The 144,179-nt window shown below is 39.8% G+C and overlaps 1 protein-coding gene and 1 non-coding gene across 10 annotated transcripts; both read left to right on the top strand.

Annotated features, from left to right (window-relative positions):
- The first annotated feature begins 59,299 nt into the window (after positions 1 to 59,299).
- Positions 59,300 to 59,403, top strand: LOC132677690 (U6 spliceosomal RNA). The gene has a single exon (XR_009609364.1). It is a non-coding gene; the product is annotated as a U6 spliceosomal RNA (small nuclear RNA).
- A 21,018-nt stretch (positions 59,404 to 80,421) lies between these two features.
- On the top strand, positions 80,422 to 141,570 carry TCERG1 (transcription elongation regulator 1). 9 transcript variants are annotated; one of them, XR_009611046.3, is made up of 24 exons: positions 80,422 to 80,541; positions 87,064 to 87,289; positions 89,531 to 89,683; positions 90,588 to 91,035; positions 95,621 to 95,863; positions 100,186 to 100,248; positions 101,387 to 101,587; positions 102,569 to 102,681; positions 103,434 to 103,522; positions 111,340 to 111,500; positions 112,770 to 112,826; positions 112,977 to 113,043; positions 114,141 to 114,191; positions 115,536 to 115,671; positions 116,527 to 116,616; positions 125,443 to 125,561; positions 130,111 to 130,261; positions 134,345 to 134,509; positions 134,769 to 134,951; positions 136,958 to 137,137; positions 137,793 to 137,876; positions 139,209 to 139,309; positions 140,132 to 140,225; positions 140,499 to 140,609. XR_009611046.3 is itself a non-coding variant. In XM_078449896.2 (23 exons), exons 1-23 carry the CDS (start codon positions 80,483 to 80,485, stop codon positions 140,698 to 140,700), a joined length of 3,258 nt encoding a protein of 1,085 aa, XP_078306022.1. In that variant the 5' UTR covers positions 80,422 to 80,482; the 3' UTR covers positions 140,701 to 141,570. The 9 variants fall into 9 exon arrangements, 8 of the variants coding, with proteins under 8 accessions (XP_078306022.1, XP_060491803.1, XP_078306029.1 ...); XM_078449896.2 differs by lacking the exon at positions 140,132 to 140,225 and having other exon boundaries at positions 95,705 to 95,863; positions 140,499 to 141,570; XM_060635820.3 differs by lacking the exon at positions 140,132 to 140,225 and having other exon boundaries at positions 140,499 to 141,570.
- Positions 141,571 to 144,179: the final 2,609 nt, after the last annotated feature.

The following is a 144,179-nucleotide window of genomic DNA, read 5'->3' as shown; positions in this document are numbered from 1 at the left end:
AGAGGCAGAGAGAGAGAGAGAAAAAGAGAGAGAATCCCAAGTAGGCTTCACACTGCCTGCATGGAGCCTGATGACGGGCTTGAACTCATGAACCATGAGATCATGACCTGAGCTGAAGTCTAGAGTTGGATGCTTAACTGAGTGAGGCACCCAGGTGCCCCACGTATTTTCCTTCTTAAAAAAAAAAAAAAAGCTTCTTTTGTTCCTTCAGTTCTTTCCCTGTCTCCTTTTCTTTTCCCTATCACAGTGTCAAAGTGCTTGGGAGGACTGGTTACTGTTTTTAAGTTTCTCATTTGGACCCTTGAGTGTTCCAGAGGCAGCAGGCTATGAGGCTAAATATGCCCCAAGCCAGGGCTCAATTGCCAAAAGGCAGACTAAACATGTGAAGGGAAGGGGCGCCTGGGTGGCTCAGTCAGTTAAGCCTCTGACTTTGGCTCAGTTCATGATCTTGCGTTCTGTGAGTTTGAGCCCTATGTCAGGCTCTGTGCTGACAGCTTAGAGCCTGGAGCCTGCTTTTGATTCTGTGTCTCCTTCTCTCTCTGCCCCTCCACCTCTCATGTTCTGTCTCTGTCTCTCCCTCTCTCTCAAAAATAAGTAAACATTTAAAAATTTTAAAAGAACATGTGAAGGGAAGACATACCAAAATAAGAAAGAATGTTTTGGAAGACTTCAACTTTTGATATTTTAAAAAAGCATCCTTACGGTCAAGTTCAGAATTGTGTTAGACTTCCTGAGGTAGTGATTTTAACTTCATACAGGGAAAGGGTAACAAAGCATTAAGTGTTTAAAAGCTTCTCAAGATCTTCCTTTGACCCAACATAAAATAAATACAATTATAAGACTAATTATGAATACCCTGAACTGTGACTTTTTTTTTCATTCCCTAGCACAGTTTGACCAAAAAACTGAAGAAATGTAGAGTGTCTTCTAATTTCTGTGTGTATGCCTGGCTTCATGAGAAATAGCTGAGGTCTAGAAATATAATGGATTCATTGAACAGATATGTGTTATGTTATTACTATGTGACAGGTCCTGCTTAAGGTGCCGGGGACTGAGCAGGGAACTTGGGACTCTCTCCCTGTGCTCAAGGAGCTTACACGCAAATTGGAGACTAGCGATATCTCATTCCTGGGACTCCGGACCAAACGGTTAAGTATTAACCAAGTTAACCCGACCTTTACCTGTCTGTAGTGTTTGGGAGCCGGTCCCAACCTTTCTGAGTATCTCCGTTCACATAGTATATAATATATGAATACTGTTCTCCTCCTTTCTCACCCCTGTCTGGAGAGAAAAGTCACAGAAATTGAAACGAAGAGATAAACAATAACCCCCAAAGCCTAGTGACTTAACATCAGTTGGCACCAAATTATGGAACTCAACCATGATTTTTTTTTTTTTTTTTCAAAAAATGACAAGAGGAAGTAACAATCGGCTGGAGAGGATGGTGTGTGTTCCTGGCAATCACAGTTGGCCACTACACTGTTGGAGCCGCTTCCTTTGTCTCCCTCTGGGCCACTGATTGCATGGATTCACATTTCATATAGGCTTCCTCTATGTCCGTGATGCACTGAGATGGACACATCTTCTCCAGAACAGACCAACTAACGATTTCTATGCAGCTGGACTCTTCAGAGTTTAAGCCCAGTTAAAATGATTACACAGGGTGGGGGGAGCATAAGAAGAGCTGCTTTTTTTTTTTTTTTTTTCTGAGAGAGGAGAGGTTTGATGGCAACAAGGCAACACTGATTACATTCTAGGATAGTCAGAAACTAGGTTGGTTAGAAATTAGGTAATGCTTGTGTTACTCCCAGGAATCAGAGCAAGATTCCTTTTCTTTCAAACTTCTTTTTAAAATGAAAGTTGTATGTGGGGCACCTGCGTGGCTCAGTTGGTTGAGCATCAGACTCTTGACTTTGGCGCAGTGCTGTTGTCACGGTTCATGGGATCCAGCCCTGCACTGGGCTCTTCGCTGACAGTGTGGAGGCTGGTTGGGATTCTCCGTCTCCCTCTCTCTCTCTCTGCCCCTCCCTTGTTTGCTCACTGTGTCTCAAAATAAATAAGTAAACTTTAAAAAAAAGCTGTATGTGTCCATAATTTCAAAGTTCAAATAATTTAGCAAGGTGGCTAAATTGAAGGGGCGGCTTCCTTGAAGATTCTCTAATGCTAGTTTCTTGCTTTTCCTCTTTGGATTGGTTAATTCCCAGAGAAAAATCTTCGTTTCCTGTTTTAAGCATGTATGTCTGGCTGTTCACATTCACGGTTCTGAGTGACAGAAAAGGAATGTGATTTTCAACATTTAGAATGTAAAACTGTATATAATTCCTCTGTTTTCAATGTAGTTTCCCACCCTTAACTGTGGTCGGTGTCCCCCAAAACCCCACGTACACTTTTCTAGTGAATAAACTGCCAGCGTTCTGCCAAGTTTGGGTCAAACAGTTGCCCACCTGCACCAAGTGGTTGAGGTAGGTCTGAGTCCTCATCTGAAGGTCTAACCACTTTGTAAACACGCTCTCGGCCAAGTCACCTGTTTGCAGCCGCCTCTTAACTCCAACCTCCAGAGATAGGAGGTACTGCCACTTTGCAAGTCTCAGGAATTTGCTATGCCTTTGGGGTTGCTTCTCAGCATTCCCCCCTGCTGACTTAAGATTCAGCTTTCGTGTGTCTACTATCATTTACCTCTTACTTGCTGTCCAGTTTCCAAAAAACATTTTTTGGTAATTGTCTTTTTTTTAAAAATTCTCTTTGTCCCTGTAGGCTTAGGCTTTAAATATCCTTTAATTATCATTTTACAATTAGGTTCTGGGAGAAAGGGAGCTGATGTATGTGTTCGGTCTCCTACTCTAACTGGAAGTCTCCAGAGCGGGGATTCTGAACGAACGCCTGAGGAATTCCTGGAAGAGTCATGGATGTACTTTGAAGGGCGTCTTTGTATAACCCCCCTGAAACTTTATGCAAAATTAAGTGTCTTTCTATGTATATTGCCACCATTATTAAGTCTATAGGTTTTATCAAATTGTCAAAGTGATCTGTCCTCAAAATCTCAGTATTGTTTCTCCAGAGGCCAAGTTTATGTTACATTGTGAAGAAAGTGGCATAAGCTTAAAGATCCTCAAATTTGGGAAATAGTAGACCAGCCCAAACTTTCCAGCCCTGCTAATAGATGAAGGTTCAATCACTGGGACTGAACAGCCCTTGAAGACCAGTTCATTCCTATTCATTGTGCCACATCTTTCTTGTCTGGGGCCCAAGAACCATGCAGCAGGCCTGAGGAGAGAGCACTCACATGTTTGAAATTACAGGTGGAAAGTAAGTGATGAAACCTTTGAGACGATCCTTGCAGACCAACAGATCCAAATGTCAGAAGGGCAAGTAGATGAGAACAGTGAGCCACATGTCGGTGGCAGAGTGGTGCAGAATTGCGGGGAACCGGAGGGCCTGTTGTCGCCCTAAAAGGGGCAGAAGTTACCCAGCATCAACCCGTGACTGCTGTGTGGGGAAATGAAACCAAGGTAAGCAAATCTTGTGATTTTTTTTCAAGAGACCCTGGAAATCTAAATTTCTACCATATGATACCTACTTGCCTTTCCTTCCTTAAAATAAAAGTTAAAACAACAACAACAACAACCAAGTAGGCTAAACTACACACATATGCAGGCCAGATTGAACTCACAGACCACCAATTTGTGATACCTCATTTGCTCCAGTCTTCTTCTGCATTCTTGGAGCCCGTGGCCCAGAATGAGGATGCTTCCATGTCAGTGTTGCCCAAGAGAAGGGCCCAAGAGATTGGGTTTTGGATCTCACAGGGCGGCTGTGAGTCCTTCCTGTATAAAAGGGTGGAAATTGGTGGCATTGGAGTGCATATGAGAGAGAGAGAGAGAGAGAGAGAGAGAGAGAGAGAGAAAGGGAGGCAGAGTATATGAGGAAGGAAGGGAAGACTCTGGTGAAGAGATAAGATGAAGGGACAGTGTTGGCTTAGGCTCCAATAGCTATACTTCTCAGGGTTTGATTAAAAAGTTGTACAAAATTGGGGGGAAATGAGGGTTGGGTAGGCAACACTGCTGAGTACTTTTAAGATATTTTAGAAATGTCCAATGCTGTCCAATAAAACTTTTTATAATTATGAAAATATTTTCTATATCTGCACTGTCCAATATGGTAGCCAGTAGCCACACGTGGCTGCTAAGCACTTGAAATGAGGCTAATGCAACCAAAGAAGTGAATTCTTCATTTAATTTAAATCTAAAAGGGCTCCTGGCTACTGAACGGGGCAGTGCCAGTTGGATCATTATATCCCACCATGCGTTATGTCTTCCTTCATGGGTTGCATGTGAATAATTAAGACAGAAAACCATGTCTTTGTAGCTACACCCACCCCCTACACACACACACACACACACACACACACACACACACACACACAAACACACATTCAGCCCATGATTTCATTGCTACTGTTACCTGACTGAGACAGAGTTTAAAAAGGGAGCGAATTTAAGAAAAATGTTTAGGAGTCATTTTTAGTAAACATATCTAATAAATAGCATTTACAAAGTATATATGGCAGTTATAAAGGTCATACAAATGACTGAAATTTGGCAATCAATGAGATTTATAGATATTTACTGAATTGTGGACTACACACCACTGGTCACTCACATCGTGTCACCGTCAGAAGTATCCCATGGACAAGTTAAATAAATGCGGGCAATTTTCAAAGAGTTTTGTTGTTATTGTTATTGCTGCTGAGCTGCATAACTTTTCAGAGTCTATTATAAGTTGGAATGAATGTGAATCTCCAAGACAGAAATCCAGAATGTAGCATTTCTCACACATAATTGACCAGGGAATGTCGGCTGTCCATTTTTTTTTTCTCACAGGCCTCCATGTTTTAAGGGATGCTAGTGTTCCTTAGATCCTAGTTTGGAAATGATGTGGCATAGTTTTTCTCCATGGGTCAGAAAGTAAATAATTTAGGTTTTGTGGTCATACTGTCTCTGTTGCACCTATTTAACTCTGCCATTATAGGGCAGTGGCAGCCCTAGATAATACATAAACAAATGAGCATGGCTGTGTTCTTAGACCCCTTTGTTTATAAAAAAAGGCAGCCAGGGGCACCTGGGTGGCTCAGTTGATTGAGCCTCTGACTTTGGCTCAGGTCATGATCTCATGGTTCATGAGTTCGAGCCCCACCTCAGGCTCGCTGCTGTCAGCCTGTCAGCCCACTTCAGATCCTCTGTTACCCTCTCTTTGCCCCTCCCCTGCTTGTGCTCTCACCAAAGTAAATAAATATTTAAGAAAAAAAAGCAACAACAGGCAGTGGGCTGGATAGAGGAAGCGGCATTGCAGGAGACACCTTGCCAGTTTCTTGTTTTGCCAACCATTAACTTGAACTTGACTTGGGCAGGTCCCATGACTTGGCCCTTCGGCCCCTGTCTGGAAAACGAGAATGATGGTACTAGCAACTTACATTTATTGAGCATCCACGATGTGCCAGCAAGGTACCCTACCGGGCTCTGGGCAAAGACAGGTGAGGTGCCTGCCCTCATGGAGACAGAAGAGTATGACTGACAGTAACTGCTACGGTTTGATGTATCAAGTTACTTGGGGTAAAATGTGGGAATAAGACTTAACCTGAAGACATTTTTATTGATTGATTCCTTACCATGAACCAGTCACCTTCTCTTAAATGTAGGATCTCCTTTGAGATAAGCACTCTCATCCCCATTTTTTTAAATTTTAATTTAATTAAAAATTTTTTTAAATTTACATCCAAATTAGTTAGCATATAGTGCAACAATGATTTCAGGAGTAGATCCCTTAGTGCCCCTTACCCCTTTAGCCCGTCCCCCCTCCCACAGCCCCTCCTGTAACCCTCAGTTTGTTTTCCATATTTATGAGTCTCTTCTGTTTTGTCCCCCTCCCTGTTTTTATATTATTTTTGTTTCCCTTCCCTTATGTTCATTTGTTTGTCTCTTAAAGTCCTCATATGAGTGAAGCCATACGATTTTTGTCTTCCTCTGACTAATTTCACTTAGCATAATACCCTCCAGGTCCATCCACATAGTTGCAAATGGCAAAATTTTCTTCTTTTTGATTGCCGAGTAATACTCCATTGTATATCTATACCACATCTTCTTTATCCATTCATCCATCGATGGACATATGGGCTCTTTCCATACTTTGGCTATTGTTGATAGTGCTGCTATAAACATGGGGGTGCATGTGTCCCTTCGAAACAGCACACCTGTATCCCTTGGATAAATGCCTAGTAGTGCAATTGCTGGGTCGGAAGGTAGTTCTATTTTTAGTTTTTTGAGGAACCTCCATACTGTTTTCCAGAGTGCCTGCACCAGTTTGCATTCCCACCAGCAGTGCAAAAGAGATCCTCTTTGTCTGCATCCATGCCAACAACTGTTGTTGCCTGAGTTGTTAATCTTAGCCATTCTGACAGGTGTAAGGTGGTATCTCATGGTGGTTTTGATTTGTATTTCCCTGATGATGAGTGAAGTTGAGCATTTTTTCACGTGTCGGTTAGCCATCTGTCATCCCCATTTTACAAGTGTGAAAACTGTAGCACAGAGAGGTTAAATATCTTCCCTAAAAGCACACAGCTAGGAAGGGGCCAAGTAGGGACTTCAGGACTTTGTGACATCAAATCTCCTGCTCCTTCCTTTATGCCCTACTCACCTCACAACATACGCTGAAGCTCAAATGAGAATATATGTGAAGTGCGCAGCCTGACATAGAATGGATGCTTTTTAAATGTCAGCCCTGCCCTTACTCCCACTCCTCCATGTTCAGTCCTTCAGGGTGACTTTCCTGGAATCTTCAGGGTAAGCCAGTAGAGGCTGGGGGCCCCCCAAGCCTTCTTCCTGGAGAGTCCTGTGGGTTTCTACATGGAAATAAATCTATGTGAAATGGAAGATGTTCTGCAGCTGGGACTCTACCCCTTTCTTGTCTTCAACCCAGTGAATGGGCAAGGGGACTAGAGATCAGGTCAGGTCAGGAGGACTTTAATCCCTACCTAAGACTTCCAGGTGAGCCTAACAGAGTGTGTTGTTCCAAAGACCCAAAGCAACTGAGGGGCTAGGTCTCTCAAGGTGGGTTTCTGAACCCTGCGCCGTCCTCCGGCTCTCTTTCCCAGTCTGGTGTGCTCCCTGATATCTCACTCTGCATCTCCCAGGACTGGTGCCTCAGAGATGAAAGCCAAGAAAATGCAACAAGCCATCGGCGGCACTCACTCAATTGATTTTTACACAAAATTTGCCTTCATGCACGGAGGATGGAAAAATGATCCCATAAATAATGGATAACAAAAACAAATGCAGGGAGGAAATCAATAGTCACACACTTGATACCGCAGGGAGATGGGAGAGGAAAATATGGAGGCTGTTCCAGCTAAATGGCCCCCCAGGGAACCCCTTCCTAGCACTTCCTGCTGGAGAGGGATGGGCATATCTTGCCCTAGCTGGCCCCAGGAGCCTTTAGCTGAATCCCCGCGGAGGGCACCAGGAGTGTTGTGTCTCATGGAGCCTCTGGCTTTAGTGGGTCCTCATGAGGTCTGGGCTTCTCTCAAAGTCCAGAGTCAGTCTCAGGACATTGGGACCATCTGCCCCTCAAGGATCATCCTGATTTCCAGCCCACAGATGAGCATACATACCTAGTTCTTTTCCTGAGTTGTCCTTGGCCACAGGGGCTCCAGAAATCTTTTAGAGATGTCAAAAGGTGGCCATCCTTTGAGATGCCTCCCTTTGTCTATTCACAGCAAGTTGCCCCCAGATCTGGCCACTCACTGTGGTGCTACAAAGCCCCCAGAATGGCATGGGGGCAGGGCTTTGAATCCTGGTTCTACCATCTGCTCTATTTGTATGATTCTTGGCAGGTCACTTAACCTCTTGAGCTTCAGTTTCCTCATCTGTAAAATGGAGCTAGCAAAATCTCTAAAGCCAATAGGAGGGAATAAACTACTAGATGTGTATAATGCCTGGCATATAGTAAGTGCTTAGAATAAGGCAGGTTAAGTCACCCTCAAATGATACCTGAAATCTGTGCCTCATGCTCGCTTCCTCTGACTTCAGGGCTTCACAGCCTCATGACTGGACATGTGCAGTAGCTCCTAATTAGTCCTCCTGCCTCTGTCCTCTTAGCTCTTTGGTTGTTGCTCCTCACAGTTGTCATCTTTCTCAAAGGCATGTTGGTTAATGTCACTCCTTTTTCTTGACGTTGTTGTTAGTTTTCCTGGTATTCAATTTATTTGATGAGGTGGTACGTTCGCATGGTTCAAAACTGAAGAGGTGAAAATTCCTCCTTCCACTTCTCCTCCCACCTACTCAGCACTAGTATCAATGTCTTGTATAGCTTTCCAGAGAAGTTTTATTAATTATAAGCATATGTGTTTGCTTGTGTATATGTGTGCATAAATATGTATTTATGCATATGTATTTTCATGTGTTCTTTTTTCTCAAGTTGGTGGCAGATGATGTATGCATACAGTTCTATACTTTTTAAATTATACTTAATATATCCTAGTGCTTATTCCCTGTGAGTATATAAGGAGTTTGCTTTTTTCAAACTGATGCCGATTGTATTCTATTCTAGGGATATACCATAGTTTACTTAACCAATCCCTGTTGGTGGAATTGGGTTTTTCCCCCCCAGACTTTTTTTTTAATGTTTATTTATTTTTGAGAGAGAGAGAGACAGAGCGTTAGTGGGAGAGGGAGACACAGAATCTGAAGCAGGCTCCAGGCTCTGAGCTATCAGCACAGAGTCCAATGCAGGGCTGGAACCCATGAACCCTGGGGAGCTATGGGATCATGACCTGAACTGAAGTTGGATGCTCAACCGACTGAGCCACCCAAGCGCTGCACCTTGCCCCCCAGACTTTTGCTTTTACAAGCAATGCTGTGATGAGCAACCTCATACATATGTAATTTCACAAGACATCTCTACGATAAATTACTAGATGTGTAATTGCTGGGTCAGAGGGTATGTGCATTTTTCCTTTTGATAGATATTGGCAGTTTGCTCTCCAGAAAGGTTGTGCCTTGAATGCACCCAGCAGTAGTATGAGCCTCTTACCCCCACTCTGTCCCACACCCCCGGGGCATCCTCAGCATCCCACACAAGCTCCTCTACGTATATTTTCAGCCATGGCTCCATGTGCTCAGATGCCACATGGACGCTCTGTCCCCAATATTCAGAAGTATCAGTGTTTCCCATCATGTCGTCTCGTCTCCCACCTGCCATGACTTTCGCATGCCACCTTTCTGCCTGGCAGAATGCCATTATCCTTCAAGTCCTTGCTTGATGCCACTTTTGTGCCACTTCTCCGTCCTCTCTAGGCGCACTCAGGCCCCTTCCTCTGTCCTCCCATACCACGCACCATTTTTAGGGCCCTTACCACACATGTCATATTTGTTTGTGTACTTATACTCAGGTCTTACTCATCTTTGTCTCCTCAGTGAGAACTGTAAGCTCAGAGTTAATATTTACTGGGTGGACATGTAAGATACCACACCAAACTCTTTTGGGGGAAACAATGAGAAAAAACAGGAGGATTCCTGCTCTTGAGGAACTCTCAGAGTTTATTAGAATTCTCCGATTCTAGAAAAGTGGGCACTTGTTCATTTTAGTAAATTCTATAGCTGTCGCAGAATGCACATGGACCTTGCAGTGAATTGCAGACAGAGGTGAGGGAATGTGTGTGTGCCCCAGAGAGAAGAGAATACACACACAAGCCCATCCCCATCTTAAATGTTTCCCTCCCTCCCTTCCTTCCTTCCTTCCTTCCTCCCTCTCTCCCTCCTTCCCTTCCTCCCTTCCTCCCTTCCCCCCTCCCTTTCCCCTTCCTTCCTTCCTTCCTTCCTTCCTTCCTTCCTTCCCTCCCTCCCTCCCTCCCTTCTTCCTTCCTTCTTTCTTTCCTTCCTTCCTTCCTTCCTTCCTTCCTTCCTTCCTTCTTTCCTCCCTCTCTCCCTCCTTCCCTTCCTCTCTTCCTCCCTTCCCCCCTCCCTTCCTTTCCCCTTCCTTCCTTCCTTCCTTCCTTCCTTCCTTCTTTCCTTCCTTCCTCCTTCCTTCCTTCCTTCCTTCCTTCCTCCCTCCCTCTCTCCTTCCCTCTCTCCCTCCCTTCTTCTTTCCTTCCTTCCTTCCTTCCTCCCTCTCTCCTTCCCTCCCTCCCTCCCTTCTTCTTTCCTTCCTTCCTTCCTTCCTTCTTCCCTCTCTCCCTCCTTCCCTCCCTCCCTCCCTCCCTTCTTCCTTCCTGCCTTCCTTCCTTCCTTCCTTCCTTCCTTCCTTCCTTCTTTCTCCCTTCTGTCCTTTCTTTAGGAACAGGTTAGGAAAAAATGATTTTGCCAAAGTAAATGGTAAGCTTTGAAATGGGAGGTGCATGACAAAAACACACAGTCCTGCTTTCTGCTGCCAAGAGGACATATTCCACTCTAAGACCCTGGCAGATAGATCTGAAGAAGCAGTGATAGCAAGTACAGTTTATAGACCAAGCCATCACAATAAGGGGAAGTAAAAGTTGTAGGAAGGGGGAAAAGCTGACAGGAGAGTGAAGCAAATACTGAAAAGTTAAGCTTGAGCGTGCCAGGACCAAACACTTCACTAAAAGAGAATTTTGAGCTTCTCATTCTTTTGACTACCCGATGTGAAACCCCAAATCTATCAGAGGAGCTTGATCCTTAATGTGGATTATTATTTTATAAATTATTAAGAAGAGCAATATCTCTCCATTTACTGAATGTCATAACAAAAGAGATAGGAGGAAAACCAAGACATCGTCTACCCAAAGAGCCTAGCATTTGGACAGTGTAAAGTCACTAAATAATTCAGCAGCTATTTGAAAGTATAGTGTTTTGTAATTTCGACAGAACCATCTTAGTCTGGCTCTCTGTAGCACAGAATTTTAAAAAGATGTTCGCCTTCGTGACGATCTATTTCTAGGAGAAGTGAGCGTCGGGTGGAAACGCTGGTCAGGAGAGAGAGGACTGTCTAATTAGAGAGCCTCGTGTTTACTCTGATTTTAAACTTTCATGAGACTGCAGAGGGTAAGGTCTGACCATCTTCTAGCACTCTCTTTGATTTCTTTCCCTGTGCCCACACACTTGCGCCCTAACCAGACACATCTGTGCCATGTATGTCCGTGGAAAGGGGAGCCATTGCATACGTGGCCACTGACACACTGACAGAAAGATGAACGGAGGAGCAAACAAATGTAGTCCTCCGAGCAATCACAGTGAGGTCAGTCACGCCTGGTCTGGCTCATTTGGAGCTGCTGGAAAGACCTGGAAGAGGCTGGGCCCTGAGAGAGCAGGGGTGGGATGAGCCAAGGCGCAAGAGGACTGATCCCAAAGGAAGGAATTAATTCCCAAGTGTGGGGGTGGCTGTATTCAGATCTGGCCTCCCTAGTACAGAGAGGGTTTCATGCAGTTTGCTGTGGTACCTAAAATTAAAGCATTCTGAGCATGACTAGAAGGCAGAATAGCGTTAGAAATAAGAGAGCACTTGGGCTGGTCTTTAGGCTCTGCCGCTCCCTGGCTACATGACCTCAGGCAGATGACATCGTCTCTGTGTGTCTCAGTTTCCTGCCCTTTAAGACCTCAGGCAGCTGATGTCATCTCGGTGTGCCTCAGTTTCCTGCCCTGTAAAACCTCAGGCAGGTGACGTCATCTCAGTGTGCCTCAGTTTCGAGCCCTTTAACACCCAGATAATAATCATGCTTACCTCCCAGGGTGGTAATGTCATGTAGCAGCACAATGCCTGGCTCATGGTAAGTGCTCAATATGTGTCACTACTCTTATTGCTTTGCCCTTACTTCCTTTGACCCCCAAGAATTGGGGGTAGGCACGTAGCTAGTTACAGAGAACAGAGCTCTGTGTTTAATGTGGCTATTGAGTGAGGGCCTCTGCAAGTACTTATTGGCAAGACAGACTCCTGTGGATGAGTTATGTAAGTGGCATCCCAGAGGTCCCGGCATGGATGCAAACCAATTAAGTTAAGCACTTACCGCAATCACAAGTGCAACTCATAGGTTTAAAAGTGGGAAGAGAGTATATGTGAACTTGGCTTTGCAGTGCTTTGCTTTGTCAGATCTATTAGAAATATAGCCTGTGAATTCCCTCGCTCTTATTCTAAATTCTGGAGCATTTTTTGTCTAATGAAGTATACAATTCTGGATCTATTTTCTACTAGCTGTGCAATCTTGGGCATCTATTTATATTCTATTAAGAGAGTGTAATTTTCTTATCCATTCAGTTTCCTTATCCATTAAAAAAGTTTTAGTACAAACTAAAATCACCCTAGCAATTTTGAAGCACAGGGATTTGATACTGGGAATTAAGTGCTTACAAAATTCTTGTGAGGGCTGAAGGCTTGGGCTGTAGTTGAACATGTAGGAATAGCTCCTGGAATATTCTGGGAGCTATGGTCTTTATCACAATCAGGACAGTGAGTAATTGGCAGCTCACCACTGGAACAAGTGCAGTCTGGACCACACCATCTTGGCTGCTATCCAGAGATCAGGAAAGTCTCCAATGTCCTGCAATGTCCAGTCTGAACACTGGACCACGAAAAGCACTACCACTACAACTGTCTCTGGAAACTGGAGATCAGACATTAGTATCTCTATACTTTTTCCTGCTGTTTGAAAACAGCAAACATAGCAGGGAATTGCCTCTCACTTCGTTCCTGCCTTCCAAATCTTGCTTGAGTGAATCTACTTTGTGAAATCTCTCTCGCCTGTAGAACCGTAGCTGGAAGGGCGTCTGGAAATGCCCTGTTAGTTTTCTAGCCTCTTAAAAGCAGGATGGTACCTCAAAGAAGATGGGAATTGATGTTGAGTACTGATTGACCATATCCAACCCAGATACTAATAATGGTAACTATGTTATGGAGTTATTGTGGGGATGAAGTAAGATAATAAAGCGATTTGGAGACAATCTAAGAAAAAGTAGGCAATTAATAAATCAATTACATCTAACACTGCTACTATAGTGGGATTTGTCGCTTCATCTGTTTTTAAAAAATTTTTTAAAGTTTAATTATTTTGAGAGAGAGTACGAGCAAAGTGAGAGTGGGGGGGGGGAGGGGAAAAGAGTGAGTGAGAGAGAAGGGGGTGGAGGGAGAGGGAGAGAGAGAATCCCAAGCAGGCTTCGCGCTGTCAGCACACAGTCTGACATGGGGTTCAATGCAGGGCTCAATGTCACATGTGAGATCATGACCTGATCTGAAATCAAGAGTCAGACGCTTAACTGACTGAGCCACCAAGGCGCCCTGGTTGCTTCCTCTTTTAAAAATACCCAAAGGGAATCATTCTTTGTTCAGATGTGAGGGTGAATTTCCTGAAAGAATGGGAGAATTGTCTAACTGGCTCAGTGGCCTCAGTGGCTCCCTTTCAACCAGAGGTCATAACACAAGTATCTCTAGAAGCCCTCCTTGCCCATCTGCCAGTGCTTGAGAAAAACTTTCCAGGCCATTCCCCCTGTTCTCTGTTCAACCCCCTCCCCCCCCCCCACCTCTGTTCTGGACTCTGCAGTTCCCATCCTGTTCCTTCATGCCAAATTTCTGTTTCTCTGATTGCCCTCTCATAGTGAGACCTGAATAGAACGAATTGCTTGGCTTGGTCTCAATTTCATCTCTGGCCAGTACTCTTCCCACTTCATAACAATCCCGGGCTTGGAACCTTGTACTGAGGATGGGGCCCAAGACCCCACTTGTCTTCAAAGAAATTATAAATAATTAGGTAGAAGCTAGAATAAAGTACTGAGAATTCCAAGATAGAGCTCAAACCAAGCAGGTTGGTCTAAGGCAAATACATAGAGAGAAAATTTATCTTCAGTGTCTTCTGACCCCTGTTTTGTTGTTGTTAAGTATTTTCTACTTACTTATTGAGCTTACCAGTTCCCCCTCTCACTTGGGATCATAGTAGACATTCTCTACAAACCTTACTTGTTCTACATCTCATTTTTTTTCAGGGTCTTATAAAATGGCTAGTTAGCTCAGGGATTCTCAAAACTGTCTGGACCTTAGCTCATCTCAACTGAATCAAAATCTCAGGGGGTATGGGTGAGATCTCAGCAGCAACAATTTTTAAACCTCTCCAGAAAGAATAATGTGCAGCCGGAGTTAAGAACCACAGGGTTATCTAATTTGACAGCCTAACTTGAGTTGATATGTCAATGGGTGCAAATGTCTTAATATACCACCCCAACTAGGGGAGTCTTTTTTTTTTCACTAGAGTCTTTTCAGGCAATGCTGTAATTCAAAAAACAAATTTATAATTAATTGCATTTTTGGGCCCCATGGCAGGATAAAGTGATAGGTAAAGTTTTGGGGTCAGGACAATATTTTAACATCACTCAGGTTATACCATTCAAGCAGGTGACTTTTCCACCTATACATAGAACCAGTTCTAGCAGTTAATATTTAATTCTTAGTAAAAAAATAATTCTGTTCTATGAAATGAAATTATATTTTATTCTCTATTCTTCTGTGTAATCCTTGGCAAATTACTTAACCTCTCTGAATCCCCATTTCTTCATTTCATCAATGGGGATGATAGTAGTAACCACCTCAGAGAATTGTACTATGACAGTTGTATGTGACTAATGACATATGTGAAGTATCTGGTACATTAGAGGTGAAAAATAAATTGAATCTCCTACTAGTATTGAATTAGAGTTTATTCATTGGCATAGCGTTTAGAAGCTGTTTGAAAACTAGGTGATGTCAGCAGGTAAATAAATTGGACATGCTCAAGTCTGTGACCAGTGGAAGGAATTAAAATGTGTCCTCTCCTGGAAACCTTGGAGTGCTGCTTAGCATGGAATAACCTTAATGGAAATTTCCAATAAGGATGGTAAGTTTAGTGTTACTTGCTTGGTTTGTTTATCCAAACCGAACCCCTGCTTGTAAGCTACAGGGCCAATGAAATAGGTAACGTGTTCTGAGTTTTTGCTCTACCGCTTTTCGTGTGAACTGGATGGCCAAAGTTTGTTACATGAATAAGGCCAACATAGATGAAAGGAAAGAAGGGGTGATGGAAAATCCAAATGTTCTAAATACCATATGTTGACAATAGTATGAATGACAATCTTGAAAATTTGAAAACAATTCGTGTGTTGCCGTACAAAAATGCCAAAGGAGACTATGGTGTATCTGCTCATCTGTTTAATGAGCCTTGATGAGCACTTCACATGTGCTAGGCACTGAGCTAGTGCTATGAAGAAGATAAAAAGATATAGACCCGGCCCTCCAGAGGTCAGGGGCCCCTGGGGACACTGACAAAAGAGAGATAATTATTAAGTAGTACTATTGAAAGTAAGGACTTTAGGAGTATTTGATAACATTGAAAGAATAAAGAGATACTGAGTTAAAAATATATGATACAAAGTGGCAAATAGAGTATAATTCTCTTGATATTAAAATATGCCCAGAAAAAGACTGAAAAGAAATACACCATGTAAAAATGACAGCTACAATTAAAAAATTATTTATTTATGTAAGTAATCTCTACACCCAATGTGGGGCTCGAAACTCATGACTCTGAGATCAAGAGTCCCATGCTTTCCAGACTGAGCCAGCCAGGCACCACAACAGCTGTAATTTTATTAAGGTGGTGGTATTATGGCTAGATTTCCCCTTTCTATTCTCTAGTTTCCAAAGTTTCTCCATCTTAAAAATATATTATTTTCTTAATGTAAAATGTAAACACAAAACATCTCAAAAGATATCCTGAAATATGACAGAAATGATCCATCTTCTATCTCTTTGCTACCTCCAGCTTCATATCTTTCTCAGGTTACGTTTCCTGAAAGCAACAACCAAGACACGAGCTTGGGTGCAGGTATTTTCTTTGGGAGGTGATCCTAGGAAGGCTGGATGGAAGAATGGGGAAGACGAGGCACAGTGAAGAAAAGCCAATACATACGGGGTGGCCTTGTGAGCTGTTTACCACTGGAGCAATTGGAGCATAGCCTCCCTGGGGGTCCTCTGAGGAACCCTGTGATCAGTGCCACAGCTGAACTGTGGCTCTGAAAGGTGGGAGGGAAGTTGGGCATTTATCCATCGACTCCTATGCCCCAGTAAATGTGGGTTGCTCTTGGGAGCTCTAACTGTCCTCAACTTTCAGGCTGTACTGTGCCTGGGTGAAGTAGCCATCCTTGGCCTTGGGGAAAGTCTGGAGGCAGAATAGCAGAGAGACACCAGAGGGTTCACTAGACACTGACCATGAGCATTGAGCAATCCAGCTCTGCACCGATATCAGGAGCACAGAAGGCATGGGCAGGGCACGCAAAACCCCTGCAATATCCAGACATGTCTCAACTTCCGGGTCTTCTCCCTCCTTCTGTTCAGGGTGTATCAACAACTCAGAAACCTGGAAGGCAGGTCTATCACAGTTGGGAACAGCATAGAATTGGGAGCTGAGAACAAATGGAATGAGTACCGAGTTCTTACAGCTCTCAAGAGGTTAAAATGACAAGCTAGATTTCGAGTTCTTACAAATCTCAAGAGGTTGAAATGACACACTAGATTTAAAGATGGAATATAAATAATGAGAAATGAAAATTAAAAATGTATACATAGCTTCAAACATGCAAAGGCAAAGGACTGGAAAACATGGCTTGACCAGAGAAAATTTGATGCAATAGAATACATGTGGGTTTGGGTTAAGCCTAAACATAAAATATGAACCAAGAGAAATTTCATTCCATCTTGCATGGCAATCTCTGCTTGAATAAGCAGGATAAAAGGCCCATGTACTCTCAGCTAGCCAGCAGGGATGCTGGGCTATGTTGTGGGCACTCTCTTGAAGTGAGACATAGACCAAGTGGAACACGGGTATGGGAGAATCACCAGTGTTGGCCTCGGTGGTGGGGAGGCAGAAATTACATACTTTGGGCTGGAGGGACTGAGGAGGTTTCGCCAAGAAAGAGGCAGGAGGGGAGGAGGAACATGAGTGCTTCAAATATCTCAAAGGCTCTTGAGGTGAAGCAGTAGGAGGCGGTGTGGCATTGTGGTGGAGACCATGGTATATGGAGCCAGACACACATGCCTTCATTGGAATCCCATTTGCTGTTAACTCACTACATAGGCTTGGTCAGGTCATCTGCAGAATGAAAACACTAATGATACCGACATCACATGGTTGCATGTATATTAAATGAGATGTGTATGTAAATTGCTGAACATAGTACCTACCCATATAGAAGTGCTCACATAATGATGATAATTAGAACTTTACATAAAAGGGGAATTAGACTTGGTCTCTGTGGCCACAAATTACTGAACTAAGGCCACTAGTTCAGTACTGATTTGATCTTAATCTACATAAGGCCTCTGTCACCATCTGAATGGGCTGCCAAAATGTATAGGCTGCCTTTGGAATAGTGAGATTTCTGACATGGTGTAGACAATCAGCCATATGGTCTCTGACAAAACCCTTAGAGGAGACTGAAGAGCTTTTTAAGTCTTCTGCATCTGGGGTCTTCGCCGGGCCCTTGCCGGCCCCTGTGCCTGGCCTGGAGTCACCAGTGGCAAGAGTTTCCATGGAAACCATGAGGGGCTCAGAATTCTGTGTCTGCACACTGTATCCCAAAGGAAAGAGCACCAAAGCAGTATCCCCGGTAATAGTGTGCACTTTTTAAAACTGTCTGATTAAATATTAACCCCAGAGACAGAGCATTAACGGGTCTCTTATGTAAACTTTGTGCATCTCATAACCATCCGGGAAAGGGGCTTAGGTAGAGCACTCCAAGGAAATTAAATCTATTCGCCTGTCTCCTTTCTCCATGCCATCGCTGACAAATGGCACAGAGGGCTGCCCTGGGGCTGCTCCCCTCTCTGTATCGCCCTTCCTCGGGTGCTCGCCAGGGACGGTGGGGTGGGAGTGCCAGGAGCGGGGCCCAGGGCCAAACTTGACACGATCTTTGACCCTTTCCTCCTTTCCTTCTTCTCCTGTTTCTTCCATGTCTGGAATCCCCAAGTACCGGCTTCTCAGGAGTGGGTACAGACGAGCGGCAGAAGCAGTAGTGGGGTGCTTAAAGAGAGGATAGAGGCAGGTGGGAGACAAGGACATGTAGTGAAGCAGCTGGGGTCAGGAGACATGAGTTTGTGCCTTTAGCTTTGTGATCTTGGGCAAATCCATTGATCTCTCTGGCTCTGGGGAAAATGGAAGGATTTGAACTACAGCTCACTCACATCTTAAGCAACCATTTTTGAGTGGCTCTTGTGTGCCCGGGATATAGTGAGGTTAGAGGCCCAGTTCCTGCATTTGAGGAGTTCACAGTATAGCTGAGAGGGTCTCTGCTTGGGGTCCGTGTATCCCTTCAAGGGATAAAAACCCTTGCCTTTGCCCCTTAAATCTGTGAGTGTGTGTGTGTGTGTGTGTGTGTGTGTGTGTGTTTAAGTGGCATAAGTCCTCTGCTTTCGTCAGGGATCCATGGCCCTCCAAACAATTAAGAATCCCTGGCCCTCTTGCCATCTCTTCCCAAATGACACCTCTGTCATTTGTGTGTCCCTTGTCGTAGTTGCTGTATCTGCATTTGACCTGTGCATGATTTTTCTCTAAAATAAAGCTGGATGTAAGAGCATATGTACTTTAACAACAATGCCCATGAAATTGTGAGTGTGGGCTTGAGGAGTGGAACCCTATCTCTGTCTCATCTCTATCTCTGTCTCTGTCTCTATCATCTCTCTCTATTTATCTACTTTAAAAACAAAACAAAACAGAACAACAACAACAACAAAAACTTCCAAAGCCATTAAATAAAAAGTTCTCCTTAGCATACCACTCCACATACTCTGTTTTCCCCAACCCTGTGCATCTCCCCTGAAGCATATCTGAGAAGACACTGGTGCGTTGGTTCCCCCAAAACCGATCTAGCTGTAGGTTCCTTAGGGTTTTTTCACCCACCTTCCATCACCGGCTCCCCAACCTCCTCTGTAGCCCGTCCAAAAGCAGACGCGAATGCCCCTCCTTTCCACATTGTCTGCCTTTGTGATCACATATTGTCTGAGGCTGCTGTCAAACCCCAGCACTATCCCCAGACCCTGCTGGCGGCAGGGCACCCCGAGTTTCCACCCTGAGCATCCCCTCACTGCAGCCAGGGCCCGCTCTGCTGGCCTTATCCCTGCCTGGCTGACTTTGTCATGAGTGACAGGGGCTGGCGGAGGGCTGGCAGTGAGTGGAAGTGGTCCTGACACCCGAGCTGTGTGCGGTGCGCTAATTACACTGATGTGGGGTCTGGGCTGCGCGGTCCTTCGCTCAGAGGAAGGATGTATGCAGGCGTGGGGAGCGAGCGGCACTACAGAGGAAACGGGGGAACAGCAGCACCTAGGCGCATCCATAATTTATAAAATGCCAGCAGCAACAAAGGCAAAGAGGGACCAGAACCAGGAGAACAGAATAGCATAAAGCTTTTTAATGGTCTTTTTCTATTAATGTCAGATGGGCGACCGTTTTTCAAGTGGATGGAAGTGTTCCAAGGCCCCCACAGTTCAGTCACAAAAGCTAAATGCTGCCATTTACCCCTCCTCTCCCAGCTTTGTGGAGGAGCTTAGCCATCCTGTAAGCCAAGTGTAATAGTTGAGGTTCAAGTGGGCATCTGATCCTTCCAGAGAAGCTGCCTGCTCTTTTGAAGCTTCCTACGGAGGAATCAAAACGGCTCCATTCTCTTGTCCTAACATTACCAGCAATTTAGTATTTGTACCATTTGCAGAGGGCCTGGCAGTGTGGATTTTAAGAGCACAGGCCTGGAGGTGCCACTCGGCAGCGGTGAGATCTGGGACACCTGCTTCCTCTCTTGTGCCTCAGTTTCCTCACTTATAAAATGGAGCTGATAAAATCACCTGCCTCTTGAGACTCTCGGGATATTTGGGAATAACGCACATAAGCTCACCTAACGGAGCGTGTGGTTGTTGGTAAGTCAACACCTTCTGGGTTCTTCCAAACTCAGTCTTCTTTGTCTGCTGTTCACGTCCCCCAGAAGTAACCCTTATGCTCATGGTATGTGTAAGTTCCCCATGCACGTTACAAAACTTGCTTTTGCTCTGGACTGTGAGTATCCGTGAACGACTGTATGTTTCTGAGATTTGTCCATGTTGCAACAGGTAGTGCTGGTTCATTTATGAACTGTTGTATAGAATCCCACCGCTGATTTTTCCAATCTTCTATTGTTATTCAAAATAGGTAATAATTAGGCCACTCCAATTCTTTTTTTTTTTCATTATATGAAGTTTATTGTCAAATTGGTTTCCATACAACACCCAGTGCTCATCCCAAAAGGTGCCCTCCTCAATACCCATCACCCACCCTCCCCTCCCTCCCACCCCCCATCAACCCTCAGTTTGTTCTCAGTTTTTAAGAGTCTCTTATGCTTTGGCTCTCTCCCACTCCAGCCTCTTTTTTTTTTTTTCCTTCCCCTCCACCATGGGTTTCTGTTAAGTTTCTCAGGATCCACATAAGAGTGAAAACATATGGTATCTCTCTTTCTCTGTATGGCTTATTTCACTTAGCATCACACTCTCCAGTTCCATCCACGTTGCTACAAAGGGCCATATTTTGTTCTTTCTCATTGTCCTGTAGTACTCCATTGTGTATATAAACCACAATTTCTTTATCCATTCATCAGTTGATGGGTATTTAGGCTCTTTCCATAATTTGGCTATTGTTGAGAGTACTGCTATAAACATTGGAGTATAAGTGCCCCTATGCATCAGTACTCCTGTATCCCTTGGGTAAATTCCTAGCAGTGCTATTGCTGGGTCATAGGGTAGATCTATTTTTAATTTTCTGAGGAACCTCCACACTGTTTTCCAGAGTGGCTGCACCAATTTGCATTCCTGCCAACAGTGCAAGAGGGTTCCCGTTTCTCCACATCCTCTCCAACATCTATAGTCTCCTGATTTGTTCATTTTGGCCACTCTGATTGGCATGAGGTGATATCTGAGTGTGGTTTTGATTTGTATTTCCCTGATAAGGAGCGACATTGAGCATCTTTTCATGTGTCTGTTGGCCATCCGGATGTCTTCTTGAGAGAAGTGTCTATTCATGTTTTCTGCCCATTTCTTCACTGGGTTATTTGTTTTTCGGGTGTGGAGTTTGGTGAGCTCTTTATAGATTTTGGATACTAGCCCTTTGTCCGATATGTCATTTGCAAATATCTTTTCCCATTCTGTTGGTTGCCTTTTAGTTTTGTTGGTTGTTTCCTTTGCTGTGCAGAAGCTTTTTATCTTCATAAGGTCCCAGTAATTCATTTTTGCTTTTAATTCCCTTGCCTTTGGGGATGTGTCGAGTAAGAGATTGCTACGGCTGAGGTCAGAGAGGTCTTTTCCTGCTTTCTCCTCTAGGGTTTTGATGGTTTCCTGTCTCACATTCAGGTCCTTGATCCATTTTGAGTTTATTTTTGTGAATGGTGTGAGAAAGTGGTCTAGTTTCAACCTTCTGCATGTTGCTGTCCAGTTCTCCCAGCACCATTTGTTAAAGAGACTGTCTTTTTTCCATTGGATATTCTTTCCTGCTTTGTCAAAGATTAGTTGGCCATACGTTTGTGGGTCTAGTTCTGGGGTTTCTATTCTATTCCATTGGTCTATGTGTCTGTTTTTGTGCCAATACCATGCTGTCTTGATGATGACAGCTTTGTAGTAGAGGCTAAAGTCTGGGATTATGATGCCTCCTGCTTTGGTCTTCTTCTTCAAAATTACTTTGGCTATTCGGTAGGCCACTCCAATTCTGCTGCTTTACTGACCCCACTCTGTCTGAATCTCCCTCCACACTTCCTTTTTTTTTTTTTTTTTTTAAGATTTTTCTCTTAATTCCAGGGGCGCCTGGATGGTTCAGTCGGTTAAGCGTCTGACTTCAGCTCAGGTCATGATCTCATGTTTCATGAGTTTAAGCCCTGCATCAGACTCTGTGCTGACAGCTCAGAGCCTGGAACCTGCTTTGGATTCTGTGTCTCCCCCTCTCTCTGCCTCTTGCCTGCTTGTGCTCTCTCTCTGTCTCTCAAAAAATGAATAAATGTTAAAAAAATTAAAAAAAAAAGATTTTCTCTTAATTCCAGTTAGTTAGCATACAGTGTTGTATTAGTTTCAGGCACATAATATCGTGATTCACTGCTTCCATACATCACTGGATGCTCATCACAGTAAGTGCCCTCCTTAAGCCCCATCACCTCCTTCATGGATCCTCCCACCCCCTCCCCTCTGGTAACCATCAGTTTCTTTTCCCCTCCACTCTTTCTTTTGTGGATTTTCCAGTCAACTTTCTAGTAAGGACCCCACACCACATCCCCGGAAGTATCTTTGCTCCTGGATTAACATGTTTTAGGCATGAGAAGTAAAAAAATAAAATAAAAAGTCTTGACCAATACTTTCTTTCCACACACTTTCTGCAGGCAAGTTTTCTCTAAGGTCTCCCCTTGAATCCAGGATCACCTCAGAATCAGGGTGTCTTTTAAACTATAAAAGAGGGGGCGCCTGGGTGGCTCTGTCAGTTAAGCATCTAACTTTTGATTTTGGCTGAGGTCATAATCTCATGTTTTGTGAGATGGAGCCCTGCATCAGGCTCTGTGCTGACAGTATGGAGCCTGCTTAGGATTCTCTCTCTTCCTCTGTCTCTGCCCCTCTCCACTCCTGTGTGCTGACGCACTTATGCTCTCTCTCAAAAAAAGAAAAAAAAGAATCAGGGTGTCTCTTAAACCTAATGTATCTTCCTTATAAGCAACATAAATCATTGAATACCAAAACTAGAAAACCAATCTTACGTATTAAGCAGGGAAAAGGGAAATGCTCTCAGTTATATTGAATATTAGCTAACCACAAAAGAGCTGTACAAATGTTTTAAGATCAAAGGAAATTGAAGGGCTCAGTGGATGGAATTAGGCCTAAAGAACAAAAAAAAAACACAATAGTTAAAGTGCTAAAAAAGACAAAGCAAAGCAAGACAAAAATGAAAAAGCAGTCATCTAGGATGACAGAAAGGAAGAGAAACTGATGTCAAGCAGATATACATTAACCTGATGTCATTGATATTTAGTTTGGGTGCCAAGATGACTCATTCCAATATGTGTTAGTTTCCTGGGGCTCCTACAACAAAGTACCACACACTGGGTGTTTTGAACACCCCGATTCTAGAGGCTGGAAGTCCTAGATCAAGATGTCAGAAGGGTTGGGGTGCCTGGGTGTCCCAGTCGGTTAAGTAAACTTTGGCCTATGATCATGAATGTCTGACTTTGGTCATGATCTCATGGTTCGAGGGTTTGAGCCCCGCATTGGGCTCAGAGCCCAGAACCTGCTTTGGATTCTGTGTCTCCCTCACTCTCTGCCCCTCCCCCACTCTCTCTGTCTCTCTCAAAAATAAACAAACATTAAAAAAATAAAACAAAAATACTTCCTAAAAAAGGATTCACCTATATGAGCAAGATCCCTTAAATTAACAGTTCTTTTAGTACTTTGAAGAATTGAGTACAAGAAAGGGCATCTATATGCATAGATAATATCAGAGCATTAAGGATGGTTATCTCTCAGAGGTAGCCCCGGAGGTGGGATTAGGGGTCATTCTTTGTGCATATGTTTTTCTTTATTTTTATTCTATATTTTCCAAAATTTCTATAACAAATTTTCTAATTTCAGAGTAGACAATTATTTATTTATTTATTTATTTATTTATTTATTATTTTTAATGTTTATTATTTTTGAGAGAGAGAGACAGAGTGTGAGCAGGCAAGGGGCAGAGAGAGGGAGACACAGAATCTGAAGCAGGCTCCAGGCTCTGAGCTGTCAGCACAGAGCCCGACGCGAGGCTTGAACTCATGAACGGTGAGATCATGACCTGAGCTGAAGTCGGATGCTTAACCGACTGAGCCACCCAGGAGCCCCATTTTTTTTCTTTTAAAGAACTGTTTTTAAGTGGAGTTTAACATAGCTGGAGAGCACAGAAATTTAAAGAAGAGCTCAAAGTCATAACTGCTACAGTTTTCTGGGTTTTTACTTTATGTCAAGCACTGTGTGTTGTTGTGCATTGTTCACTAAGAGAAGGACAGTCTCTGGTTAACAATGATAACAAATGGAATTTGAAAACATGAAGTTAGAATTCATGCTCACTCAGGCTGGCTGCTTCAAAAGTCAGAACACTTAACTGCCACATTGTCATGCTTCTAAAGACTGAAGCTTAGGTTGAAATGAAGCCATTCTGAACTTATTTGCCAGTGGGGAAAAGGGGTAATAGTTAATCTAACAACAATAAAACAAGTCCCCCAAATCAGTTTTCATGTATCTTTCCAAAAACACATCTGTTTTGCAAACAAAAGTCTCCTGTTCAGGAAGGTCATATTTGCTTATAACCTTTTTGCTCAGCAGCTATTTCTCCATGAATGTGGTAAAAAGAGAAAGATCTTGACATTTCTTTTCACACATGATTAAGTGATACCTGGGATGCATAAAGGACAATTGTAGCCCCGGATAACAACGAAGTGTGTGAGGTTATTTACTGTAAAGGCATTAGGATTCTCAGCCTGCCGCATGTGCCCAGCACAAAGGAAAGTGGGTATTTGATAGCTCTCCAGTTCCTCTGTCTGGGGATTCAGCCAAATGGAATCATCTAGACTCAAAACATACTTTGGGGTCTGAATTTTCTATTTGAGCTGTTGCCACTGATCAAATGAGCCAGGTAAGGGAGGTGTAGAGCTCAGATGCTCCATCCATCAATGTCCTAGCCTGAATTTTGGGATTTGAAACTCTAAATCAGAGGAAGGGGGAAGATTGGCCAGAAAGATGGCAACAGTGTGCTGTGTTGTAGTGCATGAAGGTTTGTCTATGTGTTTAAGCCTATGAAGGAGATAGAGAAAGGAGAGGCAGATACAAATCATAGCCAAAGAAGGAAGGTTGCTGGTGGGGAAAGCTACACTGTAGGGATCTCTGGTTAAATGATTAATCAGGTCTCAACATTCAGGTCTCTTGCATACAGCTAGGTACTCTGGAGGTTGTGGTGAATGTCTAGCCTCTATTCCCTGTTCTGGCACTTCAGTTTTCTTTGGCTGGGAAGGGGGGCATCCATTCTCCCTCTTGATGGTATGGTCAGTCAAGGCATCCCTCCTTCTCCTGGCCCAAAGCAGTCCACGCTGCACACTAAGAGTGCTGCCCACGAGAGATAGTTCTTATCCGTTCCTGCAACATAGACGTACCAAGCTGCTTTGGTTTCTGTTCTTCCTGGTTCTGTAGCTTTGTATGGTTGTGTGGGCTCCTCCGTAGCCTTCTGGCAAATTCTCTCCATTTTTTTAAGTTAACCAGTCAATTTCTTTCACCTAGCTGATGAGTTCCTACTATATAAACTTTCCATTTCATGATGCTTCAGGGGCTGAAGAGAACTTTGGAGGATTTGGAAAGAATTCTGAGGATAGTCATAAGAATGTTAGGCAGGTGATAGGTTTGTAAGAAATTTTTTTTTTAAATTTTTTTTTTCAACGTTTATTTATTTTTGGGACAGAGAGAGACAGAGCATGAATGGGGGAGGGACAGAGAGAGAGGGAGACACAGAATCGGAAACAGGCTCCAGGCTCTGAGCCATCAGCCCAGAGCCTGACGCGGGGCTCAAACTCACGGACCGTGAGATCGTGACCTGGCTGAAGTCGGACGCTTAACCGACTGCACCACCCAAGCGCCCCAGAAATTTTTTTTTTTAAATAGGCTCCACACCCAACCCAGGGCTTGACCTCATGACCTGGAGATCAGGAGTCCCATGCTCCACAGACTGAGCCTGCCAGGTGCCCCTTGTGGCGCCTTCTTAAAGAAACATAGTTGTGCCCCAAGAAAAGAAATTTGGGTTAGTTGTCTTTGACTGACTCTATGCTTTTAAATAAGATGGAGAGTTGAGGACATTATCTTGGAAACTTATGTGAAAATATTTCTCCTGAAATATTTTAACACCTAGGACCAATGTGTCTTTTAAAAGACAATTCATGTGAAGATTTGCACCCATTTCTCCATTTTTTTTTACATGTAGACATAACAAACTTCTTCAAAGAACTGTCTAAATATGTTGTCTGTAATTCCTCATCTCCTATTCAATTCACTCTTCAAGTCACTGCAGTTTGGTTGCTCTCCTCATGGCTGCCATAGTCAAATCCAATGGGCCTTTTTCAGATATTCTTTTATTCAGCCTCTTGACAGTATTTGACACTGTTGACCACTCCTTCCTTCTTAAATTACTCTCTTGCTTTGGCTTCCATGACTTCCTGTTCTCCTGATTTTTTTTTCTCCTGCTTGTCTGATTATTCTCAGCTTCTTTGAGAGTCCCCTTCCTCTGCCCATTCCTTAAATGTAGGTGTTCTTCTGAGACCTTCCTTTCTTCATATTCCATACAGATGATTGATTGTTTTATCTACTCCCATGGCTTCAATTACAGTCTATTTGCAGATAATTCTTAAATGTGCATCTCTCTCTCTTTCTCTTTCAGATCTCCCTGGCTGCCAGGTCTTTATATGTAACAGACCTCAAGAATATTCTTTTGGATATGTCACGGGCACTTCAAACCCAACATTTCCAAAACTGACTTATTGCCTTGTGTGTCCTATTTGGGCAAATGGCATCACCAGACATCCAGTTTTCAGAGTCAGAAACTAGAGCATCTTCTTTGATTCTTCCCTTTCATTGACTTTCCAAAGCCAAGAAATCACCAAGATGTATCAATTCAACCAACTAAAACATCTCTTAAATCCATCCATTTCTCTCTAGCTCCACTGCCATGTCCCTAGTCCCGTCCATCATCATCTCTCACTCTATGACTGCAGTAGCCTTCTAGATAGTTATCCTATCCAGAAGCTCTTTACCAGGCAGCCAGAGCAAACCTTTCAAAGTACAAATTGGTGATCTCACTCCTCTGTCTAAAGCCCATCAATGCTTCCACTTCCCTTAGAATGAAGCCCAGGTTCTTGGTATAAATGGCTAGCCCTTCCTAATAGTCTCTTGCCAGCCTCTCCAGCCTTATTTGATTTCTCCTGCCTCCCTATGCTGCTGGCACAGTGAACTTCCTGCATCCTGTTCTTTCTCTCCACCAGCCTTTCACACATGTTCACACTGCCTGGAATGGTTTTTGTCTCTCCTACTTTCACTTAACTTCTACTCAGCTTTCACATCTCTTCTTCTTGGAAGCCTCCCATGAGCTTCCCCTCTTCTCCTGCCCGTTGACTAGGCTAGTGCCTCTAACTTGGTGCTCTGTGTTCATATAAGGTTCTGTTTCTCTCCAATCATGTCTCTTATTATCATGTATTGAAATTACCTGCTTTCAGCACATGGCTGTATAGTTGGGAGATAAAAGATCACAACTTCCCACCATTTTACACTGAGTATGTAGTTCATAGTACTTTTAGTAGATAGTACTAGCCTTTCTTCAACAAATTAATTAATAACACAAAAGAGAATAAGAAAAGTGAGCAAACAATTCTTTATTACTACCAAGAATGCAAGAAGAGAAAATATTTAAATGGGAGCAAGGGGAGTTTGATTGAGCTATTTGGGAAATACTTCTGTAAGCTGGGTTAGTAAACATTAGTCTTGCTTTTTCTGTGGGTATGGTTGTATCTCCTTGGGAGACACAGAATACCAGAGTCTTACCTGCTTAGGAAGCAGATAGAAGAAGGGACTAGATAATATCTCTAGACCTTAGAATTCATTTCAAAAAGCTTGCCAAATTTGGTATCTGGCTGACTCAACAAAGTGTTACAAGATTACCCCCACGTTATAAAACCATGTATTATTAAAAGATGAACAGCTCAAATTCTGAGAGGAATTATGATAATTATTCCTTTTCATATATCCTCCGTTGCTATTCTTTCACTTCATCATACTCAGTGAAAACCATAACTTTGGTTCCAACACTGACCTACTCTGAGCCTGTATCCTTGTAGCTGAATGTGCTGGAGAGAATTCCATAACCACACTTTAAAGTCTCGCTTTAAACGGGTGACTTTGAAACTCAAGTGGGCCACTACCAGACAACCACAGTGCTTACCTTGGTTCATTTATACTCTTACAACCTAGACAGTTATTTCACACATGTCCTCCCCAAGTCTCTCATTCCCCCTCTGCAATCCTCATTTCTAACTGGTAAGTCAGTTTTATCCTTCAATAAGAAAACTGAAGTAATCTGTAACCAAACCTAAACCTCCCAACACTTTCACCACCTAACGTGCCTTCCTTCTTGTTAGAATAGATGAACTTTCTATACTCTTATCTAACACCAATACCTTTGCTTCTGCACTAAATCCTTTCTCCTCTTGCTTACTTCAAGACATAACTCCAGTGAGTCTGTCCTGTTTCCCCACATAATCAGTTTTTTGCCCTCTATAGATTATTTGCATCTTACAAAAATCTGCTCTTGACCCCATTCCCCTCGCCACCTACTAATGTCCCATTTCCTTGTTTCCCTTTTCATCAAAACTTTTCTGGAGTTGTCTATACTTCCTGTCTTCAATTCCTCTTCTCTCAAGTTCTCTTGAAACCAGTTCAGTCAGGTTCCACTCAAATTGCTCTATCATGTTTATCGGTAACCTCCACTTGGCTAAATCCAATGGTTAATAAGCAGTTCCCAGCATCTTAAAGCCATCAGCAGTATTTGACTAGTTGATTGCTCCCTTCTCTTTGATACTTTCCCACTTTGCTTTCAGTATGACACATTCTGTTGTTCTTCTCCTGTACTGTTGGCTAATCCTTCACAATTCTCCTTGCAAGTTTCACCTTTTCTCTCCAAGCTCCTAACTGCAGTGCCTTGGACCTTTGCTCCATTGACACACACCCTGCTGGTCATCTCATCCTATCCTATCTCAGGGGTGCCTGGGTGGCTCAGTCAGTTAAGCGTTCAACTTTGGTTCAGGTCATGATCTCGCGGTTTGTGAGTTCAAGCCCCACGTCAGGCTATCTCCTGACAGCTCAGAACCTGGAGCCTGCTTTGAGTTCTGTGACTCCCTGTCTCTCTGCCCCTCCCCTGCTTTCACTCTGTCTCTGTCTCTGTCTGTCTCTCCCTCAAAAAGAAACATTAAAAAAAATCCCATCTCAGTTCTGTTGATGCACACATGTACATTTCCAGCTTTCATCTCTGTCTTGAACTAAAGACTTCTGTGTCTAACTGCTGATTTGACATCTTCACTCAGATGTCTGATAGACACCTGAAACTTAATATGTGCAGGGCTGAACTCCTTGTCTTGCTCACTAAATCTGTTCTAGCCCCTGCTTTCCCCATCTCAGTATATTGTAATTATGTCCTTCCAGGGGCTCAGGCCAAAAACCTCAGTGTAATTCTTCAGTTTAACCCATCAGCAAATCCTGTTTGCTCTTCCTTCAAAGTGTATCTGCCCCCTTCTCACTTTCTCCACAGCTACCACCCCAATCCAGGCTGTCCTTATATCTTATAATAGTCTCCTGACAAATGGGGTTCCACCCTTGCCCCTCAGTCATCCATTCTCAACAAAACTGCTATGATAAGTCAGTTCATGTCACATTTATGCTCACAACTGTTCCCTTAGGGTAAATATCAGTCTTCACAGTGGCCCATGTTCTAGATTCCTGCTACCTCTCTGACCTCACCCTCACCTACTTCTATCCCCTGCTCACTGTTTGACAATCTGGCAAACCCACCAGTCCACTCTGACTTAGGGTCTTTGCTGTAAGTATTCCCTCTGCTTGGAATGCTTTCCCACAGATAATCTATTTGCCTATCTTCCTCACCTCCCTCAAATATTTACTCAAATTCCAACCACTCACCTTCTGATCATCCTGGACAATACTCCCACACCCAATTTTCTTGATTCTCTTTACCTTGCTCAACTTTGTCTTTTTTGTATTATTATCAATAAATTTTCTAATTTATTTATTTCTAATGTATGTATTATTTTTATAGTCTGTTTTCTGACTCCTTGTAGAATTTATATTCTAAAGGTCAAGGATCATTGTTTTGGGATGTAACTTTCCCAAACTACTAGAGCAGAGTTTCTCATCCTTAGCACTAAGACCTTTGCGCTGTATAACTGTGTGTGTTGTAGGATGGTTAGCAGAATCCATGGCCCCTACCCACTAGTTGCCAAGAGTAGCACCTAGTTGTGACAACCAAAAATGTCCCCAGCCTTTGTTAAATGTCCCCTGGGGTGGGGGGCAAAATCATCCCTAGCTGTGAAAAATAGTTTTAGAAGAGTGCCTGCCACTCTTAGTAATTATTTATTGAAAGAAAGAAAAAAAAAAGGATGAGGAGTTTTAGGTCCATCTTTCCCTCAAGGATTTTCCCAGCATTCATTTCACCATAGTCATCACCAGGAGTAGCTTTCACCCTAGAGCAAGAAAAGCTAAATCTTGGGTACTCAAAGGACGCAATGGCTGGCCCCATTATTGTTGTGCAAGATGGCATCTGGGGGAGAAAGATGTGAAGTTAAGGGTTGTAAAAATAAAATTGTACATCAGAACAAAGACACACTGAGGGGCACGACACCTAGACAGGCATTGCTTATGAGACCTGTGTGGATTTTCTTAATAGGATTTCTAGATCTTGGGAGACTTAGCATTTTCCACACTGCTTCCATTTCCTTTTTAGCAGCAGCCTTTGTGCCTCAATATGCCTATGAATCAGTTTTAACCTCCAGTTCTCTCCAAAATAGTAGTAATGAAGAAAATATTAATAATAAGAATAATGTTTGCTGTGCCAGGCCTAATGCACTGTCATCTAATTCATGACAACCTTGTGAGGCAGGTTCTGTTGTTAGCACCCGTTCTCCATATGAAGAAACTGAGGCTCAGAGAGGTTAAGTAATTTGTTAAGGTAGCACAGCTGGGATTGAGACCAAGCTGCAATGATAGAGTAAGTATATTAATTTAAGTATATTAGAAGTATATTATATATAATATTAGTTATAAATAATAACGATAGTAGGTAATATAGTACAGTCACAGACCCATTCAAAAGTCACTCTCATTAGTTGACAGCTATGTATGCCATCTGAGGTCATTATACTTCTTTTCCATTTTTTCCACAATCAGAAAATATACAGCACACCAAATCATAATGACAATAATAATTAAAGAATTTTTGTTGGTTATTTGGTTTGAATTTTTTTTCCTTTTGCAAAGAATGAGGCTAGCAGTTCTGTTCAGTGAAGACTCAGTGGGCTTTAGCATGATTTGAGAGTTAAGGAAAGAGTGCCCTTCCCAATGGATATTTTTGCTAATGGATGGGTCCCAGGAGCCAAGATTCCTTTGAATTTGTTTGTGTGTCTATGATATTGAAAGGCAAATCATGCACATGGTATGCAATTTAAAAAGGCAGGCGGGGGGGGGGGGCAGTTCTAGAGTGAAAAGTCAGTCTCCATTCCTCTCTAATCTCCCAGTTCCTCTTTCCAGAGGCAACTCCAGTCCTTTCCGTTGTAGGAGTCCTAGCAGTTAGCTCTCTGCTTAAACAGGCATGTAGGTGGATTCAAGGCTCCATCTGTAGAGAGTTTTCCTGTTTCCAGAGCACATCCACATGCACTTTTCTTCTGATCCTCCCAGCAAACAGCCCAATTGTGTGAAAGAAATCTGTTGACCAGCTCCATGCATGTCCCCTTCACAGCCTTCCTCCCGGGTCCTGAGACATTTAACGAGGTCTGGCATGTGTCCTACAAGCCATTGTTCCTTCTCCACCCTCTTGGAAAAGTCATTAAATGTCTCACAGGTATTTAATCATAAAACCTAAATAAAGTTGAGAAGCGTGTGCCAAGTCTGGCTTTTTTAAAAAAGTAGTGATCCTTGAATTTCCCTTCATATGCACTTCTCTCCCCTCTGCTGGGCTCAGATGCCAGCTGTGGGTTGCCATGGTCCGAAGAAGGACCTGTGGGTCTCCCCTGGCAGATGCTGCCACTGTTTTAGCCTGAGAGCCCTGCAGGCAGCCCCTGGCAACATTTTTAATTCAACATCAAACTTCAACTTGAAATTTGAAAAAGAGGGGGAAAATGACAAGATGTCAGTGTCTCGGAACCTAGCAAGTAGGGCTTGTAAATGTACCCAATCTGGGATTGCTTTAAGCTGGGGAAGTTTCTCGCTTTTTGTGGCTGCTGAAAGTGATTCTACTCCATCAAAGGGACCCTAAGGGATGCCAGAACAGCTCAAAGGGGATGCTGTGTCTCAAGAAGACACCTCCAGAGTTGGTCAGAGAGCCTTCTAAACAAAGGCAGGTGGAAAGCTGTCCAGTTCTGTTAGGTGAAAAGCTCAGTGACAAAAGGACAGTTTGTGAAACAGTGTGTATGAAAGGCACCGTCTTTGGAAAAAAGTATGTGTGTGAATGCATAGCAAAAAGTTTGTAAGGCTATAACCCCAAAAATTCGTAGTTGTAAGATTGTATCATATTTACAATTTTTTCTTTATATCTTTCTCTGTTGTTTGGATTTTTTTTTTTTTGCAAAGATCCTATATAGTTTATAAACACAAAAATGTTAAGTTGAGTAAAATTTTAAAATTAAGAAGGTAACAAAACTGGGTTCCTGTTATCTCACCACCCACAGGTTCCTAGAATTGAAAATAGCAAGCCCTTGGGGCACCCGAGTGGCACAGTCTGTTAAGCGTCTGACTTTGGCTCAGGTCATGATCTCACGGCTCGTGCATTCAAGCCCCATGTCGGGCTCTGTGCTGACAGCTCAGAGCCTGGAGCCTGCTTCAGATTCTGTGTCTCCCTCTCTCTCTCTGTCCCTTCCCCACTTACACTCTGTCTCCCTCAAAAATAAATTAAAACATTAAAAAAAAAGGAAAAGAAACTAGCAGTTCCTCAAATGCCTACGCAGCTGGATTGATTGCTCACATTTCCAGCTGTATAGGGAGCTACTTCACTCAGCAGTGTGCTGGGCACATTGTGAGCAAGAGTTCAGTAAGAATTGCTTCCTCTGAACAGAGCTTCACTGTTTACCACTCACTTCGTCCTCTCATGTGATCCCATAGCAATTCTGGGAGATACACGGAACAGCCACTTTTTCCCCTCAGTTGCATATAAAGAAACTGAGGCTTAGAGAAACGGGATGTAGGCAGTAGACTTGGACTGAAAGCTGGTCTTCAGACTCGAAGTCCACAGCACTAAGTGCCACAGACTTGAAGATACATGTACATTTGGGTACAATCTTGTGCATTCCTGACAATCCCCAGCTCCTCTGGGGTGGTGGTGAGTAAAAACTTTCCTTTAAAACCAAAAGTGTAAACTTGGGAATCATCTGGGACAAAGGCTTCTGAAGGTAATGCATTATCGACCTCTGTTAGATGCGCTGCTTGGTAAAGATGTTCAATGAATTGCGCTGTCCTACTGGGTCTCCAATGAAGATTTCGTAGGATTTTAAGGGACTGAATTTTGGCAAGGGTTGTCCCATGTTCTAGGTTCAACTGTGGCACCGAACACATCTATGATACACTGTGATGCTCTTTTTTTGAGGAACAAAAGAATGAGTGAGTTTGGATCAGCTCTAGGGGAGCTTTAGGGAACCACCTTCTTCCCTTTGCCTATGCTGACAGGTCTGGTTGTCTGCCAAGCTCATCTCTGGACCTCTCTGCTCCTTACCTCCCACCAGACTGCTGTCCTGCCTGCTGGTCAGAGCTCCAGCTCAGGAATGAGTGGGATGGAGAGCAGAGCTGAGGCAAATGTGGGGAGAGTGTATATATATCTCACATATATACACACACATATACACACACATACACACACATATAAAAGCTATGCTAAGAGGGATGAGTAGCAAAATTGAACATGTAAAAAAAACATCTCCTTGCTCCCCCATCTCCCAGAAAGGAACACAATTTCCCCTCAATTCTAGCTGCTCTGAGCGCTAACTATAAAAATAAAAAATGAGAAATGGAGCTGGTGGTTGTCATTTCAAATACAAATGGGTGTGTACATTCAGCCTTTGTGACTAGATAGCTCCCACCTCCCGTGCTCTGGGTTTATTGGCTTTGACTTATTGATAGAGCGTCCTGGGGCCTGAAGTCCTCCTTCCCACAGAGCAAAGACACCATCAGCAACCGCTCTCTCCTCTCCACCCATGAATAATAATGTGGAGGATGATGCCGGTGTTATTATTATCATTTGGTATTTAGCCAACGTCTTTCCCCGAAGTACTTAAAGCACTTTATAGGCATTGCCTTATTATTCCTCACAATACCTCCCTCGAGAGAGGGCGAGAACAGAGATTTGATTTCCATTTCACTGAGAGAAGCTGAGACCCAGAGCGACAAAGGGCTGCTCCAAGGTCACCTGGAGGAACTGGGCTGAGGTCAGGAGAAGAACCAAGGGCTTGTAATGGCTGTTTAAGGGCGCCTCCCCACCCACCCCGAGGGAGAATGAGTCATTAGCTCATTCACTGAGTTGTAAGTGTAGTAAGACATTAAAAGGGAACTTTTGGCTGAGGCACATTCTAAAGTGAGGTGCTGGAACCAGATACAAACATTTCGAAGTAGGTGCCTGAGAACCCCCTCCCTCACCTCAAGGGTGTGTATGAGCACTGTTAGTTGGAGATTAGAGGATTTTTGAAGAGGACTTCTTTACCCCAAGGGGAGGGGAGTGGGGCTACACTTCACGGGAGCACAAGGAAAAAGACTTCAAGGAGACCACTCAAAGAGCGTAAAATGAGGGATGCCTGGGTGGCTCAGGCTGTTAAGCGTCAGACTCTTCATTCAACTCAGGCCATGATCTCACAGTTTGTGAGATCGAGCCCAGCATTGGGCTTTGTGCTGACAGCACATAGCTTGCTTGGGATCCTCTCTCTTTCTCTCTCTTCTCTCTCTCACTCTCTCTCCAGATAAATAAATAAACATTTTTTTTAGAAGTGCTTAAAACGAGTGCTTTACTGCTTCTGATGTGCAGTGGAGAGGTATGAACTGTGTCCAAGAAATCCAAGAGCCTGAGGTTGGCTGAAGTGGCATCTAGTGCTGAATGGAGGGCTGAAACTTGGGAAGTAATTGCTCTCTTAGAGTGTAGTGGAACAAAGAATGCATGAGTGTTTTCCATGATCAGATATGGGCCATGTATAAGAGAGCATCACTGTGGGACCTTCTTAGATTCCGCTCAAGAGGACCAGCAGAAGAGGAAATGGGAGTTCGGTACAGGGAGTGGAATCCAAGATACCCAGGGCTATGGATGGAGTCATAAGCATTCAAACAGAAGAGGAATGCATTCATTCATGTCAAGGAAACTGAAAGAGCAATCTATGTTGATGGAGTCTCCAAAGAACACATGAAAGCCCCCCAGGAGAGTCAGCCTTACCCTTCTGCCAAGTCTAACATTAACATCATCCAGTGAGAACTTTACTTTACTTTATATTCAGTGAGAACAGAAGTAAAGTTTCTTCCTCAGCCTGCCTGGCCCTGCAGGAGCTGGGGTGGGGGTGGAGAATTAGAGGCACTTATAGAAGCCTATCCCATCTCACCCCCAACTCCAGGTCTAAGCGGGGAGAGGCAAACATTTAACTTTAAGTCATATTAGACATATTTATTAAAACATGGTGGGGGCGCCTGGGTGGCTCAGTCGGTTAAGCGTCCGACTTCGGCTCAGGTCGTGATCTCACGGTCCGTGGGTTCGAGCCCCGCGTCAGGCTCTGGGTTGACAGCTCGGAGCCTGGAGCCTGTTTCGGATTCTGTGTCTCCCTCTCTCTCTGCCCTTCCCCCGCTCACACTCTGTCTCTGTATCTCTCAAAAATAAATAAACGTTAAAAAAATTAAAAAAAAAAAAACATGGTGACTGACCATTTTGATTATCAAATTGGGGCAATGTTTTATAAAGGAAAGTGACCAAAGCTACCTAAGAGTACACAGAAGTCATGAGACCTGCCTAAAGTCTCATACAGTCAAGAAGCTCTTTTGGGCTTCCTCCATGGCCAGAGTTCCTCCTAGCCTGTCTGTTTTCTGCAAGTCTATATCACAGTCTGAAACCAGCCCAAAGTGAGCACCTTGAGCTCAGCACGATGTCTTGGTATGTAGCTGGTGTTCAAGAGGTAGCTACAGACTGCCTGATAACACTTACATACAAGTGTGGGTTATGGAGTCAGACATCTGCGCATTACTAGCTGCATGATCTCTGGTAAATTATGTACTCTCTCTGAGCCTCAGTTTCTTCATCTGTGAAACAGATTGCTAATGCCTCTCTGAGAGGGCATCTGGGGGGATTGAACACGACTATTAACAATCTATATACCTTGAAAAATTATTTGCTGAGTGAATCACTAACTCAAGTGATGCCTTGTATTATTCCTTATTAACACACTTAAGCCTTTTGTTTCCCATCAGATCTGAGATTCTACAATAGTGGGGCTCAGCTCTCATCCTCAGTACAAGTGTTAGGCAGACAGTGCTGGGTGGATACCAGTGGCTGATTAAGATTGTCTTTGCCATGGAAGATTGCACCATCTGGAAGCCCTTCTGTGGAAATAGAGTGTACAGTCAGGGCAGTGTATTTCAGGGAAGTGAAGTAATACAGGTGCTCAATTAGGTTGTTGGGTGATAAATATATATATATTTAATAAATATATTGTTATAAATTATATAATAATAATTATAAATTATTAATAAATATATATTTATTTATTATAATATAAAATAAATTATAAAATTATATATATGTATATATATTATATATATATACATATATATATAATATATATATATTATGAGCCAGTCGATATCCTAAGTGCTTTACATACAATCTCATTGAGTCCTCATACACCCCTATGAAGTAGACTTTATCATTGTATCCCCCCCCATTTTTTTTGCTTTGTTTTGTTTTGTCTTTTTGTGTTTTGAGGAAATTGAGGATTAGAGAGGTTAAGCAACTTACTCAAGGTCACATAACTATTATAGGAATGATGGTATTGAGATGCATTAACCGTTACTGGACCTAGGAGGTTTACTGTTATGGATTCCTATTTCTCATCTCCTTTATCCATAATTCCAGTGCCAACCTAGTGTGACATTAGTTGTTTACATGTCTTTTCTTATTATCTGTTATTTTGCAAGCATTCTGAGTACAGGCACCATGTCCTTCTCATCTCTATGTCTTTCCAGGCCCTTTCTCAGAGCATGTGCTCAGTAAAGGCTTGTTCCATAGACTGTTGGGCACATCTACACCCACACTATGCATCACTTCTGTTCACTCTCCTCCTCTGTACTGCAAATCCAGTTCAAGCTACAAATATCTGCCCTGGAGAACTACAAACCAGCTTCCGATGGTCCCTGCCTCTATCCTTGGCCCCTTGAATTTCTATACTGCAACTGCAATGATCTTTTTACACCATTTATGATGGGAATAATAATTTGAAAATATTAAACCAATGTATCATTTTTTCGCCCATTAAAACACTCTCAAACAACTAATCTGCACTTGCTGCCTCTGGTGGTAGTGAATGGTGATGCCATTCCTGGAGGAAGGGAAAAGTGAGGCAGGAAATCCACGCCAGAGGAATTAGGGGACAGAGATGGTGAAACACGTGTGCTTGGTTTCCTCTGTTAGGTAGATTGAGGGGGCATTTTCACCTGGCTAATTGATTCTGAGTTGGACTCGGAGAATGGGGAGTGTGTCTCTACTTTGCAGTGTACCATCCAGGCATGTGTGGAACTGCCGCATCAGGGTAGAACTGATGTCATGGCACACATAGAGCTAAATCACAAAAAATCTAGCATAGGCCCCTTACAGCACGAACAGTGTCCAGCAGTTCCCATGTGCTCTGTGGACGGATGTGGTAGAGATGTTTGGAAAGATCAGTGACCTCGGAAAAGGTGAAGATGCAAGGCTGACCTCCAAGTCCCGGGAAGAATGGGAGTCAAAGGCAGGATGCAGGTGTGCAGCACCAGTAAGATCAAGACTGGGGCCAGGGACCTGGGCTGGGGTGTTGGAGGTCAGAGAATACAACTGGGGGTAAACACAGGCATGCTCACCAGCTATAGCCTTCTGCAGCAGGGACGTAATAAGGGGAGAGCAAGCAGTCCTGCTGCAGGGCCTAAAAACGACTCCAAGACCCTCACAAGGACCCACGTTAGGGCCAATGCCCTCCCCTGGCCACAACCAGGATCCATGTGTAAGCTGCCCATACCCCAGAGGTCATCTTGGGGAGGAAAGGGGCCAGCATGTCCTGGCATTCTATGAGAGTGAGAGATGAACGTTGACAAGTCAACTTTCTGCTGGAGTTAGGAGACAGTTAAGATTAGATCCATGAGAGGAAGTAAACAGACTACATTTTCTTGGCACATCTGAATGCAGCTGAGTAAGGTTTCCAACTACAAGTAAATCACTTCTAGGACCCTTCCCATGGCCCACAAGGCTTGAGATCATCTGGGCCAAGTCCTACTCCCCCAGCGTCTGTCTGACCTTGCGTCAACTCTTAGAGCTTGCAGACCTCCTTCCTGTAGACTCGTGTGGCCGCCTGCCCTCCCTGGAATCCCCTGGGCCCTGAGTTCTCACTACCGAGGTCTCTTCTAACTTCAAGGTTCAGCTTACAAGTCACCTACTCAGAGAAAATGACTAGACTACCTAACCAAAAATAGATCCCTCTCCACCTTGTCTGTTATTCTCTATTTACTTCCTTCAGAGAAATGATCTCAGTTTGGAATTATCTTGAGTGTTTATTCATTTTCCTGTCCACTACCTGTCTCTTTACATAGACTCTAAGCTACCTGAGGACTGGTTTGCTAATAAATATCTGTTGGAGGGAGGGAGGGAAGGTCAGGGGGAGGGTGGAGGAAAAAGTGGGGAGGAGGATGGGAGGTGAACAGGGGAGGAAGGAGGGAGGGAAGAGGGAGCCCAGTATCTCCAGCATGAATAGAACTGCTTAGTCACCCTCACATTCTCAGAAACTAGATCTTGAGCACCATGGCACCTGCTGTTAGCACCCAGCCTGGGTCCCGTTACCAGGCCTCCACAAGCTGTCCCCAGCTGCTGTACATGTTGGCTGCTACTGTCCTTCACACTTGTATTTGTCTCGAAAGGGTCATTCTTGGCTGCAGAGAGCCTCTTGGTGGGACATGCCTGGGAGTCTACACCCCAGCTGAAGGGCAGGTGTGGCGTTTGGCTGACTGATGGGGTGGGAGGGGAGCATAAGAGCCCAGCCCCTTTACCTGGGCAGGACAACCTCTGAGATGCAATTCATCCTGCAGAGCTCCAGGGGAGGTTAGGTCTGGGCTGGACTTTTCCTAAGCCCCATCTGTCCGACTCTTCCCCTTACCCTGCCCTGTTTGTCTCTCCTCCTTGTCCCTCCATTACAGGTTTCTTCTGAAGGTGGTCCTCAGTAAGTCACTGGCACAAAAATTCCCATCGCAGCCTCTGTGTCTACACCACCTGACCCAATACAGGTCTCTTCTGCCGGACACTGTGCTGGGCAAGGGAGCTGGAGGAGGGGGTGTGGAGAAGGGAGCATGGGCTACCGCTGGGCAGGAACCACAGCAACGCCACCTTCCTCTCCCGCACCCTCCCCAGCCTGACTCAGCCACGCAGATGCCACAGCCAAACGTGCCACTCAGAACTCCATCAATTATTGAAGAAGCTCTGAAAGGAGGGAATGTAAACGAAGATGAAAGATTCCAATGGAAGACAGACAGGTCCCATGGCTTGGGAAGAACCTGAGCTATCATGTCTGGGAAAAAAGCATTTTAGTTTCCTGCCGTGGGAAAGCTCCAAATGCTTTGGAGGCTGAAGAAGCAGTTCTGACAGAGACAGGAGAGAGCGGGAGGGGCTGATGAGTCTTTTCATCTCCCCCTCTCTGCTGATCAAGAGGCTGGCGCTGTGAATCCGATGGCAAGGCCTGAGATTCTAGCGGCTCCCTCCTTAACTCCCCTCTTGTTTTTTTGGAGACCCAAGGGGTGGGAAGCCATCCGGACCCCTGGAAAGTGGCAGCCTTAGAAGGGGAGGGATCAGGCCAGAGGGAGTATAGCCCTGGTCCTCAGAAAGGATGGAAACACTTGTGTGCAGCGTCAGATGCCGGTGCCTTCTGAACCATCCTCAGAGTCTTGTCAGGCACTTGCAAGAGAAGAAGGAAGGAGAGCAAATTCAGGTCAACCCTGAAATCAAAGCGGGAACTCTCTTAAAGGGGTATTTAAATGAGGTGTTCTCCTCTGAAGCAACTCTCCCTCCCCATCTTTTGGAGGCCCAGATGTCAAGCAACAACTACAAATATTTATTAAGAACTTGGAGTGGTGCAGACACGGAACTAGCATGGAAATAAATCCCAGCCCCAGATCGAGAGATGCTCAGCTGTGGGTTCCAACTGGCCAGGGGATGCAGTCATGCCGGGGTGTGGCCCTGACACCACACCTGGGGGGTGGGAAGTCCAGAGTCACCATTCAGCCTTAATCGAGAACGTGGGGAGATTGCCAGCCATTCTCAGGGAGCTTTGTCTGCCCCTCTCCCCACTGTATCTCCAGCATGTAGATGTGTAGGCTGTGGCTGGGACCTGGAAGGGGCTCAGGTGTGTGTGGAATGAAAGATCCAGTGGGCAGGGTAAGTGTGCCGACTTGGGATGAGTGGCAAATTGGATCCTTTTCTCCCGAGTGAGGTTTCTTGGGAAAGGTACCTTAAACGTGCTGAGCTTCAGTTTCCTCAACTCTAAAGTGAGAAGAACAATGCAGCCCTGCCCCTGGGTTTGTTACAAGATGTAAACAAGACACCGTGCATGCAGCACAGTGGGTCACAGTGAGCAGCGCAGAGTAAGCTGGAGCAGATGGCACTAACTGTCATTATTAAGACTTGTATTTCTCTTGTGACAAGTGAACAGTACAATTAGGAATTTAGAGGAGCAAACACTAAATTCCAAGGAGATCTGTGATTGCAAAACAGAGCAGTGAAGTCCCAGTGATCCTGACCAATCATTGGAAAAAGTGTCAGAAAGAAATAAGACCATTCTTAGTTGTCAAGAAAACTAGAGCAGCGATTTTGACATAAAGGAGGCGGTAATGTGTTACAAAATCCAATGTGTCTGTTCACATGTATTTCAGAAGACTCAAAATTAAATGATCATAAAAAGATCTTTGAGAACTACCATTAAGGGAAGAGAGCAAGTTGTCTAATTATGCGTTGTGTGAGTTATTCCTAATTTGAATCCAAATGTAATATAAATGCATTCATTTATAATAAAAACCTAATGATGATTTAAAAGCATCTTATTCAGCTTTGAGTTTAAAGTGAAATCCTTCTTCCCTTGCACAGATTTGATGTGATATGTCTCTGGGAGCCTATGAATATTCATAGCCAGTATATGGATTGCATAGCCACACCCATATAATACACTTCTACCCAAGTTGAAGGATCCACGCTGTTTCCTCTGGAAAGAAAATCATTATAGTGTAGTTGAAAGTGGAAAAGCCAGCGGTCCCTTATATAAAAGTTGCAGCATCCAGAGGGGCTGCCAGTCTAATAAATTGTTTGTTTAACTGGTTTGGGATGATGAGGCTGACAAGCCAACACGAAGCTTAAAAAGGAAATCTGCCAAGGTGGCCGATATGCCTGGGGCTCAAGCTGCCTCCGGTGCCTCCATCAGGCACAGTGAAATTCTCAAAAGCCGCACATGCTCTGCTCGAAGCACAGACACCATTCGCTGCTGACCGGTGTCAGTCGGAAATCTCCCCTCGTCCCTTCTGACCACAGGCAGTCCTGATCTTGGGGCCCGAGGGGTTCTTCTCCACTTAGGGCTGCGTCTGGCTGCCCCCCTCTCAGAGGACCACCAGGCAGAGAGACGTCTCAAAGGAGAGTTTGGGGTCTTGAGCAAATATGTGCACAGACACAGGTGGACTTCATTTTACTCACTAGCCGCGGTTCGCAAAATAACGTTGTGTGTTAAAAAGATTTTTCTCCATTGACTACCGTTTGCCATCTACTAGAATGTAGCCAATTCTGTTGTAAAGTAGTGAATGCTTTTGGAAAGCCCCTCTACAATTTTGGGGTGGAGCGTGGCATGCATGAGTCCTCAGCAAATATGGAGGAGTGGCCTAACAATGAAGTGTGGGGCCTCTGGAGTCAGATATTCTACATATGAGTTCAAGGTCGACCACTGCGTTGACTGGGGTGGTTTACCCTAGCTAAGTCTCTGAATAGAGGAATCTTCATTCTAAAATGGAGAGGATAATATCCGCCTTAAGAGAATGACACGACCATGGGCACAGTGACACAGGCAGTTGTCATTGAATGCTAGCACTCAATCGAGCTGAGACTCCTGCAGGTGGGAGAGACACCCCACAAGACTGGGCTGAGTCAAGGCTGTGGCTAATCCAGGACAGAAGAAGTGCCAGGCAGATCTGATTGTTCTTTCCCTGCTCCACAGCCTTTGCATGAACCTCTATGAACGCTCTTATCCCACCCTCTCCTGGTGGTCTGCATGTCTGTCTGCCTATAAAAACTCAAGCTCTTCAAGCGTTTTGGTAGATGTTGTGTCCCTAGGGCCCAGCACAGTGCCTGGCATGCGCTAACTATGGAACAGAATTAATTAAAATTGCAATTATAAATGTCTCCAAATGTGGCTTTGGGCATCAAGAAAGGGGGAAAGAAAACCCTGTAAATTAGGGTTCTTTTATTTATAAGAACAGAAAGCCCAATCTAAATTGTCTTAAAAATAGGGAACAGGAAAGTCCGGGGGTGGGGTTGGCTCAAATGAAGCCTCGAGGAACTGATTTCTCTTCCTCCTTTGGCACTGCTTTCTCAGCTTGGCCCCATTTCAAACAGGCTCTTTGCCTCCAGCTAGCAAAATGGCTGCATAGCTCCAGACCTAAAGCTTTCCCAATTTCTAATCCAGCAGGAAAAAAAAAATCAAGAGTTTTTGTCCTAGCAAAACACTTGTTCCAACTTTAATATGCTCATGTGTTCATTTTTGAGACTACCCTGATTCCGTGAGTTGGTGGGCTCAGACCGGACCCCCCTGTACACTCCTCCCTGAGTCGGAATGGGGATCAACTCTCCTTTAACCATGAATTGCGACTGGAGTGTTCTCAAGGTTGATCCTTGCTTTAAAGTATACCTGGAGTTGGTTATTCAGATATGGCCACGTCAACACAGCAAGAAAGGATTGCCATTGAAAAGACAGTTTGTTACCCACAGTTCCCAAGAGGAAGGGGTGAGCCACACCAAGCAGGGCCACAGGGAAGAAGCATGGGGGGGGGGGGGCGGAGGCAAGAGTAAAGAAAAGAAAGCAGGGCCAGGCACCTGGGTGGCTCAGTGGGTTAAAAACCCGACTCTTGGTTTTGGTTCGGGTCATGATCTCACATGTTCGTGAGATTGAACCCCATGTCTGGCTCTGCGCTAACAATGCAGAGCCTGCTTGGGATTCTCTTTCTCCCTCTCTCTCTGCCCCTCCCCCACCCACTCTCTCTGTCTCTGTCTCTCTCAGAATAAATAAACTTAAAAAAAAAAAAGGCAGGGCAAAAGCCTTTGCGGTGGTTTTCTTGGGAAGGAGTGGGCAAGAAAGGGTAACCAGCTGACCAGGTTTAAGATTGGATAGTTCGAATAATTGAACTATTTTAGTGGGCTCTGGGCTAATGAGGTGGTCCCTAGCTATCTCATACCTGGCCTTAGGGTGACATACCTGGCCTTAGGGTGATTTAAGGCAGGAGGATAGCGTCCACTGCAGGAGTCTGAGAAAAGAGGCAGATGGGGGATACGGACTCAGGATTGATTGGTTTGCATATTAAAAGAGTGCTCACTAGCAAGTTGAATTAGCTACCCCTGGGAGGGGCTGTACCTTGCTGGGTCTGCTAGGTCCCAAGATGTCAAAGCATCATAAAATATAGAAAACTAAAAAACATGATTAATATGTTACTAGGTGGCAAAAAGCCACAGATACCTACTCCCAAGACCGAAGTGTAACATAGGGATGCTATCTCATTCACCTATCGGTTCATTCATTCATCGCACTCAGCATTTCCTGAGCATCCCCAATGTGCCACACCGTGAACTAGGTGTGAACTAGGTGCAAGGGACTAGAAGCAACTGGAGTGGTTCCTGCCGTCTTGATTAGAGCCATTGATCAAGTGATCAGAATTCCTAGGAATGCTTAGTTCAGTCCTACCCGGTTCTATCCCACATGATAGGGGATCCAGTAATTCATTTTTAAAGGCTTTAATCCACCTACTAATTTTAGGCTTACCACTTACGAATTTTATTGTGATGAGTTTAGCCTGGAAGTATATTCTGGGCCACTGGAGAAAAGATTAGATACCCATAAATAAAAATACTGTCACGAGTGAGGCCAGTCCTCCATGACGTGTATAGCATTTTAGACATGATAAAATGCTTTATTCTCGTTTATTCCTTGCAATATCCCTGGTGGAGAGTCTGATCTTCTCATTTTACAGCAGGGGAAGCCGAGGTTTCTAAGAAGAGGTGATTTGTCTGAGGATTCATAGTCAGAAAACAGCCAGGCCAGGGCTCGAAACCAAGCTCGGTTCTCTTTCTACTTGATGGGTCCTTTCCAAACTGTGGCACCCCTACCAGTGGTATACAAAGCATTAAAACACATGACCTCGCATAGTGAGAAGTTTATTTCCATGCCAACTGTCCCTCAATTTCTATAATTCTGCCCAGGGCAGAGTCTCATATCCATGCTAATATATCTTTAACACCTTTCACTTGCTATTAAATCTCTCTCTATCTCTTTCTCTTTTGAAACCAAGAAAGTACAGGACTCGGTCCCGGAATCTTTGGCAAGTAAATTAGATCTAGAATCTAATAACACATTTCACTGTATTTATGACAAATGATATTATTTTTAACATTTGCCAAGTTTCTTTATCAAAAACAAAGTATTTTGGGAGCAGCTGGGTGGCTCAGTCGGTTGAACGTGTGACTTCGGCTTGGGTCATGATCTTGCGGTCTGTGGGGGTGAGCCCCACATCGGGCTCTGTGCTGACAGCCTAGAGCCTGGAGACTGCTTTAGATTCTGTGTGTGTGTGTGTCTCTCTCTCTGCCCCTCCCCCACTCACACTCTGTCTCTCGCTCTCTCTCTCTCAAAAATAAATAAATATTAAAAAAGATTTTTGAGGTTTAAGAAAGTATTGCTTTAAAGCAAATGCTAAATAAATAACAATATAGGTGGTTTATGGAGATGTGCTAGCTATAAAAAATGATACCCAGATTACTGCAGTCTGGAAACGCTACAGAGACCAAGCAAGTAGGAATAGACTTCCAGAAGGGATAGAGGGTTTCTCTCACTTCTCTCTTGTCCAGGGAGGAAGGGGACTGGGCCAGATAGCACTCCTTGTGGAAGACATAGTCACAAGCCTGTAAGACAGTGGTTCTCAAGCCAGGGTCCACAGATTGATACTGATCCAAAGGGTTGTCTCCAAATCCTTTGTGACAAGAAAAATAAGGGCAATGTGTATGTCAGCACAAGAATGCCAATTGTTCTTTCCTAGGTAAGAATGCACTTTGTTCTGGAATTACCTTCTCCCCCTCCCCTCCCCCTCCCCTCCCCTCCTCTCCTCCTCCCCCCTCCTCCCCCTCCCCCTCCCCCCCCCCCCCCCCCCGCTTCTCCTCCTCCTTCTTCTCTGGTGTGTTAAATGCACATTCTTTAGTGATTACTTGATGATAGTAAATGGCCAGTGTTTACTGTTAGTTAATATCTTCATTTGGCCAAAACAAAAAGCTGGCAATCTTATTTTGACACCTCCCTCCTCTACTTTTTTCTACATATCACTGAACCTCTGTTGCAGGAGACTTCAATTGCTGGAGGCAGCTTGCCTTCTATTGTTAGAGGAAAAAGATACTGATAGAGCCGGCACAATAACTGTGGTAATGCCAAACAGCAAGCCATAACTCCTTATGAACCCAAGGGCTCTGTTTATCATTGAAGAGATCCTTCTTTCTCTCCAGTGTCACCAAATAAAGATGGGAGATTAGCGAAATAAGATAGCTGTTAAATTAAAGAGGAAAAAAGTTCAAGTTTCAAGGAGGCTGTTACAAAAACAAACAAATGTACAAACCAACCACCCCCAAACTCCTGGACCAATTTGTAGCTCTTGGTGACCTCACAGACCAACCCCGCTTGGGACAGATGAGCAGACAGCCCACTCAAAGCAACAGCCCCATGCCCTCTCAGACTCTGATCAGGGAAATGTAAACTGGTGTATCGGACTAGCTCTTTGACCCAGCAATTCCTTTTCCACTCATTTGCCTGAGAAAACACCATCACTCGGCACAAATAATTAATTATAAGGATGCTTGGCAAAATCATCACTTACAGTAGTGGAAAGCCAGAAACAAGTTAAATGTCCAACCCCAACAAATTGGTTGGGTAAATAATGGCACATTCATGAACTAGAATCTTGTATAAATATATAAAAATATGCTGTAGAGAAGCACTCAATGTTGGGCAAAGACGTTAAGAATCTATTGTTAAGTGAGAAAAGCAAAACCGTGAAACTTGCTTAGAACATCGGATACAGTAGGATTTAAGTTTTGTTTAAAAGATGGGCACAATATGTCTGGATGGCGAAATTAAGGGTGAGCTTTCTTCTTCTAATGTAAAGGTATTTTGTGAAAACGACTACAGTGAAGATGTACTACTTTTACTTTAAGAAGAAACAGTGATTTCTTTAAGTGGAGCCCCATTTAACCTGTTTAAAATGGGTCAGCTGCCATCAGCATCAGCTTAAAGGTATGTGATTGTGGGCTTGCTTTTTGCGGTGCTGACGTGCTTCCCTGAGAACCAAAGGGAGACGCTAAACCTCTCTGCAAACTCTTTGTAGATTCCCATCTGTGACTTGATAAATATTTGATGCAGTGGCCAGTCAACATCCCTACATTAGTGAAACTTCTGCCCAGGAGCAACTGTACAGCTCTCAGCAATGTGATCGGAGTAAGTTAAAAAGAGCGTATTCATTAGCCACTTCAAAGGATTTGGTTTTTTTAGCTGGCAATTTTGCAGACTGGATTATTGGCTTGGCTGTCTACTGTGTGATGACCAAAAAACATACTACTAGAGGGAGAAGCTTGCTTCTTCACTGAAAAATATTTTCTTTCCTTTGTGTTCACAGCCCATGAGGCAAAGACAGCACAAATCACACCCCCCTTCCCCTTTGTTAAACAGCTGTGAATATCTAAAACGAGTTTAGGATCTGCCCCGTAACTTTGATGCCAAAAACCTGGAGTCTGGCCTGCCTTTCTGATGTAGTTTTGTGTAATGGGATGGACTCCTTTTTCTCTCTTCACCCCCATGGTTCCAAATGATAATTAAAACGTTAGCACTTCTGGGGCGCCTGGGTGGCCAGTTGGTTAGGCAATGGATGGACTCTTGATTTTGGCTCAGGTCTTGATCTTGTGGTTCATGGGTTCAAGCCCTGCATTAGGCTCCATGATGACAGGGTGGAGCCTGCTTGGGATTCTCTGCTCCTCCCCTCCTCACGGGTGTGTGTGTGTGTGTGTGTGTGTGCGTGCGTGCGCGTGTGCGTGCATGCACACACACACGTGCACCTGTCTCAAAATGAGTAAACTTAAAAAAAAAGAAGTTAGCGTCTCTGTTCCTAAATATCCCAGTTGACAAGTAGAATGGGTAAACAAAATGTAGCAGGGCAGAGAAGCAACCTGAGGCTAGCTGAAATTAGTGCCAACTCCAGAAGGAGTTTTCACTTTCAGAAGGACCTGGGCTAACTCCTACTCATTCTTCAAACCTCAGTTGAGATGTCACCTTTTCCTAGAAGCCTACCAGGATCCATGTATACTGTCCCAGGCTTGATGACCCTCCTTTGAGCTTCCAGAGTTTCCATTCTTCTCCTGTATGAGGCTGTAGGCTGTACTACAGTTACCTGCTTGCTTATACCTCTCCTAGGAAACTGAGTTTCAAGAAGACTGTTCTGTTCATCACTGCCTAGTATAGTATCTGGCACTTTAAGAAGAGCTGAATAAATATTTACTGAATCAAGTACCTTTTCCTTGAACTTGCAGCTGCAGAGGACTTAGATAATTTCAGGATCATAGGATATCAAATTCGAAAGTTTCCTTCCTTCATTGCCTGCCCCACCCCTGCCAACTCCCAGAGCTTTGCAAGCAAACAGGTGCCCAGTCTGCTTACACATTTGTAATGACAGAGTGTTCACTTCCCTTCAAAACAGTCAGAGGTAGACTATGAAGCTGACTAAAGTAAAAGACAAATGGGACAGGTCCTGGACTAAATTGGGAAGAAGTTAATCTAGCTTCTCCCTTTCCTGCAGGGCCCTGAGCTCCCCTAAGGGTCAAGTAAACCCCAGCAAGGTAGCCGCAGATAGAAGTTTAAGGCTCTGCTTTTCAAACCAGAGGAGCAGGCAGAATGCCAGAGTCCTTGAACTCTAAGGTGAACATAGAATCTCTTCTGAAGCATTGTTTTTACTTGAAGCCGGGAAATACATGAAGACAGGAAGAGGAAAAACTGCACACACACACACACACACACACACACACACACACACACCACAGTATAGGGGAAAATATATGTATGATTTTAAAGAGACAGCACCAGACTTTAAAGAAATTGATAAGAATCTTTTGAGTGGAGCCTTCAGATGCCTGGGGGTTAGGAATGTACTCTTGGTCTGGTAGGTTACTTTGGTGGAAAAAATATGAGAAATACTACTGGCTTCATATATTATCATCTTAAGGCTCCCTGGGAAGGGGGGTATTTCCAGTTTCACTGGTTTCTTTCGGAGACTAGAGAGTCTTTGTTTTGTTTTTAAAGTTTATTTATTTTTGAGAGAGAGAGTGAGTGAAGGCGGGAGGGGGAGAGAGAGAGTCCCAAGCACAAAGCCCAATGCAGGGCTCCATCTTGCAAGCTGTGAGGTCATGGCCTGAGCCGAAATCAAGATTCGACTCCATTTACTTACTTACATACGTACGTACTTATTTATTTATTTAGAGTGTGCATGTGAACACGAGTGGGAGGGCAGAGAGAGGGACAGAGAGAATCCCAAGCAGGCCCTGTGCTTTTTAGCATGGAGCCCCACTCAGGGCTCGTTCCCACAAACCCTGAGATCATGACCTGAGAGGAAAGCAAGAACCAACGCTTAACTGACTGAGCCACCTAGGTGCAGACTGGAAAGTCTTGAAAATGAAAAGCAGTCAGTGCATAATAGTGGCATTTCAGGCAGCATGATCTGGGGGAGAGAGAGATCTTTCCCAGAGGTAGGCCCCGCACTTAGAAAGCTCATTCCCTGGTGTTCCGTCAGCCCTTAGCACTAGTCTCCATCAGGATGGGCACCGTGAATGTAAACTTAATTCGGCTTTGACAGTGTTTGGGCAAGCGTCTTTGCCTCTCCAAGCCTCAGTTTCCCTAGCTGTGAAGTGAAATTCGGATATTTACCTCACGGAGGTGTTGTGAGCTCTTGTACAAACAGTAACAAGCTCAGTGCCTAGCTCATAATAAGCACTTAGTAAATAGTAGTTATTAGTGGTATTAATTATAAAATTAATACATGCTCAATCAGGGCCACCCCTGAATTTGTGGACCAGGTGCAAAAATATAAATGGGGAACCAGATGTCTAAAACTTTAAAAGATATGAACATGCTAACAAACTGTTAAGTACAATAGAATATGTTCTGTCCTTCTAACATTCTTTTTAGTTTTATTCACTTATTCTGAGAGAGAGAGCACTCGAGAGGGGCAGAGAGAGAGAGAGGGGGAAAGAGAATCGAAAGCAGGCTCCACACTGTCAGCACAGAGCCCCATGTGGGGCTTGAACTCACAAACTGCGAGATCATGACCTGAGCAGAAATCAAGTTGGCCATGTAACCAACTGAGCCACCCACACACTCCTGTCCTTCTACCTTCATAACAAAATTAATTGGGTGTAGTTCTCTTTTGTCCTTTTTACAAGTTTTTTAATTTTTAAAGAATCTATTTTTTTTAAATCTGCATTTTTTAAAAAGTTTATTTATTTGAGAGAGAAAACACAAGAAGAGCAGAGAGAGAGAGAGAATCCCAAGCAGGCTCCAGACACTCAGTGCAGAGCCTGACATGGGGCTTGATCTCATAAAGTGTGAAAGAGCCCATCACCTGAGCCCAAATCAAGAGTCAGATGCTTAACCAACTAAGCCACACAGCCGCCCCCTCGTTTTTAAATTAATTTAATATTGAGAAAAGTTGGTAAGCCAATAGTTGTCAATAAAGTTATGTAGTAACATCTATGTTCAGATATCAGCAGTGGATTTTACTAAAGTTCAGATAGTGTGGTGGGTTCTCATGACAAGTTATTACCATTGAAAATGTTATAAAATATTCTCATTTCATCATATAAATCACTATCACTTTTGCTGTAATTTTCAACTTCTCTAAGAGCAATATCTAGAACTATAAAATACTTCTTTTTTAAATGTTTATATATTTATTTTTGAGAGAAAGAGAGAGCACAGGAGAGGGCAGACAGGGCGGGGGAAAAGACAGAATCCCAAGCAGGCTCCACGCTGTTAGCACGGAGCCCAGCATGGGGCTTGATCCCATGAACCATGAGATAACGACCTGAGTTGAAATCAAAAGTCCAACACTTAACTGACTCAACCACCCCGGCACCCCTGTAAATTATTTCTTGAGTTCTTTTTCTCAAAAACTTGAAAGCCGGAATATAAAGAGCACCAAAAAAATGGCAATATGTTAGGTGACTTATTCAAATCTCTCTCGAATTGACATTACACGTTGATTTCTAATAACCCCAAAATAATCTCAGTAGCAATTAGTTTGGAGATTATTTGTCTCTGAATATTCTCTTTTATAGTGCTGCGAATGTTTTTGTTTACATTTCTGATTTTCTAATATTTTTAGGAATGCCACGTTTATCACAAGTGTCACATACACTTTATTTCAATTTAGTTAAACCATTTTCTCTAAATGAAACACAAATGAATCTTAGAAGGGCAAAATAGCCCAAGTCCTGTCAGTGCAAGCTTTTGGAGTTCCTGCAAGCTTTGCCTAACATTATTAATACTAGGAACAGTTCACACCAGGTAACTGCGGATACTACAAAATCAAAGATAATTTCCTGTTGAAGATCACAATTTTTTTTTTTAACATAAGAAGCATCTTTTCTTTCTTGCACAATTCTAGCCCATCTTGTTAGCATGTGTAAGTTAAATCTTGTGTTAATGGTGTTTAATCAGGATTGTCTTTGTGTGTCCAAAAGTAGTTGTCATGGCAGAGATGACATGGTTTTCCTCATGATGCCTCCTATTTGGGCAGATCCAGAGAATATCTTTGCAGTTATTGAATTGTTCAAAGATGCACTCCCTTACTGGCACAGATGAGAACATGTTTCTTTTTTTTATATTTTTTCAAAGTTTATTGATTTTTGAGAGAGAGAGACAGAGAGAGAGAGTGTGGGGAGGGGCAGAAAGAGAGGGGGACAGAAGATCTGGAGTAGGCTCTGCTCTGACAGTAGAGAGCCCAACGCGGGGCTCAAACTCCCGGAACTCTGAGGTGATGACCTCAGCTGAAGTCAGACACTTAACCAACGGAGCTACCCAGGTGCCTCAAGAACATGTCTTAATAAGAAATTCAACTGGTGCTTTGTCCGTGGCTCACAAAAATGCTTGTTCTTTACCAACTGCTATTCTCAGTAGCTAGCCCTCGTTATTCTTTTAAACCAGTGACTAAAACTCAAAGTTATTTTTGCAATTCTATTTTTTTACAATGGCATCACCAATAAAATACTCATTAATTTTGATTTCTTCTATTTTAATCTTCTGATAGTTTGACAGTAGGTATAATGAATGTTGTTGAGTATGATCTGTCCTAATATAATCTAGTTAAAGATAAGTTATTAATTTTTAGAATTTTATGCATAATTTCTTTCATCAGTTAATACTATTTTGCATTCTCTTCCTTTTATGTGGTTTTAAAAGGTTAGCTTTTATCTATCTTACAGACTTGGCTATTCTGGCGTCAAATTTTAAAGTCATTTTTTTCTACTAAACTAGAACATTTCTATTGTCATCTGTGACTATTTTGTCGCTGTTGTCACACAAGGTTGGCTAAATATGGAACATCTATTACTATTCTCTTAATAATATCACAGCAGTATTTTATATCTGTGTTTAGTAGTTTCTTTGTAGATTACTATTGTTCACTTACTGTTACTTTAGACTTTTTTTTTTTTTAACAGTTCTTGTGTTTGCATAACAGGTTTTTTGTTTGGTTTTGTTTATTTTTGGTTGCAAGTAACACTGTGTGTTCTTTTAATTGAGAAACTAAGTATTTCCACTCACAAACATTTTCCTTAGCTAGACTTGTGAAGATTGGCTGGGAAATGTGTGGTAATTGTAACATAATATTTTGTCTTTCAACTTAAAATACAACAAAATTTCTATAGTTTCTCCATTTGAAAAAAACATTTTATTATAATACGAAATATAACATTTTCTCCCATCTTTATCCAATGGAGAATTCATAACCAATAATTTGAAGTAACTTATGTTGTTCTGGATGCATTCTCATGATTTTAAAAGGTCATGACAGACATTTTCTAGGGTGACTTTCAAATAAACAGTACAAATTCAAAGTTTTTAGTTTTCTGATCCAATTTGTCTTTTTCTTTTCTTTTTTTTTTTTTTTTTGGTAATTTCTTTATTGTCTGATGGGCAGGCCAGAATCACATTTATTTTTTTCTAAGTTGTGAATTTTATATTATCTTTTTCATTATCAACTTTGATCAGGAAAAAAACACTGCATTACTCAAGTACATAAAGCCACAAGTGTTTGATCTGATCTGTTCAGGTTGTAGATTTGCTAGGAATACTTTCCTTGCCCATTTTTTTGTTTTGCTCAGCCACTAAGTCTTCATAAAGTAAATAACTTGTAATGTTTGTAAATTGCATGTGGGTCATGCTTAGCCCAAGTCTGCTCACTTTCATTGCCTGCAATTCAAAACAATTGAAGCCAACCGCTTTTTTTCTGTTTTCTTTTCAGCCCTTCCTTTTCTGAGCTCCACGTTCATTATGTGTGGTTCTCTCCCAATGCCAGCATGTTGTCACTCTCCATGATCTATAGGATTAAAAGATTAAATGCAATCATATTCAAAAGATTCCAACTTTGCCTGTATTTCATCAAAATGTAATTAAAGCAAATGTTAAAATATTGAAAAGCTAAAATTATTTTTCCTATAATGTCTCAAAAAGTTATTAAGGAGCAAAAACGAAATAATATTTAATGAACAGTAAAATTTAAACAAAAACTATTCAAACAGAGCTTAGTTACTTGTTTTAAAATTTAATTATATCTTAGAAGATATTTTTATAAATATAAAATGATTGGCAATTCCTGTGTTCTGTGACCATCAGCTGTTAATGCAAAAAATTGGATTATGCTTCATGCTTAAGCATGCTGTGTCTAGACTATGTATAAAAAAAAGAATTAGGGATGTTTGGTTTATTATTGCATACTGTTCTTTGGCTGCTGTATGTGACTATTGCAAATTCTGCAGTGATTTGTGAGTACTTATAGGTCTGCAAACTGGAACTTCAAGAAAGCAAGAAAATAGATGCTAAACACTCGTGGGCAATTGGTACTTTATTATGCAAGAATCTATAACATCAGTGATATGTGAGAGGAAGGATTTGACAAGTTAATTAATTTGTCTTTTCTCTTACCGGAGTGCTTCCACAGCTCAGATTTTCCTGACAGTCCTAAGCGATGTCCTTCCATGATGTTTGCAGAACAACCCACGATTCCTCATGACGTTTGGATAAAGTCACCTACTGTTTTTAGAACAGAGGGCAAGAGATGCAGAGAAACGTTTCCTGTGGCCTGAATGGTGTAAGTCACCAGTGTGGACTCTAGGACTGTGGCTGCTCCGTGTCAGCAGAGGGTACCGGATCCCTTAATAAATTTACCTTTGCATTGTGCGCTTGTGATTTTCAGACTCTTGAGTTCTGAGGTGGGAGCCTCTCTTGACCAAGGGCTGTCCTGAGTTCAATAAAATATTCAACACAACTTATATGTACAACCCATATATAAAAAATGGACATAGCTTTTCCCTCAACCAGTACCTGAATAAATTACCATGTAAACAGTTTGGGGTTTAATTTTCTAGGCATCTTTTATACTAACCTACACACACATACATATCTTTTACATAAAATTTATATATATATATATATGTATATATATGTGTATATGTATATATGTATATATATATGTGTGTGTATATATATATGGATACATATATATATATATACATATACACATATATATATACACATACATACATACACAAATGAGCTTTGGTAAGCTTCTTTTCCTACTTAATATATTATGCACTGCTTTCCATGTTGTTACATGATATTCACCATTAACTTTATCTTATTAATAACTATACGATACATACTAATTTTTTTTAGTCAAGTCCTTCTTAAATGATTTCTCCCCGCCCCCCCCCAATTTTTGTCATTATAAAAATCATACAGCGAATACCCTTGTGTGGGTGACTTGGTTTTCATTACTTAAAAAAAATACACTTTTTACTTTGGAATAATTTTAGACTTACAGAAGTATGGCAAAGATAGTACAGAGAATTAGTTTATACCTTTCAGCCAGCTTCCCTGAGTGTTAACATCTTACATAACCATGATCTATTTGTCAAAACTAAGAAATTAACATTAATACAATATTAGTGACTACATTACAGATTTCACTAGGATTTTACCAAATTTTCCACTAACATTCCTCCCTTTTTGATTATTGTGTTAAGAAAACATACTTTGAGATCTACCCTCTTAGCTTTTTGAGTGTATAGTGTTGTTAACTATAAACACGATGTCATACAGCAGATCTAGAACTTTCTCATCTTGCGTGACTGAGACTTTATACCTATTGAACAGCAACTCCCCCGTTTCCCCCTCCCTCCAAGCCCCTGGCACTCACCATTCTAAGTTTTCACTACTTTTAAGCTCATGATTGCATTTGGTCGGTCACAGCGAATTTATAAATATTAGAAATGGGCTATATATAGTCACTGCTCCCGTTATTCGTCTTCCTAAGGCTTTCCTGCAGACTTTTCTGGACAACTAAGTTCCAGATGAATATTTTACACTAATGTGCCTTGTGTAGGGTCCAAGGCAGTCTGCTATTATTAATGTGTTAACCTTTACTGTCCAGTAATGGCAGAGAAATTAGAAATCTATATTAATTAGGAATGACAAATGGAAACTCAAATATATATAATGTATATTTAAATATTTTATTTTCATATATGAATTATAAGGAGATATTTATATCTCCATCTTAATTATATGCATGCTGCTATTTCCACACTTTGTTTGGAGCTAGAGAGTGGCAGACCCAGGACTAAATTCCAGGTGTGGCTGACACCAGTGACAGCAGTCTTGCCACACTGCCATGCCTTCTAGGAGGGATTAGAATTTGGATGTGGTGCTTCAAAGAGTTTTTAATTTTTCTCAAAATAAGAAATACTTTTTGCACACACCAAATCAGTCACAGTGGCTGCATTTAGGGAGCGGAGAGGGGTTGCTAAGAAGACAAATGGGAATTTTGCCTGTCTGTGTTGATTGACTTATTTAAATAATGAGCATGGGTTCGTGTAGTACTTGTCAAATTGTAAAAATTATTGAAAGATAATCTTATACATAGCGGCTAGGAATATCAAACAATACAGCCACTTTTGAAAACAGTTTGGGAGTTGTTTATTAAGTTAAACATATGCTTAGCATGTGACCTAGCAACTGCATTCTTATCCACCCAATAAAAAGGAAAGCATATGTCCGCAAAAAAGTCTGTATACAAATGTTTATAACAGCTTTATTCATAATCACTAAAGGCTGGAAACAATCCATATGTCCATCTACAGGTGAGCAGATGAACAGCTGTGCTCCATCCTTACAAGGGGATACAACTCTGTAATAAAAAGCAACAAACTATCGATAGGTGAAACGACATGGCTGGATCAAGTGAAATAAGTCTGACACAAGAGGGTACACACGATTGTATTTATATGACATGCACTAAAAGGGAAAAATATAGGGACAGAAATCAGATCAGTGGTTGCTGGAGGTGAGAGGAGGGAAATGATTATATAGTAGCACAAAGGATCTTTTTAGAGTGATGCAAATATTCTTACTTGATTGCGTTGGTGGTCACACAGGGGTACATGCATTCATCAAAACTCACTTTATACCCAAAAAGGTTAATCATAGATTAAATCATAAAATTGAAATTATAGATTAAGTTATAAATTAGAGTTTATATTATAATTATATATAATATAGGATATAATATGTAATTATAACTAATAAATACAATTAAGTATAATTATAATTATATATTATATGCTACATAGTATATAACTCTATAGCATATATTAATAATTTTAAATTATATATGATAATTTATAATTATGTTATCTATAATGTACTGAATTATATACTACAATTTGATGTTATTATAATGTAAACTATAATTTATAGTTTGTATTTCTACTTGTAGTTTGTATAATTATATATACTTTATATATAATTATAGTTATATTTTAAGGTAACACAATTTATATTGTTAATTATATAAATTATATATCAATAAGTATAACTTAAAATTAATAAACAGAAAGGAAAAGAGAAGTTCAAACAATTAAGGCTGAAAATGAGATTGTGAACACCTCCTCACAGAGGTTAGTCCAGCAGAGTGTAGACCATCTGGCAAAGATGTAATGGAAGGAACTGGGTGGTAGGTGAGGATTTGATGATTTCTGAGGTTCCCATTCCTTTTTCTAGGTGTCCATCATTGTTCACACATGTCTGCGCTTCAGGGGGCAGCTATTAGCCTGTACCTGACTCTTGTGTGAAGGAGAACAGGCACCTCCACCTAGAGGAGGTGCAGAGCTATGCAGCACTCCTTGGCTGGCGGATGGTGCCTTAGTGAACTTCATGGATGTCTCAGGATAGGCAGAACAAAGAAGAGGTGCCTTGTAATAGTCTCAGGTAGGAAGAAGGTAGAGGGAATCTATCTGGCCAGCTCCAACCTTTTTTCTGTTTCCCACTGGTATGGTTGCCCCAAGGAAGTTAACCCTCTTATGCCTCAAGTATCTTCATGCATTCCTTTTAGCAGCCATTTGGGAAGCCAGATTAAATGCGCTATGTTGTAGTATTTTATAAGTCCAGATGTGGCAAGAGAAGCAAGAGACACAGTATGGTTGCACAGAGGTAATGGGGGGAGGGCCCTTGGCTTCTCCCAGTAATGGATCATTAGCCCTAGGTGGCAGATACGTACGTATGCGCCTAAATGGACGGGTAATTACAATGGCAGTCAGGCCAGAACAAGCAGCAGGGGCCTGAAAGTTAATGGTACCAAGAGAATATGAAAAGGCATAAGATTACAATTCAGGGCTCAAAATTATTTGTTGAATAAATGAATGAACGAATAAATCAATGGGTGTGGTGGGAAGATGGTAACAGGGGCAGCGAGGTTTTTAAATCTTCTGAAATCCTCCTGCCCCCATAAAAAAAGACAGATAAACTCTAACGGGAAAATCCAAGGCCCAAGGTCAACACCTTCAAAAATCTAGATGAACATGGTATCTTCACGAACCCCCAAACACGAGCAAGTGGAGGAACACCACCAACTACTAAACGTGCACTGCTCTCCATATCCGTGTCAGGGCAGGAGGGAGCAGGGAGGTATCTGACCGGCGTGAGAACACAATTCTAGAACTGACAACACGACTCAGTGAAATGCAGAGTAAAGCAATTTGAGACCAACTGGAGCCAGAAGGACTCTTGCACACTCCAACAAAGCTGTGGCTCTGTGGGGTTCGAGATAGAGTCTAAAGGAGCTGGTATAGTCTGGGGTGTGAGAGCTTTCAAAATTACAAGCTCCTTTTCAGGCAAAAAGAGTGGAGTTCTGAGAGTAGTATTCAATTCAAAAGAAAGGAAAAAGAGTAGAGGAAAGGAAAAAGAAAGCCTAAATAAAAGAGCAGAGGAATCACATCTCAGAAAGCACAAGGCAATTTAAAAAGATTTCTTAGAGCACCTGGGTGGCTCACTCAGTTAAGTGTCCAACTTTGGCTCAGGTCATGATCTCATGGTTCGTGGGTTCAAGCCCCACATCGGGTTCTATGCTGAAAACTTGCTCAGAGCCTGGAGCCTGCTTCAGATTCTGTGTCTCCTCTGTCTCTGCCCCTCCTCCACTCGCGCTCTGTCTCACTCTGTCTCTCAAAAATAAATAAATGTAAGAAAGTAAAAAAAAAAATCAACACACACATACATAGGTTGAATAATCTATTAGAAGATGCATGAAGAAGAAAATAAAAAGCAATGGAAATTTAAAAAGGTAACATTTAAGAAAACTTTCCTGAAATAAAGAGATTTGACACTAGTACCTAGAAAATCAATCCTGAATTAAGATTGTCAAGATCTATTCTAAGAGATGTTTGAAGTTTACAAAAAAAAAAAAATGATTTGGGCATTTAGTCAAAATACCAAATGACTTAAGTGACTGTCTTTGGCTTTATCCCAGAATACATAAAGTAGCATACTGAAAAGATTCAAAGAAAGAAATCCTAAGGCAAAGGTTTTACATCTAGCCAATATGTCAAAAGTTATGAACATGATGGAACCAGAGACTGTTGTTTCCATGTGCCCTTCCTGAGGAATTTCCTAAGGAAAGGTGTTTTAGACCACCAAAAGGGAAGGGCATTGACAAGAGGACTAATGATGAGCATAACTATGTAATCACCCATAAAACTATGATGGTTATGAGAAGAGTACATACCCAGCAGATATTATACAATAATTAAAGGGCCAGAAGGGTAACGGAGATATAAAACAGAATATACTTGTTGATTATTTTATAGTTACTGGTGAGGGTAAAAGGATATTTATTCACATGGGAAACTGGTGCATTGGGATAAGAGAAAAGAAATTATTAACTAATTTAAATATTGCTAGGAAACCAATAGAAAATAACAAAAATAAGAGGGGGGGACTAAGGTTATTTTAGCTTTAATATAAAACTAACCCTTAAAATAAAGTGAGTACAAATATATTTGATAGGGCAAATAAAATAGACCATATAGTTAAAAATTAGTGTTATGAAAAGACTTGTGTATACATAACAGAGAGCAATATGAGTGAAAAGAATACAGTGCAAAGGAGTGTATACCATATACTACCATTTGAATTAAAAGAAAGACAAAATAAGGACATACATATGTATACACATACACGTATATATTTGTTTATTTTTTTGCAAATAAGAGAGGATAAACCAGAAACTAATAAAATTCATGCATATGGGGATTGAAGAAAACTTCTCTGGGTTACCTTTTTGTATGATTTTAACTTTTGAACTACAGAACATTTTACATATTCATAAAGTTATTTGACCGCTACCTTTAGCAGCACATATACTAAAACTGGAACGATACAGAGAAGATTAGCAGGGCCCTTAAACAAACATGATCTGCAAATTCATGAGGTATTCCATATTTTAATGATGGATGTTAACTAAACTTACTGTTGTACTTATGTTGCAATACATACATATATCAAATCACTATGTGATTCACCTGAAACTTACACAATGCTATATATCAGTTATGTCTCAATAAAATTTTTAAAAATAAAAATAATAAAATCTTTAAAAATAAAGATAATAAAAAACCCACTACCACAAAGAAAAAAATTAGAAGAAATCAACATGGACAGGGAAATCCTAATTTGAAGATAAACAAATGAACTTATGTCAAGGTTAAAGGTCTTTAGACACACCGTTACTTTTAGGGGGCTAGACTCGAAGGATAAAATAAAAGCTTCAAACAATCTTGTACTTCATCAGTAAGTTTGTTGGTAGTGGTATCGACATAATAATTCTGATACTATTGGGTGTATTATAACGAGCAGTAAATGAATAGCTATACTGATGTTGGTGAAAATTAGAGTTTTCAATGTGAGAGAAAGGAGATAAAATAGGGATGTGGGGAAAGGAGGAAGAACCCTGTGATGTTCTATTAGAATTGGGGGGATTGAGATAAATTAATGATCTAAAATAAAATACACTTCCTAGCTGTGTCTACTGAAAGGGCCTAGAAGCAGTGACATCCCACTTACAATGAGCACTCTTATCACTCAGTTCTTGGTTTCTAGCAAACTTTTCTCACTGAAAGGACCCAGGTCTGATTCCAGGTCTGGGTCAAGGAAAGTAGAAGATGAGCTTGGGACTTTCACTGATGGAAGAGCAAGGAAGTGCTCAAAAACAGATAGGGATGTGTCAGAAGGACCCAGAAACCAATTTGAAGGGGCTCCCATTTGGGAGGGGACAAATTTGGGACAAAATGAAAATTAAAAAGAAAATCAGTGGTAATGAATATTCTGAGTTCATCGTGATATTCAAGAGAATTGCAGAAGTGTGTGTGACGGAAGAGAAAGCTCTTCCTGAACAGTGGAATGACAGCTAAAAAACATGGAAAAATGATAAAGCTTTTTTAATTGTGATTATTGCAATCACTAATATCATAGTTGATTCAGGCAAGCCTTATTAATGATTGTTAAAACATTCGCTGAAAATGTTGGGGACACCAGATACTCTCATATTTTCAAAGTACCATCCCGCAGATTACTCATTCATCACTAAGGGGCAAAGATGCCTTTACGGTGAGGAGTGCTAGCAGACAGATAGCACCTCAATCGACGAATTCAGCTTAGTGTAACCAATAAAAGGACAGAAAGACATTTGTGTTGTGATGCGCTGAGATGGTCCCAGCCTCACCTCTGTGGAGTCTTGCTAAAAATCTTAACTGGATATAATTCTGAAGAATTATGGAAGAAACAACCAGACAACCCAAATTGTGGACATTGTATAAAAGAACTGGCCTGAAAGTCAATGGCAGGAAAGACCAATAAAAGAAAAAACAAAAAACAAAAAACGGGAAGGGCAGGAGAATTTTTTTAGAATAAAGGAGAGACTTTTGAGAGAGAGATGACTTTATTATTATTATTTTTAATGTTTATTTTTGAGAGAGAGAGACAGAGTATGAGCAGGGGAGGAGCAGAGAGAGAGGGAGACACAGAATCTGAAGCAGGCTCCAGGCTCCGAGCTGTCAGCACAGTGCCCAATGCGGGGCTCGAACTCACGAGCTGTGAGATCATGACCTGATCTGAAGTGGACACTTAACACACTGAGTCACCCAGGCACCCCAAGAAAGAGAGAGAGAGAGAGAGAGAGAGAGGACTTTAAAATAGCATGTGCTGGGGCGCCTGGGTGGCTCGGTCGGTTGAGTGTCTGACTTCGGCTCAGGTCATGATCTCACGGTCCATGAGTTCGAGCCCCGCGTCGGGCTCTGTGCTGACCGCTCAGAGCCTGGAGCCTGTTTCAGATTCTGTGTCTCCCTCTCTCTCTGCCCCTCCCCTGGTCATGCTCTGTCTCTCTCTGTCTCAAAAATAAATAAACGTTAAAAAAAAGTAAAAAAAATAAAATAAAATAGCATGTGATTCTTTTTTTTTAATTTAATTTTTTTTTTAATTTACATCCAAATTAGTTAGCATATAGTGCAACAATGATTTCAGGAATAGATTTCTTAGTGCCCCTAACCCATTTAGCTCATCCCCCCTCCCACACCTCCTTCAGTAACTCTCTGTTTGTCCTCCGTATTTATGAGTCTCTTATGTTTTGTCCCCCTCCATGTTTTTATATTATTTTTGTTTCCCTTCCCTTATGTTCATCTAAACCAGCATGTGATTCTTGACAAATCCTGGATAAGAATGAAAATAAAAACAAAGGCAAACCCAAAAAAAGCTCCAAAGGACATTACTGGTTATGTAGGAGAATGTCCTTGTGTCTTACGAGGTATATGGTGAAATACTATGGGGTGAAGCTTCATAGTCTCTAACCACCTTTCAAATGATTCAGTTAAAAAATAACCTCATAGAGGGGATTACGTGCAGTGAATGTACGGAGCTAAATGTTAACGATTGATGAATATGGGTGAAGCATATTTGAGTGTTCATTGTATTATTTTCTCAACTTTTCTGTCGGTTTTTAAATTTTCATCATAAAAGGCTAGGGTGAGGGACAAACATACGGTCCGGAGGTAGGGGCATGACTGCAAGGCAATAAATCTGCAGGATAGCCAGCTAGTGACCTAGGACCTGAGTGACCTGGCCTGAAAAGATGAGCTGTCCTGTATCTGTTGGGATCCTTTTGGCTTCAAGTAACAGGATACCTGAGTCAAAGTAGCTAAAACTGTAAGGACATCTAATTATCTCATGTAACAAGAAGTCTAAAGGTAAATGGCTCCAAGGGTTGGTTGATTCATCGGCTCAAGGATGTTACAGCCCTCTGTCAGTTTCTCTGCAGTTTTCTTGGCTTTAATTCATGGTTGCAAAATGGCTGCCATGGCTTCAAGTATCACGTCCTCACATGACATGTCCAAACCCAGCAGGAAGGACATGGGCTAACTCTTCCATTGGCTTTGCCTTCTTACATCAAGGATAAAATTCTTTCCCATAAGCCTCCCCTTCCTAAAGATTCCTGTTGTATCTTTTGCTTTACAAATTAATTTAGTTTGCCACTTGGGGTTGTTCACCTGAACAAAACTGATGGGGAGTGATGGTTGTTGGAGGGCCAGCCAGCCATGTTTGCCACATGAGCCAATCAGACTCACTTGGTCAGGAATCTGAGCCAAGAAACCTGGCCTGGGTTTGCTGTTAGCACTCAAGCTGGTGATGAATGGACAACCAGAAGCTAAGTCAAGGCCATGGCACAGCAGGCTGTGTACAAGGTAAGGTTAAGACAAGAGAAAACTCTCTAGAGAGGGTCAGGAAGCCATTTGGGAGAGAAAGGAGAAAACAGCACCTGTGCTGAGGAGAGTGGAGCTGGCTTGAGGGCTAAATACTGCTCTTCAACTGCCTAGGTCCCTCGTTTCCTGGTTATGATTTCTGTTCCAGGTCACGGAGAATATAGCAGTTAGGGCTCATTTGCCAGTAACAGAACAAACAAGAAACTGTCCCAGCATGAAAGAGCAATTACTTATAAATGTACAGGAATTTCTTAAACTACCCAAGGTAGGGAGTTTGGCCTGTCCGGAAAATGCTAGAACTAGGTGACTTGTCTCTGACTCTTCCTCTGTGTTTCTGTGGAGTCGATTTCATTCTTATCTCTGCAGTAGAATGTTTCTGCTTGCTGGCCCTATGTTATCAAACATTCACCCACACCTTCTAAATTTGCCCTAAAGTTTTGGCCCCACAAAGAACCCAGGCGGTAGTCAGTACCTAGGTCCTAGTTTCAAATTCCCAGAGGAGAGAAGCTGAGAGGCCTAAGTTGGGTCAGATGACCAATATACCAAGTCTCTAAGCTTCAGGTCACAGCACTTGAAAGCATGGGACAGGGAGGAGGAACAGTGCTAGGAGAAAGGGGTCATTGACCCAGGCTGGAAAGATATCCCCAAAGTTGTCCGTCATGATCTTCAGGATAGTGGTTTGCAAGGTTTCGGTGAAGATTGGCCCCCAGGAGGACATTTAGCAATGTCAGGAAACATTTTTGGTTATCACAATTTAGGGGGTCGGTGCTACCTGCATCTAATGGGCAGAGGCTAGGGATGTGGTTAAACACCCTAGGATGCTCCCACAACAAAAAATTATCTAGTCCCAAATGTCAATATTGCTGAGATTGAGAACCCCTGCCTCCCTTTTGATTCTAGTGACTGTTCTTTCAATCAAATGGAGTATCTGTACCCACAGAGAACAGAATAGGACTCGGTCAGTATTTGTTGGACAGACAGTGAATGAAAACACCGTTCTAAGGGTGTGTGGATGCCATTTCTGCTGCTGATTACCTGGGTTCAGTGGGCATTCTTAGTGAAGGAGCCCACAAAGCCCACAAAGACTGTGAGTTTCTTGCCCTGGGTGGGGGGATTGTTAAACAAAAAGAGGAGACATACAAGCAGAAGACAGAACCATAAACACACACACACACACACACACACACAGCCCTTGCAAGTGCTCAAAACACAAGCAGCAGCTGCCTAGCCGGTACCTGCTCCTCCCCACACACCATAAGGGAGAGCTGTAAATCCTTAAGTCCCAAACAGCTGCCAGTCAGGATCGGCGTGTCTTTTTTTTTTTCCACACTAACTTGTCAGGCAGGAAGGGACAGGCTCCAGGCCACTGGGTTTCTTTCTGGCTTAGGCAATACAACATCTGCTTTCATTTCCTGAGAAGTGTTGTCAGCCTGAAATTTAAAAAAAAAAAAAAAAAATTCTATAAATGGTACAGAGCAGAGAAGACTTCAGGAACAAGGAGAAGAAAGATTTTGTAAACCTGGACATTTTCCTGAAATTCCTGATAAACCCGCGTCTGCTATTTGGCAAAGTTTTCTGGAGGTTTCCCAGCATAAACATCAGAGAGTAGAAAACTCAGGGTCTCTGCTGCCCTCTAGTGGCAATAATGAAGACTAGCAGGGGGTTCAGAGAAGGAGAGAGGCTTTTCAGTACATTGCTTCATTACTTCATCTAATTTCTCAGTAGGTATTTACTGAGCTTATCCTCTGTGCAGACACCGGGCTAGGCATTAAATCCAGTAGTGAGGAATACACCCTGTTCTCATGCGACGTACATTCTAGCAAAGCGGATAGACTGTGTATGTGGCAACACATAAGAAATATTTTAAGGTTGTTCAAAGTACTCTGAAAATAATTACCAGGGAAACAGGGGAGAAGGAACACTTTAAGATAGGATAGGCTGGGAAGGTGACGTGTGAGCTGAGATTGGAAGGGAGACAAAGCTGGCAGTGCTGAGAACAGGACCAAAGGCTTTCCAGGCAGATCAAGGAGGGGGTGTCAACTCTGGAGGCAGGAAAGAGCTTGGCGGGTCCTGAATCCAGGGCGGAGCAGGGGACAGAGTGGAGGAAAGACCAGGTCATGAAGGGACCCTGCGGTCTGCAAAGGAACTTGGATTTTATTCAGAGTAAATCTTACTCTGTAGAGGAAGCTATTGAAGTTTGCTATTTTTGTTTTTAAAAGATTATTCTTTATGATGCAACATATTTGCTACAGGGTATCAATACAAATGTTTCCAGAAGTACAAGAAAGTTCACAAAGGTGCATACGTTAAACAAGTAAGTAAGCATCTAATAGGTAAATATACTTTGTCTCGCGTGTGTGGTTAATGGAAGGGGACGGGACTGGGATGCCGAGCCAGATGGGGCCGTGCGGGAGTCACACTGGGCCAGAGCGACCGTGCGGAGATGGACAGAAACGGAGGCCGGGAGGTGCCTGTGGGAGCTGCACCTTCAGGACCTGGGGACTGGCCACAGATGGAAGATGGTGATAGATAGAGAGAGCTGCCAAGGGCAAGAAAATCAGGTCTGACACGCGGCTGAAGAGAAGTGGCATTTGCAGGCTCCGACCCTGGCTCCTTGCCGGCCAGCAGGCGAGGGCTGTACACATGTGTGCTTTGCTCTCTTTCCTTCGCCTCAGTCTGGGTGATTGTACCCGACAGTTCCCGGGGAGGCATCCCTCATAAAAATGGCTGTAAAGCCTTTTGCTAATATGAAGCCTCCCATAAATGTCAGGGGATGAGAATTATAGCCCCGCAGCCTCATAAAAGAGAGAGCGTGTCGTGGCTTGAGGAAGCCACAGCGACTGTGAGGGCACCAAGCTGTCTTTCCAAGCTGTATTTTAGTTTCGGGGGAGATATGACCGGAGGAAGCGGAGTACTAGTGAGGCCACAGTGGCTCCCAGCCCTTCTTGAAAGGCCCAGTTATCAAACCTGTCAGCAAAGCTTCTCTGCACCCGGCCGGGGCTTCTTCAAGGTGAAGTAGAACATGTTCTTAACTGCTTCTTACTTGGAACCAATTAGTCTGAACAGAGAGTTAATGTTACTACCAGCTCTTTGTAACTATTCTTACTAACTCAGCCGGGAGGAGTAGGGGTATTAGGGAATCTGGCCTCAGGCAGCCTCTGATTCTGGGGAATAAACAACATACTGTTTCCCGCCTCTTCCAGTCCTTGACCCACCTGTCAGCTAATTAGTGCATGTTACCCAGGTGTTTTCCTGCCCTGAGCCGCTGCCCTGCTCACCATCTGCCTGACAATCCTTTGATGTACCCCATATGTCTAACAGCCACGACCCTAGTGCCCTTTATTTCTCCTCTTTTATTTCTCTCTCTTTGCTCTGTGTTCAACATACGGCTCAACATCGCTGGGATCAGATGATAAGCGTGGCAATTGTGCTGAGGGCCTGGAAACTGGGCTGAGGGGCCTAGAAACAGGATCTGAAGGCCCCTCTCAGAAGAAGCTACTCAGAGCTGACTGCCAGCTGGATGAGTAACTTCGGGGAGCACATACACGCTGAAAAAGTCACATAAAAACAATGGTAGCTGACGTCTACACTGAGGCCTGACTGCGCGCCAGGCACCTGCCCCGATGGCCTTAACTCAGGTGGGCCTTATAATAACCTTAGGCGGTGAGTACAACTGCTATTTTCATTTTCCTATGAGGAAGCTGGGGTCTGAGGAGGTGGTGACTTCTGCAGGGTGAGCGCTGGTAAGTAGTAAGACCATTTTTCTTTTTTTTTTTTTAATTTTTTAATGTTTATTTATTTCTGAGGCAGAGAGAGACAGAGCATGAGTGGGGGAGGGTCAGAGAGAGAGGGAGACACAGAATCAGAAGCAGGCTCCAGGCTCTGAGCCATCAGCCCAGAGCCCAACGCGGGGCTCGAACTCACGGACCGCGAGATCGTGACCTCGAACTCACGGACCGCGAGATCATGACCTGAGCCGAAGTCGGACGCTCAACTGACTGAGCCACCCAGGCGCCCCAATAGGACCCTTTTTCAATGCATGTCTGATCTTGAAGTCTGTGCACTGCTCTGTCTCTGGCCCATCAGTTAGGATAACATGAGATTCCTAATGGCATGAGGGATATTCTGCTCTGCTGTTTTTTTGTTGGAGCCATGCTGCCTTTGTTTTTTTTTTCCCCCTAACTTTCCCTCTACACATCTGTGTGTGTGCACACCCTCTCCCACCCTCCCACCCACACACGTCTTCACCTATATGCCCATCCCAACCCTTGGGCCCTAGTGGCATTTTGACATTGAATCAAAATTACACTGACATTATTATATGTTCACTGAGAAAGCTTTTTCAGGAGCAAACACCGATAGCCCCCATACCTTCCAACAAACTCCAATACTAATAAAGCCCCCAAAACATCAACCAATATGTGGGTCAACTTTCTATATTATGAAATATTTTTTTTACCATTTTTCCTATTGATTTTTCATTTACTAAGTTAATAATAAATAATAATAAACTAACAATACTGTCTTTCAGACAGAATTGAGTGTTCACTTAAATTTCAGAGTGAAGATTTGAATCAGCCAGCAGTTTTATCTACATCAAATTTTATCAATTTTTGTATTGTTTTCATGAGGGTCCTTCAGTGACTGTTATTTCTGCCAGACCCAACTTTTCCTAGACAAATTTTGCAAATTAGCACTTGAAGATTTGACCTTTGGGTCATTTTTTAGTCAGCAACCATATTTTGCCACACACAACCATAGCCGTTCTTAGGTTTAATTTGTGTTGGTTATTTTTGCCAGAAATATGCATTATGAACTGGACGCTAGACTAATAGTTTATATTTATTTCTTGGTTACCTGTGAGAAAGTTGGGAGCATTTTATGCAACAGAGAGAGCTAGATAAAACAGAGAGAAGGATCCAGGCATGGAGAGATAAATAAAGCAAGCGGAGATCAAGTAAAAAGAATAAAATTTAGGGGTGCCTGGGTGGCTCAGTTGATTAAGCACCCGACTTTTGATTTCGGCTCAGGTCATGATCTCACAGTTTGTGAGTTCGAGCCCCAGGTCCGCACTGTTAGTGCAGAGCCTGCTTGGGCTCTGTCTCTGTCTCTCTCTCAAAAATAAATAAACATTAAAAAAGAATAAAAATTATATTTATAGTAATGGTAATAGGTATCGTTTATTGAGCACTTACTATGAGCCCTGTTCTAAACTCTTTAAATGGGCTTATATTCATTTCACCGTTACAGTAACTCTTTGTAGAGATATAATTGTTATTTCCAGTTTATGATGGGGAAGCTTTGGCACAAAGACTGGAAGTGAATTATCCCAAAATACACAGCCGGCAGGAGGCAGATCCAGGATTCAAACCCAGACAGCCTGCAGCAGAGAAGCCACAGCGGTCCTGGTGCCTTGATTGCTTACTTCTCAATATTGCAGCATCAAAATGTCCTCTAGAACAAAATGGTGCCATGAGTCAAAATGTCCTTCTTTCACCCCATGCTTTTTGGCCACCCAAAATGCCTCCCCACATGCTTGTTACATAGGAGCCGGCCTGACCTCAACGATGAGGAGCCCCCTACCCACAGGGCTGGGTCTCTTGCCCCTCTCCCTCTGCTGGGCTCCCCAGGATCTGAGCTAATCCTTGCTGGAGGTCTTATCATCTGTGTTGCCAATTTTGCTTCTTAGTCTTCCTCCTTAGACCACCAGCTCCTTAAGGACAGGAGTTGGTTTGTTTCCATGTCCCTAGTGTAGGGCTAGTACAGATTAGAAAGGCTGTGAAATTTCTCCAATGAGTGAGTGTGTCATTTCACTAATAGTGAATTCCACTAATAGTGATTTGCTTTGTTGTTTACTTTTTAGTGCAAACACTTTGGCCTAACAGGTTCTTCTGCATAAAGGGAGCTGTGACCTTTCATGACAGTCCTGGAAGCTTGCTAATTAAAAGCTCGTGGAGTCTTGATCTGGCGCAAGTGACTGGGCTGTGGGTAAATTATTTCTACTGTTTTCTATTTTGTTCCAAAACCCTACAGTATCTGGTGATAACAGATTTCATTAGCAAGGGAATTTGAATATAGCAGAGTGAATCAAAGTCTAAAACCAGAACAAGTCTGTTTAGAATATACATCTGTACTATACTGCATATATAGGTGTGTGTGTGTGTGTGTGTGTGTGTGTGTGTGTGTGTGTTAGTACTTAATACTTGATCTGTAAAGTTGGAGAAGTTATCCCTGTGTATTACCTAGGCTGTCCAAGTCAGAAATCTTAATGTTGCCTAAAACTCCCCACCTGTCCCACACTCAAATCCAACCCATCACTGAGTTTGTTGATTCTTTTATTTTTTTTTTTAAGGTTTTATTTATTTATTATGAGAGAGTGCGCCAGTGGGCGAGGGGCCAGGAGAGAGGGTTGGGAGAATCCCAAGCAGGCTCCAGGCTGTCAGCACAGAGTTCGACACAGGGCTCCATCTCAGAAACCGTAAGATCACGACGTCTGCTGAAACCAAGTGTTGGATGCTTAACTGACTGAGCCACCCTGGCGCCCTGATTCTTTTATTTTTTATTTTTAGTTTTTTAATGTTTATTTATTTTTTCAGAGAGAAAAAGAGACACAGAGTGTGAGTGGGGAAGGGACAGAGAGAGAGGAGGACACAAAATCTGAAGCAGGCTCCGGGCTCTGAGCTGTCAGCACACAGAGCCCCACGCGGGGGCCGAACACGTGAACTGCAAGATCATGACAGGAGCAGAAGTTGGTTGCCCAATTGCCTGGCCCTGGATTCTATCTTTTAAATAGTTTCTGAACCTGCTACCTCTTCTCCATCTCACTGTCATTGTTTCAGCTCAAAGCCCCATCGTGGTCAAAAACAAAAGCTTTCTAGGTCTCCCTGACTTCAAGCTTGCTCTGTTTCAACTCCTTATCTGCATTGTAATCCAAGCGATCATTTTAAGAAGCAGATCTGGGGCGCCTGGGTGGCTCAGTCGGTTGAGCGTCCAACTTCGGCTCAGGTCACGATCTCGCGGTCCGCGAGTTCGAGCCCCGCGTCGGGCTCTGGGCTGATGGCTCAGAGCCTGGAGCCTGCTTCCGATTCTGTGTTTCCCTCTCTCTCTGCCCCTCCCCCGTTCATGCTCTGTCTCTCTCTGTCTCAAAAATAAATAAACGTTAAAAAAAAAATTAAAAAAAAAAAGAAGCAGATCTGATCCTGTCATTCCCCAGCTTGAAATTCTCAAATAATTTATCACCTGCAGAATAAAATAGAACCTCACCCACCTTTTCAGTCCTGCTGCCTGCCACTCCCCTATATGTTAGTCCTTCCGTCACGTAGTTCCTAAAATTACTTCCAAAACACTGTCCTTAATACATCCTTTCCTAGTCCTTTCTGCTGCCTCAGTTTCCACCTCCACAGCGCAGTCTCCCTCCAAATATAGTTGCCCCTTCTGTATTTCTGCCTGAGTTCCAAGCCATATGGCATAAACGTTGGAAGCAAATGTAGTAGTGTGGCATTGCCTGAATAGGGCACTTAATGTAGGAGTTCAGGCCACTCAGTTAACCTTTGTAATGTCATCTGCAAAGCGGAGATGATAAGTCACAGCTGCGTTTCACTGTCATGAGGAGTTACGTGCGAAGTTCCATGTAAAATGCTTGCATGTAGTAATCACTCGGTAAATATTAGTCATTCGTCTTGGCTAAGATTTGGCTTATTTACCCCTTTTCTAGACTGTACTCCGTGGACAATGAATCTTGCATCGTTAGCAGCTATGATAGTTCCTCACACAAAATGAATGTTCATTACATGTTTGCTAAAGGGACAAATGAATGGATTTGCCAAATGGACAAGTTAATTATCTTCTGAATCCAAAATTAGAACCCTTGGTCTGATACATTTTGTGTAATGAAGAAGAGTTCAAGTAACGTCTAAAATGGTGAGTTATTACTTGAGCAATAAACAGTGATTGCCTCAATCTGTCCTGACACTTGTGTGAAGCTTAATGAGACACTGCAGATGTTGAGTTTTATAAATTTTGAGAGACAGAGCTTTCTGTCAGATTTAACCAAGGAAGTAAAGTCGTAGAGACTTGGGTTCTAGTCCTGTGTCTGCCACTAACTGGATATATGACCATGAGAAAGTTAATAATCTCTCAGGGTCTCTATTTCCTCATCCATAGACAAAGAATGTTGGACCAGATGAGATTCCTATCAGCTCTCCAGTAAACTCCTTTTGTAACTTCTCAGGTAGCAATGTAGGGAATTTGTATCTGACAGATAGTCTATAAAACAAGTGTAATATAACATATAATATAACAACAAGTGACAGATAGTCTTAAAACAAGTCTTAAATATTAACTTTCAAAAGGATTCCTGAGATGATGTTGTTTTAATTTTGAGGAACAAAATCTTAATAGTATGATTTTGGGGCTGGAATGAGCCATAAAAGACAGGATTGTTGTTAATAAAAGAAAGAGAAGGGCTCCCTTTGACCAATTCAGTAAAAGAAATAGTGTTTACTTTACACAGTGGATTTGCTGTACTGTTTGGATCAATAACCAAGATGTTGTAAATGTGTCATTGAGTATTCTGGGGACAAATCCAAAGGTTCTAGCAAAATGCATACACAGTGGACTTAGATCCAGTCATCTGTGTTAATAAAACCAAAGCTTGAAGATGACTAGGTGACTATTCCAGGACAAATCCAAATTAGGGTAATCTTAGGGAATGCGATTACCATTTAATAAGTGGAGGCCTAAGTAATCACATGGTATCCAATTGAGGAAAAATTGTGGAAGCGAAACATAGATAGTTGTCTTAGTGCAGGTGTCCTCTACTCTGTGATCCATAGATCCCAGGTGGTCATTGGAACTATCTTAAGGGTCTACAAATTCATGGGCTTGTCAACCACTTATTGTCTGTTGACTGAATCAATCAATTATGTTAATGATAAAAATGACTTCCTTTCTGTTTGTTCCCTACAGAGCAGAATGGAAAAGAACACATTTCTTTTTAAAATGTCCTTCTAGGGGTGCCTGGGTGGCTCATTCGGTTAAGTGTCCGACTTTGGCTCAGGTCATGATCTCATGGTTCATGGGTTCGAGCCCCTCGTCGGGCCCTGTGCTGGCAGGTCAGAGCCTGGAGCCTGCTTCAGATTCTGTGTCTCCCTCTCTCTCTGCCCCTCCCCTGCTCACACTGTGTCTCTCTTTCTCTCTCAAAAATAAATAAACATTAAATAAATAAATAAATAAAATGCCCTTCTAGTTAGGGAAGTAGGCTTTGGTACACAAGAGAGGAAGAGCAGAGAGATCCCCAATGCAAGAGCATACAGAGGTGGTCTAAATGGAAGGTATATCTCTATTTGGAATAGTGAATTATCAGTCCGTCATGACCCACTGTTATTAAAAATTCAAATCAAATAACTTACTGACCTTGTTCTGCTTCCAATCTCATTGAGCTGTTTTCTGATAATTTCGCTGGCTCTGTAAGTTGGCCCACAGGGAGGACAGGGACATCTGGCTCACCTGACTATTGTAATTCTCTGTAAATAAACTGGCATTCTGGTTTATGGAGATGGGTCTTTACGTGCTCACTTTAAAGTGAGTGTTTTGACTTTTGTTCTGGTCTTATTGTGCCGACAAAATCTGTTGGGGAGACTGCAAAGCTAGGAGTGCAGTCCTTAACCACAAGTATTTCCCAAGATCAAGGGCATCTTGCGAGGACTCGGCACTTAGGTAGCCGAGACTTTTCTAGGGACATCTCTTTGCGTTACTTGCCCTCATCATAAGTGCCTCATCTCGTCTTCTCAGCTTGTAGATGGATAAATTAAGGTAAACCTCAGAATATGCCTGTGGTTTGTACCCTCTGTCCTTGGTTAGCACCACTGAAAGCTAGTTGTCTGGAAGCTTATGACACATTTTGAAATCTTTTCATTTTGAAATAATTTTGGATTTACAGAAGATACACAAAGTTACCACAGAGATACCCTAATGTTAACCTATTATGCAACCATAGTACATTTATCAAAACCAAAAGGCACAATTCTAACTGGACTACCAGCTTTATTCAAATCTCCTCCGTTGCTTTCCCACAAGTGTCCTTTTTCTGTTCCAGGAGGCAATCCAAGATACCACATTGCATTTAGTTGTTACATTTCCTCTGCTGCCTTGAAGCTGTGATAGTTTCTCAGTCCTTCCCCTTCTGTCATGACTTACACACTTTTGGAGAATATCGGTCAGGTATTTTGTAGAATGCCCTTAATTGCTATTTGTTTAATGTTTCCTCAGGTTTAGACTGATGTTATAGATTTTGGGGAGGAATGCCACGGAGGTGAAGAGACCTCCTCATCACATCGTATCAGGGGTGCACACCTTCACTGAAGATATTAACCCTGAGCACTTGGTTGAGATCGTTTGTGCCATATTTCTTCACTCTAAGTGTAAACTCTGTTAGGTAGAGTCCCTAAGTTTAGCCTACACTCAAGGAGAAGAACATCAACTTCCACCTTTTGGAGGGAGGAGTCTCAAAGAATTCATTGGCATATCTTAAAACCACTGCAGTATTTTATAAATTTTGGGTGGAGATATTTTGAGCCTATGCAGTATCTTGTTTGTCTTTACAGTTTCATCCACTAATTTTGGCATGCATCAGAAGAACTTGCCTGCAGCATGATTACTTCGGTATCCTAACGGTGATTTTCCGTTTTCCTCATTGCTTCTACATTTATTAGAAACAATATTTTTAATGGATGTCAAAACTCCAGTGCGTTTTGTGACCTGGCATCTTTTCATCTGCCTCTTCAGTTTGGTTTCTGTGGCTGAATCCTTCTCTTGAGAATATCTTTTCTTCTAGAAGAGAGATTCACAGGTTTTTCCTTTTGTAGTGATCAGACTTTCTCTAAGTTTTGGCATTTAAACAATATTATACATACCATCGTTATCAGCTTTCCAATGAAAAAGTCAAACAGGAGATTTCTGTTACCTTAATCTGTTTAATAGGATGGTCTTACTCTTTCTAATTTTATTTTTATTATTTTAGTATAGTTGACATATAATGTTACATTAGTTTCAGGTGCATAACAAAGTGATTTGACAAGTTTATACATTATGCAAAGCTCACTATGGTAAGTATAGTTACCATTATGACTACAGAGGAGACCTTACTCTTTACATATCTAATTTAGCTTGTGTTGGAATAGTTGGTATCATCAGTTTGCTCTTGTTCTCCTATCTTTTGTCAGACTATAGACTAAAAATATAAGCAGATACACTTTGCTGTGTACCAGTTTAAACACTCTTTTATGTAGTTCCCTACATTTCAATGTTTCAAGCCTTAGAATATTTTCTTTGTTAGTGGAAAATTTCAACTATTAAAAAGTAGAGAAGATAGCATCATAAACTATCACTTCCCTATGACCCAGCTTCAACAGTTATCAAGGTACAGTCAGCCCTGTTTTCATCTATGACCCTCTCTCCTGCCTCGTACTTCCCTACACTTATTTATTTTTTTATTTTTATTATTTTTATTAATTTTTTTAAGTTACATCCAAATTAGTTAGCATATAGTGCAACAATGATTTCAGGAGTAGATTCCTTAGTGCCCCTTACCCATTTAGCTCATCCCCCCTCCCACAACCCTTCCAGTAACCCTCAGTTTGTTCTCCATATTTATGAGTCTGTTCTGTTTTGTCCCCCTCCCTGTTTTTATATTATTTTTGTTTCCCTTCCCTTAGGTTCATCTGTTTTGTCTCTAAAAGTCCTCATATGAGTGAAGTCATATGATTTTTGTCTTTCTCTGACTGACTAATTTCACTTAGCATAATACCCTCCAGTTCCATCCATGTAGTTGCAAATGGCAAGATTTCATTCTTTTTGATTGCCGAGTAATACTCCATTGTGTGTGTGTGTGTGTGTGTGTGTGTGTGTGTGTGTGTGTGTGTATACCACATCTTCTTTATCCATTCATCCATCGATGGACATTTGGGCTCTTTCCATTCTTTGGCTATTGTTGATAGTGCTGCTATAAACATGGGGGTGCATGTGTCCCTTCAAAACAGCACACCTGTATCCCTTGGATAAATGCCTAGTAGTGCAATTGCAGAGTCATAGAGTGAGTTCTATTTTTAGTTTTTTAAGGAACCTCCATACTGTTTTCCAGAGTGGCTGCACCAGCTTGCATTCCCACACGCTTGTTTATTTTGAAGTTAATCCCAGTCATTACGTTATTTAATCTGAAAGTCTTCAGTTGGTATTATAACTTTTTTTGTGAGTCAATTAGAAATGATCATCAATTAATCAGTTTGCTCATTGACTGATTTATTGACTGGCACTGAGCTACATTCAAGAGAAATGAACTGAAAAAACATGAATTCATTCCCTAGTGTCTTGGAATCTAGATTCAATTGGACATTGAAGTTACTCTCTGAGCCAGCTTAGTTACTTCCTTTCTTAGTTACTTAACTTCCCTTTGTCCCAGTTTCTTGATATGTAAAAGGGGATAGTAATGATACCTTACTTAGATGATTGTTGGGGCACCTGGGTGGCTCAGTCATTTGTGTCTCCAAATCTTGATTGCAGCTCAGGTCATGATCTCAGTGTTCATGGGATTGAGCCCCTACTGTCAGTGCAGAGCCTACTTGGGATTCTCTCCTTCCCTCTCCCTCTGCTGCTCCCCGCTCACACACACTCTCTCTCTCTCTGTCTCTCTCTCTCTTTCACTCTTTCAACGTAAATAAATAAATAAACTTAAAAAAAAGAAGATTGTTGTGAAGAACAAATGGATAATCTATGGAAATTTGAGCATCAAAAATTATTATTGATTTTAGTTAATTGAAAGGGAATGAATCTATTGACAACCCATGAGTCTATGTTAAACTTAAAGAAAGGAATTAGAAAAACACCCAATTTGTCTCTAGTTGAGTCGGCTCTCAAAACACCTTTTTATTTTGAAAGTTCACAAATAAAGGGAAAGAATCACACATTTATCTACCTTTTAAAATACACACTGAATTTTTGGGTAAGTAAATAGCTCCTCTTGTTCAGGGAAATCTCCAATTTGCAGAATTGTTAGGTAGTAAACATAGAAGGTAACATATAATTAGAAACTCGTTATTTTGCCACCCCGAGGAAATATTGATTCAGGGAAAGATAAAACCGTTAAACCGTTTAAATTAATGGTTGATAGGTAGGATTACCGTTCATCCAATTTTGCCCAAAATAGTCCTGGTTTCTGACTAGAGTCCAGATGTAACTATTAACAGTGCGGATAGTACAATGGTTACGGTGGAAGGATAGAGCTGTCACTGCTGTAACCCAGTGTCACTCTCAGCATCATTAAGGGTGGGATAATCAGATATGCCTGTATTTCTGGGTGTGTTATAACTGAAATAAACAGCACTACTTATGAAGTTCTTTTCATAAAAATGTTCAACTTATGTCTAACCAAGTCTTCGGATCTAAGTTCCAGCTTCCAGAAATGCAAGGGTTAGAGGAAACAATCAGAGAGATCCAGAGGGTGGAACTGGCCTGGTATCTTCAGCAAGTCAGTGTCCTGATAAAAGGAACTCTTGTAGGTTAAAAGTGACCTAAGCAACATAGCAACCAGATGCATTGCATGGTTCTGAATTGGATCTTGCTTTGGCCAAACCAGCTAAAAATGACATCTTAGAGACAGCTGGGGAAATGTGAATATAGACTTGGCATTACCCTTAATTTTGTTAGGTGTGAAAATGTTATATTTGATACATAGAAAACTATGTATTTTTTTTAAGAGATACATACTGATGTATTTAGTGGTAGAATGTTACGATGTTTATAATTTAAAGTACTTCAGCGTTAAAAACAAAAAAAGTTGACAGGAAAATAAATAAGACAATATGTGTAAAACATATCATATACACACTGCTCATTGTTACAATATGTAGTAACAAGTGATTGGAATGTTACAGAGACATGAGGGGTGTTACAGGAAAAGAATCTAAGAGGGGAAATAGCAGGAAGTCAGGTTTTCTCTCTGAACACTGCTTTCTGGAGAAGTAAGGTGGAAGTTGAGAGCTAAAAGATGACCCCTGGCGATGGCATTCAACTCTTGGGTAATCTCCTCCCCTTGAGCGTGAGCTGGACTTACCAGTTTGCTTCTAGTGAACAGAATATGGGCAGCAGTGATGGAATTTCACTGCCAACATTAAGTTACAAAAAATCTGTTGCTTCTGTCTTGGGCATTTTGTCTCTTTCTCTTTTAGATTGCTTATGGTAGGAGAGGCAAATTGCCATGTTGTCATCAGCCCCATGGAGACATCCATGGGGGTGTCCTCAGTTTTTAAGAACCTGCAAGTAAGTGACACATGCCAACAACCAGATGAGAGCACTTAGAAGCAGATCCTTGAACTTCAAGTGAATCTTCCCCCTTGGCTGACAACCTGATTGCCTCCTCACAAGAGACCTCCAGCGAGAGGCTGAGCTTGGATTCCTGACCCATGGAAACTGTGAAATAAGAAATTTTGTTGCTCTAAGCTGTTAAATTTGGGGGCAACTTGTTGCCGAGATATAGACAACTAGACACAGATAAGAAAGAAAACAGGGGTAAGCTACTATTCTTATTTGCTGCTCTGACCCACATGTTGATTTAGTATGATGTTTACTCTTCATAGAGTAATATTGTTCTAGTTTCTTAGCTGATAGCTCAATGTCTTCGTGTAGACATGTGCAAAAAGCTGAAAATTATCTTGATTTTAACCGTTTAGGTAAAGCATCAGCTAGCAAAATGCCCCAAAGCAACTCAGTTAACAAATATTACTTATTGAGGCCTGTTCGTTGCTGCCTAGGCCATGGTAAATGGTCACTTATGAAACCTAATGGCAGCTCTTTTATTTTCCAAATAAAGAAGCTGAAGCTATGGAAAGTCAAGTAATTTGCCCAGGATTATGCTGCCAGTAATTCATAGAGCCAGGACTAGAATCCTGATCTCATTTCATCAATTAGCTATCCATATTGCCTCTTAGGTAGCCAGCAGGTGTATCTCCATTACTGAGTTCTCTTCCAATGTTTCAAAGACCATTATTTCCCCCAACGAGGAATAATATAGCTGCACAGCCCAGTAGACAACACTGGCCTCTCAGGTGAATGAACACTCTGCTAGATGTTGGGGATTCAGTGAAGAAAATAGAATCCTTTCAAAGTATTTCAGTCTAGAGGAAAGAGGCAGACATGGTCTGTTAACTATGCTATCTTTCTGGTTTGGGTGGGATTTAGCAGTCCCCAGTTGGCTTTGGTGTGAGATACATCTGTGCTTGAAACCCTAGCTTCACTTTTTACTGGCTGTGTGGATGTCACTTTGCACAAGCTATGAAATCTCCGTGAGCCTTTGTTTCTCCACATATAAACTGGTGACAATATGTTTGCCTGTAGGGCTGCTGAGGGGATTAATCATAGTGTATGCAAAGTACCTACCATAGGTTTAAGATAGGTGTTCAGAAATGCCGGATTCTGCATTGGAACCACGTTTCAAGAGTCACTTCTGCAGGATGACTTCATAGCCAAAACTTAAAGCCCTGATGATATTAATTAGTCTTAAACAAACACTGTCTCTTTACCTCACTTTGACAGACTAAGTTTCAGGCTTTGTAATTCAATTGTTGCCAATTTGGCAACGGTAGTATTTGTTGTTCTGTTCTGTGCAGCTATGCACATTTTCGGTAACCTGAGTTATCATGCTTTGGCCATAGGGAACTGCATTTGGTCACTTGCAAGATGCACTGAGCCCCTCTAACTATATTTTCACATTGATTCAATAAAATGGCTCACTGTAGATGCAGCTCAGATGAGATATTTGCTGTATATTTTGTGTAACTGTTGAGTGCAAAATATGCAAATTTCAAGCTCATGTTTATGTGAATAAGCTATGGCAATGAAACAATGAAATACTTAAACATAAAATCATGTACATATGGTACATATATATAGGTATGCCTGCTCTACATATCTAAAAAGAAGATGATAAAATAAGATATAAATATCTTAATGTCTCTCTCTCTATAGATAGATATAAGTAATAAAACTATCAAATGATAAAACTTTCATTACAACTGCGAAGTGTTTCTTCCGTTCATTCAAACTGACAGTTTGTTTTCATCTTTTATACATGCCACTGATTTGCTTTCTATAAGGTGTCTATTTTGGGATGCTTTATTTCCCCTCAGCACTGGGGAATAGTTTGTCATGAGCCATCTATATCAGTATTATTCTCAGAATAGTTTAGCATGATTTGGGGATGTATGCTGCTACTGAAAAAGGGATCTAACTCCCACTCTTAGGCTCCAGTTTGTTTGGATGTCATATAGTCAGTGAAATTTTAAGCATTCTTTTCTTTAAAAAAAAACTTTCTTTTAATGTTTGTTTATTTCTGAGAGACAGAGAGAGAGAGAGAGAGAGAAGAGAGAGAACAAGTGGGGGAGGGGCAAAGATAGGAGGAGACAGAATCAGCAGGCTCCAGGCTCCAAGCTGTCAGCACAGGGCCCAATGCGGGCCTCAAACTCACAAACGCAGAGATCGTGACCTGAGCTGAAGTTAGACGCTCAACCGACTGAGCCACCCAGGCGCTCTGCATTCTTTTCCTTCACCAGTTGAAGCTGTGTTTAGCTCTTACTACATTAAAAAACATTTTTTTAATGTTTATTTTTGAGAGAGAGACACAGAGAGAGAGAGAGAGAAAGAGAGGAGAGAAAGAGAGGAGAGAGCCCTTATTACGCTCTGCCATTTGCGAGTTTGTGAAGTTACCTAAGTTCTCTGTGTCTCAGTTTCATGTATAAACTGTAGCTATTCACAGTACCCACCTCTCAGTGTTTATGAGACTTAAAAGAGCTAGTACATGGAGAGTACTCAGGACAGTGCCTCGTACATGTGGTTAGGTCTGACTAAAAATTATGTATTATTATTTTAATATTTTGAATTCCTTCATGATAGATAGGGCTCATCATCTTTATGCTTTTAATACCCTAGAGCCTACAGCTTTATTTTAAAATTTTCCATTTATTTATTTATTTATTTACATTTTCCCTTTAATAAAAAGAGCAATAAACAGACTTCCTTCTGGGTACCAGGGTGTGCTGAATTCAGAGAGGCATGAAGGGCAGACGCTTTCTACTGTAAATTGCACAGGGTTTGCCATCTCCCACTTGTCTTAATACGGCAACTTATAACACTCATCAGATGACGATACACTTTAGGAGACACTTTGGTAGTTAGTAATCTTTTATTAATAACGTGGCTATCAACGGGTGGTCACTGAACACACGATTCTGAAAAGCTGGGAAATAGCTGATTTCCACAGCAACTCTGTGATTGGCTTAGGTCCAATTCAGGTCGATTTTTGATTGGCTCTCGCAATGGAAAGGGTCTCTGCCTGAGCCACTATTACCCATAAGCGGCCAACATGGCTCCACAATTGGCTTTCCTGGAAGCCGGCAGACACGTGGCTACCGCAGGCCCGGCAGTACGTGGGAGGACCTAATTTTGCTTACCGCGAGAGGGCGCCGGCGGCTTCTCGTTGCTCTAGTCTCATTTCCCATATAGCCTCCGAGTAACCAATCACCTGGCTGTCTGGATACCGCTTTCAAAGTCGGCGGGCCATTTCGCCAATCGCAAGGCAGATCCCGCCCTCAGCCTGAAGATTGATGGAAAGCTTCACCAATCATTTCATTGATCTCTGCGATCTCCCCCGCCCTCGCACGGGATTGACGATCCGACCGGCCAATTGGGGACGCTCAGTCGGCGGGTGGATGAACGCGGCCCTCTGTAATGGCGGAGCGTGGCGGGGACGGGGGGGACGGTGAGCGATTCAACCCGGGGGAGCTCAGGTAAGGGGCGCTGTCCTCCCTTACATTTCAGCACAGTGGGGCCCCAGGGGCTAGGCCTGCCGCGCGGAGATCCGCGGTCGGGGGGTGGGCGGAGGAGCCGCAGCGGCTCGGGGCCAGGACCGCATGGGGTTGGCGAAGGGGGAAGGGGAAGGTGGCTTGAATGAGAGAGCCGAGCCGGGGCTGGGCCGCGGCCTCCTGTGCCCTCTCCGGGCGCGCCCTGCGGTTTTCCCTGGGCCCCAGCGCCCCTCGCGGCCTGCGGCCTGCGGGCCGGGTCCGGCGTTCCCGCCTTGGGGCCCCGCCTCAGCCTCGTGCCGCCTCCGCCTCGGCCCACCTCAACCTTCCTGTCGATTCAGCTCCGCCGAGGGCCGGGCTTTCCCCCATCGACCCCTTCCACTCCGCACTTAACTCCTCGGGATCCCTCGCCACTTCTGGCTCAGCCTTCCCCACGCCCTCCGCGGCCCTCGGGGGTCCCCACGTCTGTCCTGTTCCTTCTTCGCCTCATCGCTTCTTTTTCTGAACTTCCTGTGTGTTTTCTTCCTTTCTCTCTCATCCGTTTATGCCTCATGCCGCATTTGTGAATAACAGCAATAGCGACAGCCGTTTGGTACGTGTTTCTGTGTGCCTTTGGGGTAGTTGGCCATTGTCATTTTTGCAGGCCACAGACCAGAGCCCTCTTCAGTTAAGTTACTGGCCCATCGTACAGGTGAGGAAACTGAACCTTGTAGAGGTCGAGGAAGTAGGACAAGGTCGCATTGATGGAATTGTGGCTCCAGGAAGTGGTTTGAACCCAGGCAGTCAGGCTCCAGAGCCAGCAATCTGGATCGCTGTTCCATTCTCGTGCTTACGCCATTGCCCTAAAGAGTGCAGTGACCTTTCTTCCTTTGGTATCTTAGTGCCTATGGGGTTTGTAATTAAGATCTGGTACAGTAAAAGTGTCTTGATAAAGTAAAATTCTTTAGTGGTTTTTGAGGAAAAGAGATACTGAGCTTTATGTATGTTTGGTACTTTTTTTTTTTTTCTGGATAAGGGAAAATGACATTTCAGATGTTCAGCTCTCATTCTGAATTGTGCCGTTGTCAGCATTTGAAAATGAAAAAGAGCAGTGTAGGTTATGAGGACTCTCTAGTATTGTCTGGAGCTCAAGATGAAATTGTAGAAAGAAGTGGGTATTGTTACTCAAGTGTTCAGGAAAAAATTGTCTTCTCAATTCTGAATTGTCACACAGAGAAATCCTTACTTGACAGGAGTAAAATCTTGTTTTCTTTCAGGGGCGAATTTCATACCCTTTAAACCCCATATGTACGTTAGTAATGAGTGATCAAAGTGTATTGTCAGGGTGGTTCAGTATTAGTGATGGAAAGTTTATTACTGATTGTGATCTCAAGGGAATAGTTACTTACCTCCTTATTGGGAACATTACTTTGCATTTTAGTACTTTACAGAGTAGCCTTTTAGACTTTGTTACTAGTAGTCTAGACATTGTTGTAAAAGTGATTTGAATAGGGTTCTAAATTAGCTGTTCTCTTGCAAATATTTTAGATCTTAGCCTCCTGGGTTGGAAATTGCTTCCAGAGCATATTGTAAAAACTTTTACTTATATAAAATAACTGATTATAGCATTTCTCATGGTGTAAGAGAAATTACCTGTTTATGTGGCTTCTTTGATGGTACAAATTGAGGCTTATTTTTGTGTTTGTATTCTTAATGTGTATCATGTTGTGTCTGCCATAGTGCCTGGCAAGGGAGGTGTTGGATGGATATATGGTAAATAAAAGAATATAGGAGATTACAGATGGTTTACTTATGGACCTACATTTAGTGTGTGCTTTGTGACAGTCACTGACCTAGGTACCTGCTGGCAGGGGAGCCTTGAACCAGACCAAAAACTTTTGTCCTCAAGGAGCTTCCATGCTAATTAAGATTGATCTAAATTCTAAACTGAACTAACCTCATATCAAATGAGATCAACCTCCCAAGTGTGAAGAGACTTATTCAAGGTCACTGAGTAATTGGTAGGGTCTAGGTCTCCTCACAGTCTTACCACATAATTTGACTCCCATATATCATGATGTAGCATCTCTCTATTTTTGTCCTTCCTATTAAAGTATTTGCAGCATTGTCTTCACCACTGGGGAGATTGTATATCCTAGGGAGATACATTTGTTCTTGTAAAAAAAAAAAAAAAAAAAGAGTCTTCTATTCTTGTAAGGAGCCTTCTGTTTTCCAAAAAGGTTAGAAGTGGTAGGGATGCAAATAACCTGCAGTAGACAAAATTTATTTAGAGGTCCAAATGCCACCCGTCCCTTAATGGTTGAAGACCATTAAGAACGCTTTTGTAGAGTCGTATTTGTATAGATCTTTTATCCAAGGCCTTTGTTTACCTGTTAATACTTTGTCTGATGACAAGATACTTGGGAGTCTCAATTTCCTCAACTGTAAAATGGGAATAAGAATACACTGGTGCTACCACTAGCCAGCTCCCTTAAACAAGGTATTTTTCTGTGCCATAGTTTCCTTTGTAAAAATGGTGCCAAACTTACCTAACTGGTAAGTTTATGAGGATTGTGAGGACTACAAGAATTAGTACAAACACCGTCCATGTAACCGTGCTTGGTATATAGGAAGTACCCAGTTTACATGACCATTGCAGGAGTAATGCTTGAACAGTTACTGTCCTGGGCCCTGGGATGCAGCAGTATGCCAAAGAGGATCTTATATACTAGCGGGTGGACAGAACACAGAAGTAAACAAGTGAAAGATTTCTTCGTAACATGTATCATAATTGAAAACGCAAATTGGGTTACGAGCCAGAGAGGGACTGGGTTTGGGGTTAGAAAAGAGTTTGAGGTAACATCTGAAGTGAGGCCGAATGAGAAGGAGCCAGTTATGTAGACATCTGGGGTAAAGCATGCCAGGCCGAGGGAACAAGTGCACAGGCTTCAAGGTAATGAACTTTTATTTAAAGTATTTGATCAAAAAATAGGTCGGTAGAGGTTAGGTTATAGAGATTCTAATAATAGTAATTATAGTAATGTAGCTGACACTACAGTATAGCTAGCTTTCTCACGTTAATACCATTTAGTACTACTGTTACACTAATGTTATGGCCACAGTAATAATACCTCCTGCTTACAGGGGGCTTAAGTGTTAGGTGCTCTTCCAAGTACTTTATCAGTTCATTTACTCCAACTTGAAGTTTCTGGTGAGGTTGTTGGGATGCAACTGCGTGTACAGAGAGCTCAACACGTGTGCTATACATATCTGACATCAGAAGGTGGCACCTTTAGGCTGTTGATGGAGGAAATTCTGTGAATTTTGTCACCATTTTTAGTGGCAGACTTGAAAGTTAAGCTGTTTAGTCAAATTGACATTGCTTTTTGAAGTTGAGCACTGTGCTAGGTAATGATAATTTACTGGGTAGCATATGCTATCCTAAATGCTTCACAGGGATTATCTCATTGAACAGGGAGATAGGAGATAGGTCTTATTTCTCTGCCCCTGCTAATTTACATTAGTATACTAATACTGAGTATACTCAGGCTCAGAAATTATGTAACTAGCCTAACAACAAAAGGCAGAGTCCTGATTTGACTTTTTTTGTGATTCAAAAGCCTCACCACTTAACTTCAGCCTGTAACTAGGAAGTGAAAATCTAAAGAAAGAATTACTGTAATTTTTCTGTAAAGGGAGAGGCAGATTCAAAGGAAATCAGAAGATTAAGGTACATTATTAACTTGAGACTGAAACACAGTATCTTTCCTTGGTGGTTCACTTTTTTTCTGCCCAGAGGTTAAGACTTTCCTGTCTGTCTTTAGGGAGTGTGTATAATATGAAGACTGATTATTTTGATCCCATCCTTACTTCTTTTTGCCATCACCATTATTACCTCGTACTTTGCAATCCCGAGTGCAGGATAATTTGCAAATTTGGTTAAATACTCTTGGAATAGTAGCTCTTGGATGTGTTTACAATCCTAGTGTTCTCATGGAAGTCATACTAGTTCTTAGGATTTTTTTGTGACAGAATTGAACTACAGTGTGGAAAATTTAGAGAAAGTTCAAAGGATAATCTTAAGCAGAGGGTTGAAGGATGTAGGAAAGTTGGAAGAGCCTGGTGAGAAGAGAGTATGAAAATGATTATTTTCAGATATACATAAGGAATGTAACTATTAATCTCATGGGCACAAAAATGTAAATTTCATATATAAAGAATTATAGTAGCTTTTGAGAAGAATAAGGAAATTATATTAAAAATAATTTTTATAATGTGTATACCTTACTTGTAATTTAGGTACAATAGTGCCTAAATATTGGCTTATTCAACGAATATTGAGACCTACTATGTGCTGGGAATATACAGGAGAGCAAGACAGAATTCCTGCTCTAGAGAGGCTTACATAAACAGCATGGTGTAGTGTTTAAGAACTGTTTGCCTGTGTTCAAATCCTGGTTTTACTGCTGAACCAGCTGTGAGGTCTTGGGCAAGTGATACTTCTCTGTGCCTTAGTGTCCTCATCTTTAAAATGAAGTTGATAATGCAGTTGACCCTTGAACAATGTGGAGGTTAGGGATGCTGTCCCACCCCCCACAATTTGAGAATTGAAATATAGCTTTTGAGTCCCCCAAGACTTAACTATTAATAGCTTACTCTTGTCTGAGACCCCTTACCCATAACATAAGCAATTGATTAACACGTATGTTGTATGTTAAATGTATTATATACTGTATTCTTACAATAAAATAAGCTAGAGAAAAAATGTTAAATCACAAGGAAGAGAACGTAATTTAGTACTGTACTGAATTTATTGAAAAAAAATCTCCTGTAAGTGGGCCCGTGCAGCTCAAACCTGTTTTATTCAAGGGTCACCTGTAGCATCCATATCATGGCGTTAAGATGGTTAAATGAGGGGCACCTGGGTGGCTCAGTCGGTTAAACGTCCGACTTTGGCTCAGGCCATGATCTCGCGGTCCGTGAGTTCGAGCCCTGCGTCGGGCTCTGTGCTGACAGCTCAGAACCTGGAGCCTGTTTCAGATTCTGTGTCTCCCTCTCTCTGACCCTCCCCCGTTCATTCTCTGTCTCTCTCTGTCTCAAAAATCAATAAACGTTAAAAAAAAATTTAAAAAAAAGGATGGTTAAATGACTTAAAAAGAGCTTAGAGCACTGCCTGATACATGGTAGCATAAAATATTTTTAAAAATTTTGTTTTTTAAAAAAAGCACTTGTGAGAGGAGATAGGTAATACCATTTATGTGATACTTCCTATCTGTTTAAATGCCATGGGAAAAACAAACCAGGGTGATGACCTAGAGGTTGAAGGATGGGATGGGGTTCAGTGTAGCGAAGGGCTTATCCTTTAAAGAATATTCGTGATCTCTTAAGCTGCTACCCCCCACCCCCTGTAAAAACTTTGTACTTGGAAGTAATTTCCAAAAGTTGCAAAAATGAAGTTAATACACTTAGTATTTTACCTCTCTGCCTTATTATTTGCACGTATGCATGTTCTCTTTTACTCTGAACCATTTGAGGGTAAGATATAGTAAAGTGTCTGTTTTCTAAGAATGGACATACTCTCCTCTGTAATGATAAGTTATCAACTTCATAAATTTACACAGATAACAGTACTTACTCTCCATATCCCAGCGTTGCCCATTACTTCACTATATCCTATTAGCATGTCTTCTCTCTAGTACTGAATCCAGTCTAGAGTTAGTATTGTGTTGTCATCTCTTTAGCGTCCTTTAAAATCTATGACATTTCCACAGCCTTCCTTTGTCTTTTATGTATAACATTGACATTTGTGAAGAATACAGCCCTCATTCTCCCTTTTTAATGGAACATTCCTCATTTTGCATTTGTCTAATATTTCCTCATAATTAGATTGAGGTTATACATTCTTGCTCGGAATAGGTGATTGTGTATCCCTCTCAGTCACTTGGTGTCCATTTACCTATCTATCTATTTATTTATGAGAGAGAGAGAGTGAGAGAGCGAGAGCGTGCTCGCATGAGCCGGGAGGGCAGAGGGAGAGGAAGAGAGAATCTGCAGGCTCCACACCCTGCGAGGAGGTGGACGTGGGACTCCATCTCACTACCTTGAGATCATGACCTGAGCCGAAATCCAGAGTCCAGAGCTCAACTGACTGAGCCAGCCAGGTGCACCCCCATTTATTCTTTTTAGGTGATAATAATTTTGATCACTTGGTCAGGGTGTTGCCCAGTTTCCCTAATATGTAGTTGATGTTTCTTCATCCTGCCCTGCAACTGAAAATAGCATGTGGGGAGACATTTTAAGACCATCAGATATCATCCTTATCCAGATTTCCTCCTTATCCAGATTTCCTCCTGGATTTGGTGACCACTGATCATTCTTACTGATGCACTTTTTACCACGATGGTTGTGAAATGATGACTTTCCAGCTCCACTTGATCTTAAGGGCCTCTTAAGTTCGATTTTAATTAGAGATGAATAGCTATATTTTATATGTTTGAGAAGGAAAAATTTATACATTGCTTTCCCACACAGGATGGCTCAACAGCAGGCCTTGAGGTTCCGAGGCCCGGCTCCCCCACCAAATGCAGTGATGCGAGGCCCACCACCTCTCATGCGACCTCCTCCCCCTTTTGGTATGATGCGAGGCCCTCCACCACCACCTCGGCCCCCCTTTGGACGTCCTCCTTTTGATCCCAATATGCCGCCAATGCCTCCTCCAGGAGGGATTCCTCCACCAATGGGCCCTCCACACCTCCAGGTAAAGAATGTAGAAGTTGTCATTTGTTTGTCAGTGTCAGTATTGATATTGTGTATGAGTTTTGCTTAAAAACTTGTTCTTAGTCTCATTTATAGGAAAATGGGAGCTAAAGAGAACATCCATATGTAAATGTATTGTTCCAAAAGCAGTAGTAACAACATAATTAGTATAGAAATTCTGAACGGGAATTTATTAGATGGTGAAAAACCATAGAAAAACATACATATAAAACTAGGAATCAGTAGGGTAGTTCTTACCTGCCTTATATCTTGAGAATTGTCTCTAGTAATCCGTCTTTATGGGAAACGAAGTTTGAAATCTTAATACATAGAGTGGGGGGTAATATGTTTTCAATGATAAATGTTGCCAGTAAGTATTTAAATATTATGAAGTATTTGTATTTCTGAGCAGTTCTCCCAGGAAAATGATGCCTAGGATAGAATTTAGATTTTGTCTCCCTGGGGCAAAAGTAGGGTTATCTTACAATTTTAGAAATTGAATTATTGTGGGATTTCCTTAAATAAAAACTTTTCTGGTATTTTAACCTGAAGCATGATACTCTACTCTAGTTTATGTAGACTCATTTATTTGTCTGAAATGATGTCATGAAGGTATCAAGTCTCAAATGTCTACTTTTGAGAATGTATTCTTTTTGTTTGAGTATATATCTTTGTTTTCTTACTTTATCCAGCCTGCACACCCCTGAAACCAAATAAATACAGTGCTGTCATCTGCCCTCCATTTGCTTGGATAATCAAGAATGAACTTACTAAAAATAGAAAAGGGTAATGATGTAGCATTTAAGCGATGTTAACTCAGTGTAGATAGGGTTATATTTATGGAAGAGACACAAAATTTTAATATTTTGCTTAATAATTGTATTGCCTTCCAAGTAATGGATAGTTCCTACCCCCACCCTTAAACAAAATGTTAAATGCTTTTATATTTCCTAGGATTAGAAGAAATCACTTTTTGACCTACTGACTGTGGTATAACTTGTTATAGGTGGATTTTTTCTTATTTGTGCTTTCAAGAGTTAAATCTACTTGTAGAATATTGTAAAATGTAATGGACTGATGTAACCCTCTAATGGAAATAAATCAGATTTGTAATGTGATACTTTCTAATGTTGTGATGCTTTTCCTGTTCTCTGTGGATAATTGTGTGGTTTTACTTTAAATCCAAATGATTTCCAGCTAACGGTGCATGAGACCTATTTGGGGTGGTTATTTCAGAGAACATGGGTCTGTGTGCTGATGCTGGAAAGACATGAAACTGAATCCAGAAAAACCTGGAGTATGGAAAAGAAGACATTTTTAGGAAAAGGAAATGCATTTTCACATTATAGTGTCCATTGCATGACACAGAATAAGATGCTTTGAATAATTGAATTTTAATGTTACTCATAAATTATAGAGGAAATCTTTTTAATTCCTTTTCAGAATCTGTTTTTAAATGTCAGGCCACTTTTCTGCTAAGATATAGCAGTTTCAGTTAAATTGTTTGGTTGAGGGTCTTGTGTCAGCAGTCATTGAAGAATGACAGTGAAGGAATTATCAGAGAGAGGATTGGATCAGTAATGGCTCCAGGATTTTTTTTAATTATAATGTTATGTCATTTAAATTCTTATTTTCCACTAAAAGTAAAATGGGTAACTATTTGATTGTGTCTTTTAAAGTTACTGATGTTTATGTGTTTGAGCTACATTATTAGTATTGCTTCAAAAAATAGAAAATGACGAATATTTTCCTAGCTTACAGTTGCTTCTTACGGGAAAAGAGAATAAAAGGGTTAGGTAGAGCCGATTTTTCTTTTCTTAGAAAATTATTTATAAAATAATGTTTCTGTTATGGTTGGTTCCTGCAATAGGTGACCTATGGAGGCATTGGTGTGCCTAGTGTTAAACAAGATCTATGACTCATTTTTTTCCTTTTGAAAAGTAGCCAGTGCCCACTGTATGAAATATGCAGTTAAAGTGTAAAGAATAAAGCAAGATTCACCCATAATGCTATTCACCCTGTTAGTATTTTCATATATTTCCTTCTAGTCTGTTTAGTAGTCATTTTTGTTAAAGAGTAACTTTACTTCTATAACCTTGATGAATATATTTTCATGGACTAGTTTTTACTACTAGAGGGAAACTAGTTTCTCTTATAGTACTTGATGTTTGGGTAGAATTTACTAATTTGAAGGTAAAAAAGAGAAGTACAAATGACCATTATTATTGTTGTTAATTAACAGAGACCACCTTTTATGCCTCCACCCATGGGAACCATGCCTCCTCCTCCGGGTATGATGTTTCCACCAGGAATGCCTCCTGTGACTGCTCCTGGTACTCCAGCACTGCCTCCTACTGAGGAGATATGGGTTGAAAATAAAACTCCAGATGGGAAGGTAAATTATAAAGTATATTTAGGTTGTGATCTTGGTGACAAGAGTAAAAGTTAAGAGTTCTGGCAGGTGGAGATCAACGACAGTATCCTTGCCAATTAAAATGAGTCTCAGATAAGCACTGGATAGGGTAGAACTCAAGAAAGGCTCACTGGATTAGACTTCTGCACAGACATAAGGTTGTCTGGAGTGCTTGTATATGTTCATCTGTGATTCTGAGTCCCCAAAGTAACTCTGAGGTTTAGTGTTTGCCAGGAGGACTTCTGGAACTCAGCATATAAGAGTACTCACAGCTAAGATTAATTACAGTGAAAGGATCCAAAGCAAAACCAGCAAAGGAAAAAAGGTACATGGGGCAAAGACTGGAGGAGACCAAGCACAAGCTTCTAAGAATCCTGTCAATGGAATTACATAGGACATGTTTAATTCCTCCAGCATGGAATGGTTACAACACGTGTGAAGTGTTGTCTACCAAGGAAGCTCACCTGAGCCAAGGTGGTTGTGGGTTTTCAGGGAATGATGGGAACCCTCTTGAAATTCAGGTTTCCAAATGCCAGTCACATGCCAGCTTTGCAAGCAGGGCTTTCTGAAGAGAGCATTCTAAGGCCTGCTTTTAACTTTCCGCATAAAATAGAACCTCGATTTTCCTTTTTGTGTTAAAAATGTAGTGTGCTCATTATAGAAAATTAGGGGAAGGGGGAGAAGGGGAAAATTACTTAATAGTTTCATACCTATCATTACCTATGGTTTCAACAGCCAATTTCTCTTCTCTAAGCTTTTTTCCCTCTTTTCTAAGTTTTGTTTGTTTTTTTTTTTAATACTTCTTAAGAGAAGGTATAGTTGCGTTAGTGTTTTTTAATGATAGTTGACAGATTCTGGGATACCAATGATTTTGCTTCCTCTGCAGGTTTATTATTATAATGCTCGGACACGTGAATCTGCATGGACCAAACCAGATGGAGTTAAGGTTATTCAGCAGTCAGAACTGACACCTATGCTTGCAGCCCAGGCTCAGGTTCAGGCCCAAGCCCAGGCGCAGGCCCAGGCGCAGGCCCAGGCTCAAGCGCAGGCTCAGGCGCAGGCACAAGCACAAGCTCAAGCGCAGGCGCAGGCCCAGGCCCAGGCTCAGGCTCAGGCCCAGGCCCAGGCCCAGGCCCAGGCGCAGGCACAAGCACAGGCTCAGGCGCAGGCGCAGGCACAGGTGCAGGCGCAAGTACAAGCACAAGCAGTAGGAGCTTCCACCCCTACAACCAGTAGCCCAGCACCTGCAGTGTCCACTTCAACATCATCATCCACCCCATCCTCTACCACTTCTACCACAACAACTGCCTCTTCGGTTTCGCAGACAGTATCAAGTGAGTACCAGCCAGCATGTATTTTCATTTAGGGGTTAGAGAAATGGACAGGTAGGGACTGCATTGCAAAATGATCCTAGTGTTTCAGGTATTATCCTTCACGTTACTTAAAATACGTTTTTGACATTAAGCCTTTTGGGTTAAAAAAGAACAGAAATTTCCATTAGTAGAAGAAATTATTTGTCCTGTTGGAATTCACAAAGCTAAACTAGGAAGTGCAGAGTAGCTATCCATCTTGACCAAGTAATAACGCTGGGTGCTGTGGGGTTTGTAACATAAGTAGAAGTCTTGGTTCCTGTCTCACAGGGCTTCCAGTTTTTCTAATTGAGGCAAGAATAATGCATGTGAAACAATTAGAGAGTAATGTACACAGCTATATGGTGAAAATAGAAGGTGCAGGAATTCAAGAAAAGGGAGAGACAAGTAAGTGGGTGGACTGTGGGTATTGAGGTTGATCGTGAAGGATGTGCATTAGGATTTGAGTGGATTTGAAAGTAAAGACCGGTCTTTCAGGTAAGGGGAACATCATAAACAAAGGTCAGGAGATGAGGATAAATGCAGTTTATTGGATTGTTAAGAAGCTCTTCTGAGGTGGGGAGGGGGAGTTATATTGGTTAACATATTGAGTAAGAGTGAGACCAGGTTACAGAGAGTTTTAAGAACCAGGCAAATGGGTGAGGCGAGCAGGTTCCAGGGTCTAGCATAAGTGTTCTGGAAGATTTTTCTGGTGTTCTTTTTTTTCGGTGAGGGGTAATATTGAAATAAGGGGAAGTTAGTAGGAACTTTTCAGTAATCTCATTTAGAGGTAGGTAGGTTTTAGAATGGGATACGGGCAGATGAATGAGGAGTGGAGATAGAAGCAGTCAGAAGGGTAAGAGAATTTTCAGGTATAATGTCACAGAGGCCTCAAGGTTAGACTTTTTCTAAAAGGATGAGAGGTAATAATAGATTTTAGGAATGGGGAGAGAAGATTTTAATTTGTTTGAAACAATTGTCATTAATATGTATACTATTAGCTTTGGGAGATTTCTGTTTATATATATGTTTTATATATCTTTATGTATCTTTTTAATTTATAGGCTGAGATTGAGGTCCAAAATATTTAAATAATGATTTTATTGATATGATTATTTGTTATGATACTGGTATGAAGATGCATAGTTATCCCTATAGGTGATTAGAAGTTGGATTATCTTGCTACCTCGATAATAGATGAGAATAAGAAAAGTGCCCTAGCTTCAGGGACTTGGGAATTATTAGTGTATTTTATCCTGAAAGAAATTTGTAAATGAGAGAGATTCAATCATAGTAGATTCCAATTTTATTGCATTTGATTGATACAAAAAGTAACTGAGGAAGTAAGGTATACCTAATATGGAGACAATTAAAAATTTTTTTTTTTTTTGATCTTTATTCTTGAGAGAGAGACAGGATGTGAGCAGGGGAGGAGCATAGAGAGAGGGAGACACAGAATCTGAAGCAGGCTCCAGGCTCTGAGCTGTCAGCACAGAGCCTGACACGGGGTTCGAACTTACAAACCGCGAGATCATGACCTGAGCCGAAGTTGGATGCTCAACCGACTGAGCCACCCAGGCGCTCCTGGAGACAGTTTTTTAATGGCTGCACTTGATATTTTGTTAACAGCTTGGGGGAAAATGCACTTAGTAGGGAGATGTAAATAATGCTTTATAAGTCTTTTCTTTCTTAGCTAAGGTGAATTCTGATAGAGAAGCGTAACAGTGACCATAGCCAGCTGGCTGAGGGGCTTTGCCATTTTAGAGGCTAGTGCGTCTAAAAACCTGTGTGGTAAGACAGGAAACTGCCAGTTTTTATGGGGTACCTGTTGTGGTAATGGCAGAAAGGGATTAATAAAAGCATTGCAGTTCTATGTGGAGACTCTGTGTTGCTTATGCTTTGTTCCCTTTCTTCTTAGGAAGGAGAAATAGTAGTACTTTGTTTTAAGGAAGGTTGGAGGTGAAATAATTTAACTGTCCTATATTCCATTTCTGTGTTGGAATGGTCTGTCCATATAGGCCCATACCTGTCTTGCTGTTATGAGCTGTTCTATTCAGAACTCCTTTTTGTCCTTTTTTGCACTGCCCTTCAGTGATTGGGAGGCCTTTATTCTAAGAACAGAATAGCAAAAGGGTGTTCTTTTTACTGCCTTTAAACATTAATTTTGATGTTCTTTCTGAGTATTCCTGACGTCTGTTTTTATTTCACTTGGTTCAGTATCCTGAAGTGTTGTCCTACTACAATCTTAGTATTTCTCCATCTGTTGCACTCGCTTGTCTTTTTTCATTAAGATCTGAGGCTGGATAAGTAGTATATTTTGAGGCCTAGCATTTTACTAGTTATTTTAGCAAAAGGAGTTGGTAGGAATTTTTCTGAGCATTAAGTCCTAGCTACCATTCTCCTAGTTTCCCATTGAATTCTTTCATTGCCTTTATCTCTGTCCTTTCATGACTCATGGCCACTAATCAAATTTAGAAAATCCTGTGTCAGCAGGAGGAATGGGTTGAGTGAATAAATTTTTGCCATCTCCATTGGTGTTCTTTTCCGCTTGAAATTTGGTGCTTTTGTAACTCCTGTTCTTTCCTGACTACAGTATTTTTTTATCTTACCTCTGGTAAGATTACCTCTAGTAATTATATCTAAATATTATTACCATAACATAAAAAAATATGTAACTGTATGAACTGCAGTATAGACCTGTGGGTAAATGAAAATAAAAATTAAGAAATTTATATTTTAGCCCCAGTTGAGCATAAACTCATTTTATCCGGTGCAAGTTTGTGAAAAATGCTGATGAAATCCTGCTTCTCAGGGAAGTTGGGAAGAATAACTAGATATATTTTCAGCCATTACAGTAGATTACAAATGCTAAGTGGTATATTTATGGGACTGGGCAAATGTTGCATGTAATTTGTATTTTTCACACTGTTATAAAATTATATTAATATGATACTGTACCCTAAGGCTAGGTCTATGCTAGACCAACAATTCATTCCTGGGCCCCTGAAGATACTTGTTTGGCCCTGCTGTCTATTTAGCCAAGGTGAGTCCCTCATTAACAAGTATGAAATTGCTCACATCTTCCCAGCCTAAGTGAGTTTTTCATTATTAGGAGCTGAAAAAAGATACAAATTTTGTCAGTTGGAGTATTGGGTGGCTTGTATTAAACAGTGCGTTTTCCCTTAGGATAAAATTGGCATACAGATTGGGAATGCACTGTTTTATTTTATTTGATTTGATAAATTCGTTCTTAGTCCAGTACAGGTAGTTTGAAATTTTTCTCTACATCAAAAACAAAACAAAACAAAACAAAAACCCATGAAATATTTGTTACCAATGAATTACCAAAAATGAGTTTTGTGTTAGAACTAAATGGGTTATAAAATTACAAAACTGTTTTATAACATTTGAGTACTGTAACTTTTGAAGTATAAAATACAGATTTTATTTTTTGGTCACAGTTTGATTTTAAATGTGATAACTAAAGATGAAATGTTTTATTTTTGATACTTAAAAATAACATATTGGAAATAAATTATCCCAAATTTCACATTCTCCTGGTCTCTCACACTGGAAACCTGAGTTGTTATTATTTTTTTTTTTTTACCTTCTTATTTTGAAATAACTGTAGAGAAACCCAACTTGTTTTTTACTCCATTTGTTCATAGTCAGTCATTAGTCACTGCATATCTTTTTCTCTCTGTTCTTCCTTGTTTGGACAATTCCACATAGGTTGAAATTGATTTTCCCACCTCTGTTCTTTCCTTCCTGTTCATCTGCCAGGTTAATTCATCAAATGAACACTGATTAATTCTCTTCCATACAGAAACCTTCATTTTGCCTCCCCTGCACCCCTTTTACATTCATGAAGTCGCACAAATAACACATGAATGCATTCTTATAAAAAAATTAAACTCTAATGAAGGATATGTAGCAAAATGTGAAAGGCATGCACAGATGTAATGAGTACATACATGTTGGTGTGCATTCTTCTAGGTCGTTTCTCTACATTTACATAATTTCTTCCTTTCCCTACCCAGTAAAGTGCAGACTCCTTAGCCTTCTGTCAAAGCCTTCTCCTTTATGCCTCTGGTCTGCTTTCCAGCCATAACTCACTGGTTCTTTTGGTATGCCTATTGTTTTACTAGTTGACTGCTTGCCTTGTATTTTCTAAACAATTCCCTTTTGCTACCTCCTCTTGGCTTTTTACTCACTTTTCCCACCACTTACTTATTTTCTTCTTCCACTCTGTCATTGTCCTTGTTGAAATCCTAATCTTTCAAGGCCTATCATCACACTATATAATTTTTTCTGTACCCTCTCACAGTTAGAAATGGTCTTTGCGTCTTGATTTATACTCCTATACATTTATCGCATTTCACTTTATATTTTAATTTTTATATTTCATTTAACTATCTTCAAGCTTCTAGAAGACAGAGACCTTTTTACAAATTTCTTGCAGTGCATGGAATGGGCTCTTAAATACTTAACTGAATGAGTGAATGATGAATGAATATAGTGAAATGGTTTATGAAGGAATGATACATATTTTTGTTTTATCTTTTATCAGCACCCACAACACAAGATCAGACCCCAAGTTCTGCTGTTTCAGTTGCTACGCCTACAGTTAGTGTTTCAACTCCTGCTCCTACAGCCACACCTGTGCAAACTGTTCCCCAGCCGCACCCCCAGACGTTACCTCCTGCTGTTCCTCACTCAGTACCTCAGCCAGCAGCCGCAATACCTGCTTTTCCACCAGTCATGGTACCTCCGTTTCGTGTTCCCCTTCCTGGCATGCCAATTCCGCTTCCAGGTAAATCAATGGATGAGAATAGTCCTTCTAGCTATGTTTTCATATTGTCAGTTAGTTTGTTCTCATGTGTCTGTTGCATTTGAAATTTGCCTTGAATCTCACCTGTTTGAAATGTTTTTAAAAGATTCATGGCTAACGGCAATATTTTCTCTTCAGTTTTGGTAAATGTCCTTTTTTTGTTGTTGTTTACATGTCTTAAAATTAGAGCCACATTTGAAGCTACACTCATTTTTGGATAATGGCCTCAATGAATTAAAAATGATCATCTTTTCCTGTAACTATGTTCAAATGCAATTTTTTTTTAAAGGATTGAGTCTGTAAAGTTGAGAAATTACAAGTTCTTAATAGCTGATACTAAGTGATTTTCTATACTGTGCCCTGTTCTAAGCACTTTACATGTGATAACTCAGTTTAATTTTTGCAATTATCCTAGGAGGTAGGTACATAGACAGGCTAAATTACTTGCCCTTGACGCATAGCTAATGAGTGATGGTGTTGGGATTTGAGCTGGGTGCTCCAGACCCAAATACCATGCTCTTAATAACTGTTTTACTGGGAGGAAAGTGTTAGTCACCTAACTATAAGAAATTGATCTAAAGCAAAGCCAGAACTTAACCCTTGTAACAGTTGTGAAGGGAAGTATAACCTGCACTGTGTAAACATTTAAGCAATTCTAGTGAGATTGTGGAGTAGAATTTTCCCTGTAGGGATTAAACAGTGACAGTGTTGGGCATCCTAATTTGAATGCATTTGTTGTTGACAAACACGTTTATCCCTTAATCCACGTCTGTTCTCTTAGTATTACAACTGGAAGCTTTTGACGTAGAGACCTCGTGTTCACAGTTTTTGCTGTGAAGTTTGTGGCAAAGATGAACAGAATGTAGGCCTCTTGTCTCCCGTTTTCACATTCCTCCCACTATTATTGCCACTGTATTGTACTAGTTTTTATGTAAGAAGAGGGTTGTACTACATCCGTTTCTTAGATTTGCACATATTTTAATTATAACCGCTTTTCTAATTGTCTTTTTCCTTGTGCCTGCTTGGAAAAGAGGCAGTCACTTAGATTTTATACCTTAGCAAGAAAGAAAAACCAAAATTCTAAGAATTAGTGGTGTTTTTTTTTCCCTATAGGAAAACCTTTTGCACATTGTTAATGTAGTGTCGGATAATGCCCAATATGCGATGTTTTAAGAAACTCATATCACTAGAAAGAAAGTAAGAGGGAAACCAAAAAGTTTCCTCATACTAGGGATTACCCTTTTTCAAAATTAAATTTAAGACAAGCTTTTGGGTACCCTTTGGATATACTTTTTGTAGAAAACTAAGTGATACATGGAGAATAGCTTGACATTGGTCATAGCCTCTCCCAGTCTTGGTCAGGGGTAGTATTCAGACCAGATACTGGATTCTGAATGATCTCAAGGAGCATGGGGTTGTTAATTCTGTAGAGAGGAGATTGAGAGGTAGCATAATAATGTTGCTGAAGTAATTGAGAGGCTTACTAAAAGGACTTTGTTTTGCTTTGAAGTTTCTCAACAGGACCAGTGGGTGAAAGGTACAGAGTAGCAAAAATTCATTTCTATAGAATGTTGAATTTTGTTACAATAAAATCCCTTCACTTATATCTCTGTTTTGATGTCATGATCTTCTCTGACCCTTACCCCCACTTTAAAGTTTAGAACAGATGGTGGTGACCATTTGAGCAGATGAGGTGGTACCTATGAAGTTTGGCAGTAACAGGCATTTAGTTAATGGCAGCCACTAATGTCATTTTGTAGGTCATTTGGAAGAGACCTTGAGTTAGATAATCTGTAAAATTTTGTCCAGGTTGCCAAAGATTCTTTAAAGAGAGTTAATGTCTTCTAGAAAGTAATCATAATATTTGTTTATATAGTAAGTCATCTTTGATGCTAATGTTCATTTTCTCATTCTCCCTTTTTTTTTTTTAAAGATTTTATTTTTATTTTTAAGTAATCTCTACACCCAATGTGAGGTTTGAACTCACACCCCAGGATCAAGAGTTGTACGCTGTACTGACAGAGCCAGCCAGGTGCCTCTCCTATTCCCTTTTAATTTGGTTCTCCAAGGTGCTTTAGTGAAAAGAAAGGGAATACTTGTTTTTTTTCCTTCCCAAATTTTTCATATATGATGGGATTGATCTCTTTTTCTATCATTTTTTTTTTCTTTTTATCAATTTGGCAGTAAGGTGACAGGAGAGATTTAGATATAATTTATCTTGGAGTTTTAAGTTCTATCTGTAATAGCAATGTATGGCTCTACTGAGAATGATTAAGGAAGGGATCGTCAAACAAGATAAAGGAAAGGAGTGGAAGAATTGTAGGTGAAGTACAGGAATAAGAGTTGGAATTGGGGATAGTAAATTGGATTAGAATTCTAGCACGTCTTCTAAGACTATAAAATCTTAATTTGGAATTTAAGAAACTTACTGTCAGTGACATCAGAACTATTCAAAATGCTAAATGGAATATTCTAATTTCCTAGTAGAACACAGTTTGAGGGTAAAGTTACAGGAAAATTGAACAGATGTTCCCTTGAAATAGAAGGTTAAACATTTAGATATGTGGTAATTTTGTGACTCTTTTGTATGTAATCACCCTCAAAGAAAACATGAAGTTTATCTTATGTTTTTAGCATGAGAAGAAATATAATATGACCTTTCAGTATGGTTTATGTGTTGTTAGTCAAATACAGGAGTTTTGTGTTGGCCCAATTTATGTTTAACAATGGTGGTTAGGCCTAAATATTAATAGATTTGGTTTTCTTCTGTTTAAGTTGAATAGTTAAAATTACTTTTTGGGGGATGGTTTTGGAGAACATTTTTTGAGAATAAAGTTCATATAGTCTAAGAATTAAATTTCCAGTGCTTGCTTAATAGTTTCAGTGGTCCTGCAGATGGCAGTATTTATACTAATTTAAACTTAATATGTGCTGTAACTTCCTTAACCAAATGAATTTTTCCATTGCTTTCTTACAACATCAGGGAAAACAAAATTATACATATAACTTAACTCAGCATGCTTTTATGATCCAGTGCTTTTGTTTTCATTTCAGAGTTAATAGAAAGTTTAGCTTTAATATTCTTCATTTAAAATAGTAATTATGAAATTAAAGACATTTTTCAAAAATTGGCAGTATTTTTGTGTGTGTGTGCGTGAACTTAGGTACATTATTTACAAACCCAGGGGTTTAATTTCAATTTTCACCTCTAAGTTAAGAGAAATTTCTTTTCCTGTACTTTAGTGGGGCAAATAGTATATTATTTTGAATTTTTATTGGTACCAAACTAGGTTTAGTTTTTTCAGCCAAAACAAATAGAAATTATAATTCAATCCCTGAACTCCCTTTCCTCCTGCCTTTGGCCTTTTCTTTTAAAAATTTTTTTAAATTCACACTTCATTTTGGATTTCTTCAATTAATCAGTCTTAGTTTTCCAGCTTTCCCTTTCATTCCCTTTTTATCACCATTGTAATGCATCATGATGAGTCTTCATTCTTCTAAGAACTGTACGTAATTTCCATTCTTTAATACAAGTGCTACTCCTTTAGTTGGCTTAAATAATAGAGGTTTCTGAAGCAATCAGCCCATGTAGTCATTAATGATACTAAAGGGGCTCTCTTTATGTTAACAGTTAGCCTGCTTCAACATTGTTTCAAGCCTGTGCCGTTCCCCAGAGCAGGCAGTAAACATGGATATTTTGTCATTAGCTGAATGCTACCCTTCTCTTCATCTATGCCCATTTATTTAAAATGTTGCAGTGGAATATTTGAATCCATCTCATACCTTACTGTCTTCCTTTCTCTCGCACCCCTCTTTGTCCTTTCTTACTCTTGTTCTACTTCTGCATGGTTACGCTCCGTGCCTCAGCTTCTGCATGTAGTTCCCACTTAGCAGCACAGAGAAAGTGTCTTGTCAGTGTCATGCTGCATCTGCCTTTCACTGGTATCTAAGCAGCAGCAGCATGGGTTTGATGTCCTGTGGGGGAATGTCCCACGTGAGAACTTGTTACGTCTGTATAATGAAGGGGCTTCCTTCATTGAATTTAAACTCTTGAGACTCCTTCAAATATTGTCAGAGCTGGTTTGATAAAAAGGTAATTGATGCTATAATTTAGAATTAGTTATCCTTAGATTTGGCACTACTTCCCACAAAATGTCAAACACAAAGAAATTTTACTCCATTCTTGGTCTTTTTCATTGGAAATAGCATCCTAAATTGTAGTGGTCAATTATTTCCCTGAATCCCAGTGGTAGCCGACATACCATGGCAGCTTTCCAACGTATGCTTGCTTATCCATTTTACAGGTGTAGCAATGATGCAAATAGTCAGCTGCCCGTATGTAAAGACAGTCGCTACCACCAAGACCGGTAATTTTTAAAACCATCTTAGTTTGTTTTGTCTGTAAGTTGGCATGGTAGTGAATGTTGTTGTTTATCCTTTTTATTTATTTCCTTTTGCCCAAGTGAGTGGATTTTTTTATATTTTTCTTTTTAATGAGCAGTATAAATGCAGTTGTCATATTTGGCCAACACTTAATTTTCCCGATTGCCTGTAGTATTAGCTTCTTTGGTTCACAAAAGCAAATAAGGTCAGATCACTTTATATCTTAATTTTTGTAATAAGTGTAAACAACTTCATTCTCATACTCATAACATTTAATTTTGTTATTTTGATCTGTGTTTTTAAGTTAAATATAAAAAAATCATTTCCATGTGTAAAGTGATGTGATTATGCTTGCATGCTAGTGAGTATATGTGTGTGAATATTTGTGTGTGTAGTATAAATTTACATTGTAAAGTTATTGAAGATAGCTGCCTGAAACTTAAATCCTAGAAGAGGCTTTGAGGGTTTTTGTTCAATTTGGATTCATATATCCTTAATTATTTGTGTAATATCAGCTTGTTTAGCTGTATTGTAAAAGAATATTAACCTTGGCTTATCTTTTAAAAAAATAGAAGAAATGACCTTTTTTAAGGAAAAGACTAAACTGACAAAACACTTAAAAAGGACATTGGACTAAATCACTTATCTGTTGAAGTAGATTTGATAATGAACTCAGTCTTTTACTTTAAAACTGAGAATTTTATTCGTACCCTTTTAGGTACCTTAGAACTAGGAAATAATTTTGCTTCAGGAAATATGCTTGTTACCTTGATTTCATTACAATTTGAGAAATCCTTTATAAAAATACATTTCTAGTCACATGTAGAGAATGTGTCATGATTTTTATAGTTTATGGTTAAGACTTCATCTTAAATGTGACCCGAATTTTTGACTGTTCTTAAGTTACTTCTTGAGTTGATTTTCTGAATCTAATTGAATTTAGACTTTAGAACTGAACAGGGAAATAGCATTAAGTGATTCACGTTTTATATGATTTGTTTTTGTTCCAGCTTGCTCATTCATTTATTAATATTTAATAGAAGGATTTAGCTCATATCTTAGAGTTTTATTTTGCATTGCAGTTTGATGCTTGGACCTAACTGCTGCTGCTTCTTCTTTTAGGTGTATTGCCAGGAATGGCCCCTCCTATCGTACCTATGATCCATCCCCAGGTTGCTATTGCTGCTTCACCTGCTACCTTAGCTGGAGCAACAGCAGTTTCTGAGTGGACTGAATATAAAACAGCCGATGGCAAGACATACTATTATAATAATAGAACATTAGAATCAACCTGGGAAAAACCCCAAGAACTAAAGGAAAAAGGTATAGTTTTCATGACTTGTTGAGACGTAGTAAAAACTGGGATGCTATTAATAGAGTGCTATTTGAAATTCCGAGTTACTTCCTTTTTAGCACATTTGCAGGATTTGCTAATTCTGTAGTTGTTGGATTCTTTATTTTTACCGAATTCATAAGCATGTATTTATTTAAAAAGCCAGTTCCACTTCCATGTTTGTGATTTTTTCATCCATCTTAAATTACACATACATACACACACATAGATTTTTTTTTTTTCTGTTGTCAGGAATTACATAATTATTCCGTTGTGTAATTACTGACATTGGTAGTATATTGAAATATGAATATTGTATGTGTCCTGAAGAAAACAGGAGGCCCTTGAAGTCTTGGATGAAGAAGACTCAAAATTTTCTTACCACCAGTTCCTGTTTCTAAGTATCTTAGTATCTCATCCCTTTCAACAGAGTGACTCATTGCTACAAATGATATGTGAATGGCTTGAAAGACTTCATGTCTCTCTGAAATGAGTGGTTCTTTTCGAGTGACAGTTTTCTCATGGTATAGTGAGGAGTTTGAAGTTTACCAGTGCTTTAGATTGAAATTGATGATGATACAGAGAAGAACATTTCATCTTTGTGGTTAATAACTTCTAGTTCTGAATATCCTTTTTTAAAAAATTTTTTTTTAACATTTTATATTTATTTTTGAGAGAGAAAGAGAGAGAGAGAGAGAGAGAGAGAGACAAGAACACAAGTGGGGGAGGGGCAGAGAGAGGGAGACACAGAATCCGAAGCAGGCTCCAGGCTCTGAGCTGTCAGCACAGAGCCCGATGTGGGGCTCGAACCCACAAACCGTGAGATCATGACCTGAGCCGAAGTCAGTTGCTTAACTGACTGAGCCACCCAGGCGCCCCTAGTTCTGAATATCTTACCTGCTTAGTCTCTGAAAGTTCTTGGAAAGTTACACCAAAAACCAACAAGTGACATTGTCTTAACTTTGTAATAGAAAAATTAGAGGAGAAGATTAAAGAGCCAATTAAAGAACCTTCTGAAGAACCTCTGCCAATGGAGACGGAGGAGGAAGACCCTAAGGAAGAGCCAATAAAGGAGATAAAGGAGGTAAAGGGCCACGACCCGTTAACCTGGGAGCCAGAATTAATTGTTGGGTACAATTTACTTGTAATTTGAAAACGTATCTGATACAGTTTCACTTAATTGTTATAATCTTCTTTCTGAAATTTTAGGGTTCTTTGAAGTTTGTCATGTAGTTTTTCCTTTGAAAATTGTGTTGAATTACTTCTTATAATAAACCACGGCCCCTAGAAAGAAAGGGCCTTGGACCAGAGCATGGACCCAATCTCTAGCCTCCTGATTATTTATAGACTGGTACATGGTAAAATTATAAGTACAGTTTTATATTTGGGGAATGTTATATTTTATCTGTCTTCTGGCATGGAATGATCTCTATACAGTACTGAAAGAGCTCTGCTTTTTCAAAGCTTCCTATATTCGGTCAGGGACCAGAGGTAGTCATGTTTATTAGTAAGGAAGTTAGCAGAAGAAAGACATAACCTTAAATGAAGAGGTCTTCTCTAATTTTCTATACTATGTTCTCCATTTCTGCTCCTAAGCAGGTGGAAGATAGAACCATCTGCTGTTGCTGGCATCTGCTGTTGTAGAATGCGCTCTGTCTAGGGAGCAAGGAGTTAGAATTTTCTTAGAAATTCTTACTCAGAGTCTGTACTCCATGTGCTACTAACCAATCTTATGTTGGTTGCACTTTGAGGTGTTTGCAGTGTTACTTGTATTGTGTAGTAATTCAGTATAGTTTTGTGATACTAAATAAATGGGAGTAACATCATTTCCTATAGGAGCCCAAAGAAGAGGAGATGACTGAAGAAGAAAAGGCTGCCCAGAAGGCAAAGCCAGTAGCTACTACCCCTATTCCTGGTACTCCGTGGTATGTACTTGGCTTACTTTAGTAAGTTACTTTATTTAATTATTTTTTCTTTCTTTCTTTTTTTTTTTTTTTTTATTATTTAAAAAAAATTTTTTTTTTTAACGTTTATTTATTATTGAGAGAGAGAGAGAGAGACAGAGCATGAGCAGGGGAGCGGCAGAGAGAGGGGGAGACACAGAATCCAAAGCAGGCTCCAGGCTCCGAGCTGTCAGCACAGAGTCCGACGCGGGGCTCAGACTCACAAACTGTGAGATCATGACCTGAGCAGAAGTCGGTCGCTTAACCAACCAAGTCACCCAGGCACCCCATTTAATTCTTTTTTTCTTAATTACCATATTTGATTGTTACATACTTTATCATCTAGAAAGAAAAGATGCTTTAAAAAACAAATATGTCAAGTAGATGTTTTTATCTAATGAATATTTTGGTGTTCAAACCTAAAACTCATTTGCTACATTGTCTTCCTCCTTTCATGGTACTGTTGGTTAATGTTTATCATACATAGTTACAGACTTGAGCCACTGTGAGATTCTGAATCTACTTTTTATTGTTTAAAATACTTGTAAATTGATTTTGTGTGTATATCCACATACATGATTACATTTATAGAACTGTATAAAGTTGACTTTTTATTGAAGAGTTGAATGGTAGACTTTTTCTTTCCTTTTGTTTGGTTTGCCCTTCTTCTACCTGCATCAATGCTCTCTCTCCTGTTCCTGCTCCAGCCTATGTAATCCATATACAGTCCACATGTTGTAGTGAATTGTTTCTTAAGTCTAGTAATCTATAGGTTCCCCTCCATTGTATTTTCATTGCTTTTTCTTTGTCATTTTTGTCATTTAAAAGATAAATATATTTGTTATATGGAGACTCACAGTCTGGATTTTATTGTTGCATCCCGATGGTATTCTTTGAGTCTTCTGTTCCTGATTTTCCTGCAAACTATCAAGTAGATACAGAAGAAACGATGAGATTCAGATTTGATCTTTTTGGCAAGAATAGTTCATAAGGGGATGTTTGGCAGTGTCTGGGGATGTTTTTTGGTTGTCATGACTTGGGAGGTGTTAATAGTGTATAGGATCTAGTCGTTAGAGGGTAGGGATGTGATACTCCTAAACGTCCTACCATGTGCAGGACAGCTCCCTACAAGAGTTAATTATTTGGCCCCAAATGTCAATAGTGCTGAAGTTTTCAGAATAATGAGTTGGTTTGAGTATTGTAAATTCATACATTTAACTATATATATTTTTAAAGGTTATTTTGAGAGAGAGAGCATGTGCTTGGGAGGGGCAGAGAGAGGGAGAGAGAGAGAGAATCACAAACAGGCTCTGCATTGTCAGTGCAGAGCCCGATGTGGAGCTTGATCTCATGAGCTGTGAGATCATGACCCAAGCTGAAACCAAGAGTCAGATACTTAACCGACTGAGCCACCCAGGCGCCCCTTAATATATTTTATATGCTTCTATCCATTACAGTTAATATCCTTATTGAAGTTCTGTTGTTTCATCTTTGGCTGGGTGAAACCTCTTAAGGTTGACTCCAGGGTTTTTTGTTATAACCCTGTTTTTGATACCTTCCTTACTTTGTGTTTGGCAAAGATGTTCCTGGCTTTCCTCATGTATTTCCTGTCTCAGACCTAGATTTGGCCATTTTGCTGTGGAGCCTGGTTTCCTTTTGTGGGAAGTGGCATTTATAGGATCTAGGGATAGGTGTTATTACTGAATAAGTCATTATTAAGTCTCTTTGGGAGACACAGACTGAACATGCACACATTTAAAGATACATCATTAGTTCATATCATTACTTGCAGTTCAGGTTTAGTACAAGATTTTTACTGAATCTCATCATCTGTTTTAATTCAGTATCCCCTTTTCTGCTGAAGATCCTGTTTCTGAGTAATAGTGACATATTTATTTCTTTTCTTTTTGTTGTTTTGTTTGTTTTGAATATTTATGTATTTTGAAAGAGAAAGAGAGGGAGCTTGTGGGCCTCAGTGAGCGGGGAAGGGGCAGGGAAAGGAGGAGAGAAAGAATCCCAAGCAGGCTCCGTGCTGTCCAGCCAGAGCCCAGAATGGGGCTTGATCTCAGGATCCCTAAGATCATGACCTGAGCTGAAATCAGGAGTCAGATGCTTAACTGACTCAGCCACCCAGGTGCCCCTCATTTGCTTTGCTCACACAACAGGTCACACAATAACAGTACCAACACTGTCATTAACAGTGCGATACTGAAGATCGTTCAGGCTTTTTTTTCTCCCCGTTATTTTTATGTTCAGGATATGTCCCTCCAGGGATGTGTAGTCAAATTACTGTGTTTTAAAGGCATTTGGAATAATTGTTTTCTGTATATTTCACTTTACCAATGTGATACCCTCATTTTTAAAAATAATTATGCAAAATATCTACCATGGATCCATAATCAAAGTTATGGAAAGAGTCTATTCAACGAATATTTTCCTAGGTTGTGGTTTCTGAGTTTGAGTATTGTACATGAAAAGCTGGTAACCAACTTCAGACCGACCAGGCTGAAGCTTTGTGGGCCTCATCAGTTTTCAAGTTTGGGTTTCTCTCCAGATGAGTGAAATTGTCTTTTGGAGTTTGTTTCATTATTGCTTCTTTTTACCTGTTTTTTTTTTCCTTTTCTGGAACATGTTATCTGCATGTCAGGTCTCTTGTATTTATTATCCTCTAAACCTCTTTTTCTCTGTTTTATATCTATAGTTTTTGTGTCCTGCTTTGAGTTATTTTCTCGTCAGTCTCATATATTAGAAAAGAATATGTGAATCTGTAAAAACATACAATATGAACGAATTACAGGAAGTAAAAAATTACAGAATTCCACCTTCACCCAGCCTTCTCATTAATAAAAATTTGATTTCATACAACTTCTGGACCCTTTGCTATGTTGTTTGTATACATGTGTATAGAGTTTTATGTGTGGTGTGCGTGCATATTATAGTGTCTTAAAAACAATATATTTTCCATGTTTTTTTTACTAAATATGTCCCAGAAATTTTGCTGTTTTTGTACAAATATATTTGTGATAGCATGATTTTCCATAAATGTATAATTTTTTTTATAAATGGGTGATTAGTTTGTCTTCCCTCCCCCACCCCTCCAGCATTACAAAAATTGACATTCAGGATATCCTTACACATATCTCTTTGTGAACACTTGCAAGCATTTCTGTTGGGATTGATTTCTAGAAGTGAAGTTGCTGAATCAAGTGATACTCCTCTTTAATAGTTTGGTAGATACTGCTAAGTTGACCTCAGAAAGGTTTTTTGGGGGGACAGGCTGGACTGTGCCAGTTAATATTCCCTGCAATAGCCTACCAGTGTTCTCTCCCTCACACCAGTGTAGGGATACTCTATTTAAATCTTTGGTAACCTTTTAAGAAAAGGAGTCCTATTGGATGTTTCCAGAATACATGGTGTAATTGAGTTTATTTCATGTTCATTGGCTGTCGATAGCTTCTTCACAGTTTTCCTCATCTTTTTTGTGGATTTGTCTTTTTCTTAATGATAGGAGAGAGCTTATTATGCATTCTCTTAACGCCTTTGACTTTTACATACATTACAGCTTCTCCCTATTTGTTCATTTTTGTTTTGCTGTCTTCTCATACATAAATTTTATATTTTGATGAAATCAAATTTATTGATCTTCTGTTTACAGCTTCTGGGTCTTTCTTAAGAATTCCACCTCCCCATATGCAGCTATGTGTTCCTAGTGCTTTTATAGTCCATCTGAATACATGAAGGATACCTGCTTGTCCAGATGATTTTCCAAGTTTTGTCAGTGAAAGAATGTATTGTCAGTAGAACTTTAATTCCTTAATTAATTATTTTCTATTTCTTATAAAATGGGTAAGTGGTAACTTTAAGCAAAACAAATTACTCATGCGGTGCCTGGCTGGCTCAGTTGGTCTGTGATCTTAGGTTGTAAGTTCAAGCCCCAAGCTGGGTCTAGAGACACTTAAAAATTTAAAAATCTTAAAAAAAGAAAAAACAAATTACTCAGCTGAGCAGAGTATGCCACTTCATTTGGATAATCAGATTTATCTATCTCTTGGTATCTTCAGATGTTGCTCTTTGAAGAACTGTTTTTTAGAGTTAAGCTAAATGTAAAACATGAAGTTTCATATTTCCCTTACTTGTGTTGGGATTTTTTTTCCCTAGTATTTCACAGCATTAGTTTGATTATTTCTTTTAAAGTAAGAGGTCAAATTTAGTATTTTGTATTCCTTAGGATCAGTAAATTTTAGTTTGTGGTTCTAAGAGAATTTTTAATGTTTCAACAAAAGTTTTTAAAGGTCATGGACTAATTTTTTCCATTGCTTACTAGGATTGCATCATACAGATTTAACTTGCAGTTATTTTTACAGTGTCCCACAAAGTGCAGAGTGAGGGCTGCCTGTATTTGCCATGCTTTATGTGTGTTGTAGTCCATGTTGCGTTTTAACTTAGGAAAATTTATCTTTTAATTTTTACTCTCTTCTGCATATACTGAGAGTGGCACAGGTCTACTAATTAATTAGCTTGCTGTTGTGTTTCTGTAAGTTTTTTGTTGTTGCTGTTTCCAGAGCTTTTTTTACAGTGGGATTTTATTATGAAAAAGTTGAAACAGAGAGAAACATTGAATGTTTCTAGAACAGCGAGCACCAAACATTGACCACCTAACTTTTACAGCTAACATTTTATCGTATCTGCTTCATCCCTCAATGCATCTCCAACCATTCTTATTTTTTTCATGGGTTAAAAGTTGCAGATAGTAGTATACTTCACCCTTAAACATTTTATCTTTCATATTATTAGCACAGGGCAGTTTTTTGACACAATTCTTTGTCCATTATTTCCCCTGTTAATTCTGAAACGTCACTGCACATTTACCGCTAGTACTGTTGGAGCTACTTTGGAGCTATATTGGCACACTTTGGTATTTTGAAGCCAACATCAATTAGTAAAATAGAATCTCTGTCTTAAAGTAGTTACTACTGTTTATATCAGTTAAATAGTGTTTTAAAAACTGGCATAGAAAATTTAGGATAGGTTTTTTCCCAGTAAAGTTAAACATCTAACAAGATGGCTTAAGTATCTCAGGATTATTCTTTTAAAAAAATTATTTTTTAAAGATTTTATTTTTAAATAATCTCTGCACCCATCACAGGACCTGAACTCATAACCCTGAGAATCAGGAGTCACAAACTCCCCCTACAGAGCCAGCCAGGTACCCCTTTCAGGGTTAGTCTAATGGAACATAATAACACTTATCTTCCCCTATGCTTTTAAAATTAATTGTAAAGAGAGATCACAAGTAGAAGCATTTTGTCTTCCCTAGGATCGGTGAGCCTTGCTTTTTTTGTTGGATTCCATGACAAAACATATCTAGTCCATTTCCACAAAAGATTTTGGTTTGGTAGTACATTACACATTTTGTCAGTTTTTTAAAAAAGATTTTAAGTAATCTCTTTACACAACGTGGGGCTCAAACTTAAACCCCAATATCAAAAGTTACATTTCTCATTTTTATGTGTTTTAAGTACAATTGTCGAAGTACAATGAGCTGAAATAGTTCAAGTTCATTCCCACAATCAAAATAAACATTTCTAGTAATCCCGAAAGTTTCCTTGTATCCCTTTGTAGTCCATCCCTCCCTCTAATCCCATCCTTAAGTGTCCCTCTGCTTTCTGTTATTTTAGATTACTTTGTATTTTATAGAATATCGTGTCGAGAATCCTGTAACATATACTTTTTTTGTCTAGCTATTTCTTAAAAATATAACTATATTGAGATAAATTACATCCCTCATTTAAAGTGCACAACTCATTGATTTTAAATATATTCACAGAATTGTGCATCCATCACCGTATTCAATTTTAGAACATTTCCATTATTCCCCCCCTCCCCCCCGCCAAAAAAAATCCCCATGCTCATTAATAGTCAGCTGGAGATGAAGTCTCTTATTTTTTATTCATCTGGGAATATCTTTTCTTGCCCTTGTTCCCAAAGGATGTTTATGCTGTATAGGGAATTCTGGGTTGGCAGTGTTTTTTCCCTCCACCCCAGCACTTTAAGGATGTTGTTTTACTGTATTCTTGCCTCTAGGATATCTGGTAAGAAATCCATGGTCATTGGACTTGTTCCCCTGTTTGTAGTGTGCCATAGTTTTTCTTAACTACTAGCAACTAGCAAGGATTTTTCTTTATTTTTGATTTTTACCAGGTTGGTTATGTTGGTTGTAAGTATGGTTTTCATGAAGTTTATCCTGCTTGGGGTTCGCTGAGCTTCTTTAATATTTGTATCTTTTACCAAATTTGGACTTTTTTTTGGAGGGGGGGGGCATTGTGTCTTCAAAATTTTTTTCTGCCCCAATATCCTTTCCTCCTGGGATCCCAGTGACGTTTACATAAGGCATTTTGACATAGTCACTTTAGTTCCTGAATCTCTGTTGATTCTTTTTACTGCCTTTGTTCTTCTGGTGGGATAATTACTGATCTATCTTCTAGTTCACTAATCATTTCCTCTCATCTCTATGCTAGAGAAATTGAATTTCAATTGTGTTATTTTTCTTTTTTTTGTTTTAGTTTTATTTTAATTCCAGTATAGTTAGCCTGCAGTGTTATATTAGTTTCAGGTGTACAAAGTAGTGGCTTCAGCACTCGTATACCACACCAGTGCTCATCACAGGTGCACTCCTTTATCTCTATCTCCTGTTTCACCCTTCTCCCCACTCACCGTGTCCCTGGTAACCAGCAGTTTGTTCTCTGTGGTATAAGACTAAGTTTCTTGGCTTGTCTTTTTCCTTTGCTTCATTTCTGTATTTTCTATCTCTATAATTTTTGGGTTTTTTTTTTTTTTTTTTTTTTTTACAGTTTCTATTTCAGTAATGAGAACCATGTTTTCATTCAGGTTTTTTCTTCATCTCATGAACTCCAGTTATAATTGCTTCTTGAAAGTCTTTGATTATTTCAGCAATAGAGGTTTTGTCTGATAATTTCAACATCTGGATTAAGTTGGCTTGGCAGCTGTTGATGAACTTTTAATTATCTGACCATAGAGACCTGGTTTCTACTGGAAGTTTTGCTGTCTTTGCCACTCTGACCATGCTACTGTGTGACTCGGGGCTCTCGGGGCAGAGATTTCAGGGAGGAAAAGTGGGAAATTTACACCCTTGCAGTTGCTGCTGTAAACATTGACTCTCTTCCAAACTTAAATATTTATTTTTTAAAAACTGTACAGAGCCCTTATGTTCTTATTTTTTCTATTTTGTCTGAATTTGTTGTTATAATTAACAGGAACAGTGAACTGTAGTGGGCTATGGTATCATAGTGCAGTCAATACTTTCTTATTTTTTGTATTAGATATAATGAGATATTAAAGATTTCATAGCAGGTTGCATTTGAGTATGTAAAATTCTGATTTGGTAAGAAATATATAGAAGAACTATGTAATAGATACTGTGCTGTGGTCTGTTCTTTAGCTTTAGAACTGCTTGATAGCATTCTTGTTTGTTGCCATTGAACTCATCTTTTGTGGTAGGTAAAAATGCAGCACTCTCAGATTGAGTGAGTCAGACCAAGTTACTAATTATATGAATTACTTTGCTTTTCCTGGTTTTATCCACTAATGTGTTGAGCTGCTGTTCTTAACCTTTGCCAGTCAGCTCTCTCCTTTAAAAGTCATGTTTGGCTAACTCCTGCTGTCTGGAGGTGTCCCCACCACCACCACCACCACCTCTCCTTTAGCTGGATGACAGTAAGAGACCTGTGTGTCAAATATGTTCCATAACCTGAGAAACTGATATTTGAATCAATTTGTAGGTGTGTTGTTTGGACTGGTGATGAGCGGGTCTTCTTTTATAATCCTACCACCCGTCTCTCTATGTGGGACCGACCTGATGATCTGATTGGAAGGGCGGATGTTGACAAAATTATTCAGGAGCCACCTCATAAAAAAGGAATGGAAGAAGTAAAGAAACTAAGTAAGTTTTCAATTAGGAATTTGTCCTCTAATTTTAACATTCTTTTAATATTTTTATAGAAAATATGAGGCCATTTAGGAAAGCTTGCTGTTTTCAAGGAATATAACAAATTTGAGAAATGGGCTATAGTCCATGAGAAATGGGAAATAGTCCACGATGCTAGTTTGAGTTCAATAACAGAGTTATTAAAAAAAAAAATAGAGAATTTGGACAGTTTTTTTTGTAAGATATTCATATGTGTGTTTTTTTAATTGCCTCATCAAGATTTTTAGTCCAAGATAATGTTGGCTTTGCTAAGGTTTGCTATTTGCTTATTAATAATACTAAAACATTTCTCAGTGTTCTTTTAGCACCTTTTGTAAATAGTAATATTTTTTGAAATAAAATTGTACAGAGTATTTTTAAAATACTGGTTATTAAACTTTTGTAAAGTACAAAATTTGGTAAACTATGAAAGCTTAGTCTTTTGTTTATTTGTTTACTTATTTGGAGAGAGAGCAAGCGAACAGGGTCAGGGTAGAAGTAGAGGGAGAGAAAATCTTAAGCAGGTCGATGTGGTGCTCCATATTGGCCAAGAGATCAGGACTGAGCTGAGATCAAGAGTCAGACGCTTAACTGACTTAAACCACCCAGGCACCCCAAAGCTTAGTCTTTTAAAGTAATTGAAACTTAGGGAAGGCAAGCCTTATTTCTGACAATATAAAGACAAACCTTTTTAAGAGATTATCTTTTAAGGTACCTCATGTTCAGGCAGCATTTCAATGTATATAGTGAATACCAATATTTATACATAATTTTGATTGCATATTTTTTATTGGTAATTTGCCTTCATTTTGATATGATTGTTTTTATAGAGCCCCCCTTCATCAAATGTAGAAGCATAAATGAATCACTAATACTTCCAATGAAATAAATTCTCATCCATGTCATTTATAATAATTGAGAAGTCTTCATGGATTGTGTATATTTGGTGCTACATTTTTTGCTTAGGAGTCACTTTCAAATCAGTGAAACTTTCCCTGTCTGTTGCTAAAGACACTAGGCATTAGTTTTTCCCATGTGTCATGAATAAACATTTCAAAGTGAATTAGAAATTTAATATAAAGGGAAGATTAATATAAGAAGTATAGAATTGTGTTTTGTTTAATGTTTTATAAAGGAGAGAATATTATGGGATGGATATGTTATGGAAACGGTGACTTTTTAAAAGAAAAGATTGTGTAATATGTGCATGTAACTTCATAATAATAACTGATACGTTTTTGCCAGGGCACCCGACCCCGACAATGCTGTCCATCCAAAAATGGCAATTCTCTATGAGTGCAAGTGAGTGAACTATAAATTGTACCTACTTTTTCATACTATTAAAGCAAGTGTTCTGGTAGTGGGTAGCAGAAGGATGAGTACTTAAGTATTTCAATTGTTGCTTGCTTATTTTTATATTCTGACAAGGTTTAATTAAATTTGATCTTACAGTTAAAGAAGAACAGGAATTAATGGAAGAACTTAATGAAGATGAACCTGTTAAAGCCAAAAAACGGAAGTAAGTAATACTTATAGTTTATGTAATTCAGGCAGATTATAGCTATTAATTAAGTCACAGTCAGTTTGTGGATGTGACAACTAATATGTATGTTGTTAGGAGACCGAAGTCATGATTGCTCTCTAAGGCCTGATATTAGAAAGCTTTGCTTTAGAGTGTAGAAATGGTGTCCTTACTGTTGCTAGATTTGCAGAATATTTGGTTATTTAAGTGTATATTATGAAGCCAAGTGACATTTTAGGAATTAGTTGATAAATTATTTTCAGATATTCATTAAGCTGGAATTTTATAAAAAATGAACTTCCTCCTTTAGTGTAGACCCTAACAGACACCATTTCAGAAAGTTCATAGTTATAGATACACAGACTTCCCTCTTTTTTTTATATACTTGTCACCTAGCTCTTCCTTGAGTCTGTGGTTATTAATACCTGGTGTAGAGGGAACGTGTGAGCTTAGAACGAGCTTTGAGAGAAAGAGAGTGCCATAAGTGGGAGCATTAGATTGGCCAGTGCTCTGTAGTTGAGTGAAATAGGAATGTTACTAATTAAGGGGGATCATAGGTGGGGGGTAGATGGTATTTGGCTGTGGCGGGAGGAGGGGAGGAATGGGACCATTATTTAGCAGCAAAACGGAAAGTTTGAAGACATTATTAGGAACTGGATGATCCATAGTCCTTATCTGAAAAGGACAGATTGAATGCAGCCAAATTATGGCAAGGAAATCAGTGAGACAAACCCTCGGAAGGGTGGTTCTTTTTAAAAAATCATTAGTGACAATATTAAAGACATTAAGATGTTAAAGAGAGTCACTCATAATCAACCAAAGTAACACAGCTATTTTCATTTTTGCAGTTGACTTTTTAGTTCTTGACCAAATATGTAAATACTTTTATTAGTTGTAATCAACTGACTTTGTGTGCTTTAAAAAAAAAAAAAATTAGAATAAGACATTTGTTTTCTTAATTATTGTAAATGACTGTATTCATTCTGTTTATGTAACCATAATTTTGGATGTTCCTACAATGTTAAACTTTCAGGTTGTTTTTAATTGTTTGTTCTTATAGACAACTCTGTAAGGTTTTTAACTGCTTTTATCAGGAGAATGTCAAAGAAGTCCTTTATGTGGATTGCCCGAGCTTCTCTATTTAGGTACAAAGTTAAAAGCCTATTTTTCCTGGCTTAGTTTTTCTTTCTTTCTTTTATTGAGATAGATAGTGATAGTTTGTATTGTGACATTTTCATTTAGTATAATTCTGTAAAGGTTATTTGTTTTCATTAGTTATATTTCTTGGATGTCTTTTAATTGTTTATTTAAATAGTTCTTAAATAAATTATTATAAGAGGGTATATTGTTTGGCAAATTACTTTTACCTGTTTGTTTTGTGCATATCTTAGGTCACAGCCTATCTCGCTAAGTTCCTGCAGGTCACGGACTATGTCTTCTATTTCTTTTGATTCATTCCCTAAATTGCTAATTACCTCTCACTTAACCATATTTGCGGGTTAGCCATTTAAATCTCTTGGGCTACCTTCACTTCCCTATATAGCATGCTTTTGAGATTTGTGATGTTTTGTTTTTCCCAATTCCCTTAAGTTCGTGTAGGGAGTATGAACCAATTTCATTTTGATACTTAGCAGATCATATTTAAGGAGGAAGATCTGCTCAGACACACCCAAATATTATTGAATTACTTTCTCTTTTGGATTATTCATATGAATGGGCCTTCTTCATAGTGCAGATGTTTGAGAGGTGACTCAATTTCATGTTTACAATCTCACTTGAGTACCATACAGCAACAGGGTTGTCCTTAGCCCTGAGGTGCATTTTTGGAGGAAAAAGAAGTAGTTTAGTCATTGATGAACAGTTCTAATTCCATCTAACTACTCCTGGGCCTATGTTGCTCTCTGGGACCTGTCCTTCAACTTAAATCTCAACTTACCACCCAGAAAGTGAGTAAAAAAGATGTCAGGTAGGTAAGGTATATATCTCACATAACCACTTGGCCAAGTTTGCAGATATTTGCATTTTATTTTCAAAATAAATATTTGAGATTACTAAGACTTATACCAGTTTTTATTAGATAAAAATATTTTACGGATCTATAATGTAAAACATTCTGGAAAATACTATTTTTCCTATATCATTTCAGGAACTAAAAATTATGTTTTGTGCTGTTTGTTTCTAACACATAGAGTTTTATTGCAATGTTAGTTTTTTTTTGTTTGTTTTTGAAAGTAAGGTAGTTCATTTTGTGTATCAGACAGAGAGACAGCACAATATAGCCATTGTAACATCATTAGAAGCTCATATAACTTTATTATAATGAAAGTTGCCTATCCCTTAGAGTTCATTTGAAACCCTCAATATAATTTTTTTTTGCCAAAAATATGCTGCTCAGTAGTGAGTCTTGAATATTCCATTGATTTAAAGATTTTAGTAAGATTCCTTGTTAATATTTTGTCAGTTGATGCCTTATATTTTATTTTTTATAGGAGAGACGATAATAAAGACATTGATTCAGAGAAAGAAGCTGCCATGGAAGCTGAAATTAAAGCTGCCCGAGAAAGGGCCATTGTCCCTCTGGAGGCCCGAATGAAGCAGTTCAAGGACATGCTGCTAGAGAGAGGGGTCAGAAAACAATCTTTGGGGGAGATATTTCTGTTTTGTATAAGTAATATAAATATGTCTTGCTAAAAGGTCAAATCTAAGGTTAGTGCTCATGTTTGGGGGGGGAGGTAAGGGAAGCCTATCAAATTACTGTACTCTCTCAAGCAGCCTTTTTCTTGGCTCATCGTATCATGTTTGACTAAATGCCTTTTTACTGTCCTTTTAAATACAAATAACATTTAATGTTATTTGTTGGGTCAAATGTTGATCCAACATTTGTTGGGTCATTAAATTTTGGTGAGTAATATAAGATGAGTATTAACAGAGTATTAACATTACAGAGTGGCGGACGACATGGGATAGGTAAGGTATATGTAATTTTTCTTTTAATACTTTCAGAATGGCTTTTGGTTAAAGGAGAACTGGTACTTTATGATATTATTAATAGAGCTTAATTGAGAGGGGTTTTGACGTTTTGGTTATGTTCACAGATTCATTTGAATAAGTTTAACTGTTCAGTTTAAAATTGCAGCATTGTTCACAAGATTGGAGCAAGCATGGGAAATCAAAATGCAAATCTTCAAGGCTTTTTCTGATGTACTGATTTTTAAAATGTCACACAGTAGTGGTTATTTTAATGAGTAATTAGGTGTGTGTTATTTGTATATAATACAGAAATGTTCAGAGCCAATTAGTGTGGAAATTTGCTGTTGCTAGCCTCCCACTGCTTGTCATTTATTAGTGATGGAAACTTCAGTATGGTTTTTATTATGCCTCCTTTTTAAGCAGATGTCCTGTAGATTTCAAGGAAAATTATATGACCTTTATGTTTTTAGAGCCAACTTAATTATGAGGCAATACATTTTTATTTTAAAGGTGTCTGCTTTTTCAACGTGGGAGAAGGAGTTGCACAAGATAGTTTTTGATCCTCGGTACTTACTTCTCAATCCTAAAGAGAGAAAACAGGTAAAAGGAAAATAACATTATTTAAAAAATGTATATCCCTTAACAGCATAATTTAAAAACGTAAGGAATAAAATGCCATCCTTTCCCCCCCCACACACACAGTACTCAAAACGCATAGTCTCGTATCTTAGAACACATTTACCCTCTCTGTGGGCATTTCTGCCTCAGAAATACTTGCATATTTTTGCCTTTATTATGGACGTGGGTATTGCTTCATGAGTATCCTGTCCTTGTGCCTCATAATATGCTGATGTTGTATCAGGGAGTTTTCAAAATTCATTTTAAATGCGTTTATTAATTTACTTTTTACTGGGCAAATGTTGCAGATTTATAGTAGAAAAATAGCAATATACAGACGAGTAGAAAGGCAGAAGAAACACCTACAATCCTACCCGACTGATTGGACCATGACTGGACCCTGGTCTTGTAGCCTTCCTCTGTGTGCCAGTATATATGCATGAGTGTGTGTGGTAGGTAGACAACACTCAGAGACCCGTTTACGTTTTAAGCACACAAGTCTACATCTAAGCACCATCTGTTAGAATGTCTCTTCATCATAAGCTTAAAGAATTGATGGACACTTCAGGGTCTCTGCTCATTTAGTGTCAACATGAATTAGACTTGCCATGTTATTGAGTGCCATTATTCCTGTGATGATTCAGCAATACATATCCTCTCACAGTGATCACTTCGTCCTCTAAATCCTTGCACATTTCCAACTTACATAGTTTCTGAGTTACCTGGACCACCCTGACACTGAGCTCTGTAGAATGGTGAGTATGTTGAACTACTTGCTAGAGGGCTATTGAGCTACGACAAGATTTCATTTGGTAGTCTATTCTTGATTTGTAATTTAATAGTTGGCGTAATTCTCTGCACCGTGTGCCATTATGCATGTAGGTCTCATCACAAACTTTTTATAAAGAGAGGAAATTTACATTGTGCCAGACATGTATTTTAGTCTGTGTAATAGAAAAGCATGATTTTCCAAAGGTACTTGCATCTGCATTTCAAACACAGTAGGGGTGTGTGTGTGTGTGTGTGTGTGTGTGTGTGTGTGTGTGTTTTAAACTGTGTGTAATGGTCTCTATCAAAAAGTATAAATCATCCTTGATTCCTTACTTCTCCCCTCTGTGCATTTCAAGTCTGTTAGCAAAATCTACCTCCAAAAGCTTGTAAATACAACTTACTCACCATTTACCCCACTAACACTGTAGTTCAGGGCACCGTTACCATTTCTCAGCATCTGTGTAGCCCCTGACTGACCTCTTTGCTTCCTTCTGTTCTTGCTTTTTGGAGTCAAGTTCTTTTTCCACATAGCAGCCAGACTAATTTTACATTTAAGAGGCAAATTAAGGCACTGTTACTGTTCCCTTGCTCAAAAAATGTACATTGCTTACCATTTCATTTAGGATAAAACTGGAATTCTTTATCATGGCTTGTAGGATTATACTTACACTCTTATCTTCATAGTTCTTGAAGGTCTTGTCTTAGATTCATTCATTCTGGCCACAGTTCCTTTGTTGTGCTTTGAACAAGCTGGGTACATTCTGATACTTGGCTCTTCCTCTGTCTGGAGTGTTCTTCCCCTAGGTGTTTGCATATGCCCCATGATTTTATTCAGGTGCTTGTCCAAGTGCCTTCTGAGCCATGTGTCTCTTTGCTTTCTTTCCTTTATAGCACTCACAGCTCTAATTATCTAGAATTATCTACTGTCTTCTCCGGCTGCAGAATATAAATTCTGAGGGCTGGAACTTTGTTCATTGCTATATGTGTAACGCCTGCAGCAGTGCTTAACCTAAATATCCCTGAAGGATTACTTTAAAACCTTAGTGATGTGACTCTTCATGCTGCTGAGTGTTATAGTTTCCGAGTTAAATTACAAGTGCGTATTGAGAGCTACAATTCTTTCCCAATTTTACAGGCATTTTGTAAGCTGATGGTGTTACCTCTTATTAAGAGTAATACTTAAAAAGACGAAAAATATCAAGCATTTTTCCATTTAAATAAAGACTACTTAAAGGTTCTCATCCTTTTTGAGTAAAATTCTTAAAACTGGAGTGTAAGAAATGAAAGAAGCAAACATTTGGAATTAATATGTGTACTTTTTTAGTAGTTTTATTTGCATGAGTGTAAAATCAGGGAGAAACCAGTTAAGTTACATATTTAAGTTAAATTTAAGTTTAAGTTACATATTAAGTATCTAGGTCGTGTATTTGCACTTTGTAACTCCATTTCTGAAATTTGTATTTTGATTTAAAACAACTAACAATTTTATTGAAAATGTCTGTGTGCAAGTGCATCTCTTTTACTTTTCTAGCTATCTGTAGATTTACGTATATCTGTATATTTATGTATATTTTACATCATTCTAGAAGTATTTTATATAATTGTAACCATAAGTTTTAACTTAAGATTTTCTTCATTTAATCTTGTTTTTGATAAAAGATCACTTGAGGAGTCAGAAATAGTTTTGTTTTGTTTTTTGTTTTGACAGTTTTTTTTTAATGTTTATTTTTGAGAGAGATAGAGTGTGGTGGGGCAGAGAGAGAGGGAGACAGAGAATCTGAAGTGGGCTCTATGCTGACAGCAGGGAGTCCACTTCGGGGCTTGAATTCACGAACTGTGAGATCATAACCTGAGTTGAAGTTGGATGCCTAACCAACGAAGCTGCTGAGGTGCCCCTGTTTTGACAAAGTTTTAAACTGAATAACATTTTTAAACAGAAGCAGACCATTTCCATGCAGGATATTAGACTCTGAGGTAGAGACTAGTTATGCTAACACTTAAAATTGGGGGCACCTGGGTGGCTCCATCGGTTAAACATCCGACTTTTGATGTCAGGGTTGTAAGTTCAATCCCTGTGTTGGGCTCAGTGGTGGGCATGAAGCCTCCTTAAAAAAAAAAAAAAAAAAAAAGGTAGCTTATTTCAAAAATAAGCATTTTTTTTTTTTTTTTTTTTATTTTTTTTTTTTGTTTTAATAACATTTTTAATGAAAATACATAAGATGAGGATATTTTCAGAAAAACTTCTGTATAAGCAAAATCATGCCAGGTCTTTATACTAATCCATGTTTCCGTCTTTCTTAATGGCAAGTCATGTGTTTTTTTATTTATTTATTTTTTTTTTTATTTTTTTATTTTTTTAATATATGAAATTTACTGTCAAATTGGTTTCCATACAACACCCAGTGCTCATCCCAAAAGGTGCCCTCCTCAATACCCATCACCCACCCTGCCCTCCCTCCCACCCCCCATCAACCCTCAGTTTGTTCTCAGTTTTTAACAGTCTCTTATGCTTTGGCTCTCTCCCACTCTAACCTCTTTTTTTTTTTTTTTTTTTTCCTTCCCCTCCCCCATGGGTTTCTGTTATGTTTCTCAGGATCCACATAAGAGTGAAACCATATGGTATCTGTCTTTCTCTGTATGGCTTATTTCACTTAGCATCACACTCTCCAGTTCCATCCATGTTGCTACAAAAGGCCATATTTCAAAAAATAAGCATTTTAATGTAGTATGTGTTATTGAGAGCTTTTTAAGGTCGATGTATTACAAATAGTAATACGTTACCAATATAGTTACTCATTGTCAACTGGCCATCTTGGCCACTCTTTACTGGATCAGTATCAAAGTATAAATTGAATTAAATTGAAATGAGAATGAAATGAAATAATAGAGGTGTCTTGAAAAACTCTGTTCCTCTATACATTGAATACTTGGACGTCAAATGTGTAGCTATTTTTCTATATCAGTCAGTTCTCTGATACCAGCTGGTGTCCTACCATTAAATTGAATTCTGACACTACACGGAATTAGAATCATATCCCATAGATTAAAGGCTTAGACCCACGAGACCTTCCCTCTCTTCAAATGCTTATCACAAGTAGTACCTTCTACACACTTCAGTTTAGCTACAACTCAGGGATTCCCCTGTTCCCCTCCTCAGCTTTAATAATTTGCTATAATGGCTCACAGAACTCTGGGAAGCACTTATGTTTATTGGTTTATAATATAATAAAGGATATGATAAGGGGTGCAGTTGAACGGCAGATGATGAGACACGTGGGATGAGGCCTGGAAGTGTCCTGAGTCCCTGAACTTCTGTCCCTGTGAAGTTGGAGTGTGCCATTCTCCTGGTACATGGATATGTTCACCAAGCTCGCAGTTCTCTGAATGCTTTTGGCTATGATTTTTATGGGGACAGCTTACATAGGCATGGTTGATTAAATCATTTACCATTGGTGATTGGACTCCGTCACCAGCCATTGAAAGTTCCAGTGTTCTAATCACATGGTTGATTCCACTGGCAGCTATCTGCCATCCTGTGGTTATCTAGAGAGACTTTCCAGAAATCACCTCCTGACACTAACTTTGATGTAGTTGAAAGGGGCTTGGTATGAATAACATAAACTTGCTCTTTTCTCCTTTATCTAATTCAGCGACAGGACAAAAGCCAGGTACAACAGTAGAGGCTCCTGTCTCTCCTATCACTTAGGAAATTAAAAGGGTTTTAGGAGTTCTTGCCAGGAGCCAGGACAGAGACTATATATATATATATATATATATATATATATATATATGTGTGTGTGTGTGTGTGTATTTATTTATTTATTTATTTATTTTTTTCTTCTTCTTCTTTTCTTTTTAATTTAAATTCCACTTCACATATATTGTAATATTAGTTCCAGGTATACCTGGTGCTCATCACAAGTGCACTCCTTAATCCCTGTCACCTATTTAATCCACCTCCCCACCCACCTACCCTCTGGTAACCATCCATTTGCTCTTTGTACTTAAGAGTCTGTTTCTTGGTTTGCTTCTCTCTTTTCCCTTTGCCATTGTGTTTTCCCTTTGCCATTTGTTGTGTTTCTTAAATTCCACACATGAGTGAAATCATACGATATTTGTCTTTTTCTGATTTATTTTGCTTAGCATAACACTCTAGCTCCATCCATGTTGGAAATGGCAAATATATATATTTTCTTAAAACACAGTATCACACCCATACTTTTCACAAACTTCTGTGTTGAAGAAAAATATACATACATTAAAATCTAAACGTCATAAATTTCACAAAGTGAGCATACTGTGTAATTATGTAGATTAAGAAATGGAAATGGTTATGCAGGATGGCTAAGTCCTGAAGGTCTGTACAGCATAGTGCCTATAGCTAGCAGTACTATATCGTATACTGAAATTTTTGCTAGGATGATAGATCTTATGTTAAGGGTTTTTAATATCACTTAAAAATAAGAATAAATCAGAAGGGCTGGAGGAACCTTTTGGAGGTGGATATGTTTACGTCATAGACTGTGGTGGTTTCCTAGATGTATATTTATCTCCAAACTCACAAGTTGTATACATTAAATATGAACAACTTTTTGTATATCAAATATACCTCAGTAAAGTTGTTTAAAACCGGAAAGAAGGGGCTCCTGGTGGCTCAGTTGGTTGAGCATCCGACTTTGGCTCAGGTCATGATCTCGCAGTACATGGTTTCAAGCCCTGCATCAGGCTCTGTGCTGACAGCTCAGAGCCTGGAGCCTGCTTTGGATTCTGTGTCTCCTTCTCTCTCTGCCCCTCTCCTGCTCGCCCTCTGTCCCCCTCTGTCTCTGTCAAACATACATAAACATCAAAACAATTTGTTTGAAAAAATAATAAAAACGAAAAGAAATGGAATATAGCACCCTAGAAGCTACATTGGCTTAGACAATGTAGCTCTTTAATATGGATGTTTTGATTACATCTATAGAAGTCTACTAGAAATTTTTTATAAAAACTTAACAACTTTGGTTGTGTTTATTGTAACATTCACAAGTTGATGTTTTAAGAAAATAACCGCTTAAAATAGGGGACCTAAAAAGCTCAAGTGTATTGGGAAGCATGACACAAATAATTAGGAGAAGCTTGGAAGCATACCAGAACTCCTAATTTTCTTTGAGAAGGTGATCTCAGCTAGCGATTCCTAACCTTGGTGTGGGATATCCCAGAGGAAGGGTTGTGAAGTTTTCTCCAGCCTCTGAAAAGAAAGTTAATATAAATTCATTGGGCTTATTTGTAGTTCACTACTTTTACAAATAAGAAAGTATATACCAAAAAGAGAGAGAGGGCTTGAGAAGAACCCTCTTTTCCACATGGGTCAGCCTGCACATGCTTTCAGGATTTATTGCAGTGCTGTATTGGGATGGTGCTGAAAATGGCCAATGTGCCTGACGGGAGATGGTGAGATAGTTGTAGGTATCTCTATACAGCTATTAAAGATTGGTAGACAGACATGGCCTGACCTGGAATAAAGTTTTCAGTTTTGTAAAGAACATTTTTTGTTTGACTTTTTCTAAAGATGTACATGCACACCTTTAAAGAGACAAATATTTCTGTAAAATATGCTAGGAAAAGTAATAGAGTGCTGCCCAGTTTTATCTTTCTAAAGACATTTCTTCCAGAGCGTGTGACTTGCTTCATTTCGGACTGGTTACCCTCTACACCGGACATACAGCTGTTATTTTTGAGGGTGACCAGTCTTTACCATCATCCTGAGATTTCCCTCATCTCGTTTTTGGGGGTAGAGACTTCACCTGTTTCCTTCATCATAAGTCTTTTTCTTTCTTGGTTTACTCCCTTTTGACCCATTCCATCCCTGTAATAGCATCTTGAGAGAACATGCATGGGAGATAAACTTTGGAGCCTTGCATGTTTGCAAACATTCATTGTACCCTTAATTTGAAATTGGTTGTTTAAGATATTTGAAATTGGAAATCTTTCTCTTTCAGGATTTTGAAGACGTAGCTCTTTTTCTAGTTTTCAGTGTTGTGTTTGAAGCCATCAGTTTATGGGCCTTTGTTTATGGGCCTGTTTATTTTTCCTTTGTGGATGTGTAGGATCTCCTCTTAGTGTATAGCGTTCTGAAATCTCACCGTGATTGTGTACCTTGGTGGAAGGGGCCCATTATGCTGGGTGCTTGGTGGTCCTTTTAGTATGTAAACTCCTGTCTTTCAGTTCTGGGAGATTTTCTTACATTGTTTTTTTGCATTTGTTTCCAACCTGTTTATTTTTTCATTCTGGGACAGAGAATTTGCCCTTTTGGTCTCGTCCTTAAATTTTCTTTTCACCTGTTTTTTTAATTTTTCTTTTTTTAATGTTTATTTTTGAGAGAGAGAGAGAGAGACAGCATAGCATGCGAGAGGGGAAGGGCCAGAGAGAGAGGGAGACATAGAATCTGAAGCTGGCTCCAGGCTCTGAGCTATCAGCCCAGATCCTGATGCGGGGCTCAAACTCATGGATTGCAAGATCATGACCTGAGCTGAAGTCAGACACTTAACCTACTGAGCCACCCCGGCGCCCTCTTTTCACCTATTTTCTACCTCTGCCCCTTTCTTTTGGATGACTTGCTCAACTTTATTGTGAAATCCTTTAATTTGAGTTTTCATTTTTTCTGTCCTTTAATTTTTAGGATTTCTTTTTGTTCTTTAAGTTTTTCTTGTTTTATGATTACAGTATATTTTGTTAGTTTTATTAGAAAATAAAACTTAACTTTAGTATGTTAAATTAGGTATGCCCCCCCCTTTACCTTGAGAGATACTGCTTTACCTTTTAGAGCAAGAATTAGCAAGATTTTAAAATAAAGTGTCAGACAGTAAATATTTTAGCTTTGGGGGTCATTTGGTCTCTGTCCTAGTAGTGTAGTTCTGCTACTGTAACAAAGGAGCACCCACAGGTAGATAGATGTGAAGGAATGAGCCTGACTATTCCAATAAAGTTTTACTTGTGGACACTAAAATTTGGATTTCATTTAATTGTCACATGTCATGAAATGTTACAAAATTCTCTATTCCCTATTTAAAAAATGTTAAAACTCTTTCTGGGCTGTACAAAAATAGGCAGCAGGCCAAGTTTGGCCAGCAGATTGTGAATTGCCCACCCTGGTTCTAGAGAATAATCACTTGCCTTTTACTGAGGCTCAGGAGTGGCAGAGCCCCCAGATACATGCTGTTGGCAAGGGAGATTTTCTGATGGACTCCTTCTTAAACAGCCTTATTGTAGCTGTACTCTGCCCTCACTTCCATGGATATCTGTTGCTGTCACTTCTGGAACTGTTTGAGGATTCTCTAATAAAAGAATTGGTTTCTTTCTTTTCTTGACCACTGAATTTGGGTCAGCTCTCTCATTTTTGCCAGTCCTTTACTGCTTATCCTTGTGCTTTTCATCTTCAAGACTTGCTCTTTCTTTTTCCCATTTGCCTGGTCTTGTTGGTTTGTGACTTAAAAAGGGAAATCCTCTCGTCATTGTATTGGCATTGGAAGAAAGGAAATAGATGTGCATGTTCAGTTTATTATCTTGTCTGTACATGATTAGGTGGGGGAAAATATGGGATAGATGTAAAGCATTACATTTTGGTAGAGATAATTATGTCTTAAAAAGAAGCACAGAAATAAATGTAAACTATCTGTTCCATACTCTTAACGTTTTTTTTCTAGAAGAGATTTGGAAGGATTGTAATTTATATATTTTATATCCCCTGAAATTTTTTTAATATGCGTGTATTCAGTTTGTAATCAGGGACAATGAAAATTAAAGGGGCTTTTAACTTTGTTCTGGAAGTCTCAGCAGAGGGCTTGTGTGCTTCTGTAACACTGTCAACTGAAGTTTTAAAGTGAGACTTGCTACAGATAATCTGCATACAATTGAGATATCTAATTCATTTTTTTTTTTTCTATTATAGTTTGGACAAAGACATTGACTCAGTATTTTCTTACAGATTCCATAGTTTGGTAATTAAATTATTCCTATGGAAGACTAACTTGCCCAATTGGTTTATTTTTGTGATAGGTATTTGATCAATATGTAAAGACGAGGGCAGAGGAAGAACGCAGGGAAAAGAAAAACAAAATAATGCAAGCCAAGGAAGATTTCAAAAAAATGATGGAAGAAGCAAAATTTAATCCAAGGTATATGGTTCATTACTGTAACATTTCAAAATATGTATGTGCTTTCTTCTAAGATCAGCTAAGAGAATATGTATCTTTTGGATAATTGGACATGAAAAGTTTATTTCATTATTGATTATGCATTTCTAATCTTTATTCTTAATATATTTCCTTTAGAGGAACCTCTTGTGCTCTGTGAGAGGCAGTGTCTAGATATGTTTTTGTCTGATATTTTCAGTTGATTGTTAATGCCTATTGAGTATGTGTAATGGGGTGAAGAAGAGGAGACATTTAAAACTTACGTGACTAGCATCATAAAAACAATAATATTTAGCATCATTTAGCGGATATCTTATGTGCACTTAAAAAGTTGTATGTACAAACTTATACATACATACATACATACATACATGTACTTGAAGCACATATATGTATACACACGTTATCTCATTATCTCACTCAGTCTTCTAAAACAGCCAGTATAGATTTATATGCTTGTCTCATACCTTACCCAAGTGAATGTAGGATTTCAACTGGATTCCAGTGTTAATACAGAATAGTCTAGGCAAGAGAAAATTACTTTTTATTTATGGTTTAGTTTTGGCAATAGTGTTTGTTACTTGGTTGCTGTGAATACCTCATAACGTGGATAATTTTTAAAACTGTAGGGTAGAATTATGGAGTGTCTTGTTTAAATGGCACTTTTTATAAAAGTTCATCTTGTTGAAACGGTTACTTTTGTCATTGGAAGTAGAGGAGAGAATGTTGTTTGAGAAAGTATATTTAATATTATAATTTTATATTTGAAACATGAAGAGAAACTTAGGGCATTAATACACATCTCAGATAATAAAGTTAATAGAGTATTTGGAGCTCTGAAGAACGTAACATTTGTCAGGGGAGAGTAGAGTTTCAGACTCTCCGAGGGGTCTTGGTCCATTCTTTTTGGTTAATCAAAACATTGAGTTCATGGGTCAGTACTTGTGACTCAGTTATAAAAGACATTTGGGGAGGCAGTTGAGATTTGAGCATGGATGGATTGGTATTACATGGTATTAGAGAATTCACAATTTTCTTGGGTACGGTGGTTATAGAGGAAAAAGGATTTGCTCTGAGGAGATGCATGCTAAAATAGTTACAGATGAAGTCTCATGATGTCTGCAGCTTATTTTCAAATGATTCAGCAAAATACACTTATTTATTAAAACCCTTATGGATCTGACAATAACTGAGACTCTGAAGAGATTTCCATCTTGTGGATTTGACAAATTAAGTTACTGCTCTATCCCAGTACCCAGGCGGGCGCTCTTTTGGGGCTGACAGAATTGGTGGAGCAAGCTGTACCTTGCAGGTTACTTCAGAAAATAAAGCCATGAGACACATAACTAGAAGTCTTAGCACTTGGGACATTGTGCTGTATTGCTATATTGATGCATTTAACGTGACCCTAGAGATTAGGACCAAATTTAGTAAGTAGCAGAAAATGAGGAGGAAAAACTTAAAATTGAGAAAATATGTCTGCTAACTTAAATTCTCTTTGAAATGGGAAGAGACTATATATTATAAATAGATTTTGTAGATAAAAAACATTGGAGTTTATTCTGAAGGAAAAAATGACTGGGGAGAATTTAGTGCCTATTTCTATGTCTTTTTTCTTTTTGGATTGAAAGAAATTTCAAGGCATATCTCCTTGGGTCAGTTCCTGGTCACTTCCCAGTCTCCTACCACTATTATCCACCCTCACCTCTCCCTGAGAGAAAAGGGTGACTGTCTGTTTACCAAGCAGCACTTTCTGGAGTTGAGAGATGAGTCCTGTAAAAATCTCTATCACCATCTAATGCTAAAATTTCATTTTAGTCTTTTCTAGTGAAAAATAATTATTTTACCTATTTTATTACAAATGATATAAATATGTGTAAAATAATTCTCACTTTTAGAAATTGATTTTATATTTTATTTGTAGTTTTTTAATGTTTTTATTAAAGAAATTATTTTTTAGTGTTTATTTTTGAGAGAGAGAGAGAGTGAGAGACAGTGCGAGCAGGGAGGGGCAGAAAGAGAGGGAGACACAGAATCCAAAGCAGGCTGTAGTCTCTGAGCTGTCAGCACAGAGCCGACGTGGGGCTCCAACCCACAAACCGTGAGATCACAACCTGAGCCGAAGCCAAGATGCTTAACTGACTGAGCCACCCAGGCACCCCTTTAATGTATATTTTTGAGAGAAAGAGATTGAGAATGAGCACAAGCAGGCCAGGGGCAGAGAGAGAGGAGACACAGAATCCGAAGCAGGCTCCAGGCTCTGAGCTGTCAGTGCAGATCCCAACATGGGGCTCCAACCCATGAACTGCGAGATCATGACCTGAGCCGAAGTTGGATGCTTAACTGACTGAGACACCCAGGTGCCCCGATTTTACATTTAAAAACAGGTTTATTCTTTAATCATAGTAGTAATTCTCTCTTAAAATTAAAATGCAAGGTGCTTAGTTTATCGTGAAAACAAAACAGATTTAGTGGACTTACGTGTATGTCATCCTGTTCCTGGGATACACGTTTTTATTTTATTTAAACTTTTATTAAGTTTACCTATCCATTATTCAAACCAGGTTTGCAATGTATCCTGTTGTTAAAAAGTGTTGAATTAATGAAATTAGGTATTGTGAGTAACGATAGTTATATGTAAAAGATTATTAGAATCCTGGTTTGGTTAGCAAAGCTTCAAAATAGCAAATGTTAGCTATGAATGTTACTCGTAATCTTCAGTTGATGTTTTAAATACTAAATTCTGAAGTTAACCAGTTTATTTACAATTAAAGTTGTAATATAACCTTCGCTTTAACACCTAAGAAGATGTGTTCTATATTTGTATTGAAATAAACAGTTTTTAAAGGGAGAGAGTAAGATTTAGCTTTGCCTTCTAAAAAAACTTGCTAAATATGGGAGTATTTATTATAAGACAAATTATTACGTAAGGTGAAAGCTTCAAATATTGAAATATATCCAAATGTATGAATTATAAATGCCTTTTATTTGTGGAGAAAGTTTTTTTTTATACTGAGCCTCATTATCCCTCGTAGGCCTCATTTTTTTATGTAGCCTTCTTGGCAGCTTGCTTTGCTTTTTGGATCTATGCATTGATGTTTTCATCAAATTTGGAAAATTTTTGATCAGCATTTTTTCTGTTCTGATTGATTCTTTTCTCTTTTAGAATTCTAATTATCTGACAAATCCCTGAGACTATTCCCCTCCTACCCCAATTTTTTTTTTGTGTGTATTCTTTTGATGAGATAACTGTTACTGATCTAATTTGGAGTCAGTAGCTCTTTATTCTAGGTCTACTCTTTTGTTAAGCCCACCCAATGAATTTTTCCTTTCAGTTAGTTTTAGGTTCTTTTTTCCTATTTTCTGTGTCTTTGCTAAAACTCCCTTTTATTCATTCATTAAGGCCATGTTTTTAGTTCTTTGAATCTATTTTTCTTAAATTCTTTCAATATACTTACAATATTTTTAAAGGATTTGTCTCTTCCAGAACAGCGTCTGAGCATTTTCACTTCAGTTTCTGTGGATTGAAAAATTTTTTTGATTTGGGTTATACATTCTTTGTATGTTTAGTGTTGTCTGATTGAATATTGAAAATAGTGGATTATAGACACTCTGAAAGTCTATTCCCTTACTCTGAAGAGTGGATTTTTGTTTTCGCAGGCAGTTTAGTTACAGGCTGATCACCTGAATATAGCTTTGATTTAAGGCTTTGTTAGTGTGGGTCTCAGAAGTTGGAAGTTTCTCAACAGTCCAGCTTTGTCTCCATTGTGCAGCTTTTGTGGACTTTAGTGTCCTAATGCTGTTCTTTTTCTGCACTACTCAGTTTCTAACATTTGTTTTTTGCTCTTAACCAGGTAGCACTTTGGCAGGGGATGCGGTTTTTCCCTGCTATTGTACCCTTCAGCCTTGGCCATCTATTCATGGGGAATCACCTTGTGGTATATTTACTGGGTACTATCTTTCTAGAGCTTCTTCCCTTGCCATTTTAACACCCAGACTCTGATCTTTACTACTTGTAGCTATTGGGACTGCTGTACTCTGCTTGGACTGTAGCTCTCTGTACCTTGGGAAATTGTCCTGCGGCATAGGGCAGTGGGCCTTTCCTCAGTCTTACTACTACCCTACCTATTATGCACTGTTTTGGAATCATTTGCCTCATACATTTGTCTTCTTTCACAGTTGTTTCTGGAAGGAGATCTAATTCGGTAGTTAACTCCACCATGGCTAGAAGCAAGACTCAGCCTCTTCTTAGTGTGGAAATAGATGAGCTCTTAAGTCTCTTGAAGCACATACATTTTTTGTTCTCTGATGTGTTATCCCCCAGTGTCATGCTTGACAGCGTACAAATCACCAACCACATTTTCACCCTTTAGCCCTCTTGTACTCCTTTCTGTAGCTCACTTTAGGCAAATGTTGGGACTCAGTGAGTCTTTGGCACATATTCTGGCTGGAAAAATGGTATCTTCTTCTATACCTTTCTATAAGCAGAAATAGTTCAACCAAAGTTAGCACACTTGCCATTTTGTTACAGAGCTACTTTTAGTGAATTTGCAGCCAAGCATGCTAAAGATTCAAGATTCAAAGCAATTGAAAAGATGAAAGATCGAGAAGCCTTGTTTAATGAATTTGTGGCAGCTGCAAGGAAGAAAGAGAAAGAAGATTCGAAGACCAGAGGTGAGAAGGTAAGATGAGGTGATTGACAGGAGCGTGAATGGGAAGAGACTAAGCTGGGGCCATGTTTCTGATCTCATTCATGGGCATAGATCACAGGACCCCCAGACTGGTTAGCTTTGTAAGTTCACTTTTACAGTTGTTTACGTGTGTGTATTCAGTCACTTTACTTCCATAATGCTTATTTTAATAAGTTTACTAAAGTACATAGATTTGCTTTAAATTTTATTAATACTGAGTTTGCCCAGTACACCCGGAACTGACTGTTAGATCTTTCTACTCACTGGTGCCTGCTAAAATTCAAGATTCCTAATAAGCGGTAACCTTTAAATTTTAAAAAGCTTTTTTATCTTTTTTGCCTTCTAACAGCATTTTAGTGACTTTCTAATCTTTTAGTAAACATATCTTACATATAAATTATTGCTTATCAGAAATAAAGGTCAGCTATGAAAGATTAATGAATTCCAAATGTCACTTGGTAGTGGTGTCAGGAGCGGAGAGGAGTCCACCACTGGGGAGGCAGGCGGGTGGAGACCGCACCGGAGGTGCGCGGGCCATCAGAACACGCAGCCGCTCTCCTTAGTCCCCCTGTGTGCTTTGTGGATGGAGATGAAGAACCTCTGAAGCCTAATCATTTTTGACATTTAAAATGGGCTCTTATTCCAGAAAGTTAAAACATCACAAATTCTATTAAGGAATGTCATGAGGGAAGTAATAACCATTCTTAATGGGCTCAAGCCTCCTGCACTGTAAATAGCAACAGTATTGGGTGAAATAACTTTTGTCAGAAATACCTGAAATTTCCTGATTATCTGGTTTCTTGGGCTTCAGTGGAGATTCTTCCAGAATTATTATTTCACCATTAACTTTTTTTTTTTCTGCAAATGATTATGCTTCTCAGGAAATGTGCAGAATTGAGTTCTGTGTAAACATTGTGTATGCTGAATTAGAATCATGTTAATGTATTGTTTGCTACTTTTGACTTTTGGTAATACCTTATTTGATTAAAGAATACCAAGTAAAATAAATAGTTGATACTGTGTGATTGCTTTTATACAAATTGAATGTTTTTCTCTTTGCATTTATAACCAATGTTCTATTTCTAAACACTCTTTTTGTAACTATTTTGTGTATTCTGTTTTATAACAAGTGGATAGACTTTACAGTTTTGTGCTGTGCGGCCTGTCAATCAGTTCAGTCTGACAGCTGTCAATCACTGATACGCAAAGTATAATGGGATTCCCTAGTGAGGAAAGAATTGGTATCTCTGTGTGGTGACTTTAGCCTCCCGCAGTTCCGGTACTTTACTTTTTTTTAGTCTTTTTTCCTTATGAAGTGATGAGAGTTGTGCCCAAAATGTGTTAAAGTAAATTAAATAGATATTGCATCTAAATAAACCTACTATATTCAGCTTTACTTTCTTTCGATTGTAAAATAATTCTCTAAGTTATAGGTTTGGTTTTGTACCTTTACTAAATTTTTAAAAAAGAGGCAGGAAATAAGTGAAACTTTCTCAGCCAATTTAAAGAATGCAAAATTACTTACTAACTAGGCCCTGGGAACAAATCTTTAAGAGTTTAAATACAGTGTATTTTATATTCACGGTGTGAGAAGTAGCTGGTTAATTAAGTTTTATTAGTTTCTTCATGACTTTTAATGATTATTCCTATGAAGTATATTGTCTATACTGTTTTTTTTTAAACCCCATTTTAGCTGTATGTAATTGAATAGTAAGATTAGTGCTCGTAGCATGGTGCTAGTTTATTGGAGTTTGCTTTCTTTATTCTTATGATTCTCTAATTGTTGTTTGTAGTATTGAGGTAATGCAGTTAACAGCCAGATAATAAAAGTTTTTTGCTAAGTCAAAAACCTGTAAAGGACACTGACTTTTGGTGAAGTAGCCCCCACCTTTGGTAGACATTTTCAAGCTAAAGAGAAAAATCATTTGCAGGTAGCTTTCACTGGTAATTTTCCATTTTATAAAAAATGCCCCTAAAATTCTGCTTACTTTTGCTAGACTGTTTTGTCTGCCAAAGTAGCTACCTTCAAGGTTTTTTAAATTTTATTATACTGTATAACCCATTTTTATAAAACTGTGGTTCAAATAAGATACCTTTTGGAACAACACATTTGAAGTTGCACACAATAGAGTTAATCCTCTCATGAAGTGCATTTTTCTCTCTTTCCTCACTTAAATTTTCTTCTGAACAAGTTAAGTATTTTACAGTACATTAGGCTTAGGAGACTGTTTTCCCCTGTTAAAGTGAACAGCCTAGATGGTAAGGTACTTTGATTTGGGGAGAGAAGAAAATTGGGAATGTGGAGTCTTGGATTGCTGCTAATGGGTAACTTAAATTTTTTGACATTTATGCAGTTGTTGATAGTTCTCATACAAATGGCAGCTTTGGTAAGCCATGTATAGCCTGTAATGGTAATATCCACAGTGAGAGGAAGTTAAAATTTAATTTTATTTAAAATTCACTGTTTATACATCACACATTTTTAAAACTGTAAGATAGTCATTTTTAGGCTTTGTGTCTAATATTTGAAAATTGTCTTAAGTCAATATAAATTGACTTGGAAATTGGCTTGGAAAGATTCCTGTTTAAAATAGCTTGCATGTTTTATTTAACATAAATTTTGTAAATTTTGCTTTCTAGTTTTCACAGGCATCTAGGAATTTGGTGTTCATCATGTCAGATACAAAGTAGACAAGATGAACAGAAAAATTGTTACATCACTATATCAAGTAGTTGCTTTTTCATTGTGTGAAAATACTGGATTTATGAGTATTTCTTATTACTACAAAGTCAAGAGCCAAGTTCAGTAGTAAAAGAAATCCACAGCTGATTAGCTCTTGGTTTTTAAAAAATTCTCTAATAGGAAAGAAACTCTTTTCTTATAATCTTACTAGTGTTTTCCAGAAATGACATTATCCTCTCTTAATTCTCTGTTAGGGGAGATGAGAGTTTGGAATAGGCAGAAAGAATGTGATTCCATTTCTAATTTCTGATTCCTTTGGTCACGTGGGAAGCCAGCATGTTTAATTCCTACAGGGAAGAGAGGTTCTTGACATGGTCTGACTTCTCTATTGAATTGACTGCCTGCCTCTGGTGTCTCCCCTCATAGGCGTACAAGATAACTTGAATGATACTGAATTTTAAAACAGGTCCTCAAAGTTATGTAAAAATAAACGCTTTCTTTATTTCTTTATCCCCTATTTAAAAAAATAAGAATTACAGTTTGGGAGAAGGATTCTAAGTATTGTACATGTTGCTACCAAAGGATTAATATCTTTTAATAACCTTGGTGTAATTTTACTGAGTTGGTACTTGATTGGCTCAGAATGTTAATTTATTAGCAGTTTTGAGTTATAAAGGTATACATGTTTAATGCTAAAAAATACCAAAAATCTGAATATAGTTTTTAAAGTAATGATTAATTATGATCATAGAAATCCTATAATTTATATATAAGGGTACAGGCATTGATTTTTTTTTAATTAAAATACAAAAATTTACCCTGCTTTTTACTTGTTTTTAGACATTTGGCAGTACCGTTCCAAGTTTCTAATGAATGAGACTTGTTATTTGTGCTCATCTATTTCTAAATTCCCCTATTGTAACAAACAAAAATTATATTCATCTACTTTTTAAAATAAGTCATTATTATTAACTTGATGTTAAAATGTAGTTTACTGTCAGTTCATAAACCTGATTGTTATCTAAAAATAAATATAAATTCTTATTTCTTATAAAAACGTGGCAATGCTGAAATGAAAAAGTTAACAACCTAAAAAAATTTTTTTTTCTGTATTTGAATAATTTGACTGGAGAAAATGATTTATCTTGAGTTTGGTAGATTTTAAATGAGAGTTTATGTCTGTTGATTTTTATATTTATCATGAAAGAGCAATTCTGATACTCTTTTTGACTAAAATTTATTCCGCTATAAATAAATGAATTTAAAAAGTTATTATTCTCATCTTTAAGGTAAGTGAACAATTTTTTCTGGTTGTAAACATTTGCATATGAGGAATTTCTCATGGTGGATTCCCCCCACCCCCCATTCCCTGATAATGTTTTGAAATACAGATTAAATCGGATTTCTTTGAACTGTTATCTAATCATCACTTGGACAGTCAGTCCCGATGGAGCAAAGTAAAAGACAAAGTAGAAAGTGATCCACGTTACAAGGCAGTGGATAGTTCTTCAATGAGAGAAGACCTTTTCAAACAGTACATTGAAAAAATAGCCAAGGTAACTATTGTGTTTATTTATACTATAAATATGGAATAAGAAAATTCTTAATTGCATCATAAAGGTATTAGCTGCTGTTTGGGATTTGGAATTTTTCCTGTCAGTATAATTAATATAAGGATCTCTAGCACATGTAGTTGATTTGGAAACGAGGTACAGTGTTAATGTATATTCTTGGTAAAACCCAGGTTTGAAATTCTGTATTTGGCAAGCCACTTACTCTGGGAACATATCTTGATAATGTAATTTTACTTTATAGAATTTGGACTCAGAAAAAGAAAAGGAGCTTGAAAGGCAAGCCCGCATTGAGGCAAGCCTTCGAGAACGAGAAAGAGAGGTTCAAAAGGCACGTTCAGAACAAACAAAAGAAATAGATCGAGAGAGAGAGCAACACAAACGAGAAGAAGCTATCCAGAATTTCAAGGCTCTTTTATCTGACATGGTATATATTCCTCTCACTCCCCTCTCCTCCCCCCCCCCCCCACCCCCACCCCCAGCCCTGTCCCTTAAGTACTGGATATTAGAGATCTATTAGGTTGTCTTGTTAGTGCAAATTTTAATATTCTTTAAATGGAATCTGAGAGATCTAATTTGGTAAGTTGTTTCATAAAGTGTTTTAAAATAGTATTAGCACCCACTAGAATAAGAAAACCATTGTTATTTAACATTTTCAGAAGTTTCTTTGTACATATAAAAATGTATAATCTTTTAGTCTCAAAGGTAACTTTTTATTCTTGATGGAAGTCATCTTAAATTATTACACACTTACATGCCATAATAATAAACAAAATGTGCTGAATAGAATTAAACCTTTTGCTTGGTGATTTAGGGTCACCACTGTGGTGATGAATGATTGTACATGTAAATGGTATGAGGTCTAGACTGGAGGTGTACTGACCCCAGGAGATAGATACTCTGGAATTTTCTTGCCAGCGCTTCTGCACATCACCCAGGGTTGCTGAGGTGTGTAGGGTTTTGTCTGTATAGCCAGTGCACCGAGGCCACTCTGCTGTGGCCATGGTCCACATGTTTTGTCCCCTCTCTGTGTCACCATCTCTCCTACTATTTCTTTTCTCTCTTTCATAAGGACTCTTGTTGTTACTACTACTACTGTCAGTTCTTTGGATTTCTTCCCTTGCTTCTCCTGGTATGTTTTGAGTTTCCTCTTTCTGTTCTCTGGCTAGTTACAGTCATTCACTGATTTCTTTCCCTACGTTTACTTTTCCCCACATTCATTCTCTTTATCGCAGTCACAGAAATCATCCTAAAAACCAAATCTGATTTTGTCACTCTCCCTGTTGCTTTCACAGAGAGAAGCTTCTCTACTCTTAGTGGTTGCAAACATCTAAAATTCAGTTGTCTTAGCATAATATATGACTTCATTCCTTAACTCCCCCACCACCTTCATGTTATGTTACCCTCTTTGGTTTTCTCTCTTGCCCCTTTAAGCTCTAGCCTTTCTGCACTTAGTTCTAATGAACCATATTTACACTTAATGAATTCTGGCATTAGTCATGCTAATCCCTCCACCTAGAATACTTCAAGTGTGCTTGAAAACTCATTTTTCAAGAGCACGCCCAGATAACTCTTCTTTGAGGCTGATCTTGACCCATCTAAGGCAGATTTGTTTTCACTGTTCCCCTTGCCTGCCCTGTGGTCAGCATACACCTCACAGCACTTATTATGTGCTTTTGCCGTTACTTGCTTACTTGCCTCTCTTCTCTTAAAAAAGTTGAGTCCTTTGAAGGAAGGGGTAGTGTCTGTCTTTGTTTTTCCAGTACCAAGCTCCGTGTTCAGCTGACTCATTTTTAGGTGCTTGATAAATGTTGATTAAATAAATGTTTTTATATTTTTCTTCTTTCTTACCTTTCTGTCTTTTTAGCCTCCCATATTTCTTAGCATTGGCAGTGGTGTAACTAGCAGTAACTTGTATTGCCATTACCAGCAGTGAAGCATAATCTTGTGCTGGTTGTTGAACCAGCCTGATCTGTCACGTCTTCTCTTACTGACCATGTTAATTCTTGCTTATGCTTTGAAATGTCACTTCCAGTATGTAGTTGATAAGTACAAATTTGAGCTCAAGATCTGTTGGTGGGTTTTTTTTCCTGTCACCTCTTTAGTCCTGTAGCAAGATATTTCCTGTTTTATTTCTATCCATTTCTCCTACTCAAGGTTGGTAAGATGTTAAATAGAGTGCCTAAGTACGATTAAAGTAATTCTCTTCATCTTTCTACACCTCTGAATCCATACTTGATAGCTTGCTTGGGTGAGCTCTGAGAGGTGGGATTTCTGGTTTAAAGAAGCAGATTTTTAGTGACTATTTAAGGTGGAGTCACCAGAAGCTTCCGTTATTAATTGTATCATTCCTAAACTAGATAAATAAGCCTTTTATTGTCGAAATGTGAAAAAAGAGATCTTTGGTGATAGAATTTTCTGGTACGTTTTTAGGTGCGTTCTTCAGATGTGTCATGGTCTGATACTCGGAGGACTCTCCGAAAAGATCACCGTTGGGAATCTGGATCCTTGTTGGAAAGAGAGGAGAAAGAGAAGCTTTTTAATGAACACATTGAAGCACTTACCAAAAAGAAGAGGGAGCACTTTAGGCAACTTCTAGATGAAACTTCTGCAGTAAGTCTCTTATTTTCCTTGTTTTAATCTAGATGGGGTCTTTAAGAATAATTCCAAAAACATCGTAGTGTCGTGGTCTTTAGATCTCTTACTGGAATGCATGGGTTTTATACACTTTCTTTTCTGTTTTTTTTTTTTTCTTTTCTTTTTTAAGTAAAATGTTAATGGCTTTCTTAACTATTTAGAAATTACTTCCTGCCGCAGTTTTCACATTCCTGGTGATTGATATTGGGCTTTGTTGTGTGATCATTGATCCCTCCTAATGATAGAATGATAGACTGAGTGGATTGCATCTTTTGCTCCATTTTCAGTTTGGTCCCATGGTCCCTTTTTTCCCTCCGTCGTTCACGTTTTCTTCTGATACCTGATCTCCTTTTGGTGGTGTTTCTTCAGAAGTTACAGTGTTGCCTATGGGGATCCAGGGTTTGCAGGTGATTGTCTTAGGCCACCTTGAAATAGGACCATGAATATAACTCTTGTGGCCAACAACAAAAAGAAATTGTATTAAAGCTGCTTCCTGTCCAATTACATTTGGGCATTATTACAGGAGATTGTAGGTCAGTGTGCAATACTGTGTACCATATGTGCTGCCGCCATTTGATCTTTGCGATGAAAGTGAGTTGTATTTGTGTTTTTTATTCCTTGCCTTTCAAAGATTACCTTAACATCCACATGGAAAGAAGTAAAAAAAATCATTAAGGAAGATCCTCGGTGCATTAAGTTCTCCTCCAGTGACAGGGTAAGAGGATTTTGTCTGAGATTTACTGTCAGTTGATAAATATTAAATGTGAGCTTAATCAGCACCACCAGTATGTATTTTGATTAAACTGACATGGATCGTTTTAAGTGAATAACTTAAGAGTATGAGAAGTAAATCTGAATTTTAAGGTCATATTTTTTATCTTACACTATACATTAATAAGACAGCAAAGTAGAAACTGTAAAAATGTCATCCTTGGGGTTAAGCCTGTGTTCTGGGGTGTTAGAGCTTTACTGAAGCTGTAGTTTTTGTTTCTGGTATAGTCAGGTCCCACTACATAGACATTTTCAACCTGGCCATGGATACCAGGCTGTCAGAGCACCAGAGCCGTGTTAGCAGAATGCCATAATGTGATCTTTTGTTGTTACATGCCCCGGAGACTGGAGTAGAGGAACTGCAGATGGGGGAAGTTTATAGAAGCTGAGCCCTGTTCTGGGACACTCTCACTCCTCTGTGGAAAGTGAACTCCCCTGGGTTCTGAAATAGTGAATGATGCCAAGGATAGGGTAGCTGACCGCAGTCTTATTTTATCCCTTGGCCTTTCATTTGTTCCTTCTCCCCATCATTCTCCTTTCCCAGTTGGTTTCTCTAGGTCTAGGGTGCACAACCCCATAGAGCTATTCTTCTTCCCCCTGTTTCCTTAAGATGGATTGTAGATGTGTGGACCACAAAGTACACATGGCTGGGAAAGAGTGGTGGACCGATAGCTGACAGGTCTAGTCTTAGTTTCTAACTTTTCTGATTGTTTAAATTGACAATAATACTTTTTAATATTGTTATTATTGTTAATATTAATATTAGCCCAAAGAGTTTATACCCATTATGCCTGTTCCTTAACTAGAAAAGCTAAATGCTCAGGATCAGTTAGTACTAAGTTATGAATGTTATTTGGGGTTCTCCATAAGTTATACCACATTATTGTCTTGGTGTTAGAAGATAGAAGTACAGTCTACAGGAAATACCCCCTTAATTTCTTTATTTTCAAGAGTATCTACCACTTGAGGTTGTTAGGAACACAAAAGGAGATATCCTGATAAAACCCTCAGCACAGTGTAGCACATTGCAAGCCCTCGGGCTTTAGCTACTGCTAATATATTGAGTGGTTCCTTGTTCTTGGCTTCTTTTTGCCTTAAAAATGTACATTGCGTATTTTGCAGTTTAATGAATGCTGCGTGAACAAAAATGTACTTTCTAGCCTTTTTCTTTGGAATTATTTATGATGTGACTTACAAATTACCGGTTTAATAAATAATTGATAGTGATTTTGGAATTTGTGACTTTTTTTTTTTAAATCTTACTGTCCTTTTGCAGAAAAAACAAAGAGAGTTTGAAGAATACATCAGAGACAAGTACATCACAGCCAAAGCTGACTTCAGGACGCTTTTGAAAGAGACCAAATTTATAACATATAGGTGTGTGCAATGAAATGTTTCATATCCGCAGTCATTGTCTTTACTAGTCTTTACTCTAATGGCCAGAGCATTCTATGCATTCACACACATGTTGACATTATTAATTTTTAGGAATAAGAAGAAGCCAATTTTATTAAAGGCCAAATACAGCCCATGTCTACCTTACTTTTTTTTTTTTTTTTTTTTAAAGAAAGGGCCCAGATGTCAATTCTTATTTTGTGTTACCCACCCATCCAGTTTTTTAAACACACTTTTGTTTTTACTTCACTGCTTTTTTAGGAATACCCCCGCGCTTGATAAGAGTTGTATTTGTGAAGAGATTTCTTAAACAATCCTTCACTGTCCATTGTCTCTGCCTCCTGTGAAGACTATTCAGTGTTGTGGAACATTTCTTAAGCTTGAAATCATCTTAAGCTCAGCAAAAACTTTTTTTTTCCAGATGATAGCAATTTGCTGGATACTTTTAAATAAAAATTTTAAACGATAAAAATCAGAGTTTCTAGACAAGATTTCTCTGTAACGTGCCCAGTAGTTCCACATTCCCAACCGTTTTACCATCAGGAAAACAAGTTTACAATGCTCGATGCTTAGCAGTCAGTGCACAGGAAAGCAATTTTGTTTCATGCTCCAGCTTTTCTTCCTTTAAGAGAAAAATTGGAAACATCTTAATGAAGGGTATGTGCACGGGAGGATAGATAGTGCTGAGGGTGTGGTTTTTAGGTATTTTGTCATTGGATTTTTTGGTCAGGATCCGTAATGTTTTGCATCAGCTTGGGCTTTTAAATTAGATGTGAAGTAAGACTTCTTTCTACATTTTTATAGTTAATTTAGTGAAAGATGTGAAAGTGAAAGCTTGTGAAAGATGCTGGGATTGGCAGCCCCGCAGACTGAAGTCCTCTGTTCATCCACAGAACAGGTACAGCACGGGCAAGATTTACCCACCCACCCTCAGCCCTGATCTGGAGGGACCACCAGTAGGGGTGGGAGGGTAATTCAGCTTCTGAGGCCCTTTCACTCCTTGGAGTCTTTGCTGAGGCGATTTACAAAGGTGACCACTGCAGTGAAATTTTTCTTAAAAAAAAAAAAAAAAAATGGAAACACAATTAGGAACTAGATGGACATTTCCAGCTCATTCTGAAAGACCTGTGAACAGCAGTCAGTAATTCTTGGACTTGTTTTCTTATTTCAGATCCAAAAAGCTAATCCAGGAATCTGATCAGCACCTGAAAGATGTAGAAAAAATTTTGCAGAACGACAAACGGTATCTAGTACTAGACTGTGTGCCAGAAGAGAGGCGTAAACTGATTGTGGCCTATGTGGATGACCTGGATCGCCGGGGTCCACCCCCACCTCCCACAGCGTCAGAGCCCACAAGACGATCAACAAAATAATTCTCAGTACTCTTCCACAGGGGTATCTTAATTCAAAAACGCTTGCATGAGCCAATTTCCAGGTTTTTACATGTATGTGCATTAGTCAGACTATTGCAGAACCATCTGACGAACAGAAGGAGAAGCATTCGTGAACAGTTTCTGAACAGAGAACACTTTGGAAATAATTTATGCTTTTCTTTGTGTGGCATGACTGACATACATACTCAAATATAGGCTGTCTCTAGTAAATCTAAAATCTTGAAGCTAAAAATCATCCTTTTATGAGGTGTGGAAGTCAGTGACTTTTGGTGACGTTCTTTCTAGCAGTGTTAAACATGCAAGACGTAAGAGCATTTGTGGTTTGAACTTGCAAGATGCAAATACCACAGACTCCAAGAAAACCTAAGTTAGGGTTTGTTTTGTTTTGATTTTGTTTTTTAAAGCGGGTAAAAGAGAAAACACTGAAAATTGAATTCTTATCTTCCAGAGGCTAAGATTATTATAATGGACATACTTTTACCTTTGTCTCTAAAGAACACTTTAGTTTTGTTTGTTCACTTACGTGCTTTGATTACCCCCTCTGAATTCTAGGCCAAGTCTTGTTTAGCCTAAGAGAAGATTTATTTAGTAATTTCTTCTCAGGTATGGAACCACGGTCATAACTAACATGTTGGCCAGAATAGGACTGATGGTTAAACACGTTTTATTTACCATTAAGTGATCTTTATCAAATATTCTGGATTAGACAACAAATTATCTTTCTTGGGTGTTCCCTGTAAACTATACTCCAGTTTGAATGTTAAACTTTTGTTTCTAAAGTTTAATTTTAAGATGTTTGAATGTTCAGTTTATGTATTTGAACTACAATAAACCAACCCTTTTTATATATGTGGATTGTATATGATTATTGTTGTGGAACCTATAACAAAGACATCTTTTAAACCTGTTCATTAAAGCAGTAGCAACTGTAATTTGGCACAGAGAAAGTTGACTTCCAATCCTATATATCGCATAGTTTTTAAAGGCTTGAATATAATAAATTATTTGCAGTATAAAAGGGAAGGAATTTGTAAAGAACCATTTTGGTGCTCAGTCTCTTAGCAATATCCTACTGCCTCATAGCAAGAAGATGCTGGTTTTTTGTTCGTGTGTTTTCTTGTTTTTGTCTCTATGTTAACACAATTGATGGTGAAGTCTTCTTGGCACCCTTTCAGTGTGCACTGCACATCATACCGTGGAATGTACCTTTGACCTCCACTCGCTCTTTCTAGCTGTACCTCCCCACTTTATTTTTTTTTTATTTTTATTTTTTTTAATTTTTTTTTTTAACATTTATTTATTTTTGAGACAGAGAGTGACAAAGCATGAATGGGGGAGGGTCAGAGAGAGGGAGACACAGAATCCGAAACAGGCTCCAGGCTCTGAGCTGTCCGCACAGAGCCCGACGCGGGGCTCGAACTCACGGACCGCAAGATCATGACCTGAGCCGAAGTCGGACGCTTAACCGACTGAGCCACCCAGGCGCCCCTGTACCTCCCCACTTTAAAGATTCCTGTCTCATTCCTTCATAGATGTCTCATTTCAGAGTACCACATCCATGTTTAAGAAAAATAGGTTAATTGGATAACGTATCTTCCCTTTTCTCTCCCATCTCCTGTGATTGCAGCAAAACCTAAAATGAGGAAATACCAGTAGATTGTATGTTCTGTGCACACAGACACAGATCACATGCATACAGACTCATTCACACTTAACATTACTTAGTACTTAGCTTAAATATAGTGTTACAGAAATCATGTATGTGAGAAACTATAATTAACTGACTAAGGTCCTAACCTGTACAATTTGATAATGAACGAGATAGTTTTTCCTGTTTTTCCCCCTTTTTTTGAAGGTCATTTGTATAAACCCATTGAGTGATTTTTAAGTTCTGTGAGGCATGAAGCTGAAGTGTTTGCCAAAAGGAGCACAGCTGTTGTAGGAATATAACTGGCCAGCAAAAGTGAAAGCTCTTAGAATGCTTTATTTTGTTCTGAATTCCACGTAGTGTTGTTTGCCCACTCACTGTTTTGCTTCTCACAGTTGAAAAGTGTGGGAAAAAAAAAAACAAAAACGGTTTGGTGATACCTATCCTAATTTCCTACTTCTGTTGTAAAGTATTTGGGATTGACTGTTCATTTAAGGTGCAAATCAAGCTTTACTATGCAGATTTCTTTAAAAGACCAAGTCAGGACTCTGTATATTAGGTTTTTAATGAAAAGGTCATCATAATTACACTGTGTTTCAGTATCCGCATCTTGACTTGGCGCTTACTGTCAAACTCCTTAAAGATATGTGATACAGTTTACCCTGAGACCTATGTCAATACTAAGGTCTGACCTCCCCATAAAGCCCCATTGTGCCAAGTGATGATTTTGAAAGGCGCATTCAAGACAAAGACCGCTCTAAGTCTCCAAAACTATCTGAAGTAAAGCAATTTTTATTTGTTTACAAGTTAAAATGTCAAAACAGTGGAAGCTCACATCCAGCATTTACTATATTATATAGTGAACAATCTAATTCAAATAGTTCACCACAGTTTTCAAGGTAATCCCTTTGTGTAACTGTCTCACAAAACAGTATTTGGGTATTTGGGTTAAATTGTACTTTGTGATCTTGTGAGCCTTAAAATAAAAATTTGTAATGAACCAGATAAAATGAAATCAGCCCTATCTTCTGTGTTAAAAGCAAACCACAACCATTTGTAAAGACAAAAAAACATTCCCTAAAACCCATAGACTGGACATTTTTTAAAAAACACAAATTCCATCCACAGCATATTTTTGTATTTTAAGTTCCCCATGGCTTGGCAAAATGGCAGTTTTTTTTTTTTTTCTGAGGGAACCACACAATGAAAATACCCCAGAGTTCCATTATAAAGTAATCAAGAATCATGGATAAATATCCTTATGTTTAATAGGGAAAGAAATGTATCATAATGATTGTTTTATTGGGTATGATTTACCTTGCTGTAAAATGAAGTTGTTGCCTTTTACTTGAATTATATTGGTAAAGTGTTTGGGAACACAAAATTTAGTAGTATTGCTTTTCTTTCTCCATCGCCTTTGTGCTGTTTGTTTTCTATTCTTAACCAAATTCTGTCCTGTACCCATAGAATTTTTTCTTTTCCTATTATTTTTTTTTTCCTTGTTACTCTTGATCATCTTTGTAACAAAGACCCTGAGGTATTTTAAAACTTGGTCAGGGTGCAATGAGTTCAGTGTTCAGGGGACATTTAGTACCATTTAACAAAAGGAAGATCACCATCTCTGTTCCTTCTTTATACTTGAGGATTGCCTTCAGTAATTAATACTTTTGTCATTAACTACAGTTTATATTTATCTTGACAGAAAGGAGGTATCGGGAGGAACAGATTGATAGCAGCTTGTAGAAGAGTACTTTGCTCCTGCATCTTGGAAGCGTAGGTAATTGGGAAGAGAAAGGGCAGTTTTTAAAGT

This window comes from Panthera onca, chromosome A1 (genome assembly GCF_046562875.1).
Source record: "Panthera onca isolate mPanOnc1 chromosome A1, mPanOnc1 haplotype 2, whole genome shotgun sequence".
NCBI classification, from domain to species: Eukaryota; Metazoa; Chordata; class Mammalia; order Carnivora; family Felidae; genus Panthera; species Panthera onca.
Note: the sequence above shows the minus strand (reverse complement) of the source record. Positions and strands in the feature narration are given on the sequence as shown.

Excerpts from the sequence above, each read along its gene's own strand:
- TCERG1 (XM_060635820.3), top strand. The coding sequence starts at position 80,483 with ATGGCGGAGCGTGGCGGGGACGGGGGGGACGGTGAGCGATTCAACCCG. Across the intron at positions 111,501-112,769 it reads GGAAGAAGTAAAGAAACTAA|GGCACCCGACCCCGACAATG; the intron begins GTAAGTTTTCAA and ends CGTTTTTGCCAG. Across the intron at positions 114,192-115,535 it reads GCCCGAGCTTCTCTATTTAG|GAGAGACGATAATAAAGACA; the intron begins GTACAAAGTTAA and ends TATTTTTTATAG.